At 45.7% G+C, this 127,360-nt stretch overlaps 1 protein-coding gene across 3 annotated transcripts; it reads right to left on the bottom strand.

Moving 5' to 3' along the window:
- Positions 1 to 56,162: 56,162 nt before the first annotated feature.
- On the bottom strand, positions 56,163 to 121,063 carry TBKBP1 (TBK1 binding protein 1). Of its 3 annotated transcripts, XR_014518118.1 has the most exons (11): positions 120,570 to 121,063; positions 106,921 to 107,201; positions 105,251 to 105,373; positions 102,680 to 102,784; positions 100,421 to 100,562; positions 95,753 to 95,949; positions 93,149 to 93,210; positions 65,243 to 65,361; positions 63,575 to 64,302; positions 60,975 to 61,550; positions 56,163 to 60,547 (listed from the first exon to the last, which is right to left on the bottom strand). XR_014518118.1 is itself a non-coding variant. In XM_083469838.1 (10 exons), the coding sequence occupies exons 2-10, from the start codon at positions 107,140 to 107,142 to the stop codon at positions 61,422 to 61,424; spliced, it is 1,827 nt and encodes a 608-aa protein (XP_083325964.1). In that variant the 5' UTR covers positions 107,143 to 107,201; positions 120,570 to 121,063; the 3' UTR covers positions 56,163 to 61,421. The 3 variants fall into 3 exon arrangements, 2 of the variants coding, with proteins under 2 accessions (XP_083325964.1, XP_083325965.1); XM_083469838.1 differs by having other exon boundaries at positions 56,163 to 61,550; XM_083469839.1 differs by lacking the exon at positions 120,570 to 121,063 and adding an exon at positions 108,753 to 108,797 and having other exon boundaries at positions 56,163 to 61,550.
- Between the last annotated feature and the right edge of the window lie 6,297 nt (positions 121,064 to 127,360).

The following is a 127,360-nucleotide window of genomic DNA, read 5'->3' as shown; positions in this document are numbered from 1 at the left end:
CTTCAGGTTACATATGCTTCAGGTTACAGACTCCGCTAACCCAGAAATAGTACCTTGGGTTAAGAACTTTGCTTCAGGATGAGAACAAACATCGTGCAGTGGTGGCGCAGCAGCAGCGGGAGGCCCCATTAGCTAAAGTGGTGCTTCAGGTTAAGAACAGTTTCAGGTTAAGAACAGACCTCCAGAACGAATTAAGTTCTTAACCTGAGGTACCACTGTAGTGCATTTCTCTGGTATACTGTTGCGTTTATTTTAATGGAAGCTGCTCTGGAGAATTAGTTTTAATCCACAAATAACTGAAACAAGTAAAACAAGAGATATAGGTCTGAGAGCTTCTTTGAACCACGGTGTGTATTGATAGCAAGCGATATGGAGGCAAGGTTGAGTGAACTGGGGAAAGTGGGGGAAGTTGTGGGCGTTTTCTTCTTATTCTTAATAAAGACCTTTGTTTCATTTTTGAAAACACCAAACAAACTATGACTAACCTGAGTCTCGGAGTGGAAATGGGCGGGGAGCCTACCCACATGGGAGCATTTGCATCAAACTTCACCTAATGTTTCTCATTTCTAAGCACACAGATGCATGAGAGCAGAAATCGTTCACTGGCGAAGGCTGCATCTGTAACAGCTGGCAACCCCCTTGGGAAATAACCAGTTCAATACCCACACTGAAATAGCTGCTGAGTCACTGCACATGTGTGCCCACACACACACACACACACACAACTGGCAGCTTAAGACCAGCCGGAAAGTTGCAGGTGCATGAAAGACGATTTGAGTTTGGTGAATTCGTTGTGGGTGCATTATTAGAGTCTAGCCACAAGGCTACGGAATGCCTTTCAGCCAAGGTTTCACCAGAACTCAAGGGCACAATCCACCGGGAAGTTCTCTTGCACAAGCCCTACTGAGATGAATGTGGCTTGAGCTCTGAGAACCTGTTCTTTCGTGCTCCAATCTGCTCCCTGCAGCAGGGCTGGCTGGGCTTCCTATTCTTCTGGTCTATCGGAGGCAGGAGATGCCTCTGAATACCAGTTGCCAGGGAGAGTATTGTGATACTCAGGTCCTGATTGCAGCCTCCCCGAAGGCATCTGATTGGCCACTCTTGGGAACAGGGCGCCAGATCACAGCACACTTAACAAAACACAGTTCCCAGGATTCTTTGAGATGGGGAAATGTGCTTTAAATGTGCAGAGTGTACACAGCTTGGATAAACTTTTAGAATCATAGAGTTGGAAGAGACCCCAAGGTCCCTTTCATCCCCCAAATTTTTTGATTTGAGTTTCTACTGAAATGAGGCTGCATCTTAATGTTGTATTTTAATCTTGTTTTTAAGTTGTATTTTAATCAATTGTTTTTATATCTGGTGTTAGCCGCCCTGAGCCCGGTCTTGACTGGGGAGGGCAAGGTATAAATAAAATTTATTATTATTATTATTATTATTATTATTATTATTATTATTATTATTATTATCAAGGGCCATCTAGTCCAAGCCCCAGGAATCTCAGCTAAAGCATCCATGGCAGATGGCCACCTGACCTCTGCTTAAAAACCGCCAAGGAAGGAGAGTCTATCACCTCTTGCAGGAGTCCATTCCACTGTCAAACAGCTCTTACTGTCAGAAAGTTCCTGCTGATGTTTCATGGGAATCTCCTTTCTTGTAATTTGAAGCCATTGGTTGGTGCCCTACCCTCCAGAGCAGGAGAAAACAAGCTGTCCCCATCTAGGAGGGCTTTTGTTTACGTTCTTATGTGACTTGGTTCAATGACTTGATTCGATTGGAGCTATTTGCACTGCGCAGATTTTCCAGGAATCTGATCCTGAAAAGAAGGACCCAAAATGCCTCATGGAATTTTTTTTTTAAACGTGGAGCCAACAGAGAAAGCTTGCCAGCTTCCTTGTGTTTTCCTTGCATATGTGAGCATTGTGTGCATGTGATACAGCATGTGGGTAGACCTTCAGGAACTGCTTCCTCCCCACCCCTCTGCCCCCTCCCCAATCTACCCCCATCTGCTCGGCAGTATCATGTTCAAGCTGCTTTCCACACTGCGGTGGACTTGCATTTCTGCCTGCAAAGAGTCATTGCAAATGCAGTGCAATCTATCTCTAAGCGAGGCAGCTGTTCTCCTGCAAGCAAATTTGACACAACACTGTCTCTCTGTACACACACAGCCCTCCCTCTGCCTCAGCTCCACACATGCAAGCAAGTGCACGCACACACAAAAACAGAGGCGCGTGCAACGCCGCTCGGAAGAATCGCCCGTTAATTATAAGGTTAAGGAAATGACAAACTGTTACGTTTCAGGCCTGACATCTTGACTCAGCTTCACTGTACGTCTGTTTGTCTGTGTGTGAATGCCACTTCCTGCAAGATGCTTGCCCCCAAGATATTGGCCGTTCTCCTGCCTTCGATGCAAGCTGTCGCATCTCATCAGAAAGGACCACTCTTGGAGATGCAGGAGGTTTTCCGGGGCCTCCCTGCTTGCTAGTTGGAAGGTCTTGCCAAACAGAATTTCACCCAGACGCTTCAAAAGGGGAGGCCAGGAAGGGCCTCGAAAGGCTATCAAATCCACCTGTGTACACTCTTTCGCACCAAGGATCTACCGCCCATTAAAGGTAAAGGGACCCCTGACCATTAGGTCCAGTCGTGGCCGACTCTGGGGTTGCGGCGCTCATCTCACCTTATTGGCCGAGGGAGCCAGCGTACATGTGGCCAGCCTGACTAAGCCGCTTCTGGCGAACCAGAGCAGCGCACGGAAACGCCGTTTACCTTCCCGCTGGAGCGGTACCTATTTATCTACTTGCACTTTGACGTGCTTTTGAACTGCTAGGTTGGCAGGAGCAGGGACCAAGCAATGGGAGCTCACCCTGTCGCGGGGATTCGAACCGCCGACCTTCTGATCAGCAAGTCCTAGGCTCTGTGGTTTAACCCACAGCGCCACCCACATCCATTAGTTATGTCTAAAAAAATACTACTCCCATTTGTGGCCCAGCACAGGTAGAACGAAGACAGAACCCAGGTGGTGAAAGGTGGAGCCCAGAGAAATCTGAGGGGATGAGGTGGAGCGAGGTAAAGGTTGTTGTTCTTCTTGTTGTTTAAATTTGTATAAATTACAATATAAAATAATCAAAATGCACAATAAAATTAAGAACAGAACCAAACCAATAATCCCCCCCCAACACATTTAAAAAGGCATTGGATGTCAATCAGCCCAAGGCCTGGTTGAAGAGGAATGTTTTGCCTGGCCCCTAAAGGTGTGTCATGAAGGCGCCAGGCGAACGTCCCTGGGGAGAGCATTTCGCAAACGGGGAGCCACTGCAGAAGAGAAAGGTCAAGATCAGAACCTGTATTTTGTTGACTTGTCAGAACCCAAACCCTGGTTTTCTGTCGAGATTGGATAAACTTGTAAAATACCGGCAGGTGGATAAGCCTGCACTTAGGCCACAGGAGAACCACCGAACCTCCACATTCCCTGTGTAATTAAGCTGCTTGCTTAATCTTCTTTGCAAAACCATCTCTGTACAATATCATCACCATCAGTATCATACCTTTTTTGGCATCACTTACAAACATTCAGAATAAATAAGCCAGTGCGATCTGGTTGCCATTTCAACAGTACAGTCCTTTGCCAAAGGGAAGAAGAGGCGAGCAATCTATTTCATCTCTGTGGGTCTCCAGCAAGGGCAGGATCCTGTAGCGTACTTCGGAGACAAAAAAATCAAATAGAGGAACTTAGCTACTGTCTTGGTGAGCTCCTGATCTCTCCCCTGTAATAAGAAGCGTAGAATAAGAACCGTCTTTGGTTTCCATGTTGGAATACATAGATGGTCTAGAAATTGTTGACTGAGATCATCATACCTTTTACATTTAAGGGCCATTTACAGATAGGTAGCCGTGTTGGTCTGCCATCGTCAAAACAAAAAAATTCCTTCCAGTAGCACCTTAAAGACCAACTAAGTTAGTTCTTGGTATGAGAAGTGTGCTTGCACACGAAAGCTCATACCAAGAACTAACTTAGTTGGTCTTTAAGGTGCTACTGGAAGGAATTTTTTTGTTTTTATTTAAGGGCCATGTGAGCGAGAGTTTCCACCAGGTGGGCATCACATGGGCATATCCTATCACTTTCTGCCATACCCGCAAACCTACCCCAAAGGAGGTTAGAAGGATTAGAATTGAACCTAGCCAGCGAAAAAGCCCTTCTTTCTTGCGGGTTAAACAAAAATTGCAAATAATTAAGGCTAGTTTCCTGCACCCAAGAGAGTCGAAAATAAAGAGGTGGACATGTTTTTTCCGCAGCTGAGATTAGTTCCTGATGATCTATTTCCCACAGCCTAGTTTTTAACATGGCCTTGGCGATTGGGGTGTGCAATATCGGTCTGGCTTATGAGATGCTTCTTTTCAAATGACCATTTTGCCCAGCCGCCTTCAGCTTCAGCAGATGTACAGTGGTGGTGAAATGGCATCCCTTTTCGGCGAAGGTGACTCGTAGCTCTGTTCACTGAAGAGGCATGCATACCTGCTGTGGCTTGGATTGGAGCGGCAGTTCTCAATTCACCTGCCTACACTTGTTATTTATAAGCCTACCTTGTGCCAAAAGGTCTCTAGACATGCTCAGTTAGTACAGATCACACCCAATATTTTTGGAGTAAAAAAAGGCGACTATGGCGTTGCGGCGCTCATCTCGCTTTCAGACTGAGGGAGCCGGTCCAGCCGAGGGAGTCCACAGACAGCTTTCCGGGTCATGTGGCCAGCATGACTAAACCACTTCTGGGGCAACGGGACACTGTGACGGAAACCAGAGCGCATGGAAACGCTGTTTACCTTCCTGCCACAGCGGTACCTATTTATCTACTTGCACTGGTGTGCTTTTGAACTGCTAGATTGTCAGGAGCTGGTATGGAGCAACGGGAGCTCACTCCATCGCAGGGATTCAAACTGCCGACCTTCCAATCGGCAAGCCCAAGAGGCTCAGTGGTTTAGGCCACAGCGCCACCCGCGTCTATTATTTTTATTTTATTTTTGGAGTAAGCATAACTTGCGTGATCGTTTGTCCTTCCTTATGGTCCATAGGGATGCGGGTGGCGCTGTGGGTTTAACCACAGAGCCTAGGACTTGCTGATCAGAAGGTTGGCGGTTTGAATCCCTGCGACGGGGTGAGCTCCTGTTGCTCGGTCCCTGCTCCTGCCAACCTAGCAGTTTCAAAGCACGTTAAAGTGCAAGTAGATAAATAGGTACCGCTCCGGTGGGAAGGTAAATGGCGTTTCCGTGCGTTGCTCTGGTTCACCAGAAGCGGCTTTGTCATGCTGGCCACATGACCCGGAAGCCGTATGCCGGCTCCTTCAGCCAATAAAGCGAGATGAGGGCCGCAACCCCAGAGTCAGCAGTCCCTTTACCTTTACCTTTACCTTTACCTATGGTCCATTACTTATCAGAGGACCGTCGTGTATTTGAAGGAGTCCTTTACTGGAAGGGCTGCCTGGTCTAAGGCCATTTTAAAGGTAGGGCACCTTCAGAAGGGAGACAAGCAGGGGGATGGAAGTGGTCAATCCTCAGTGACCACCTGGACAGCAGATTGAGCAGGACCCCTGGTCACAGTCCTCTCCACTATGGTGTGATGTCTTGGTTTTTTCTGTTGAAATTGTCACCATAATTTCTACATAGGCATATAAATTAACCCATGCTAATGATTTGCAAATAGCCCCTGCCCTTTCGTTTCTGTTGTCTCTTTTTTGGCAATGCATAAGGGGCCACCCTAAATATAACCCAGATGGGAAACCCAAATGGAACACTAAAGGGGGGGGGGAGGAAACGCTTTCCAGGAAGCGGACACTTCCAGACAGTTGCTATTTGGGGGTGGGATTCAATCATCTCCTGACAAATGTAGGTTTCACCTTTGAAGTTGATTTGGAGAACTTGTGCAACAACCTTCACCCTCCCCAAATTGTGGCGTTGTTGTTGTTGTTGTTGTTGTTGTTGTTTTGTGCTGGGGAAATGCAGGGTTTACACCTGCCTGATGCAACTTTATCTAACCTTCCTGCAAACAAATGAGGAAGAATCCTTAATAGACAGGTTGTCTGAAAGCAACCAGTGTAAGGGAATCAGGTACTTTTGTTTTCTCTCTCTCTCTCTCTCTCTCTCTCTCTCTCTCTCTGTGGTCATTAAATGTAAGCAAAGGCAACCTATATTTTGAATGAAGAGAGTATTTCTAAGAATAAACAGAATGTCTTCATACCAATAGCGAATAAACCACGGGCCAACCCCCACCCACCCCCACTTAGAAACACAGAATTGTAGAGTTGGCAGGGACCACAAGGATCATCTAGTCTAACCCCCTGCAATACAGGAATCTTTCACCCAATGTGGGGCTTGAACCCTGACATTAAGTGTCTCATGCTCTTCTGACTGAGCTTTAGGGAGTAGAAGCAAAAGGCTGAGAGGAAGGTGTGAGCATCCCACATCAACTCTCCCTTAGAAATTAAATGCTGCTCTCTTCCACCAGAGCCTTAAAAATGGACTCTCCCAAAATCATATGCTTGGGAAATCCAAAATATAAGTCCATTTCCTTGCTCTGTGGAAGCCAGTGTGCATAAAGTGGCCATTATGCTGGTCTAAGACTGGAGGAATCTCTTGAGGTGAGGAGTATCTGAAAACATACACAACTCCTGTGGTGCCACAAAGAAAATAAGTCATGGTTCTGTAATGAAAAAACCCAGCAGCTTCTGAATAGGTGTCCTTCCAATTTCTGTGTTTACTTATTTATATGGGGTGGGGGGGCACCATGTTTCTATTCCTCATTGCTTAAGACAAATCTGAATTTAAATCCTTAAATTCTAGAGATACACTGCTGTGAAACTGTACAGAAACCCAAGGCTTTCTTTGGATAAATAAGAGTTTGTTCTGTGACTGACATTGCAGACAGGCAGGCCTCAAAACTTTCTCCAGCCCTCCTTGCTTTGAAAGCAGAAGCTTCCTAAAGGAATTAACAGGCCGTGTTGAGCCAAGCGGGGAAGGTTTTGTTACACAGTACTGTGGTGGCTCAGAGAAGGGGGGGGCACAGCTGAATGAATATTGGCCCACATGCTGAGGGAGAAGTGAAGATCTAAGAACCTGTTCTGGGATATTAATCACTAGTTTTAGCTCCTTGTCAGCATCCTTTGGAGGGAGAGGGCTACCAGGCAAGCACTCCTTAATCTTCTGGAAGGAAGTGAGCTCCAGTTACAGGAGCACAACCTGATCCTTGCCAGTGTAAACAGAGAGGAACAGGAAGGAAAGCCATTAGCATAGCTCAGTTAATGCCATCCAAAAACAGCTTGAAATTGGGGGGAGGAGAGAGAGGCAGGCAGGCAGGCAGGCAGACAGACAGACAGAGAAGATTCCCAAGGGTTAATCCCTTTCCAGTCACATCTCTTCTCCAGTGTTGGACATGAAGGGAGGACAGACAAGGTCAAATCCTACTTCAAGGGCAAGGTGGTCCCTCTATTTCTGGCTTGTCCTAATCATATGCCACTAAGAGGTATACTGCCTTTGAATGTGGAGGCTCTATTGTGGCTCAGTTGTTGATGGACCTAACCTCCACTGATGATTTTGCCTCATCTCCCCTCCCCACCCTCACACCTTTTTAAAGCTCTTTAAACTAGCAGCCTGTTGACCGGTTTTGGCCTGAATAAAACACACAATTTGATTATGGGCATAACTGGCCTTTCCCAAATCAGCATATCGGTGATTTATTTACATGTACAGTGGTACCTCGGGTTACATACGCTTCAGGTTACAGACTCCGCTAACCCAGAAATATTACCTCGGGTTAAGAACTTTGCTTCAGGATGAGAACAGAAATTGTGCTCTGCCTGTGCAGCGGCAGCTGGAGGCCCCATTAGCTAAAGTGGTGCTTCAGGTTAAGAACAGTTTCAGGTTAAGAACGGACCTCCGGAGCGAATTAAGTACTTAACCCGAGGTGCCACTGTATAGCGGAATTGTCCTGCAGACAGTAATGAGGGTAGGGTTGTGTGTGGTGGTGGTGGTGGGGAATGGACAGCAGAAATGCCTCGAAAATCAAAATAATACCCAGCTTTACAATCCTGTCCAATCAGCCGTATTAGTGTTTTCCCTCAGTTTCCCAGTCTCCCTTGAGACATTTACAAATGAAACCAGAAGCAGCAAGTACCTTTTACGGATTGTGTAAAGTTTGTGAAACAGCTGTAGAGTGATCTTGCCTTCCTGACAGCTGCGCAGTAATCCGGCACTCTGGGTGGAAGGCACTCTGCAGATGCTCAGAGACATGCTGCCCCTAAGCAAAGCCCTGGCGGTTGAAACAGCCTTCAGGGCCGGCATTTGAACCTTGAAGTAAATGTCACCCAAAGTTCCCAGCTCCTGGTTTTTAAAGCAAGAGATTGCAAGGGCCAGCAACAGAGAGGTGGGGAGGGAGGGAAGAAGAGCTGGAAACAAGATAGGAGAGCCCTGGGGCCAGAGTGTGGGGGGCTGGCAAGGAAACATTGGAGAGGGATTTGAGGGAGGCACCCGTCTTGGAACGCTTCCAGTTCCAAGAGTTATAGTATGAAGAATATGTGTGACCAATTTGCCAAGTCCTTCCAGCTCAGGAGGGGAACTGGAATGTCAGCTTCCTTGGAACCGCAGGAGAGGAATGCCGGCGGTGGGAGGCTGGGAAGCATGTATGGCTTCCAACGGAGAAATGTGATTATTATTCCCCATCTGGGGAAAGGACTATTTTACCCTCCAACACCAAGAACCCAGGGCCACCCAACCAAGTGGGAGATTCAAGACAGACAAAAGGAAGTACAGTGGTACCTCAGGTTACATACGCTTCAGGTTACAGACTCCGCTAACCCAGAAATAATACCTTGGTTTAAGAACTTTGCTTCAGGATGAGAACAGAAATTGTGCTCCGGTGGCAGCAGGAGGCCCCATTAGCTAAAGTGGTACCTCAGGTTAAGAACACTTTCAGGTTAAGAACGGACCTCCCGAACGAATTAAGTACTTAACCCAAGGTACCACTGTATTCATGCAGCAACATTGGCACACCAACTTAGGCAACTGTAGAAAAAAGATGGAGTCAAGTTCGTGGAGGATGAGGCAATCGATGATGGCGGAACTGCGCTGCCAGGATCACAGAGCCTCTGAATATTAGCCCCTGAAGAATAACTACAGGTGGCGGGGCCATTTCCCTCAGGCCCCACTGGTGAACTTCCTGTAACCATCTGGTTGGCCGCTGTGGGGAAACAGGATGTTGGATGAGATGAGGCCATTGGTGTGATCTGAATGGGTTAACCCGTTGCAGTTGGGTCTGGGCAAGGTCCAGGTGACCATATTCGTAAGCCGAAGGTGGCCTTGGATTCTTCTTGTTCCTGCTGTCTACCGTGATGGGCCTTGCGCTTCGGACTCCCGCCATTTTGGACCACTCTGCTTTGTTTGGTTTTCCCTTTGCCTCACAACCCTGCTGTTGGATCCTGCTATTGGAGGAGAAGAAGGGCCTCCCCCCAAATGCAGAGGATTGCCACAATATTTTGAAGTAGTATCACCTGAAACTCGGGGAAGGGATGCTTCAGATACCCAGAGTCTACGTTTACCTCATCACACCACCAATCTTTTCCCTTTCTTCTGTTGCCCATCTTCTTCATTCCTAGCCCAGTACTCCTCTGCCCTTCCATCTTGCCTCTTTCCATCTCTTCCTCATCCTCTACCCTGTCCCTCCATCTCTGTCTCCTTTTTATGCACCCACCCCCTTCCCCCTCCTCACCCGCCCAAATTCCCTGATGCCCACATTCGAAGAAGAAGGTGCAGGCAGGGATCAGCGTCTGACAAGACCACTGACCCCTTTTTTTTGCTTTTTCTTTCTAAGAAGTTGTAACACATGTTATATTTACCAGTTCCCGTCCCCGCCCCCCCACCTCTCCCTTAGCGGTCAGTACCCATCATTTCCTCGCCTTTTAATCCTTCTGATGAAAGGAGCAGCCCCTCTGGCCATCCGCCCCAAAGACTCTGCTTTCCAGAGTTACACTAAGTCGGGCCGACAGGGTTTGGAGTAACCCCACAAGCGGTTAGAAAGGGGGGAAAGCTTGTTTTCAGACACAATCTGGTTCCCTCTGAAACAAATTGTGGTGTACAGAATACATGCAAGAGGTTAGAGGGAGAGGTGGAAAGCATGGCAGGCCGAAGAGGCCTCTTCACATGATGAAAACACAAGCCACAGTCTTCCCCTTTTATTTTGGATTCAAATGCATGCTTGCAATTGGGGGGGGGGGCAGTGCCCGAGACAGCATCATCAAGTGGCAGGTTGTGGGTGCTATTAAGAGCAGGGAGATAGATAGATAGATAGATAGATAGATAGATAGATAGATAGATAGACAGACAGAAAGACAGACAGACAGACAGACAGACAGACAGACAGACAGAGTGGTACCTTGGGTTACATACGCTTCAGGTTACACACTCCACTAAGCCAGAAATAGTGCTTCATGTTAAGAACTTTGCTTCAGGATGAGAACAGAAATCGTGCTCCGGCAGCGCGGCGGCAGCAGGAGGCCCCATTAGCTAAAGTGGTGCTTCAGGTTAAGAACAGTTTCAGGTTAAGAACGGACCTCCGGAACGAATTAAGTACTTAACCCGAGGTACCACTGTATCTGGTTTTACAGGGAGAATTGTGAGAACAGAGAATTGTAAGAAATTATTCTTGCAGTACCCCACCCCAAAATGAAGTTCAATCCAACGAAGCCAAATTGCTACGTCCTAGGCAAACAAGTTCAATATTAAAAATGCAGGCAAGTGTTCTCGACTTTATCATCCTCTTAATTCTAAAACCTGAGTTTGTAATTTTTGCCATTCTGTTCCCTGGGGTCTGCATAGTTCTGCTCATCTCTATTCTGCTCCAGGCCCCACCCCTTTCCTTACTTTAGTCTTGCAAATCAGATTTTAATGGGCAGGATTCTGCCACTTCTGTGGGCTTTATCCTAGGTGCATTGTTGCTCTTTCAGGGAGATTGTTTTCATGTGCTTTTGTCTGATTGACTGGGGCGCTTCCTGTGATGAGGTGAGAAGCATCAGGTGTGAAATTACGTTGCATTTCAAAGCTGCAGGTTGATCTTTTTGTATATTATTTCCTTTTGTGCATTGCTTGGAGATGTTTATTGTTAAATTACTGTTACTTAAAATGTGGAATTATTCTTATTTGGTTTTGGATGTGGGATTTGTCTTGCATTATTTTATTTTATTTTAATACTGACTCCTTTTTCTTGGGATATACAAACCCATTTAGATTTCTGTTGAGAAATGAAGCAGTATGTAAAACATATAACTATCACCATGTATACACTTATTAAAAGACGCCTGCTTCTTGGGAGAAAAGCAATGACAAACCTAGACAGCATCTTAAAAAGCAGAGACATCACCTAGCCGACAAAGTTCTGTATAGTTAAGGCTATGGTTTTCCCAGTAGCGATGTATGGAAGTGAGAGCTGGACCATAAAGAAGGCTGATCGCCGAAGAATTGATGCTTTTGAATTATGGTGCTGGAGGAGACTCTTGAGAGTCCCATGGACTGCAAGAAGATCAAACCTATCCATTCTGAAGGAAATCAGCCCAGAGTGCTCACTGGAAGGACAGATCCTGAAGCTGAGGCTCCAATACTTTGGCCACCTCATGAGAAGAGAAGACTCCCTGGAAAAGACCCTGATGTTGGGAAAGATTGAGGGCAGAAGGATAAGGGGACGCCAGAGGATGAGATGGTTGGACAGTGTTCTGGAAGCTACCAGCATGAGTTTGACCAAACTGCGGGAGGCAGTGGAAGACAGGAGTGACTGGGGTGCTCTGGTCCATGGGGTCACGAAGAGCCAGACACGACTAAACGACTAAACAACAACAACATCACCATGTATACACTTATTAACTGCAGAAAAATGTAAACAGTAGCAGTAACTACAGTAGCATGTCTTCCCACACACACACAGGCTTCTGACAAATAACCACCCTACCTTAGTGGTTTCCTGTGACGTGATCATAGTTTCTCTCAAGTGATACTCAATAGTTTCAGATGGAAGAGAAGAGGAGAGGAGTATCAATTACCACACAAGCTTAAAAACAAAAATGAGGTCCACCTGCCTGAATGGAAACCGAAACCCCAGCAGTAGCTATAATATTTAGGGATCCACTGCCTTCCTGACCCCAACTTGCCCTGCATATAATCAAGGAAGGAAGGATGTTGGAAGGAGAAATTATAAATAGGAAGTTATCCCTTTTGAGGAAGGCAGAATAGTACTAAGTACCATTGCCCAGGCAGAGGCAACGCTCCATTGGAGAAGCGAATAAAAATCTTTCAATGTCAATTGATGAAGTCAGGGAGTAAATTTGAGGGGTGTTGCATGATATAAAAGATTGTTGTGATACAAAAGAAGTCTGTTTATTGCCTTTGTTGTGATACAAAAGAAGTCTGTTTATTGCCCTTGCACCCCACCCCTTGGAGTGCAGATCTCTGGCCCCCTCTACTGGAAATGGTTGACCAGGTAAGGAAAGATTCATTAGCAAATATTCCTAAGCTACTAGGGCTCCAATAGGCCGCTGCTGGTTCTCAATAGAAGAGAACCCACCAATAGGGCATTGACATTCTTCATAGTTTCCTCTCAGTCCCGTGGACAGGGTGGGTAGGGGGTCACAGTCTCCCCTTTGCCTCCAAAGGCCCTCCCACAAGTTGGACTTCTCAGCAGCTTCTAACTTGCCCAATCAACATTGTCTGCACTGTGCCTCTTGCTGGTTTTGTGGCATTCAGATTACAAGAAGAAGAGGAGGAGGAGGAGGAGGAGGAGAAGAAGTAGGAGTTTGGATTTCATATCCCACTTTATCACTACCCGAAGGAGTCTCAAAGGGGCTAACATTCTCCTTTCCCTTCCTCCCCCACAGCAAACACTCTGTGAGGTGAGTGGGGCTGAGAGACTTCAGAGAAGTGTGACTAGCCCAAGGTCACCCAGCAGCTGCATGTGGAGGAGCAGGGAATCGAACCCGGTTCACCAGATTACGAGTCTACTGCTCTTAACCACTACACCACACTAGATTCCCAGTCCAGGAAATATAACCACAACACCCATTTTATTGTGGGTGGCGGTGGTATAGCTGGGACAGTCAGTAGCGCATGAGACTCTTAACCTCAGGGTCTTGGGGCTGAGCTCCACGTTGGGCAAAAGGTTCCTGCTAGATGACGCTTGTGGTCCCTTCCAATTCTACCATTCTCTGTTTCTATGGTAGTAGCAGTACTTTCAGGAGCATCTTTTGGAAGTGTCCATCCCATCATGGATTCTAAGTCCCTTCCTTGAATACTCCTGACCCCTTTTTGCTTCTTCCATTTCAAAGATTCAAAAAGCCAGTGTGCTGGGCTAGCAGTGAGAGTAGTGGACTAGGATTTGGGGAGAACCAGCCTCAGAACCCCCTGCCCAGCCCCAAAGCTCATTGGGGACCTTGGACAAGTCACTATCTCGCAGCCTGGCCTACCTTGCAGGGTTTTTCTGGGGGAACAGGGGAGTAGAACCAGGAATATTGCCTTGAAATCAATGAAGGGAAGGCACAGCATAAAGTAAATCAACCATCCCTCACTGTTAAAGCTGGCCATGGCCATAGGCTGCCATACCTTTATGTCATGGGCAGGCTGAATGCAGAGGAGTGGTGGAGGCACCAGCTGGGGAACCCCTAAGGGAGGACGGCTCAGAGCAAAGGAGCCAACTCCTAGGGGCCATGGGAGCCCCCCAATAAAATTTTTGAAGGGGCTGGGCCCCCCACAAAGTTGATGGCTATTGCCATTCAAATGGGAGTGTGTGTGTGTGTGTGTGTGTGTGCGCGCGCGCGCGCGCACGCACCGTGTCATGTGGTCAATTATGTGAGGCAGGGCTTACCTGGGACCCCACAATATTTTATTCAAGTTGGCACCCCTGGCTCAGAATCTGGAGATCCGTGGTAGTAGGATGATGAGCGGTCAGAGAGAGAAGAGGCAGCAGGTGTTGGAAGCTGAAGAGGTAACAGGGTTTAGTGAGCAGGAAGAAGCTGTGGCAGAGAGTGGTTCAGAGGAGGAGATGAATGGGAGCCAGGAGACAGGGATGAGGTGAAGAGTTGGGAGCCTGTGTGGTATAGTGGTTAAGAGCGGTGGACTTGTAATCTAGTGAACCGGGTTCACATCTCTGCTCCTCCACATGCAGCTGCTGGGTGACCTTGGGTTAGTCACACTTCTCTGAAGTCTCTCAGCCTCACTCACCTCACAGAGTGTTTGTTGTGGGGGAGGAAGGGAAAGGAGATGGTTAGCCGCTTTGACACTCCTTGGGGTAGTGCTAAAGCGGGATATCAAATCCAAACTCTTCTTCTGAAGAAGCCGGGGAGTCTCTGCTGCAATCAGCTCTCCCCACCCCACCCCAGAACACAGAGAGGAATGAAGAGGGTGAAGCAAAGAGAGACAACAATCTAGAAAAGGAAATAAGAGAGATAACCGAGAAAGTAGAAGGAAGCCAAGGCCGGGGTTAACAGGGGGAAGACAATGTGACTGCAGTCAGGCTTAGGGTTTAGCAGGGCAGCCTTCGCCAAATTGGTGCCCTCCAATGGGTCTGACTCTGTATTAGACTCCTGTGTTCCTGAGTGCTTGGGCTGGGTGGCTTAGCTGAAGGCTAAGAAGGAATCTGGTTACCTTGGTGAAGAAATCAGTACCTTGGAGAGCTCCTGTCAAGCACCAATGGAGAAATGCTAAGTTAATTTCATTGCTTCGCTCCACACATATTTCCTTCAGCTGTCACTTCTGTGTAGGAGACGACATGAGTGCTGTGGTCAGTTTTGCTCTGTGCAGAAGCAGCAAGGACACAGTGACACAGGAGCATATGTCGTGCGGCTCCTGCAAGGAAGACTGGCACAGAAAGGAGAGGAAACTAGCAAGGCGACAGTCAGGAATGGTTTCGAACAGGCAAACAGGCTTATACAGGTCATGAAAGGCCATAGAAGCAAATTCTGTGGTGGGGGCGGTGGCCGGGGAATGAACAGGAATCGTTCTTCCAAGTATGAACAGAAAAACTGAAGGAAAGCAGATATGGAGACCCAGCAAGGGAGGCAGGAAGGGAACCTTTTTAAACAGAGGGTTGCATTCCTATGGGAAGGAATTGGGCAGGGTTCACATGCCACTAGTGGTGGGTGGGGCCAATGCAAAAAGTGGGTGGGGCTAAAGTAACAAAATGGGTGATGTGCCTCTCTCTCCTTCATCCATCATTCTCTGTATCTGTCTCTGTCTCTGTCTTTGTATCTGTATCTGTATCTGTCTGTCTGTCTGACTGACTCTCTCTCTCTCTCTCTCTCTCTCTCTCTCTCTCTCTCACACACACACACACACAAAGATACATACAGTGGTACCTCGGGTTACATACGCTTCAGGTTACATATGCTTCAGATTACAGACTCCGCTAACCCAGAAATAGTACCTCGGGTTAAGAACTTTGCTTCAGGATGAGAACAGAAATTGTGCTCTGGTGGCGCAGTGGCAGCAGGAGGCCCCATTAGCTAAAGTGCTGCTTCAGGTTAAGAACAGTTTCAGGTTAAGTACAGACCTCCGGAATGAATTAAGTACTTAACCCAAGGTACCACTGTACATCTACCCACACCAACACACACAAGCAAGCACCTCCTGCTGTCTTCATTCCTGCCCCACCTCTCTCCCCAGGCCTGGAGAAGGATGCATGGAAGAAGTTGGAAGGCTACATATGGCCCCCAGGTTGTAGGTAGATTTATTTTTATCTATTTATTTTCTTATGTTTTTTACATCCTTCCTTTTTCCATTATGGAAGCCAAAGTAGTCCCCAGGAAGTCACCCACCCGGGCACTGACAAGACCCAGGTAATCTTCAGAAAAGTGGTGGCCTCATATGTCTTCAGAACATATCCTGGGATTAGTGAATAGAGTGTCCAACCTAGTTCAGGGAGACCCAGATTTAAAATATCTGCTTGGGTCAGTCATTCCTTCTAAGGCTGTGTAGATACTATACATTTGAAAGCACATTCAAAGCATATTTCCCCCCTCCCCTCAAAGGATTCTGGCCACTGTAGTTTGTTAGGGCTTGCTGGGAAGTGTCACTCTGTAAGGGGTAGACTCCAGGGCCCATGATTCTTTGAGAAGGAAAAGTTGTTTTGAATGTGCATTAACAGTACTGTTCCGTCTGTATGTAGCGATAGCCTTGTCTATCTCAGAAGAAAGTGGTAGAGATAAACTGAAATGGACCTAGTGTATTGCAGTAGCTCCAGTTACATGGAGGAAGAGTAGACCAGAGATGTGATGAACAGAGGTAATCAGAAATGTCTACATCCTCTAAGGCCTACTATTCATGGAGATGATGATGGTGATGATGAATTTGAGTCATTACCCTTCACCCTAAGGTCCCAGGGCGGGTCACAATGATTTAAAATACAGCAATAGAAAGAGATGAAAACAAAGTATACCCCCTCTGAGGAAATGTGGCCCTTAACAAAGTTTCCTTGCCCTGATCTGGCTGATGTTGCAAATCCTTCTCAAGCCCCAAAGAGTATCAAAGTTCAGGAGCATGGCCTCTAGGAGTGATTATTTATTGCCAGGCTAAGCACCCCAAAGATGAGGTGAGCTCCCGTTGCTCGGTCCCTGCTCCTGCCAACCTAGCAGTTTGAAAGCACGTCAAAGTGCAAGTAGATAAATAGGAACCGCTCTGGCGGGAAGGTAAACTGCGTTTCCGTGCGCTGCTCTGGTTTACCAGAAGTGGCTTAGTCATGCTGGCCACGTGACCTGGAAGCTGTACACCGGCTCCCTCGGCCAATAAAACGAGATGAACGCCACAACCCCAGAGTCGGCCATGACTGGACCTTTACCTTTTAAGCACCCCAAAACTGAGATTTCCAGCATGTGCCCTTTGTGGGTGTGATGGCATGCCAGATTTCATTGTAGAAATGCCACAATAACTTAAGTGTTTGGGTTTTTTTTGTTTTTTTACATGTCTGGGTTTCTCTCTCTCCTCTCCTCTCCTCTCCTCTCCTCTCCTCTCCTCTCCTCTCCTCTCCTCTCCTTTTTAAAAAGAAAGTTATATAAGTCACTCTATTCTCTCAGAGAAGGGTTGGTTGGAAAGGAAATAAATAGACTCCGCATTCGGTGAGTTGCCATCCAGAAATGGAAAGGATAAAAAGTGGTGGGGTGTGTGTGTGTGTGTGTGTGTGTGTGTGTATGTGTGTGTGTGTGTGTGTGTGTGTGTGTGTGTGTGGCAGTTTGATAATTTCTGTCCCCTTGTCTTCATCAACGCTGCAGCGAGCTGCATCTGCAACGGTGCCAAAGAGTTTCCAGGTGACCTGGTGGACCACGTTCCCGAATCAGAACGCAACTTGGTGGCGCTGGGGAATTTCACGTCAGCGAGGAAGTTGGCGGATCAGTCCTGAGACAGCAAATTGCTCAACCAAGTCTGGGAGGGCTGTATTTTCCATATGAACGGATGTAGCAACCCTGGATTAAAGAAGAAGAAGAACGATGATTAAAAATGAAAAGCACGCTTTGGCCTCGATTAATCAAAAGCAGCCTCTGCTTTTCCTGTACTTAGGCAGCGGTTCTCTTTGCTCTCAGTTGCTCTTCCATTTCCCATTCAATCAGAGAGCTACCTCTGGTCTCACAGGAGCCAGAATGATCTCTTGCCTTGTACTACCCAGTGACAAGTACCAGGAGCCAGGGGATTCAGTTCAAAGGAAGTGAAACTGACCAATGAGAAACAGACTCATCTATTCAAATCTGATGCTAGCCCTCCAGTGCCCTTTCAGTTTCCAAGACAAGCTCCCAAGTATACTTCTCTTCCAGGAACTGGCACTTAAATCAATTAAGAACTGGTGTAGGTACAGCTGCTGAAATCGCAAAGTTGCACTGGGCTGCTCCCAGGGGTGCCAATTTGAATAAAATATTGTGTGGGGGGGGGCCAGGTAAGTCCCACCCAGCATAATCAATCACATGATGTGGTGCACACATACCATTTGAATGGCAGTGCCCATCAACTTTGAAGGGGCAAATATTTAATGGGGGGGGTGAGGCCCCCTCAGCCCCTAGGAGTTGGCTCCTGTAGCTGCTCCTGGCCTAGAAGATGTTGTGCAGAAAGTCTGCTGGCTTAAGAACATGAGAAGATCTTCGCTGGATCTGACCAAAGGCCCATCTAGTCCAAAAACCTTTTCTCAGAGTGGCTAAGGCAGCAGAGGTCCATAGGAAGCCTGTGAGCAGAAGCTGGGCATTCTCCGCACCTGTGATTCCTAGCTCCTGCTATTCAGAGCTCCCACAGTGGAGGGAGCACACAGCCATTTTGGATAGTAGGTGCTGCCTAGTGTCACACACTTTGCATTTTCTCCTGGGCCCAGGGGAAAATGAGAAGCTACGTGGGTGCCTGCTGTCCTCACTAAGCCTCTGAGCATGTTAATGTACTACAGTGGTACCTCGGGTTTAAGACGCTTCAGGTTACAGACGCTTCAGGTTATAGACTCTGCAAACCCAGAAATAGTACCTCAGGTTAAGAACTTTGCTTCAGGATGAGAACAGAAATCACATGGTGGCAGCGGGAGGCCCCATTAGCTGAAGTGACACCTCAGGTTAAGAACAGTTTCAGGTTAAGAAGGGACCTCCAGAACGAATTAAGTTCTTAACCTGAAGTACCACTATAATTCCAGGAGCATCTATGGACAGGTACACAACCAGCCCATTCCCTGACTGCTCGTGGCCTTCTATCGCCTCTTTCAGTTCAAACAATGGTAAGCCAGTGTGGTTTAGTGGTTAGAATGTTGGGCAATCAACTATATATGTTGGAAATTTATTCTCCCTCAGCCCAACCTTTTCTGCTTTGCACAGCTGTTGTGAGCATAACATGGGGAGATGGGAGAATCACATACCAGTGCCTTGAAAGAAAGGTGTAAACTGAAATAGACGCCTACCTGTGTCTCTCTGTGTCTCTCTCAACACGAACTTACCGTCGTCGGTCCCGTTGAAGCCAATGGGCTTTACTCCTGAGTAGATACACATCTGAGTAGATATGCGCTGCAAGGGGGCCAAAGTGGCGCCAAAATACAGCTGCTAAGACTGAGGCTATCTATGAACACCTACCTCAATTTAACAATGCACTTTAAATGAATGAATGAATAAATAACTCCGACTTCGATTTAACAATGCGCTATAAATGAATGAAATGAAATAAAAGCACTTCCTTCTTGCTGTTTGTCGTGTGAGCAAGGCCACGCAATGGGCAGAGGGGGAAATAAATCTGGCTCTTAATTAATAGCAAGAATTAGTGGATGGGCACGCATTAATGCTATAAAAACTCAGTCCTATGCAGCTGGAGGAAGCAGAGTGGCGGGGATGGGAAGAGAAATGGATAAGCGTTTGGTGTTGTGTGAGAAAATTCAAAGTGACAAATGACGGTCCCTGTGCTTTAATTGATGTGACGCTGGGCTGACATGGCAACTTGGGGAGAAGGCGGGAGGGGGAGGGGAAGGGGATGACTAATGTTCAAGTGGTGGTGGGGAACCCAGTCCAATCCTATGTTAGAAATAGGTCAGGAGGAAGGAGATAAAAGCAGTTTTAATTTCAGCAGCTAGTTCAGTAACATTTCTCTCCCTCCCACTCGTAACGGCTTCCATCTCTCCCTTCTCTCACTTGCAAAATTCTCAAAAACTAAGTCCCACATGGCGGCAGCTGATCAGAAACACTGGCCAGGCCCCATGACAAGAGGTGAAATGGTGCAACTTAAGTGGGTTATCAAATCTGGACACTCAGGTTTGTGAGATTCCTGGAGGGAAGGAGGCAGAGAGATCCATGCAACACAGGCTGTGTGACCTTTGGCATAAGTCGTGTGAAGAGTGGGAGAGAAAATTGGTTCAGCTTAATTCACACATATTTAAAACGATACACCAATCGAAACACAGCTACCCTGGGAAATCTGTGCTTCCCCAGTTTTTCTGATGCAATTTTTTAAAAAATGAAATTTTAAAATAAAGTCCTCACAACAAAATTGTGTGCGTGGTTCTTCCTATTACACACATATTTGCGTGTGATTTCCCCTAATAGACATATTTTTTTGCAAGCAGCTTCCCCTAATGTAATTGCATTTATTGTATTTTCACTTTGTTGTTGTTGTTTAGTCATTTAGTCGTGTCCGACTCTTTGTGACCCCATGGACCACAGCACGCCAGGCACTCCTGTCTTCCACTGCCTCCCGCAGTTTGGTCAAACTCATGTTCATAGCTTCAAGAACACTGTCCAACCATCTCATCCTCTGTCGTCCCCTTCTCCTTGTGCCCTCCATCTTCCCCAACATCAGGGTCTTTTCCAGGGAGTCTTCTCTTCTCATGAGGTGGCCAAAGTATTGGAGCCTCAGCTTCAGGATCTGTCCTTCCAGTGAGCACTCAGGGCTGATTTCCTTAAGAATGGATAGATTTGATCTTCTTGCAGTCCATGGGACTCTCAAGAATCTCCTCCAGCACCATAATTCAAAAGCATCAATTCTTCGGCAATCAGCCTTCTTTATGGTCCAGCTCTAACTTCCATACATCACTACTGGGAAAACCATAGCTTTAACTATACAGAACTTTGTTGGCAAGGTGATGTCTCTGTTTTAAAGATGCTATCTAGGTTTGTCACTACTATATGCATTTTTCGGGACATTTTCCCCAATATATGTCTTTCTGTGCATTTGTTTAAAAAATTGGAGAACCCCATTCAAAATTCTGAGGTGTGATTTTTGAAGGATTTTTGTGTGTTTTGGTTCACATTAAGATGTGAATTGAACTGGATTTCTCCCCATTCTTACCTCTAACCCGCAGGTATTCTTGGCCTCCTTCAGTCATCAGCCCCAGTCAGCATAGTTAGTGGTCAGGGACAGTCCTTTTTTCAGGGGGGACGGGACGACACAGAGGTACATATACCCCTAAACATTTTGTGAATGTAGGTTTGGCCTTGTTGAGGGGCAGTATTTCAATATGAATAGGAAAATGAGAGTACCCCTAAACATTTTTTTAAAGAAAAAAAGCACTGGTCAGGGATGATGGGAATTGTAGTCCAATATCATAGGGAGAATCACAAGTCTCTCATTGCCGCTCTCACTTTACAGGAATAATTCAGTGTGCTTTTGAGCGTTGATTCTGCTAAAAACAAGGAATCACAATTATATGGTTAAACAACCCAAATCCTGCACCAAGAGAAAATGAATTCAGCAACCTGTATAAATTATGCAAATCAAGCCATTTTGTACATCTGGTGGAGCAAAAGGAGTCATTTAGTCTGGCATTCTGTTTGCAATGTTTGTCTGTAAAATTATGGTGCTTTTTAACGTTAAGGTATGGAATGAGCTTGCATACACACTTTTCTGTGGTCAACTGGACCCCAACCACCTTTGAAAAAGGAAGAAAATGCAAAATATAACACAACACAATGCAGTGCAATTATTTATTGAAGACTGAGGTATCAGAGGGAAAACTCTCACACACATTCAATACATTACCCTAGATGCACGAAATTTAGTCTTCAGTTGGATGGTACACATAGGATATTGTGTATTATTATTAGTAGTAGGCATAAGCTTCCCTGGAAGTGGATTGTAGTCCACAAAATGCAATGCCATAATAAATGTGTTAGCTTTTGAGGTGTCAAAGGGTTCCTTGTTGTTCCAACTCATAATTCTAGCATTACTTCAATAGTGGTGAGGAGCTTCTTGGGTTAAAATGCACCCATTAAATCATCATTGCTCCATCTGAGTAGGACACTTGTATGAATTCCCACTGAATTGCATCCTCTGTTTATTAGTAGAAAAGGAGGGTCCATTCAGTTTTTCTACTTCATGCTCCCCAATGTGGTCATGTTTCCCATTTTAAACTGCAGTCCTATGCATGTGTGGTGTAGTGGTTAGGAGCAGTAGACTCGTAATCTGGTGAACCGGGTTCGTGTCTCCGCTCCTCCACATGCAGCTGCTGGGTGACCTTGGGATAGTCACACTTCTCTGAAGTCTCTCAGCCTCACTCACCTCACAGAGTGTTTGTTGTGGGGGAGGAAGGGAAAGGAGAATGTTAGCTGCTTTGAGACTCCTTCGGGTAGTGATAAAGCGGGATATCAAATCCAAACTCCTCTTCTCTTCTTCTTCTACTGAGAAGTTGAGCCCCAAAGGGATGGGTGGCTTCTGTGAAGCGACAACACTTGCAATAAGTTACCAGAATGAGTTGGTGATAGACAAAAAGGCTGAGTCCTTCTCTTTTAGTAACTCCTCGCTGGTAAAAGCAGATCTCTTCCTCTCAGGCTTTGATTCCTTCCTTGCTTCTTCAGAATGAGTTAACATGTACTTATCGTTAGCTTTTTGGTTCCACCTTGGTCACAAGTAAAACCGATACAGTGGTGCCTCGCAAGATGGAAAACTCGCTAGACGAAAGAGTTTTCCGTTTTGGAGGTGCTTCACAAAACGAATCTCCTATGGGCTTGCTTCGCAAGACGAAAATGTCTTGCAAGTTCCTGTGGTTTTTTCCCCCTTCCCCCCTGTTCTATGCCGCTAAGCCGCTTATCAGCTGATCCGATAAGCCGCTAAAAGCCGTTAAAAGCCGCTAATAGCGCTAATCCGCTAATCCGTCAATGGGCTTGCTTCGCAAGACGAAAAAACCGCTAGACGAAGAGAATCACAGAACAGATTCTTTTCGTCTTGCGAGGCACCACTGTACATAGAATGGCTATGAGGAAGAAACTTCAGTTTTCTTTATCCTTTCAACCAGCTGTCTTACCAGGGCCATATTTACCCAGGGTTGCAAGGGGTGCAGTGCACCCAGGCGCCAAATTCTGGGGGGTGGCAAATGTATACCTGCTGTATACCGGTCCCTCTCGATTGGCGGCAGTGAAAAGCAATGGAACGAAATTCCCTGCCCCCCTCCTCCATCACTGTTACTCTGTAGTGTAAAATATTCCTGACGAGTCAGGAAACAAAAGCAGTTTTTTCCACTGCATTGTTGTTACAGGTGAGTGAGGTCAACAACTTTGGCTTCCCCCTTCCCAAAAAATCTCAATGAAAGTTAATTTGGGGGCAGCTAAACTAAATTTGGGGGCGCTGGGCAGATCTTTGCACCCCAGTAGCGCATATGCTAAAGACGGCTCGGTGTGTCTTACGAGACTCGTTCTTTCTACAAACCACTACAATATATGTACCAAACTCCAATACCATCTCCATTACTGATCTGAGGTCACGTGACATGTTTACACATGCTTTGGGAAAAAATTGTTCCGGTCCAAGGGCAATTTTTGACTGCCACTGTGCTTACAAACGTGTTGGTTTCATTTTAAATTTCAGTTTTGTTGTGTTGTCTTTTTGTTTTTAATGTTTTGCTTAAATGGCATGTTAAATGATGGTCTTCTAACAAGTCTTTTGTAAACTGTCCTGGAATCCTGATCAGATAATGAAGGGTGGTTCAAAAGTCAACGCACTTGGATCAGGATTTGCTTCTAGGGAAGTGTGCATAGGATTGCAGGCAGCCTTACATGTGTGGCTGAATCTGGATGCTGTGTGTGTGTGTGTGTGTGTGTGTGTGTGTGTGTGTGTGTGTGTTTAATTCATTTATTGAGCACAGAGATCTAACCCTTCTGATTGCATTGCACTCATTTGATTGTCAGCAACCCTTCTAGCCTCAGAAGGGTCAGAAAAAGTTCAGACTAATCGAGATACCAACAGCTTATATTGACACATCTGGCTGCTGCAACCTGCCAGGCATGGACTATATTTAGAAAGAAAGTGTGTGTGTGTGTGTGTGTGTGTGTGTGTGTGTGTACACACACACACACACACACACAGAGTTATTTATTTAAAACCATGTTTTCCATTTTTCTTTTCAGACTCAAAACGTAGCTGACAAACATCTTTCAGAAAACAACTAAATAACGAATGAATAGAAAGTTATGTTTAAATTAATGTAAATGGTCCCCCTCCACCACTTTTATCCTTGCAACAACCCTGTGAGATAGGTTCGGATGAAAGATGGCAGCTGGGCACAGGGTAGTAGCATTGGGGAAGCATCTCGAAACTGAAGCAGAATAAATCCACCAGTGCTGTGGGTTAAACCACAGAGCCTAGGGCTTGCCAATCAGAAGGTCGGCGGTTCGAATCCCCGCGACGGGGTGAGCTCCCGTTGCTCATTCCCAGCTCCTGCCCACCAAGCAGTTCGAAAGCACGTCAAAGTACAATTAGATAAATAGGTAAACAGTGTTTCTCTGGCGGGAAGGTAAACAGTGTTTCCGTGCGCTGCTCTGGTTCACCAGAAGCGGCTTAGTCAAGCTGGCCACATGACCCGGAAGCTGTACGCTGGCTCCCTCGGCCAATAAAGCGAGATGAGCGCCGCAACCCCAGAGTTGTCCGCAACTGGACCTAATGGTCAGGGGGTCCCTTTACCTAACACGCTATTATTGTGACAAGAACATGTTGCAGAATGCACCCAGAATAAAACACCAGTCTGGATGTTTTATATCTGATGAAGATCACAACAAGGCCCTTATCACGATCTTAAATCTCCCTCCCTATTCTTGGGAACTTCCACATTCTTTTTTTAACAAAAAAAGAGCACTATTTATTTTGTTTGAACAAAACGCACAAAGGTGCTCAAATTAATGTTTTCCACCATATCAGCTTGGAAATCCACCCTACTGCCCAGCAACCAATGAGAACGAATGCTTTTCTTGGCACAAAGTCACATCAAATCTGCCCCTTCTTACCAGATTTCCTAATCCCACCTCCAATAAGTGGGCCTTTGCCAGCAGCTTTTGCCTTCAACTCATCCAGTTAGTTTTGCTCCTCCTCCTGTTTTCACTTGAAAGCTTTGTCTTCTTCATCTGTTTCCTTTGCTTGCTTCTTGGGATGTTTCAAAGGCTTCTTCTCACAACTGTCCCGTTCCGACATTTTTCTGCTGCCTGCTTGCTTCTCCCCTCACCCAAACTTCCACATTCTTCATCAGGGCTTATTATGGCACGAGGTTCTATAATGACAGATATAATGAGGGCCACGCTAGGTGTGTCATGGTAGGATTACAAAATCAAGAACAGCTGCCGCTTCAAAACACGGTTCTGTGTTTAAAAATAGACAAATCCAGCTGCTGTATTAATCCCACCGCATTTGAGTGGGTGCAGTTGTTTAAGGGTTATAGGGAAACACAATTTCGGAGATTGCATCTCTTGGGAGAGCCAGTCCTAACTTAAGCAGGGTTTTCAAACCTATTCTTTCTCAGGAGCCCCAGGTCCCCACAAACTTGTTTCCTAAGGGCACGAGATTCTCACAGGTCAAGGAAGAGAAGGTGCCGATATTAAGAGAATTAAATAGCTCCGAACACATATTGAGCTGTTGAAACACAGGAAAGAATGTAGATCTACTCATGAATACACAGATATAACATACACTTGACCAGTAAATCATAATAATTTGGAATTTGTACAGAATTTCAAATATTGGATTGATCTGAATGTGAATTTGCATTAAAATGCCGTATATGTAGCTATCATCTGCTAATAAAAATATTATAGCATAGGAATGATAACATAGCTGAATAATAATTTACGGGTGCAAGACTATAATTTTTAAAAGCATGCACATTAGAAGGTTTACGGCACTTTCAAAGGAACTTAATTGGTCTGGCTAACCATTTTCACATACAGTTGTACCTTGTTTTTTGAACAGCTTAGTTCTCAAACATTTTGGCTCCTGAACGCCGCAAACCTGGAAGTGAGTGTTCCGGTTTGCAAACTATTTTTGGAAGCCAAACATCCGATGGGGCTTCCACGGCTTCTGATTAGCTGCAGGAACTTCCTGCAGCCAATCGGAACCCATGCTTTGGTTTTCGAACATTTTGGAAGTTGAATAGACCAGAATGGATTCCATTTGACTTCCAAGGTACAACTGTACTTCTAAAGAAAGAATGAAAACTCTGAAAAACAAAAACAAACAGCAACTATCGGCCCAACTCGAGAGCATAAAAATGAGGGTGGATTATATTAGAAGGTGAATGTCGGTGTGGATGAATGGCCTATGTCAGGGTTTGCTATCATCAGGCAGCTGCTAAGGCCGCTTAATATTTGGAGGGCCGAACAGCCCTAGCCCCAGCTAGGAAGCCACAACAGCAACTACCACAGAGAAAACTATCATCATCGACAGAGAACTTGGCCATTTTTACAGAGGGATTCTATATACACATTAAGCAAGTTTTGAGTAAAAAAAAAGTGACTATATACAAATATGTACACAGAGCCAATGGTATGTTTTCCAGTTCACAGATTCATCAACTCAAAGCACCCTCTTAGATGCGTGAGCTGCTCCCCTCTGTCCATGCGGTCAACACCGTCCAAAGGGAGAAGGCAAAAAGTGAAGTGAAGAGGCAGCACCTTCTCCCAGTGGCACCATCCAAGAAAGACTTTGGAGCAGGGGTCCGGGACAGCTGCAAATATAACGTTTTTAAGTGCATTGTGCAAATGTGACACTAGACAGCGGTGGTGAGCTTATGGCAAATTCAATATATTTTTCAGACTGTTTTTTTTTAAAAAAAAACAACAACACCATTTTCACAGCACTTTTTATATGGGTCTAGATTCCACCCAGATTTTGAAATAAGTGAAGCAAAACACATCATCATCTAAAAAGCCCTCCTTTCCCTGGCTACTAATTCCATTAAGTTCAGAGTCTAAACTTACTTGATTGTGACATTGGTTCTCAGAATTCTTTGGGGAAGGAATGTGCTTCAGATGTGCATTTGATGTGCTTTAAATGCATGGCATGGATCTGCCCTATGCTCCACATATTGCTGTGGTTCTCATGGGTGCATCTTGCGCAAGAAAACACCACTGTCCTCTTTCCAGTGCCCGCCCCCCCATTCGCAAGCAGTGTTTTAAAGGTAAAGGGACCCTTGACCATTAGGTCCAGTCGTGGCCGACTCTGGGGTTGCGGCGCTCATCTTGCTTTGCTGGCCGAGGGAGCCGGCGTACAGCTTCCTGGTCATGTGGCCAGCATGACTAAGCCACTTCTGGCGAACCAGAGCAGCGCACAGAAACACCATTTAGAAACACCAATTAATTGAACTAGAATACAAAAAAGGGAGGTGCGAGGAGGTCGATGAAACAAGTGAATGAAAGGTAAAGATATGGAATATTAGATGTGTGTTTTAGTGTTTTAGTGTTATTGTTTCTTTTTGCTGTATTGTTGTATTGTTTTTCTATGTTTTTCTTTTTATGTATTGTAATGTATGTCCTGTTAAATTTTTTGTTGTTTTCTTTATTTTTTCTTCTTTTTGTAATTTTTAAACCTCTAATAAATATCATTAAAAAACAAACAAACACCATTTAGGTTGGCAGGAGCAGGGACCGAGCAACGGGAGCTCACCCCATCGCGGGGATTCGAACCGCGGACCTTCTGATCAGCAAGTCCTAGGCTCTGTGGTTTAACCCACAGCGCCACCCACGCCCCTAAGCAGCGTTTTACCACCCTCTTATAGAAATCAATCCAATCTACGCCAGTGTGGTGTAGTGGTTAAGAGCGGTAGTCACGTAATCTGGGAAACCGGGTTTGTGTCTCCGCTCCTCCACATGCAGCTGCTGGGTGACCTTGGGCCAGTCACACTTCTTTGAAGTCTCTCAGCCCCACTCACCTCACAGAGTGTTTGTTGTGGGGGAGGAAGGGAAAGGAGAATGGTAGCTGCTTTGAGACTCCTGAAGGGGAGTGAAAGGCGGGGTATCAAATCCAAACTCCTCCTCTTCTTCTTCTTCTTTCTGAACAGCTCTGCTGGCTCCCCAATTGTGCCAATGCCCTGCCTGCCGATTGATATCCTCTCGACGAGCCCCACGTGTGATCTTGTCTCGGCATTTATGGCCAACAGAGACTGAGCAAATCAGACAGCGACTGCCTGGCACTCAAACACATTTCACAACCCTGGGATTTTGACACCTCTCCATTGACATGTCCTTTTTTGCCCAACTCCTCAAGTCCTTAGCCAGAGGTTTTGGATCCAGTATGTATTTCAGATTGGGAGGGTACGCTGTGAAATGTGCTGAGATACACCAGGCTGGTTTCCGTGTGTTGGCTTTCAGAAAGCTGGAAAACGACGCTGCTCTTTTCCCATTGAACTGCTTGGTTACTAGACAGGAAAGTTTCACTTGAGCCGGGGCTTGGGGTCAGCCAGGTAGGAACCAGTTTTAATTTCCAAGGCTCAGCTTGGCACTCTTTCCTCAACCCCTCAGTGGGTTGAGGAAAGAGTGCCAATGAGCACGTGCAAAGCGCATTTGCTGCACCACTACATAATCACAACCAGCCCCTCCGTGTCTAGTCTAGGGAGAAGGACTTCCAAATTAGAGCTCATAGCTTTCTGAGCCCAGAACCTCTTTCCCCCCCTTTCTAAATCAGTCAATCAATGGGTAAGAAACAGCTTCTGATTTTAGCTGTTTCATTTCTTGGGAAGATGAGCAGTATCTGTTCGTGTTAATTCACTTTTTAAAGATGGAACTCCTACCCTCCTGCGGTAAAGTTTCATCTCTCAACTTTTGCCTTTCATTTTGGTCAGTTTCTCTTTTGCTGATCACCCTGCCCCCCGCCCCCACCAAAGAGCTTAGCTTACAAGAACAAAACAAACATAGCCTTTCTTCAAGCCCTCAGTTAAGGCCTGGTCTCACAGACAACAGACAAGGAGGCAAACACCCTATTTCTTAGCAATACCATTGCCGGGGGGGGGGGGTAAATTTACATGTATGTACAGGGATGTTTGCATGGAAGGTGAGTCTACCAAGGGAGCCCCTGCCTCCAGACTGAAGTGATATAATCCAGAAATTCTCCTCATAAGATAAAATTGAGTAGCAAGCACGATAGGTCATATGTTGTGACTTACGGGCTGACGTTACATTGCTTCCACTTGGAGTTAAAATAAAGACCCTGGACACCTCAATGTTGCATGCAGACCTGGGTTGTGTACTGTCTCTGAATGAGTTGCCCTCCCTCTGAAGGAACAGTTGCGTGGTTTGGGGGTGCTCTTAGATCCATCACTGTCACTAGAGGCCCAAGTGGCCTTTACCAAATCCAGATGTGCCTGATCCAAAATGCTCCTTGACGTGGATGACTTTGCCCTGCTGGCCGGGGCCATTTTAAGCATATCCGCCGCTGTGATGCAAAGATCCCCCTGGCACCCCCCCCCCCCGTTTACCAGAGTTGTCAACCTTTTCTCAGGCCTGTGCAGGGATCGCTCTCCTCTTGCGCACAGCTGGCGGGTGCGCAGGGAACGGGGAGGCCACCGGCAAAGCCGTGCAGCTCCCCCACTCGCTGGGGCGCCCCTGAGAGGCCAGCGCCCTGGTGCAACGCACCACTAAGCCCAATAGGAAAGGCGGCTCTTCCGCTGGCCCATACGTCGGTAACCTCGCAATGCGTCATATGGGGTATTCCCTTGTGCCTGATGCAGAAGCTGCGGCTGGTGGAAAACGCAGCTGCTAGAAGGCTTAGTGGGGTTGAAAGATCTGTGCTGGCTGCCTATTAGCTGCTGAGCCAAGTTCAAGGTTTCGTTGTTGACATTTAAAGCCCTGAGCAACTTGGGATTGGGGTGCCTACCAGATACCTCCCTGGCTAAATAACCAAGCAGGTTGTTGTTCCACACCAAGTGGATTGTCACTTGCTGGCAGCGCAGAAGAGGGCCTTCATAGCGGCTTCATTCACACTATAAAATGAAAGCACGATGACACCAGTTTTAACACTCATGACTCCCCCCATAGAATTCTGGGAGCTACCGTTTGTTAAAGGTGCTGAGAATGCTGAGATTCCTTTCACAGAGCTGCAATTCTCAGAGTTCCCTGTGGAGAGTGAATGATGGTCCAGAAAATTACGGACCTATGCAGGGGCAGAGCTACTTGCCATGGCACCTGGAGTGGTGCGGGGGTGGGGCTAGCTGGCTGCACGGTGAGTGTCCCTAGCTGCCTGCCACCTGCGTGGCTCGCCCGGCGAGCTTTGGGAGGGGCACTGCTAGCCGCCCATGCAATGAGTGCCAGAGGGCACCACTAGCTGCATGCGGCATCATCATCCCTAGTGGCCCGCTGCCCACGCAGCAAGCGTCCGGGGGCCCTGCCCGCGTGGCAAGTGTCCAGGAGCGCCGCCTGCACAGTGAGTGGTGTGGTGGTGTGGCGATGTCACCCACCCTCACGGCTGACACCCAGTGCGCACCGCACACACCCCCAGCACCTGTCTTCCTCTGCCAGTGGATGTATGGCAACCCATGTCAGAAGTCTATTTCCTTAAAAATAGCTCAAAATTTTGCAAAAACAGCCCAACAACTTTTGTGTCCAGATTTCCCCTTTTTGAAATATGGCAACCCTAGTTAAATTGCTCTGGAAATCTTGGCTCTGTGAGGGGAATAGGGACCTCCTAACTGCTCTTGCCACTGTGAATGAACGTCCCTGGAAAATAGGGACACTTTGAGGGCCTGTTACAGCTGAACTGGAAAAAAAGTTAACTGGCTTTTCTACGGAATGATGTCTGTTCTGGTTCAGTGGTAAGCAGTGGGTTTTCCCGGGAAAAGCAAAGCAAAACCTCTCAGACCCACACCTAGAAATTATGGGACAATGGGGAGTGTGGATGAGTCCATAGTGTAGGCCAATTGAGGTTAGGCAATTGCTCCAAAGGCCATAGAGCAAATCCATGGCAAAGGTATCAGAACTCGGTTCAGTCAGTTTACCACTCCGGCTCTTGGAGGGTGCTGTCTCTTCTCTTCTGAACTTTCGAGATTATATCTAAAAAAAGTAAAAATCAAATTCTATATAGGCTGTGGTGAAGGAAAACAAGATCAGCAGCTGGTGTTTCTGGGTGCCAAAGGGCACAAGCCGAGGGAGGGAGGGAGGGAGGGAAGGCTCCCTGCTGGAAAGGAGGCTGCCACAGATATTTCCATGCCACCCGCTGTTCCTGATTTCCATTTCCCATTGGCTTTGCTTCCTTTGCTTTCCTCATCTTTCCCACCCTCCTCTCTCTCCCCCTGTCTGGTGCCAAAGGCCTTCAACCAGCAAAAGGAGAGGCACATGCAAAAGAATCCCAAGGAGTCCGTTCAGAGAAGCACCTCGGATTTGGCGGGGGGGTGGAAGGAGGCTGGCAGCAGCTGACATGGCGAGGGGGGAGCTTGCGGGAGAGGCTGGATTGATAAACAAACACTCTTTGATGTTTGATACCGATGACCCTAAATTTAACCCCACTTACCGCTTTGGAAAATGTTACCCCCAACATAGATCAGCTCTGACAGCTGAGATCTACCCCCTTGGCTGGGTTTGATCAGGCATTGTCCATACCAGAGGAAGGGGGAGATATATATATACTATACAGAGAGAGAGAGAGAGAAGGGGGAGTCTTGGGGGGAAGAGTCATGTATAGTAATGTCATGGGAAGTTCATTTCTGTCACCTCCTGACAGTGAGATCACTTGCCCCGCGGCCTCTCCATGCTCTCTGTGTCTTGGGTATTAACACGCATACACACAGACGATTTGAGGGGAGGGGGGTCCCAGCGCTCCCCCAAAGCTGTGGCCTGTCATTTCCACCCCCCACCTTCCTCCTCAGCATCCCGTGATCCGCGAGAGACGTGCCCACATGCCAGATCCATGCCTGTCTCCGCAGTTAATTTTAGGTCACCGGCCTTTGATCTCTGGCGCACGTTGATATGTTTTCTGGGGAAGGAGCGAAATGTTGGCCACCGGGGGCCGAGGGAGCTTGGCGCTGTGAAAGGGAACTCTTCTCACATTGGTGTCAGTGGCTGGGGGCCAGGCGAATGAAAAGACTGCTACAAATCCCCTGGCAATAGGGCACAGGGGAAGAGGACTTGCTTCGCCTTTGCGACAAGCGCCTCCAAACTCCTCCGCCGGTGGCTGCTTGGAAAATGAAAAGGCCAACACGACCATCTCCGCTTGACCGGGGGTTGGAAGGGAAAATCATAAAACCCTTAAAAGGCTCTATAAAGGAACAGGTTCAGTGTGGCTAAGGCCATGTTCCTCAGGAAACTTGGTTTCCCTTCCATTTTCAGATGCACACTCTGAATTCAAAATGGCAGCAGAGAATCAGAGGCTGTTTGTATATGGGCCCAGAAATCTAAGCAGGCTTATGTGGGAATCCGTTACCCAGGCCAGCATCACAGCCCAGCCCAGGCCCACGCAACACATCTGACAGAGACCAGGAATGCCGTAAAACTCCTTGCAGTGCTCCCTATGTAGTCTTCAGACCTGAAATTAACATTCAATGTGTTTCTTCTTCCACAGTTATTTTTATTTTTTAAATGACACATGGTCCGGGATGGAGGTGGGAGAGGCAGGTAAATAGCTCCCCCATTGGAATCTGTCATCTGATCCATCGGCCTGTGCACAGGAGAGATGTGGATCCTGATGTTGTTGGAGTATAATAATAATAATTTATTATTTATACCCTGCCCATCTCTAAGCAGGGCTGCCTTCAGATGTCTTCTAGAAGTCAGATAATTGTTTATTTCCTTGAAATCTGATGGGAGAGCATTCCACAGGGTGTGTGCCACTACTGAGAAGGCCCTCTGCCTGTTTCCCTGTAACCTCACTTCTCGCAGTGAGGGAACCACCAGAAGGGCCTCGGGGCTGAACCTCAGTGTCCGGGCTGAACGGTGGGGGTGGAGACGTTCTGTCAGCGGCTGAAGGGAGCTGAGCAACATTCGGAGGGCTACAGATTCCCCATCCTAGTGGAAAGCTTTCAGCAGCTCTGACAGCAGGTGATTAATGGGTAGCAGAAGAGGCAATCATCTACCCCAGCCTTTGCCAACCTTTGGTGCCCGTCAGCCCCAACCAGTGCTGGCTGCATCTGATGGATAACACCCCAACATTACTCTGATGACTATTGCGGCACATGTCTTTTGATGCAGCGGTCTCGCAGGAGCCGGCTGACTCATGTGAGAGCACGGTACCACTGCAAACCCCAGCAATGGTTCACCCCCCAGGACATTCTGGGATCCAATCAGAAGCCGGGGTGGCTTCTGCAATTCTGGGAATGTCCCGGGGAAATAGGGACAGTTGGAAGTTTGGTGATAGGAGTTGTAGCCCAACACACCCAGGTATGATGGCTACCCAACCCACATACTGTACCATAGCTTATTCATTTCAATGAGGCTTGCACAGAAGAACTTCCCAGTGGATTGTGCCTGAAGTTGGCATCTCGCTTTGCTTCCCCACTTCTCCTTGTTAGTTGGGTTTCTCCTCTTTTAAGTGGAGGGTTTTCTCTCCCCTCCTTGTCTCCCCCCCCATCTCATTAGCCTATGCACTGTCTTCTTCCCCATCTCACATACAAAGCGAACCAATTTAGCGCTTTCTTTTGATAGATGAACCAGGCCTTTCTCCTGGTCTCCCTCTGGCCTAGTGGCGCTCGAAGGATTTTTAGTGCTACCGTTGACTATGAACCATGTGATCCATTGTGACAGGGAGGGTGAGCTCCCGCAGTGGATTTCGGCTGCGCCTCCCTCCTCCTCCTCCGCCTCCACCCCCACCCCCCTGTCCCTGGAGGCTCATCGTCACCTAGAAGGTGATAATAGGAGAAACACGTTCCATTTTCTCACATTAAGAATGGGAAGGGTGACGGATAGGAACTGTGATCCTGTAAAAGAGAGAGAGAGAGATTCATATAGCTCCTCCCCCACTTTATGCTCCGAGGTTTATAATCCCAAGGGACGACCAAAAATAGAGCTGTGCCAGGGCCTTTTTGTAGCGGAGCATTTGAGATTGAAATCTGGGCACTTCAAACCAAAAAGGCAGAAAACAAAAATCAGGAGGAAGCAACTTTGCACAGAAGATATTGCAAAAGAAGAAGAAGAAAACATCCGAGGAACTCGTTCTTCTTACTCAGACTTGCTTGCAAAAATCCAAATTTTTATCCCCCAATCAGAATTGTTTGTTACGTTTTTTTGCATTTCCACTTATGAATAGTGGTGGATTTAGGAGTTTTGATGTAGATAGGTATATAAAAGAAATCAAAGCTACTTTTAACACAATTACCTTAAAAGTCATGCACAAAAGGTTGGTTTCAGACAGTGTACCTCCACACTCTCCAATATTTCTCCAGTGAAAATGGGGACATCTTATACCATAGTAGTAGTAGTAGTAGTAATAATAATAATAATAATAATAATAATAATAATAATAATAACAATAATACTTTTGTTATTTATACCCCACTCATCTGACTGGGTAGCCCCAAGCATTCTGGGCAGCTTCTAACTAATATAAAAACATTAAAAAAACATTAAACATAAAAAACTTCCCTAGACAGGGCTGCCTTCAGATGTCTTCTAAAGATCTATAGCTACTTATCTCCTTGGCTTGGGGGTCGGTCGCATAACTCCACACCCTCCAACATTTCTCTGAAGAAAATAGGAGACATTCCTATTGGAACTCCTAAGTTCCAAACAGTTCTAAGTTCAAAGAAGTTCAGAGTTCAAAAAAGTTTGAAGTTTTAGAGACTCTCAAGCAGTGAGATAAAATCTCAGCAGTGAAGCTGGCCTTTATAGCAGAAGCTGGTGGCATTAATGTGGAGGGAGCAACAGTCAAGGAGCATGAAGAATGAAAGGAACATTAATTTTGCTGTGCTGAAGGTAGGGTAAAAAGGTAAAGGTAAAGAGACCCCTGACCATTAGGTCCAGTCGTGGCCGACTCTGGGGTTACGGTGCTCATCTTGCTTTATTGGCCGAGGGAGCCGGTGTACAGCTTCCGGGTCATGTGGCCAGCATGACTAAGCCGCTTCTGGCAAACCAGAGCAGCGCACGGAAACGCCATTTACCTTCCCGCCGGAGCAGTACCTATTTATCTACTTGCACTTTGACGTGCTTTCGGCAAGTCCTAGGCTCTGTGGTTTAACCCACAGCGCCACCCACGTCCCTGCCGAAGGTAGGGTAGCAAGATGCAAAAGTGGCTAGGGCTCCTGCACATTTAACAGCTGTGCAGAAGAGCATATTTCAGCAGAAACGACCTCTTTGACACAACAGGGGCAAGACAGCAAAATATGTTATTATTGTTGTTCCATTTTGACTCCTCAGGAGAGATGTTTGTGGAATTGTTTGCCTTGGGTGACAAAACTGCTCAGGTAGGCATTGTGCACCTGGACTTGGGGGTGCCTTTTGCTGTTCTGCCTCAGGTATCACAATGTGTTGGGCTGGCCGCAATTGTGAAGGTAAAAGTACGCTTCTGAGGGTAAGCGCATCACCTCCCCAGCTTCATCAACTAATTAACCTTCGTCTTCTTATTATTTTAAAAAGTATTTTAAAACTCTCAAACGCAACCTGTTTCCATGAAGAATAAAAAAACCACAAAATCACACATGCAGACATTTGCATAATGCTTTCCAGTTGTTAAAAACGAGCAGAATTTATGCCCCTCTGCCGGTCCCCCAAACTGGTTTCTTTTCCCCCCTGCGCAACCTTTGAGACGAAAGTAAAGTTTATTCCTTTCTTCCAGTTCACATGACACAGCAGGTTAAGAGGGTGGTTTAAGCGCTGCACATTTCAGGGCTGACTCATCCCTGCTGCGTGCGGACAGGAAGCTGTGGGAGGGAGGGAAAGCGGTTTTGACTCCCTCAACAGGTGAGTGGAGCGTTGTGAGAGAGCGAGAGCGATTTCTTTGCAGAGCTTTGAATCTGGTTTCCTATAAAAAGGGAAGCTTCCCTGAAGCGAAGGCAGCAAGGTGCGTTGGTCTGGGAGTCCCGTGACATAAGCCGCAGGCTCTCCCAAGGGTGCCTGTGAAGGTGGGGGGTGGGGGAGAGATAGAGATGCGGAGAGGAAGCCAAGACCGAAATGTGGTTCTGTGGATGTTTGCCTCTTTCAGCAAGGCAGGCAGAAAGACAAGTCACTGGAGGATTATGGGAGTACAGGGGCCAAAAGAATCTTCCCGGGAACTTGGTTATTATCCTTTGTGAGCTCTCTTTGTTGTTGTTGTTTAGTCGTTTAGTCGTGTCCGACTCTTCGTGACCCCATGGACCAGAGCATGCCAGGCACTCCTGTCTTCCGCTGCCTCCTGTAGTTTGGTCAAACTCATGTTGGTAGCTTCGGGAACACTGCCCAACCATCTCGTCCTCTGTCGTCCCCTTCTCCTTGTGCCCTCCATCTTTCCCAACATCAGGGTCTTTTCCAGGGAGTCTTCTCTTCTCAAGAGGTGGCCAAAGTATTGGAGCCTCAGCTTCAGGATCTGTCCTTCCAGGGAGCACTCAGGGCTCTCTTACATCTCCATTAACTACAGAAAGTTTTCAGACTGAGGACCTTTCCTAAATTTATTATAAAAATGATTGCCTTAATAAATGTTGGAAGGTAACTTATACTGGTGTACGTACTGTGCATTTAAAGCAACCCCCCTCCAAATAACCCTGGGAACTGTAGTCTAGCCCTCACAGAACTACAATTCCCAACACACTTGGCAAACTACAGTTCCCATAATTATTTGGAAGGGGGGATTGAGATACATGCTTTAAAAGTGTGCTATAGATGCGGCGTGAGTCAGAGCGCTGTCCCATCCACCTCAGTATAGTTTATTGCTCACACCAGGAGTAGCCAATGTGGTAGCTCCCAGATGCTGTAGCACTACAGATCCCATAATCCCTGACCATTGGCTGCACTAGTCGGGGCTGATGGGATCAGGAGTCCAACAAGATCTGGAGGGCCCCATAGTGGCAACCCTTGATCCACATAGACTGGCAGTGACTTCTCCAGGGTAGTTTAGCAGTCAATCCCTCTTCCCAGGGAACTCTGGGAATTGTAGCTCTGTGAGGGTAATGGGGGGGTCTCCTAACAACTTTCAGAGGCCTTAACAAACTACAGTTCCCAGGATGCTTTGGGGGAAGCCTTGAGCATTAAACTGGTATGATGCTGCTTTAAATGTAGGAGGCAGATGTGGCCCAAGGCTGACAAGCTAGTCTTATTCATGAAAACTGGTCCATTGGAGCAAATGGGGCACTGGCCCACTGACCTCCTTCAGCTGTCTGCCTTCTTATTTTAAACCAGCCCAGTGCATGCCCTTGGGCAGGCTTCCTCAACCTCAGCCCTCCAGATGTTTTTGGCCTACAACTCCCATGATCCCTAGCTAGCAGGACCAGTGGTCAGGGATGATGGGAATTGTAGTCTCAAAACATCTGGAGGGCCGAGGTTGAGGAAGCCTGCCCTTGGGTGTCAGAGTCTTCCTCCTTTATCTCAGCTTTGTTCTTGTAGAACTCAGCAAGGAGGTGGATAGGGACAAAACGAGAATTAACTGGCTCTGCCTGTCTCCGTCTCCACTGGCCTCCCTGCTCTTCCAGGGCCAATGGGCACCTGCCACCACTGGGTCTTATCACCGTCTCATAGAGCATAGCCTCCAACAGCCCTGAAAATTCTGGGACTGTCACGAAAACTCTTAATAATGGCTTCGCGCTGTGGGTTAAACCACAGAGCCTAGGACTTGCCAATCAGAAGGTTGGCAGTTCGAATCCCCATGACGGGGTGAACTCCCATTGCTCGGTCCCTGCTCCTGACGACTTAGCAGTTCAAAAGCACGTCAAAGTGCAAGTAGATAAATAGGTACCGCTCCAGCGGGAAGGTAAATGCTGTTTCCGTGCGCTGCTCTGGTTCGCCAGAAGTAGCTTAGTCATGCTGGCCACATGACCCGGAAGCTGTACACCGGCTCCCTCGGCCAATAAAGCAAGATGAGTGCCACAACCCCAGAGTTGGTTACGACTGGACCTAATGGTCAGGGGTCCCTTTACCTTTACCCTTTGTCCCACAGAGTCCCGAATTTATAGTTTATAGACCGCTTACTTGATAGAAAACCACTTTGTATTTGGTATTTATTTGAAGCTTAAAGCCAGCTGCTTTGGGCACATTCCACTGTGGAAAAGCAACTTATAACTAAGCAAAGCTAGATTAACTTTTGCTGGAGACCGCTTCGAACCTGAAGCAGGCCTGTTTTTCAGGGAAACTTATCTGCCATCGCTGCCACTTCTCACTGAGGAACTAACACCTCCGGCTCAGCTTCAGAGAAATACCGTTGTTTCTGAGAACACTGCTTGAAAACCTGTATACTACATCATAGTAATAATAGTAATGGCATTTGGGTGGCCACATCTGTGTTGGCAAAGAAGAGGAAATGCACCAGAGGACACAGATTTGCATCTATGTGTACAAATTTAGAAACAATGACTACAATATAAATTGAATATAAATTAAAATAAATCTCGCCATAGCGGGGAGGACTGTGCTTCTGCGATCTGCTCTGCACCGGCTCAGATTGCTGCCAAAGTGTGCACTGCAGATGGGCAACTTCAAGGCTCCTGAAGCAAGTCTCCCTTCTTAGGGTTCTGGATCTTTAAACTGGACTTGGACTGAGCTGCCCTTTCAGTAAGTTACTTCCTCAAATATCTTGCAGGCATGTGGTCCCTTTCCTGAAGCATTGCTATCCCTGGTTCTCCTCTCACCCCATTCCTTGAAAGGCAGGGGAGGCAAAAGAAGGCCCAATCCCCTTACCTGGTGACTTCCTTGGGCAGACCCTCTAAGTGGACTGTTTTCCATGGACAGATGCAGATTTACAGAAGCCATCCCAGTTTCTGATTTGATCCTGGAATGTCCCGCTTTTCCTTAGGATGTCCCTATTTTCATTGGAGAAATGTTGGAGGGTATGGATTTATGCGACCCTTGAGCCAAAGAGATAAGTAACTATACAAGCTTTAGGAGACATCTAAAGGAAGCCTTCTATAGGGAAGTCGCTTAATGTTTTATTCTGTTTTTTTATATATGCTGGAAGTCTCCCAGCGTGGCTGGGGTAACCCAGTCAGGTGGGTGAGGTATAAATAATTGTTGTTGTTGAATTGGGCGTCTCTATTTTCATCAGAGAAATGTTGGAAGGCATGCTTAGGGATTGTTTTTAGAATACTGGGTAGGGGCATAAATTGGCTAAAATTTGGGTGAGTTAGGGGTTGTAGATTTCAGAAAGGGGCTATCTATCTCCCCTCACTCCCATCCCACAATAATTCAAGCACTGATTGTGCCCCAGAGCATATTCCAGTATGGTCTCTTCTAGATTTCTGCATCAGTTTGTGATTATTACCTTGAAATTCCTCATTAAAACTCATCCAGTTTTAGTGGAAGTTCCTCTAAATGTACACATTTTTGTATGCAATATTATCTGATTCACACATTTTTGCAGGCAATTTCCCCTTGGCATAATGCACTTTATATGTTCAGTTCACTGACATGCATATTTAAATGCACAATTTCCCCTGATTTACACATTTTTGTACACATTGTTTGGTTGGGGAGCTGCATCACAGATTTCAGAGAAGTGTGACTTTTGAATGACGGCTGTGCTTCCGGTTTGTGTATTGTTTCGGAAAGCATGAGCTGGGTAAGTTTGCATTAAAATCTTAGCCATCTTGAATTTATCCCCCTTTCCAAATGCTAGGGTGTGTGGGGTGTGTGTGTGTGGGGGGGGTGGATGCCCAGTCCTTATTTAACTTTGTTCTGACTTGTTTCCTGGGAGGTCGTACGACAATGAGGATTCATCCCGATTTGCTTGCAGGATGTTTGCAGGTTGTCCCGCATTCATCTCACCCATCATAGCGCATTTTCCCTTCACTCTCCTAAGCACAAAAACTAAGGTTGCAGGGGGGTTGTTTTAAAGTGGATTTGTTGTGCTAGGATTAAATGCAAGGAAAGGAGGAGCAGGGAGAAGAGGAAAGCATGGATATTTCAGGAACAGAGAAAACACAGGCCAAGGGGTTATGATGGCCCTGTTACCTTTGGGGGAGGGGGCATAGGAGACCCTTATAAATGCACACAAAGCTTCCCATATTCTCTCTGTGCCCCTTTCTTCCTTTTCTTTGCACTTCTCACCTCCATTGCTGCCACGTGGCAGGCGTTGGCCGGGCTCAATCGATACTGACACATCTGTGAACCTCGCCCACGATTGCCCACACTTGGGCTGGGCAGGCCAGAGTTCCCAGCGGTGCTCCACTAAGTGCTTCGCACTTCGCAGCCACAGATACGAGGGTATTACTTCCAGGCCTGGGTTCAGCAGGAGGGCAAGTGGTGTTCTTGAGTCTCCCGTCAAACACCTCTGACATTTTGCTTGTTCATTTGCTGGCTCACTCTCCCGCTTACCTTTCCACCTAGAAACTCTCTGGCTCCCACAGTTGCAATGCCAAAGCTGAGCACTGGAACATAACAACAGAGGTCAGTGCATCTTACGAAAGGACTTTTCGAGATGCGGTAGTAGTGATGGTGATGAACATGAGCTGCTAATTTGCCCAGAATCTAGGAGAAACTCTGCCCTTTCTTTATAAGAGAAGTGCTGTTTCTGAGTACTCCCCGCCCTGTATTTAATTTTTTTTTTGGGGGGGGGATTACCTGCAAAAACTGCATGTGTCTCACCTGAAGAAGAAAAAAAAGCAAAAACAAAACAACCCACATTTATGCATAGATTGCCTGATCAAGAATTCTGTGTAACTTTGCACAATCTTTTGCAGGCATTATTTGGTTGGATAACATAAAAGGTATAAAGTTTCTCATTTTTCAGGATAGAAGGAACTCTTCTTGGCTCCAGCCCTCTTGTGGTTAAGTACGGAATAAAGTTAAACCGGATCTCAGTCCTCCAACCTTTTGGAAGGAAACAAAGGCTAGATACCCATTAAACACAGCTGGGTTGTTCTTTTTCTCAATTTGGATTGAAGCAGATTGGGGGGGGGCACACACACATCAAAGCGCTGTATGTCATAAGAACAGGTGTCCCTATTTTCCAGGGACAGTCCCAGATTTAAAGAAGCCGTCCCGGTTTCTGAATTGATTCTGGAATGTCCAGCTTTTCCTTAAAGGGTAAAGAGACCCCTGACCATTAGTGGCTGACTCGGGTTGTGGTGCTCATCTCGCTTTATTGACCAAGGGAGCCGGCGTACAGCTTCCGGGTCATGTGGCCAGCATGAGTAAGCCGCTTCCGGCGAACCAGAGCAAGCCGTTTACCTTCCTGATGGAGCGGTACCTATTTATCTACTTGCACTTTGACGTGTTTTCGAACTGCTAGGTGGGCAGGAGCAGGGACCGAGCAATGGGAGCTCACCCCGTTGCGGGGATTCAAACCGCCGACCTTCTGATCAGCAAGTCCTAGGCTCTGTGGTTTAACCCACAGCGCCACCCGCGCCCCTCACTTTTCCTTAGGATGTCCCTATTTTCATTGAAGAAATGTTGGAGGGTATGTAAGAAACAACAGGACAGATGTGGGTTGTGGCTAGTGTCATATGTACACCACTTCCCAAACCAGAAGTGGGAGACTAAACCGGAGTGTGTACACACAGCCTAAGACTAATAAGCCAGCCGTGCTGGTTTTCATGGAATGATGCACAGCACCTTTCCAATTTTCTTATTTCTTGTGAGTTAGCATATCAGAGGTGATGAACTTGTGGCTCTCCAGATGTTTGACTCCCATTAGCCCCAGCCTGAATGGGCAATGATTCGACTGTGATGGGAGCTGTAATCCAGCAACATCTGGAGGGCCACAGGCTCCCCACCCCTCATGTACCTCTTTTAATCCTCTGCTTTTGTGGGCCAGAGAACACAGTGTACCAGTAATATGAATGCTGAGCACGGACCCCAAACTGAAGTGTCTAAACCTCCCAGTGTAAGGTACTTTAAATAAAACCATTTTCAACACTCCAACCCTATCAAAAGTTAATTAGGTAACTTGACCGCATAACTATAATTTTCTTATGCACAGAGAGAAAAACGGGGGGGAAAGAAGAGGCCAAATTATGTTTGGGGTACAAAAGTGGTGGTTTCTGTGGAGACATTTCTTTTGTCCCTGCCTTGACATTGTAAAATGATCTCACAAAAGGACAGGTGAAACCTCAGCGTTCAATTGTGGTTTGGGCTAAAGATCAGTCAAAAGATGGCGGCTTTCAGTTTTAACACACAGGAAAGTTGTAAACTAAAGGGAGGGTACATGAAACTCAGGCAGCGTACATCATTTACTCTGTCTCATAGCGATCCCACCAGTGGCTTTGGAATCGTGTACACACAAGGTCACCCATGATGCAACAGAGCTGTCCTGGAACTCATTGAGAAATGCTGCTGCTTGATGCGCTTTCTCTCAAACAATGTGTACATCGCCTCATTCTCCTGATCTACTGATTTGGTTTTACCCTAGGTTTGCTGACTGCACCATACGCTTAAAGTACTCTCTCTTTTTTGCCACTTTAACAGTTGTAGCTTCCCGTGTGAAGAATCATGGGAGTTGCAGTTTATCCCCCACAGAGCTGCAATTCCCCACATCCATAACAAACTACAGTTCCCAGGTTTCGGGGGGGGGGGGAGACTACTTAAAGTGGTATGACAACTTGTTTTAAGTTTATTGTATGGATGTAAACTGGGCTGGGGTGCTTTATACCTTTGTAGCTTGGACAAAGGAAAAGAGCCCTGGTGGATCAGACCAAAAGTCTACCAAGTATAGCAAGGTTGAGGTAAAGGTAAAGGTAAAGGACTCCTGGACGGTTAAGTTCAGTCAAAGGCGACTATGGGGTTGCAGCGCTCATCTCGCTTTCAGGCCGAGGGAGCCGGCGTTTGTCCACAGACAGCTTTCCGGGTCACGTGGCCAGCATGACTAAACCACTTCTGGTGCAACGGGACACTGTGATGGAAACCAGAGCGCACGGAAACACCGTTTACCTTCCTGCTGTAGTGGTACCTGTTTATCTACTTGCACTGGCGTGCTTTCAAACTGCTAGGTTGGCAGGAGCTAGGACAGAGAAACAGGAGCTCACCCCATCGCACGGATTCAAACCACTGATCTTCCAATCAGCAAGCCCAAGAGTCTCAGTGGTTTACACCACAGCACCACCCGCATCCCCACCAAATTTAGCATCTCCTTCCCAACAGCTACCAGCCAGATGCCTTTGGGAAGTCCACAAGCAGTACAGCCCCGTTGTGTGTCCCAAGCACTTGGTACTCATGTGTACTTCCTCTGAACATGGAAATTCCACATCAGATTTTTAAGTTTTGGACTTTGAGCTGTTAAGACCTTTAAAAAAATAAATAAATGCCAAGCTGTTAGCGTAGGATAAATTCCTGCCTCCTGGGGTATACACTGGCTGGTTTTATCCACTTGATTTTAATACCCCAAATGGATATGAGTAATTGAGACTATCAGAATTGCTTCCACTGCAATTTAAGTCACTTTTAGAGTAATTTCAACTTGTGTTTTCTAGTCATTTTTGGAAGCCACTTTAAATGAATTTTACAGTATAAGGAAAAATGACGGGGATATATATATTAAAAATAAAATAAAATAAAATAAAGGCATATTGTTGCACACCACACCAATCACCAAGTGCTGTGAGATTCCAGGGGTCCCAGGGTCCGTATTTCCTTTTGGAAATGGGGCACAGCAGAGATTGTGATACCTTTATGACAAATGGTTAATTTACACATATATAACCTGAGCTTATGATGAAGGGGTTCACGGTGTTAACACTCCAAAAGGGTCTAGTTTCTCCCATAGTCGCAGCCTTGGCTTCCAACAGAAATCAGCCCTTGTGCTCTGACCCTTTCTCCAGCTTGCTGCCTTTACCAGCCTGCAGGGGAGTGATACATTGCTGCATATTTCTGGTGTCGTGGTGTAATTTCAAAACTGATTTTTGCCAACATATTGAAAAACTGTATAGTGCTAAAACAGACCGTAACATTTGTAATTTTACCATGCAAAAATGACAACAACAAAAAATAGTTGGGGGGAGGCAAGGGTTGAGGCCGCAGACCCCCTGGGTATGTTCCGTGGACCCCTAATTGGGAACCACTGCTCTAGGTCACCTCACAGTCAACTCCCAGCTCTGCTTCAAACTCTAGCTTTGCCTTCTAACTAGCTATGAGTTGAGGGACAGGGCTCTGGCATCTGGCATAGAGCCTTTGCTTTCTTAATGGCCCATGACCTTTCCTTTGTTCTCTGAATGGCCCATCTCCCAGGCGTTCTCCTGAATGTGAGAAGCTGGGTCCAGAGATTAGGAGTCCTCCCTGCTGATGCACCTAGTGGCTCCATCCCCACCCATGCTCTTAGCAAGCATGAGAAAGGACTGTTTTTATGTACACCACTTAGAAATTCAAATAATTAAGTGGCATATACGGTAAATGTCTTCAATAAACAACAAAAAGAGAAGGATTAACTTACACAGGTATGTGAAGCACCTCACTATGGGCTTTTTGATGTCATGAAGGATGGTCAGTTAGATTCTGCAGGGTATACAGACCCCACCTTTTGGAAATGCTGGACCCTTTGGGTGGCATGCTGCTGAAGTGATGCCTTCAAAAGTATTTCCACACCACAAGGACTAGAAACTTGTTAAAAACAAGCCAATTGCTGAAGCTACAACTTTGTAAGTACTCTGCATAATTCCCAATGATTAATTTGTAAAGAGTGGTGTTGCAGCTCAAGCTTGCCTGGAAAACCATGGCCTTTAACCCAAGTTTGTGCAGCAGCGAGAGAAATGCATTTTTAGTATATTTTTTGGCAGCTTCTTCTTATATCTTCCTGAGGTTAAGCCCTTATGAGCATTTGGGTAGAATCGGAGGAAAGATTGCTTCTTGGTGGGTTGTTTTGTTTATTAACTAATAGACTTGTGCACTTTAGGTTTGAAAGGGCTACTTTCTTCACAGGTTGAAGCTGCACTTTTAAAGGTAGCCTAGAAGAAAGAATTCCAACCGGTATAGCATCCCTATTTTTCTATGCTGGGAAGAGCAGCACCAGTTGGATTTCCACGTAGCGCAGACGACTGCTAAAGGCATAGAAAGCAGAGCATAGAAGGGAGAGTGGCAGGCTGAGCTCTCCATTTAAAGCCAGAGTGTACATCCATTGCTTGGGAAACTCAAGGTATAACACTAGTTCTGAGTTTAAAATAAATGTTAGCAGGCTCCTTCCCCTCCCCGCACACTGCCTCCCTCATACTCCTCCTTGACTCATACGCTTTGCCCTCGCTGGAAACCTTGCCCAGGCAAGTGAGTAATTGCAAGTCAAATCGCAACAACTGTGGTGGCTTTGAAGTATTATCATGTGATTTAGGAAAACAGAAGAGCCTTCTCATCATGAACCGGCGATGTGTTTACAAAAACCAGCTCCGCAGAGCAGGCTGGCTCACCTCGTGACCCAAATGCAGCTCAGACTCAGAGCCATATATTGTGGCCTGACAGGTCCTTGACAAGCTTAAGGTGTGAGGGGGGTCTCTCTGTCAAGCGCCTCTCATGGGCCTTCTCCAATGCTGGTGGGATTACCTGACGGACCTACCTGGCGGGAGGAGTAGCCGCTTCAATTCTCTGCAACACCGCTTTGTAGCAAAAGACCCACTGAACTTTGAATACCCGTCAGATACAATAAAAAATAAAAAATGCTGCTCCTGACATGGAGGAATGATATCCAGTTCAGTCACGCTTGCCTTAATTTCATCAAGGCTGGACAACTGCAATGCTTTCTCCATTAGGCTGCCCTTGACAACAGTCCAGAACCTTTAGGTAGTGCAGAATGTGGCTGCCAGGACATTTGTTGATGCTTTACACACACAAAAAAAAGCTCATAACTTTGTCCAGATTTTCAGTTTTGGGAATATGGCAACCCTATACCTGAGGCCTTATTATCAGATTTGGAAGCAGGTGGAACAAATTTTTACATTTCTACAATAGGCTAGCTTCTGCCCAAACTCTTTATCCTCCACCCAGGCAAGCAAGTGACATTAGCAGAGTTCAAGGACACAATCCTAAAGCACTTGAGACATAGGAAACAAGTCCTAGAGGCCAAGATTCCTTAGCCCCCACCCCCATAAAATATTTTGTTGGGTTGCCTACCCAAAGTTGATGGGCAATGCCATTCAAATGGTGTGTGTGTGTGTGTGTGTGTGTGTGTGTGTGTGTGTGTGTGGCGTCATGTGATCTATTATGCAGTGTGGGGCTTACCTGCCCCCCCCCCATATTTTATTCAAGTTGGCACCCCTGACTTGAGGGGAGTGAGGAAGAGGGTTGGTGAGGGGGTACGGCTTGGAGAGAGGGTGTGTGGCCCGGACAGAGTCCCCCACCCTGAGGTTTCTCACCCGGGTTATCAGACTGAGCTCTAAGTGTGCTTATTTTTAAAGGACATTCTGGTGGAATCTAGACACATATAAAAATGTTGTGAAAATGCTTTTTAAAAAAAAGTTTTGAAAAATATATTGAATTTGCCATAGCTCACCATCGCCACCTAGTGTCACATTTGTATAATGCACCTTACAACACACTTAAAACGTTTTATTTGCAGCTGTATAGCTGAGTCCTCTGATACACTGTTGTCATCCCATGGTGGACATCTTATTCACACACTTAATGCTGCTACGAGGCAGATTGCGTTGCCTTTTGATGTATTAAAAGCTTCTGATCTAGAAGCCCCACCTTCTACCCCAGTCCCCAGCCTCCACTGATGCAGTGCCCTCCAGATATTTGGGACTACAACTCCCATCAACCCTGGGCTGGCTGGCGCTGATGGGAACTGGAGTCCAAAATGCCCAGAGAGCACCAACTTGGTGAAGGCTGCCCTCTCCTTGCAGCCTCATGCAAAGGAAGCTGAAAGTGCTTCTCGCTGTGGGTTCTTGTCTCTTTCTTAAAATGTAAGATTGGGTTTTTCTGGCAAGGCTGAAAGGCTCGGTTATCTCCTTCACACCATCTGGCCAGGACCTTGTGCTGGTTTGTTGCTCTGCAAGCCACAAAAGATCTTCAGAATCAAGATGAGCAAAGAAGGTGGGGGAAATTAGAGGAGTGGGAAGCGGGACCACAAATAAGGCCGCGTGCACAATAGCGGCTTAAAATGCAGCAGGGTCAACTCACATTTTTGCACTGCTGTACACACCAGAGAGAATGTGGGCATGCCTTCACCCAATGTGGGTTATCAGTTTTGCTTCCCTGCGCCCGCAACACACCCCAAACTCCTATTCAGTGAAGCTGTCATCTGCACATGTGCAATGACTGTCTCAAATGTACACACCCCAGCTTAACCACTATTTATGTTTGGGAGCTTCAAGTGGAAGCTGGTTTGAGGCGAAAACGCATTCAAAGAGGAGTAAAAGGTAAAGGTACCCCTGCCCGTACGGGCCAGTCGTGACTGACTCTAGGGTTGTGCACTCATCTCACTTAAGAGGCCGGGAGCCGGTGCCGTCCGAAGACACTTCCGGGTCACGTGACCAGCGTGACGAAGCTGCACTGGTGAGCCAGCACCAGTGCCACACACGGAAACGCTGTTTACCTTCCCGCTATAAAGCGGTACCTATTTATCTACTTGCACTTAGGGGTGCTTTTGAACTGCTAGGTGGGCAGGAGCTGGGACCGAACGACGGGAGCTCACCCCGCCACGGGGATTCGAACCGCCGACCTTACGATCAGCAAGTCCTAGGCACTGAGGTTTTACCCACAGCGCCACCCGCGTCAATAAATGACAAGGTAGGTATTATTGAGGCTACTGTTGGATGCCTGCAGCTTTAGAAATGGCAAACTGCAATGTGTACACAGCCTAAAGATTATGGGGAACCCTCATGAAGGCATCCCAAGGGGCAGACCGCATGTCAGACACAGATGCACATAATGAAGCTCCAGTGGTGCTAATGAAAAGCAGCCTTAGAGGCTGAGAGTTTAAACGGATGGATTGGGTGAAGGACTCCTTAACATTCCCAGCCCCTGGCTTCCACGCTCAAAATCATCCCTCCCAAGCCAGGTTCTAAATACCTTACCCCAGTTGGGGTTGTTTCCCCTTTAACGCATATCTGCATATGCGTAAGTGCTTTGGGTTGCCAACTTCTTTTCTGGGAGAAGCACCTGTGCCTTTAACAGGAAGGGGTACAACAGGTGCACTGGAGTCACCAAAACTGCAAATGTGGGCGGGGGGAACTGAACTTGTGAAGCTGCTGAACTTCTGAATCATACAGCACAGGAGCCTCTGTCAGGGAAAGACGTTGGCAACCCTCACTGTCACACTGATAAGGTGCCAGCGGCCCAAGCCTGTCTGAAAGCAGCGATCTCTGGCTTAGAAGCCTTCCCTCTTCTCCTGGGTCAAAGGAAGAGGAGCAGGGGGGCTGTGGAAGTTGTTCAGTGATCATGGAAAGTCACTCAGCTGCGCAAGCAACGTGAAGATAGTTTGAAAGAAGGATTGAGGCATATACACCATTCCCATTTTTCCTCCCAGAGAAACAGTTTTGCCAGGGTGTTTTTTTTTTTTGCATTTGTTCAAAAAACTGCCCAAGCTATTTAACCAGAGGTGTGTGTGTAGACGATAGGAAACAAAATCACTCCTAAACATTATTAACTGCCTCCAATCTCAGATATCCCAGCTGAGACTAGAAATGCTACTTCACAAATTATATGGCCACATCGCAACCCACTGAGTTTGCCACCGAGACTCCATTCAACAGGAAGCTGTGGCCTACCCCCCTCTCACTTATTATAACACCTGCCTATGTGCTTCTAAATGCTCATCGCATTCAGTGTTCGGTAGTTGTTTTTTATATATATAAGGGGTGGCTCAAGACATTTTGTTGCCTGAAGTGAAAGACAAAATCGCATCCTCGCCATCCCATGTACGAAAGCTGACTGGTTTGGCAGCTGGAACTTATTTCATCACTGGCAATGAGAGGGTGTCCTTCGCCACACCTGAAGGCAGTAAGCTAGATACAGGTGTGCAGGCTCTGCAACACACACCCCTCAGCTCTCCAACCAAGGGCTACAGTCAAAGCAAGGTCCCTGCCAGCCTCTGCCACCTGAGGTCATTGTGTCACTGCCTAATAATAGGGCTGGCTCTATGAGGTGTACACATTAAAAGTTCTCAGGTACAACAGAGCCACAATTAAGAGCTCTCAAGTTTCATTGATTTTAATCAGAGGGCTCTTTGTTGTTGTTTTTCTTTTTAATGTTATACAGTGGTACCTCGGGTTACAAACACCTCGGGTTACAAACACTTTGGGTTATAGACTCCGCTAACCCAGAAGTAGTACCTCAGGTTAAGAACTTTACCTCAGGATGAGAACAGAAACTGTGCGGCGGCAGCAGGCCCCATTAGCTAAAGTGGTACCTCAGGTTAAGAACGGTTTCAGGTTAAGAACGGACCTCCGGAATGAATTAAGTTCGTAACCAGAGGTACCACTGTATATTTATTTATTGCATTTATATCCCACCTTTTCTCCAAGGTGACACACACGCTTCTTCCCCCTCTCCATTTGATCCTTAAAGCAACCCTGTGAGGTAAATTAGTGCTGAAAGATGGTGACTGAACAGCTCAAACTTCAAGGGGATGTGAAAGTGCTTAACTTTTTCTGGATCAAGCACCTTGTGTGTACACCAGAAATTTAATGTGTGAAGTTTAGCTGTTTCCCCCACGAATGAGCTACAAATGTTTCCGCAATCCCTTTTGTTAGCCAGTGTTTCAGCCTCCATCATTGGGAACTGCCCTTTCTCTTTCTGAACCAATGCTGTATGTCACACACGTTGTAAGTTTTCTCAGAGTGAGACTTGTTCCCTGGCAAACAAGCAAGCAAACATAGGTGCTTTAATTTTCCTTGCCATTAGCAAGCCCAGGTGGTGTAAAGAATAGCACTGGTTTTGAACTGTGGGGACAAAGAATTCTGATCTTAGTCAAAGTATCTCTGTCTCAATTCTCTCATAAGGTTTCTGCGAGGATAAAACAGGATATCACACCAGTTTTGTGTGAGCTTCACTGGTTGTCAGTCTGCTTCTGGGCTCAGTTTAAGATTTAAAGCAGAGATACTAGGGTTACCATATTCCACAAACTGAAAATCTGGGCAAATCCAGATATTGAGATTTCCCTTTTTTCTTTTCTCAAACAAAGTTGTTGTCCTTTTTGGGGGAACATCTCCCCCAAAATATAAAGTTTGGGCCTTTAAAAAAAAAAAATTAACCCCCCCCCCTTGCCATACATCCAGATTTTCCCTGACATTTTGTTGATTCTGCAAAAATCTCCCTGGACGCCAAAATGCTGTCCAATTCCAGGAAAAATCCAGACGTATGGCAGCCCTAGATACCCAACATGGTGCCCTTCACATCTCCCATCAGATTTAACAGCATGGCTAGAAAACAGAAGTCACGTTTTTGTGGGCGTCCTGTCACCCAGGGCCGCCTAGACCTGGCGCCTATGTTGGGAGTTGTAGTTCTGTGAGGTTAGACAAGGGATCTCAAACTGAGAATTCTCAACATCGCACCAAAAGACAGTTCCCATTAGTCTCTGGAGGAAACAATGACAATAAAAATGATGATATAAGTTTGAAACTGGAAATGAAACATCACAGCAAGATGGTTGACGTAGATCCTCCTTGGAATGGAAAGCACGATCAGGGGGACACAGCTCCAACTCCAATGGAGCCCTCATGTAATGAATGTGAATCTGCAGCAACAACAGCAATGCTACCAGTTCTACCAGCAACACTCAATTCATTTGCTTTGCTTCGGATAACCCTGAACCCCTTCAACTCCTCCTTGAGAAGTAGTTCTCGTTTGAGTCAAATTGGGTCAGCGATGCTTAGCAACAATAAGAGAAGTCGAACAGCCGTGTCTTTGTGAAGGAGGTGTCACCGTCTTTACCCCAAAGAAGGAAGAGCTTATTAACACCTTCCCCACATTCTTAATAATGAAACAGGCCTCTGCACTGCCTGGGCTAGGGTGGTATGTTCCTCACCCACAGCGAGCATGAAGTATCAGCCACTAATTAAGTTCTAATTATCCCAGGCAAGTTGATTTCCATTAACACATCTGATTCACAAGCAGGTGTATGACGCCTTATTCTTAAAGAAGACTTCATTAGCGCTGCCCCGCACCTGTTTCCGGAAGCTTCCTGTGAGGTGGTAGGGGAAGCCATCTTGCTAATTTAACTACAGGCAGAGGCCTAAAAACCAGCCAATTGTTTTTATACACTCCCCGCCCAACTTATTTCAGACATGTGCCTTCCAACTGTTATTTTTCCCCATAAGTATTTGGAGGCCTCCTTTTACTATACTGGAATTTTAGATAGTCAAGTTGTAGCCTTATGAGGCTTTGCCCTTGGGTGGGAAAAATATTGCACCTGGGAAAGGGAAGTGGGAGTCAACAGACACTCAAGGAATAGTTTCAGAGAAAAAGCTTTATTTCTACCATCCATGAACTGGTAGAAGGAGCAAGTGTGATAACTCACAAAAAGCATGCACGGGTTCACAGTCATGTGCACATAGCATATATACCCCTTTCCAGTTCCCTCCCCCTTTCTCCTCCTTCTTCCAGAGTCCTGCCCATGAGTTCCTCTGAGCATGAACAGAAAGCTGTCTTGGGACTATTGGACTCTTGGCACCTTTCCCAGGAAAGGGGGGTGAGAAGCCTTGCATGTCCAAGATGTTGCAACTAGAATGAGATAAGCTTCAGTTCTCAGGCCTGAGTATTCTTGGCAATGACAGAGCCTATTCATTAGCCTTTAAAAGTAACGGTTTGCCCTTGTCACAGCATCTTGTGAGAAAAGCTGTTTTGGATTTTTAGAAGACAAAGGAATTTTGGACAGTTTTGAGGCCTGGTTGGGGGGTGGTGACTTCAGGCCTAGGTGGGGTCACCTGTCTTCACCTTCCTTCAAAATAACCTTGTGAATTCCGGCTGTTGGGGGACTATCCGAATACCACAACCAGCATCAAGTTTTTATTAATAGTTAAGTGCCTGGTGCTATAAGCCTAGAAGGCAAAAATCCCCCCCTGCCCCCAAAAATACAGCAGAAAGATATGCTCGACCTAGCACTGAGAAAGCGTGTGATATTCTGCTGAAGTGCCACCTCAGATACCTAGTATAAAGTTTTTTAAACTTCTGGAAATAGACAAAATATACTTCATATTGGCATGCCGTTGAGTCACAAACACCCCTTTTAAAATATGTGTTGTGTTTCTATACAGTATTGTAAACTCCTGCTCACGTTTACTTAGAAATAAGTCTTACAGTGGTCTGTGGGGGCTTACTCCCTTGTATTTATTTATTTGCTTTAACAAGCTTGTGTATCTAGGGCTTTTTTTCTGCCTGAACTCAGTTCTGGCACCTCTCAGGTGGGCTCCATTGCCATTATGAGAGAACAAGGGAGGTGTTCATGTTGAGTTCTGGCAACAATCAGACCAAGATAGTTTTGCAATTCAGATTATATTAGTTGTTAAAAGCCACAAGTTTATCTAGGTGGTGCAGTATAGCCATGAAGAGACTATAAACGCTATGAATCAGCGAGTCCCCAGTTTGAATTTTTCCTCTTCTCTGTGTCTCAGACTCAACTAGTGATGGCCTTTAGCCAAGTTCAGTGGTTCTCAGTTATCTAAGTACTGCAGACCCCGTTTTCCCCACAAAGCCAAGCCATGGACCTCCCTACTTTTGATATCTCTATGGTAGCTTTTGTTATGTGGATGGTGCCATGGACTCCTTGGGTGGGTTAAATGGACTCCCTGGTGTCTGCAGACCCCCAACTAGGAACCACTGGCCTAGATGGATTTACAGGGGGAAGAGACACATTTGTGGAAGGTACAGTTATCAAGGGCTCAGTGGTAGAGAACTGTTCTTCCTGCAGAAGGTCCAAGGTTCAATCCTTGGCATCTCCAGGTAGAAGTTGGAGGGACCCCAGTCTGTAATGCTATTGCCCTTCATAGAATCACAGAGTTGGAAGGGACCCCAAGGATCATCTAGTCCAACCCCCTGTGATGCAGAAATAATGTCATTCTTGCTAGCTTTCCATTACTATCTGGCTGGGGGAAAAGATGCCAGACTGGACAGGCCTTTGGCCTGATCCAGCTGCAAGGCTCTTCTTACATTCTTAACCCTTTTGCTCTGGGAAGGCATTATGGGTACTGTATAGCCTTTTTGTTTGCCTGGGGGGGGGGGGGTGTTACGCAGCCCCGTTGCAAAATGACCCAGTATTCTGACAGTTTTGTTTCAGATTTACTGTGGTAGTTTTCACATGCTGGTAATCTTAGAACAAAATGTTTTCTCTCTCTCTCTGCGCGCGCACACACATTTGGGGTGGGGTAATAAGAAATAGGACAGTCTAAAAGGGGAAGCAAAGACTTTCAGCAGAACTAGGAAATTCAGAGGGTAGACGAGATGATGTGATGCACCTCATTGGCTCCGATACGCTGCATTAGTTCTGTAATGTTTATGCATGTTTTTATCATTATGAAAATAACAGATGCTATTTCGACAACAGAAGAGTTTGTGAGGAATTGTCCTGTTGTGTACAGCCAGTTATCAAGATTTGCGCAAATAGATACAAATGCAAACGTGTGACTTGAGCGACTTATTAATGTTGCTTGCAGTTTAGACTGTGATCAATTTATTATTTGAATTTATAATGAATTAATTATTGCTTTATTAATCGCCTTCTAAACCACCGCCTGAAAACAAAGTACATGTAAGATAATTTTAAAAAGAAAAACAACAAATACATTTGGTGCAATACTAAGACCCTAACAAGTGGGCACTTGCGGTGAGCAACCACATTTATCCAGAACAAAATGCCTCCAATTGTTTCTGGAAAGTGCAGATAGTAGGCACTTCGTATATCTTGTCAGGAATGCTATTCCACAGAACAGGGGCAGCCATGATAAAAGCCCTGCTCCAAGCAGCTGTAGAGTGGGCTTCTGAGATCTTTCAAACTTGCGAGAGAAACTTTCTTGCAGGCCACAACTACCTACTGGTCCTGAGCTGTATAGAGATTTACATGTTAGTACAGTGGTACCTCGGGTTAAGAACTTAATTCGTTCTGGAGGTCCGTTCTTAACCTGAAACTGTTCTTAACCTGAGGTGCCACTTTAGCTAATGGAGCCTCCCGCTGCCGCCCCACAATTTATGTTCTCATCCTGAAGCAAAGTTCTTAACCCAAGGTACTATTTCTGGGTTACCGAGGTACCACTGTACTTATATCTTACAGTACCAACACCTTGAACATGGCCTGGAAGCAGATTAGCGGTTGGTTCAAATCCAGTAAGCAGGATGCTGGTGGTAGTTTGCCCCCACAAGCAACCTAGCTGCCATATTCTTCATCAGCTTTAGCTCCTGGACCAACCCCAAGAGTTAGCCACATTTAGAGTACCGGTACATTGCAGTAATTCAATCATGAGGTCGTTTAAGGAAATGCATACCCCACTCTTTCGCTGAGCTCAGTTGCTTTTTTCTCCCACATTGCATATGGACCAGGGGAAAGTCACTGCAAGAGTCCCTGCTTTGCATGCAGAAAGTCCCAGGTTTCAATCCCAGCATCTCCACGTAGGTGTGGGAATGTCCCCTGCCTGAAACCCTGGAGAGCCACAACCAGTGTTACCAGTATGGAACTAGATGGGACCAATGGTCTGGCTTAATATAACTAGTGGATTCCTCAGGCCCAGGAACCAAATGTGGCCCTCCAAACATATTTGGCCTGAGAGTCCCCTCAGGTCATATGCCATCTCCAGCCACTCCCACCCTTCTCAAGATACCAACAACAACAGTCCATTGTTCACAGCAGAACTTACTTCTGAATAGAACCATGTGTGGGATTGTGCTGTTTCTTTCACTTTTCTTTTTGCATTGTCTAAGCTAGTGACCCATCTTCCCAACAGCTTTGTACAATTGCTCTAGATCAGAGGGGGCAGCACCGTGATTAAAGACCAAACGGTCAAGACCAAAATAAGGGAGAGGCGGGGAAGAGAACTTCTTCCCAAAGATGTGTCATGAAGTTACGGCATTCATAAGCACACGATGTGCTAGTGAAGTCCCTAATTTAATTATACATTGTGTGAAGATGTTGTTGTTGTTGTTTTTGCTGGCCTTGAATTGGCTGCAAGTTGGCCATAAGTTTAAGTTTTTTAAAAAAATCACCCCCTCCCCATGCCATTCTTCTGATTTTCATCAAAACCTCAAGTCTTCTTTTGAACTTTTAGAAACAGTGCTTGAAACTAACAAGGGAGGTTTTGTGGGTATATGTATTATTAACTTCCTAAACCTCAGAAGTGCTGCTTATTGCTGGGGCCCCATTTTGTTACCAGAGATGGTTACCTCAGAGATCAGAAGCCAAAGAACTCCCCACATACGTGTTACAAACTCATGAGGGCAAAGGTGGTACTGTCACATGTCAAGAGGATATGGCTTCCTCAAGGAGTGGACCTGCTGAGCTATTCAGGACAGCAGACTGGGAGACAAATGGGCAAAAACGACTGAGGTCACCTGTGTATATGGGGGGAGAAATGTTATTCTGTTAACACCTGAGGGTGAACCTGCCTGATTTGCACGTTCCAAAACAATACGCTAGCCAAAACGCAGCCATCCTTCAGAATTCACACTCTGAATTGTGCTTTCCAGCCAAATTGAGTTTTTTTGCCCATCCCCACCTGTACACAAGCCCCACTGAAAGGAAGAGGAACCCAGAAGCCTTTCTCTTGCACAGATATTGTTCATTTCAATAAGACCTGTGCAGGAGAATTTCCCACAGGACTGTGACACTTATTAATGAGTGGGAGAGCGTGCTGCATGGATTTCCCATCACCAAAGCGTCTTGGGCCAGTGCTGCTCCAGATTTGATATGTATTAGGTATCCTTGAGCATAACGGAGCAATACTTCGAGGACTGTCTTCTTCCACAGAAGTCTGCATTCTTCACCTGAAACGCTCCCCCCCCCCTTTCTGAAGTTAGGTGGGAGACAGGAACTTGTCAATCGAGGCACCCTGGGCGAGGAATGCTCTCCACAGAGAAATTTACCTGGCACAAACATTGATTTCTTTTCTACATCATGAAGCTGAAACAGTAGCACCCACAAATGATGGCGATATCACCAAGCTTGCAGGAAGGTTGTACAAGTACAAAAGGGTTGAGGAAAAAAGAAGTTTGGGGAGAAATGGAAAAGTGGGGGGAAAGGTGGCGGAATTGGGTGTGCTGAAAAAGGTGTGTATGGGGGGGGACACCTGAAACCTTGGAGACCTGCTGTTAGTGTTCTTCAGCCTTGCATCCTAGTATTGTCAGACTACAAGTCTCGTTATCCCTGACTGGCTGTGGATGACAGGACTTGTAGTCCAACATCTAGGGACCCAAGGCTTAGGAACACTGGTGCAATAGACAAAACTGAGGTAGAATGACTAGAGGTTTGGCTTTATGTAAGCCAGCTTCCTACATTCCACTGCCAACCCAAGAAACACACAGCCATGAATGAAAATGTTCACCAATTGGCAACTTTTATTGGAGTTATTCTGAACCACAGAGCACAGAGTCTCTTCAGAAGGAAAAAACACACACGCACACCAAAGAAAGGGATGGGAACAATACAGACAGACCAATCTCTCTCCCGAGGGTTTTCCACAGCCAAGTATCTAAGGCGGCCTTCCTTGCATCTTCACATTTGAGGCAATCAAGCTGGAGAGATGGGGGCTAGAGCAGAGATGTCTATTTCCTGACTAACAAGTGACGTAACAAATAATGCATTTCTTCTAAGGAAAAAAAATACTAAGTAGAAAGATGAGGGGGTCATAAGCTACAGCAATTGGGGAGCTTGTTCACAAGAGCACTTAACATGAATCAGTTACTCCTTAACACACTTACCCAACTTTATATTTGTTTTGTAAGCAGCATTATAAATAGTGGCAAGCGAAGGGCTACACTTTCAAAAGGCATTTGGAGTGGAGATTCTAATCTGTATTAGCAATTGGTATCTGCGTTAAATTGATATGGAACAAAAGACATAAAACAAACAAGGAGGCTGGAAGGACACTCGCATAAACATGCACTGTGAAGTGTGTGGAATGAGTCACCCATACTTTAACCATGCCCATTGTGAGAACAAGGAAGGGACCACGATGATGATACTATGTTTAAAGGTCAACACATCATGCTAAGATGAAAACCTGCCCCAAAGATCAATCTAAGCACTGCTAAGACCTCCCTAGTCCAGGATCACTTCCACACGACCCATTTCTTGAGCATTCTTCCTGGTTTGATTGCAGGGAGGCTATAAGCCATCAGCTGTTTATTGACCACTCATTCTGACCTGTTTGTAGGGCAGTTATATGATAGTGCATCAAGCAACTATTATCCCATACTTCTCGACACATTTCCCCATCGCTTCACTTGAGTTTGCAGGTTTGCAGTTGAATCCCTCTCAGAAAGTGGCAACCATCTGCAAATGTCCCTTACAGGACACTTTCCTTTTGGGGGGGATGGGGACCAACAGTCCTCTCTCACTGCTTGTCCCCTCAGGACGTGGTATTCGTGGTAAACCACTTCTGAAGTGATACTTCTGAGCATGGAAGTATCGCTTACCTATCATGGCCAAGTCACTGATAGATCTAACCTCTAGCTCAAGCTACCAATTGTACAAACAGAACCAGGAGTTTATTTTGGTACCCTAGGGGGTATATGATGGTGGCCGTGTGACTACCACACCTCAACTGTGCACTTACAATGGTCTGTAGGGCCAAAGACATAACTTTTATGTGGGAGATATTGTCAAACAGACTTGCAGAATGAACCATGGTGCATAATAGTAGTGCCTAATAGAGAAACAGGAATACTCTTTGTCAGCCTCATGTTTATATTCTTCTAAAACAATTCCCTGTGCATTTCTCAGAGGATCAGTAGGGTGGGGTGTTCATGGACACAATGAGAATGGATTTTCTTTGGCCTTACCTAAGGCTACTTAACGAGTCCATAGCAAAGATGAGATTTGAAGTAAGGACCTTCTGGGTTGCAGTTCAGCAGCTTAGCCACCACTCTATGCTAACAGGCATGAAGGTTCTTGGTAGCGAATTACTTTCATATATTCATGGGCATTGCTGCCCCCTTTTACCATTGCTGCTTGAGTTTTTTGGTTCCGTTTTGGGTTTTTTTTTTAAGATTGTGAAGCTTTAGGGCAAAGGAAAATATCTGGGTAATATTTGAGCCCTTAGGTTATGGCAGGCTACAGAAAGGAAGAATAATAAAAAAAACACCTTCCCATCATCCAACAGCTCCCCCCCTTTTTTTTGCTTGATTATCATTCCTGCTTCTCATAAACTCTGAGGTAGATTTCACATAGAGAAATGGAAGAAAGGTTACAAGTTGGAAGAGATGCATTTTCAGCCTTGTTCCACAGAATGTGGCTCTCTTCCTACTCAAAAAATCCCCAAATAATCTGTGAAATAATGTGATTTGTGTGGATGAAGGTTTTTTCCGTGGCTAATTTTCAGGTTCTATGTTAAGGGAAGGTCCACACAACATGACTGTCAAGCAGAAGTCCCTTTAAAGACCCCCATTGAGTGAGTTGTGCCTGAGAGTGCAATGGCCCACAACATTTCTCCATGCTACCCAGAGCCTTTGTGAATTGGGACCATTTGCAGAGGCATCAATAGCACTGCCTGAGCTTTGAACTGATCCGTTTTGCAGCAACAACTCACCCCCAAAAATTAAAAACGTGGGGTCTCCGTGTGGAAGCTGTGATGGGTATAAGAGCCCTTCGTTATAAGAGTATGTGGGAGATGCATGGCTAATAATAATAATAATAATAATAATAATAATAATACCCCACTCATCTAACTGGGTTTCCACAGCCACTCTGGGGGCTCCCAACAGAATATTAAAAACACAATAAAACATGATTAAAAACTCCCCTAAATTGCACAGTGTGGGCTTGCTCTGGCTGAAGCAGAGGCAGCCCACACCATGAGAACAGCGAGAGACTTGCCTCAGGTTGATTTGGGGCACCATTAAAGGGCAGCAGAGTGGGAGACTGATAGACCAGGCTTACTGGAAGTTCTCCTGTGCAGGCATCATTGTAATGAACACCCCAAACGCCCCTCTGCACTGCTACTTACAAGAGGGAAGCAGAGAAGGGTTCAGCCCCTGAGACTTTGAGGAGACTGAAGGGGGGCGGACAAAGGGTCTGAAGACTGTCCATGGGGTTCAGCTTCCAATGAAACACCTTTCATAGAATCATAGAATTGCAGAGTTGGGAGGGACCCTGAGGATCATCAGGAATTCAGGAATACGCAGTTGTCCCATATGGGAATCAAACCTGCAACCTTGGCATCATCAGCACCACACTCTAGCCAACTGAGCTTTCCCTCTATTTGGGACAGGCAGGAAATGATGGTCTGGGAATCAGACCAATAACTTGGCTTGCAAGCGCACAAGGACTGATATCCATGAATGCTAGTCAACAGTTGTTCTGTCTCCCCTCGCCCCTTTAAATGCATCTCAGGGGGGCGAGGTTGGTTCCAGCTTTTGGGGGAACCCTCAATCAAGCAGCTTGACCTAGAGAGTCCCATAACTGTCCTGGGGTGGGAGGGGCAGAGGACAGTGAGGAGTGCAGGGCTGCATTGGCATCCAAGAACACTGACTGCGTTGACAAAGGAGGTGGGTATGTTCTCGTTCAGCATGCGGCCTGACCATGTCAGAAGGCCAGCTCCAAATGTGAACCAAAATGGTGTGGGTGCATGTGGCCAGGGAGAGGGGGAACAGAAGGGAAGCACAGGGCAAAAAAAGGGCTTACCTCTTCTCCTGCAGCCCACCTACCTCCTCACTTGAAATCCCCTGTCCACCCCACACTTGGCAGTGGCTTGGCAGCAACTCACCTTTGAAGACATGGGTCTGTTGCCACCACATCTAGAAGAGGAGCTCAATAAAAGGATGGATATAATGCTAAGGAGGAATTGCCAATTGTGACAGATCATAGTGTGGACGGGGAAGAGGAAGAAGAGGAAAATGGTATGTTTGTGATGGACTGAAGTCTTTGAAAAAACGAACTGGGGTGGACTGCTAATAGTTTTCTGGGAATAAGGGAGAGGGAATAAAGGAGCTTTTTTAAAAAAAAAAAAAACGAAACCTTTCTATTGCACATTTCATTTTAAAAAATTCTATTCTCCTCTTAGTTCCCACATGGATTGGACAGTGAGCCACAAAGACCCATCCCTGTCTGCCACTGCGCATTCTGAGCCCTTGGGATAAGGCAGGCTATAAATCTCAGCACATACATTGGCTAGTAAAGAACGGGGTGATAGGAAGACAGTTGCCTCAAGAGAAGAAGTCCCATACAGATCTTTTTGTTTTGTTTTGTCTTACCAAAGCCTGATGCATGGACAGGCTGTTCAAGGAGACACTTCTCACAATACGGAGGCACCTTATGACCGGAAGCGATAGAAGAACCGAAACATGCCAATTGTTTTAGATCAGTACAGAGAAAGATATGCTCAGTAAGGCCAGAGAGAGAGAGAGAGAGAGAGAGAGAGAGAGAGAGAGAGAGAGAGAGAGAGAAACAGTGGATGTTAGAATATGAGAAGGGTGTTTACATTTATGCAGTTGTCAAAAACAGTGTCAACATGCTGTCATTGCAGGAGAACAGTGACGCAGAATGTGGCAAGTACACTTCTTGTTATACTGGAACTAACTACCCAAAGCAAGGTGAGAAGTTGTTTCATGAGAAAGGTGGAAGAACAGTCGCCAAAAGAGAACACAGACAGTCACGTGGGGATGCTTTCTGGAGCTCGACTCAAGTCAGCAGTGCACATTTCCTCTAGTGCCAACTCACAAGAGACCAGCAAGGAGGAGGAGAGGAGCAGCTCCTTTTGTGGAAAAGACAAAGAAAGAAAAAAGCTTCCGTGTGTTTTAATGTCCAGTGCAATAACATAAGAACATCCATGCTACACCTCTGGAAGTTGGCTCTATTTCTCAGCAGCATCGTTAAAGTGGGCTTTTAATGTAAAAGACCAAGACACTTGAACCAGCAGTTGGTGGCCAAGGCTTTCTGTGTCTGATAATTAATGGTCAACAAGGAGTGAGACCTGAACGTCCTCCTTAGTAGCAGAAAAGGCAGGGAGACTGGACCCACTTGGGACTTTCCTGCTCGCGGGAGGGGCACAAAAACGAAACCTTCCGATTTCTTTCACCTGAGTGCCAGGCTGTCACCTCAGCAAGACCAAGAGTTCCTCAGCCCATTTCCCCTGCCCCACCCCAAAAAACACACACACAACCCCGAGAGATTTCTCCTACCCTGAGATCTTCCAGAGACACCCAAACCAGAACCACGTAGATAAAGAGTCATCCTCTGCCCTCGGTTCTGAGCGTTCAGATGGAGAGCGGCGGCGGCATGCTCTGTCTGCTAAGCCTGGCCCAAGCGCATTACTCGCCTCCTATCCCCACAACCTCCACGACTGGTTCAAGCATTGGAGAAATATTGCAGGCCCTGCTCTTCAAGAGCAGGAGGAAGAGGAAACCCACTTTAGAAACCAAGGCAGAGAAGAGGGAGAGGGAGAGGCAAAACTCTTCTTCCGGTTCAGTCTACTGGAGACTTGGAGGTATTTTAGAGCGAGCCCCTGTTGCACCACCATTTTTCATGCAGCATCCAAGTTGGGTGGGTGGGAGGGGGGCCTGGTGAGTGAGGTGGACGGGTCTCACTAAGGAAGCCGGAAGAGGAAGGGCGTGGCAGGTGTGCAGGCCTCAGATCTTACTGTTCTCCAGGTGTGAATCAATGTGTTTTATCAAAGCGTCATCTGGGTAACCGATGGGAAAGGCCACCTGGCAGAGAGGGCAGCTTCGGATGTCAGAGTCCACCGTCTCCATCAGCAACTAAAGGATACAGGTCGGGGAAGGAAGTAAATGAGAGAAGACATCATTTTAAAACAAACAAATCTAAGAAAATTAATTGCTTGTTCAAAGTAGATCTCTTAAGTGTTCTGGAGGATAAAAAGCTGGATCCTTCCTATTATGTGCCTGATCAGCAGTGGCTCTGTGGAAGGGTTTGGCTGGTCACAAAGAGTGTGAGGGAAACTCTTTGGTTGCAGAAACTGATCGGCCTCTGTCACAGAAAAGGAACAGTGCAGCGCGGCAGGGAAAGCACATGGGGATGTATCTGGGAAACTCCCACAGGGGATGTACAGCTCATTGAACAGTGATTTTTAGAATCCTCTGCACAGCCCAGTGGGAGTAAATAATAAGAATAATATGGTAGCATCATATATTGCTTGCTATATTGACTGCAGGTATAAAATTGTAAACAACGTATTCATTTAAATGGTGTGTTTCTATATAGCAGCAACTACCTGTGAGTTCAGATCAAAAGTTTACATTTATGAATGACTTTTGAGAACCAGAGCACCTGCACTCAAGACAAGTTGGGAATAAAAATACAGAATGAAAATACGTTTGATATCTTAATGTTTCATTACTCCAGAAGACTTAGGATGCTCCAACACAAGGGCCTCTTTCGCATTCCCCCTCTGGTATTTTCCAATTTGCTGTTGGTTTTGCTTCTGTTAATTCTTAACGCAATTATCAGTGTAATATAATTTCCTTTAACCTGAAGCAACCACTTGTCCTCCACACCCACTGTTAAAATTAGGTGGTGCACGTCAGATGGGCCTCCAGCCAACGCCTTCCCTTCAATTAAAATAAAACAAAACTGGAAGACTTGCACACAACCTAGGCATCATATCATGCTCATTCCAATTGATGAAGAAAACGATTCATTGGCTTCTCCTCCAGGAGGACCCAAAACCTCTTGATTCTCCCAGGCAACTGGATGACCTACTCCTCATAAGTGATGAAGTGCTGGAGAAACATCCCCAAACCCTACCCCCCTCCTACAAAATGGAATATTAAAACAAGGGGAGTGCTGTAGTAGGGGAGGGGAACCTCTGTCCAGGAGCCAAATGTGGCCCTCCAGGTTTCTCTATATGGCCCTCAGAATTCTCCCTAACCATAAACCCCCACTCCACAGGCCACATGCCTCACTAGCCCTGCACCCAATGGCAAATGCTTTTGATTGGCTCGAATACATCCTCTTGCGTCTCTGGATGGAGGATAGAGAGGTATCTGGGAATGTGAATGGAAACTACTCTCCTGTACAATGGCAGAATCTGCATCTGTTGCTCCGCCCACTTCTGCCTGTGGCTCCGCCCACCCCTGACATGTGGTCTTCAGAAGGCTGTCCAGAATGGAATACTGAAAATGGCTCCCCACCCCTCTTGCTACAGAGGTGATGTGGCTATACACTCAACCACACGAACTAATGCTGTGCTCACACACGACGTTCTTGTCATCAAAATACAATACATTGTATTTTCCCAGTTAATCTGGATATATTCTTTCCGGGGAAATTCCAGTATGTTAAAGCACACCCACCACTGCTGCTAACATCCATTTGCGATATTTCACCAACCCATTTACAGTATTAAGCCCCCTTAAAGCCGAAGAGTACCATTTTAACCCCCAGAGCAATTTAAAAACCAGTCCCTCTTCCCAGGGGACTCTGGGAACTGTAGTAGCTCTGTGAGGGGAATAGGGGTCTCCAAACAACTCCCAACATCCTTAACAAACTACAGCTCCCAGGATTCTCTGTGGTGAACTGTGACTGTTTAAAAAAGTGATATAATACTGCTTTAAATGTATGGTGCTGATGGGGACTCAAGTCTTTTCCCTATTCAAATAGTCATTATAAAAACCCCTGAAAATATTTTTTAAAACAAAAACAAAACTTAATTTATAAATAAAATAAGCAATATACGAATATCTGTGTGGATGATCTTCCATGAGACCAGATGGTGCATTTGAACTGGAATGATGGAATACAAACTTCACTGGGTGCTGCTTACATTGATTGAAGGCCAGGACTGGGCATGCTCAGCCCTGGAGTACGAGGCATCAGTCCGGTGTGTGGAGGTGTCGGGGATAGGGAACCCTGCACAGAAGGAGGCGCAGCGGATGCCCCCGGCTTCAGGGCTGGGGGGGCTTGGAAGGGCCCAGTCGTCTTCGTCCGAGGACTGCTTCTCAAAGCGCAAGTGCTCCTCGAAGGCGTCTCTGGCGTAAACTTCGCCGTAGGGACGGTGCTTTGGTAAGGTGGAAGCTTCCGGCTGCAGCCAGAGGGAGCGGTTCTGCTGGTACATAGCCGCATCGCTCACCTCCGAGTAGCTCCGGCGACCCTGGAAGCTCGCCTTGATGTGGTGGCTCAAGGGTTTGGAGTAGGCCAGATCCACGATGCTCCTCTCGCCACCCGGCGACCTGTGCTGCGAGGTGATGGCGGGGGAGGAGCAATTTGGGCCCGGCGAGCAGCGCTGCGGAGCAGGAGGCTGGGCAGGCAGCGGGGCAGGTGAACGGCGCTGCGAGGCGGGGGACTGGCAAGGGGGCGGCGCTGGGGAACGGCGCTGATGCGCGGGGGACTGGCAAGGGGGCGGCGCTGGCGACCGTCTCTGCAGGCCCGGAGACTGGCATTGAGGGACAGAAGATGATCTCCCTTGCTGCGCTGGAGACGAGCACTGAGGACCCGGAGATCGGCGCTGCTGAGCGGGGGAATGGCGCTGCGAATGGGGAGAGTGCCGCTGACCTGGAACAGAGCAGGAGCAAGTCAGAGAAGGATCCTGCCTCGAAACTGAGAAGCAGTAGAGGATGCACTCCCCACTCCCCCAAATAGCTGTCTGCAAAACCAGCCAGCAAAACACCTCCAGCACCATTCGTCTGATTTGTACCAGAAAGAGGTCACTTAAGATCATAAGAAGAGCCTGCTGCATCCTGGCCAGTGGTCCATCTGTTCTCAAGGGGGGCAGCCTGTGGGAAATGAGGAACCAGGAGGACAAGAGCATTCTCCCCTCCCGTGGTTTCCAGTTCCAACTGCCTTCAACTGCGGAGGTGGAGCATAGCCATCATTTGCCTATGCGCTGTGCCAAGAAGTACTTATAATAATAATATTATCATAATTTATTATTTAAACCCTGCCCATCTGGCTTTGTTTCCCTAGCCACTCTGGGCGGCTCCCAACAGAATATTAAAAACACGATAAAACATCAAACGTTAAAAACTTCCCTAAACAGGGCTGCCTTCAGATGTTTCCTAAAAGTCAGAGAGTTGTTTATTTCCTTCGCATCTGGTGGGAGGGTGTTCCACAGGGTGGGTGCCACTACCAAGAAGACCCTCTGCCTGGTTCCCTGCAACCTCACTTCTCTCAGTGAGGGAACTGCCAGAAGGCCCTTGAAGCTGGACCTCAGTGTCCGGGCAGAATGATGGGAGTGGAGACACCCCTTCAGGTATACTGGGCTGAAACCGTTTAGGACTTTAAAGGTCAGCACCAACACTTTGAATTGGTCTCAGAAATGTACCGGGAGCCAATACAGGTCTTTCAGAAGCAGTGTTATATGATCTCAGCGGCCACTCCCAATTACCAGTCTAGCTGCCACATTCTGGATTAGTTGTAGTTTCCAGGTCACCTTCAAAGGTAGGCCCAGGTGGAGTGCCTCCCCTGTCTTTTCCCTCCCCCATGCCCCACTCACCACCATTGAGGGCCTGCTCTTGCACAAGCGTCCGGAGAATCTGGCTTTGGAGAGAACTCAGGTTCCTCAGGCGACACAACTCCTCGGTCAGCTCCGTGTAGGCAAGGGCCAGGTTTACCCTGACAAAAGAGGGGGAAAGCCCTGAAGGCATATAAACAGCAGCCTCTGCAATAAGAGGCACTTCCTTTGGAGGGTGGGAGATGGGCGAGATTTACACAACCACTTTGGAGGCAACCTTTGCCATCTGTTGTGATCTTCAGTGGGTCACCACTGGCAGAAAGCGAATGCAGAATAGCCACCCTTCCTAACCTTCCTCCTGCAAGCCAAGCTTCCGGATATGAACGCCACAGTAAAACAAATCAATCTAGCAGTGATCCACTAAACTAGGAGCTGGGCCCATAGTCAGGGCTGGCACCAAGTCTTCAGGGACCCCTCAGCCTGGTGCTGCTGACCACCCTCTGCCAGTGCGTGAATGCCCCCTCCCCCACGATCCAATGCTGCTGTTGCCATGGCAGTGGTAGCAACACCACTTACTGCACTCCTTGTCTGGCTTCTGAATGGCTGTTTCAGTGCCAGGAAGACAGGATGAGACATTTCACTAACCTTCCCCCCCTTCAAATGCAGGAGCATTCAACCATGTAATTCTTTACCTACATTTTTCAGGGGCCATAGCTCAGTGGTTTCCCACCTGCTTTGCATGCAAAAGGCACTGGATTTTAATCTGCACCACCTTCAGGTAAAAGGATCTCAGGCAACAGTATAGGGAAAGGCATCTGGGCTGGAGATCTTGGAAAGCAGCTGCCAGCCGGAAGGAGACAACATAGAGCTAAAAACTGGCTTGGGAAACCTATGGGCCTCCAGATGTTGGGAGTCACCTCCTATCAGCTGGAGCCAGGAATGATGGGAGTTGTGGTCCAGCAACTTTTGGAAGGGCACAGTTCTCCCCACCCCATGAAATAAACAGAGCAATAGCTCGGTAGAAGTAACTTCACATGTTCAAAGGGGTATATTCCACAAACAAGTTTAACCACTTTAGCTGCTCTTTGTGGCAACTAGGTCATTATGTGGTTGCTTCCTACAACTGGGTTTCCCAAACTTGGGTCTCCAGCTGTTTTTAGACTGCAATTCCCAACATCCCTGACCACTGGTCCTGCGAGCTAGGGATGATGGGAGCTGTAATCCAAAACCAGCCGGAGACCCAAGTTTGGGAAACCCTGTTCTACATCAACATCAGCTTACAACCTTTATGTGTAAAGGAACCAGGTATCTTGGCTCACCCACCTGGTTCCTTCCTCTATTAAACTACTGGACCAGTGCGGGAAGAAGCTGCAGGGAACATCATGCTCACTCGAAGGAGATGGAGGAGAACTGCCACTGCATTCAGGTGGTTTCCAATTCCCCACTCCCTGACCCGCTTGCCAGGGCATGATCTGATGGTAGGCTCACAGCATCAGTCATAGCCATAGGTGCCAACTCCCTTGAGCACACACAAAATTCCCCATGAAGGAGCCAGGCACCCACAAATTTCAGTGCCAGGGACATGCACGCTGCATGGCACCCATGGCCCCAGGCACCCACAATCACAGGGCCAAGTTAGCACTCCTGGTCATGGTCACAGCTTTATTCTCAATGCATGCTTTGTAATCACTAGCAAGATATCCCAAATACACTTTTGATCCAAACTACAGGGTTGCATCCGAAGAATGGTGCACACAAGGAAAACAAACCAGAGGTCTGTGCAAATTTTGCACGGGTTCTCTAGTTGTTCGTAAGCATTTGCTCCTGCGAAAGGTCGCACAAGAAGAAGAAATTAATCTGACACTAACGAAGCCATACTGGTGTGAACAGCTAAAGGGGAAAGGGCTGTGTAACACACCATGGGGAAACCCAACTTCGCTGCACTCCGAAACAGTAATGTGAACACACATTACTTCTCTCCCTCAACCCTCACCCCCGGTTCCTTTTCACACATCTTTATTTAGAGCATTTGTTGGCCCACCCAGTCCACAGAGCCCTCGGAGAATTCATAGAGTACAGTTAAACACATTAAAAACCAATCTAGTAAATCTCCGGCTTATAAAACAGCACTAGCAGCACTTAAACCCTTGCAGAAACACAATTCCAAAAGGCCAAGGACAACCAAACAGAAAGGTTTCCACCTGGCACAAAAAAAAAGAATCTTAACAAAGGTGCCAGGCATTTCATAATTAGGGTGCCACCACTGACAAAGCCATATCCTTTGCGAGCAGTCAGTGTTATTCCCAGAGAATTCTCAGTCCCCAATTCTGAACTTCAGTCTAGCCAGAAATGAGGACCCTCAGTGAGAGAATAGCTTCAGGTACGGCAGATAAGAGAAGGCTGCAAAAGTCCAGCCCTACGATCACAATACTGTCTTGAACCATGAGATGTTGTGGAAACACTTCCTGCCTTTAGGGGATGACCCACTCACTGCCCATCAACGCCCTGACAAAACCATCAAGCCTTTAGAAAAGAAGAAGAAGAAGTCAGGTCTTGCCCTGAACTTCTATGTCACCTTGAAATAACATATTGAGTACGCTTATGAGAATGGAGAACCTGTCTGATGAGGTTACCAAAGGCACGTCACCACGTGGACATCTTGCACAGAGAAAGCCATCGAGTTAAACTGAATGGCTCTGACAAGGGGGGGCAGGACATGGGAGATGGGGTGCACTTAACTGTACCAGACAGCTATCCCCTTCCCATGGATTTGTCGCCAATTGTCTCTTCAAGGCTCCTCAAAGGGGCAGGGGGAGGAATTATTCAATTCTGCCAAAAGAAAATTCTATTGTGTTCTCTTTTCTTTCTTCTCCCGAGTGAAGAGGGACAGCGAATTCCCCTTCGAGGGGTGCGGATGTTTCCCCTGACATTTGGAAGCTTTCGTTGAGGGCTTGTGATAGGAGATGAAATGAAATGTCCCGAAAGATCTGGTTATGAACGACTGTCAGAGCCTGACAAGCACCACGGAGTGTGCTCACAGAGGATGTATCCTATTGCCAGAGAAGGTATGTCTGCTTCTACGATGGTGAAGTGTCCCGCCTAGAATCACCTCTGTGGCTACAATCCAAGATGCACATTTAGAGCATCTAAAGATACCAAGATGGCCAGCTTTAAAGCTCACCACTCTTCCTTCTCGCAACCTGGATCTCCACATTTTTATTTATATGCCACCTCCCACTCACACAATTGTGGGTTCATAGGCGTCCAAAATAAATTACACATTTGTGGGGCAGCAGCATTGAAGCATTTGTTCAATGACTGTGGGAGTCCCGCCCCCCCGCAACTATTCTTTAACTGTTTTATTGGTGTGTGTGTGGTTTTTTTTAAGAAAACAAACTTTACTAGATCCCATATATACATATAAATTAAAAAATCCACAATATAGCAAAATACATATGAACAAGAAATACAGTATAATTATAGTTGGTCTGGCGTAGTCAAAACAAAATTAAAAAACTTCCTTCCAGTAGCACCTTAGAGACCAACTAAGTTCAAATAGGTGTATCTGAAGAAGTGTGCATGCACATGAAAGCTCATACCAATAACTAACTTAGTACAATGGTGCCTCGCAAGACGAAATTAATCCGTTCCGCGAGTCTCTTCGTCTAGCGGTTTTTTCGTCTTGCGAAGCAACCCTATTAGCGGCTTAGCGCTATTAGCGGTTTAGCGGCTATTAGCGGTTTAGCGGCTATTAAAGGCTTAGCGGGTTAGCGGCTAAAAGGCTATTAGCAGCTTAGCGGCTTGGAAAAAGGGGGGGAAGCAAAAAAAAATCGGAACACTCGCAAGACGTTTTCGTCTTGCAAAGCAAGCCCATAGGGAAAATTGTCTTGCGAAGCAGCTCAAAAACGGAAAACCCTTTCGTCTAGCGGGTTTTCCGTCTTGCAAGGCATTCGTCTTGCAGGGCACCACTGTATAATTATATTTATACTTAGCTTTTCTGCATAGTAAAATGCTTTTATATTTGTCCATACTTACATTTATACTCAATAAGGAATTTCCATTTATCTTTAAAACTTCATCTTTCTTGTCTGGCTTCTCTCTCTCTCTCTCTAATCAGGTCCTTAAGCTTATACCTTGAATGGCAACCTTCCAAATTTGTGCTAAACATTCTTTCACTGTGGGTGGTGACCTATTTTTCCCATTAAATCATTGTATTTTAATATTCTGCTGGAAGCTGCTCAGAGTGGCTGGGAAAACCCAGCCAGATGGGCGGGGTATAAATAATAAATGATGATGATGATGCAACAAGCACGCAAAAAGTTACTATTAAATTCCCCATTAACTCTTTATGTTTTATTTCTGGGTCTAAATACAATAATATCTTTACTACCTCTCCCCATAAGATTTTAATCAACGGAAAGGTCCACCAAATATGTTCCAGATCTGCTAGGGTTGCCATATTTCAAACAGTGAAAAATCTGTTCAGAAAAGTTGTTGAGCAAAAATGGTATTGCCAAGATGGACTGCCATTTCCCCAGATACAGTGGTGCCCCGCAAGACGAATGCCTCGCAAGACGGAAAACCCACTAGACGAAAGGGTTTTCCATTTTTGAGCTGCTTCGCAAGACGATTTTCCCTATGGGCTTGCTTTGCAAGACGAAAACGTCTTGCGAGTGTTCCGATTTCCCCCCGCTTCCCCCCCCTTTTCTAATCCGCTAAGCCGCTAATAGCCTTTTAGCCGCTAATCCGCTAAGCCTTTAATAGCCGCTAAGCCTTTAATAGCGCTAATCCGCTAAGCCGCTAATAGGGTTGCTTCGCAAGACGAAAAAACCGCTAGACGAAGAGACTCAAGGAACGGATTAATTTCGTCTTGCGAGGCACCACTGTACTGTACTGATTTCTGCCCAGACACTGATGACGACTGATATGTCCAGGGACCTCCAGATGTAGGACAACCCTAATATCTGCTTTCAAATGTACACATCTCTTAACACTTTCTATCACAGATAATGTGAATTTTACTCAATCTTTGTAGAGTCATGTACCATTGATAGAGCAGTTCGTATTGATTTTTTTGTATGTTAACAAAAAGAGTTTGTGCTGATTCCCGAGTAAAATCCCATCCCCATTCATGTTCAGAAATTGGTTTAAATTACATGCCCTCTAAGACTATGACACGATGACATAGCTTGAGGGTTTGAAGATGATATCCTTTTGTTATACCAGCAAAAGCCTTCTTTTTATATATAAGGCATTAGTTAGCAACCAAACAGGGGCCCTGACTGGACTGAAAAGGGTTTGGGAAACAGATTTAGGGCAAGAAATAGATGAGACAAAATGATGGATCTTGGCCCTGGCAAAATCCATCTCTGCATATATTAGAAAAAGTACCTTAAAAGTGGTTCACAGGTGGTACTAGATGCCAGTTTCGCTTGTCCATATACTGCCTATGGTCCAATCATAATACTGATGGAAACTAAGGGACTTGTTATCGCTTTTGGTTGCGTTGTCGCAACAGGCATTTTCAGATCGATGGCTTGGCTGCACCCACAATAATTCAGGAGCCCATGGATTTCTCACCCCAGTTGTGATTATTGTCCCTCTTTGAAGGTCTAAATGCAGATACAAAGACTGAGGATTTATTGTCTATTCTTGTTATCTACAGCTCAAATCTGGAATGTCTTACAAGGGCTCGTGGTACACAGATGTTTGGTAACTGGGAAAACAACTCATCACTTAAAAGTGATTTAAATTTAAAAAAAATATAGTACGGTGGCCATTTATTCCATAAACAAATGAAACTGGTCTTAAACTCCCCAAAGCACCCTTGCAGCTATGGCTATCTAGAACAGTTTGGCTTGAACTATATTCATCCCTGGGAACGACTGACTGTGATGGATAAAACAATTTATCTGCTGTCCCCAGGACATTAAATGCTGCACCTTTGGATATTTTGTATGGACTGGCAAGAAGCAGTGCTGTTTTCTGGAGGGACGCATACCTCTAAACATTTTATGTATCTAAGTTTGGCCTTTCTGACAGGCAGTACAGTGGTACCTCGGGTTAAGTACTTAATTTGTTCCAGAGGTCTGTTCTTAACCTGAAACTGTTCTTAACCTGAAGCACCAGTTTAGCTAATGGGACCTCCTGCTGCCGCCGCGCCGCCGGAGCAAGATTTCTGTTCTCATCCTCAAGCAAAGTTCTTAACCTGAAGCACTATTTCTGGGTTAGCGGAGTCTGTAACCTGAAGCGTATGTAACCTGAAGAGTATGTAACCCGAGGTACCACTGTATTTCAATATGAGTAGGATAATGAAAGTACCCCTAAACATTTTTTTGGGGGGGGGGGTGGAGCACTGGCAAGAAGCATTCAGATTTTGTGATTTGTAGATTCAACATTAACCCCATCCACATCTTCTACTGATCTGAACAGGGCCAATAAAGGTTCAATACATATTACAAAAAGTAAGGCTGATAAGGGGCAACACTATCTTGTTCCTCTGCTTACCTGAAAATAATTTGAGTACTGATTGCTTTATGCATAAAACATCACGTGGATGACTGCAGATAGTTTTAACATAATCCTGAAATGGTTTACCAATATCTAATTTATACTACCATATTATTGTTGTTTACTTAAGTTTTGTTATACTTGTAAATAAATTAAAACTTATTCTGTACAATCAAATGCTTTTTCAGCATCAGTGAAAACAAAGCTGTTTCAATTTTATTCTGACATCTTTCAATGATTAAGTTCAACGCTCTTGTATTACCAGATAGTAAACAGCCTGTAATAAAACCTGTCCAGATGAATATATCTAGTTATAACTTTATTTAAACTCCACGTATATGCTGTAGCAAGAATTTTTATAATATTGATTTAACAAGGACGCTGGTCTGCAAGATGAAGGTAACATTGGATATTTCCTTTCTTGTGAATCAATGTTGCTTTTTGTATTTTTCCAAGGCTTTGTTAAACCTTTAATTGTTCTACGTTCTTCAAATAAGTTATTTAATGGTCCTATCAATATATCTTGGAGAAATTTATGACATTCTGGAGGCAATCCATCCAGATCAGGCATTTTATTATTTTTAAGGGAACTTACAGTGTCATATATTAACTGAGTGCTGAAATCAGCAATCAAAATCAGTTTCTCCTCTTTAGTAAATGTTGGATTTTTTATTTTTATTTTTTCTTGAGGTTGTATTGATGGGTATAGTCTTTTTTTTAAAGGTTTAAAATAATTTAATTGTTTCTTCAATATTTTTAGATATTCTATGTTCTTTTAAAAATACAAGTGGAATCAGGGCTTTTTTTTTACTTGCTCTACTAGTGTACATGCTAACAGATTATCAGCTTTCCGTCCTTTCTCAAAATATTTGAGTAAAATTAAAGGCTTTTTTCCCTGCTTCATGAACATTTCACAGTTCTAACATATTTCTGTATTTCACAAGTTCTGCATAAATACTATCTGACATCACAACCCTGTGTTGCTGTTCCTAATTTCTTATTTTCTCAAACAGCTATTTATTTAATGTGGTGCGCTGTTTCTGCAAATATTGTAACTTGACGTATTTATTAACAAACCTCGTGCAAAAGCTTTTGCCATATTCCAAATTATTTTCCAACTTATTTCACTAGTGACATTATGTTGGAAAAAAATTCTTGCAGATTATTCTGTATTGTCTGTACAATTCTCGAATTTTGTAATATGAATATAGTTAACCTCCAACTCTGAGGCTTAAACACGCTGTTCTTCCTTCCCAAGTTAAACATCTTGGCACATTATCAGAAATGCTTTGAATTCCTGTATCTGATAGTAGCTCATCAGCTAAATAAAGCAGATAAAGGAGAATTTCAAAAAGTAAACTTGTGTTTTTGCTTGGTCTGCTATTGAACAATGTGATTTTTTTATTAGATATGTATTTATAAAACGCCATTCATCGGTCAGATGCAAAGTTTGGGATCTCCTTAAAGAAGCTTTGAGTACTTTCACTGTTTCCAGTTTTAATGTCTTATGTCCAACTTTGGGGTTATAATCCCATTAAAGTCCCCTGCATATAACACATTTCCTTCATAAGAGGCAATGGTTTCATCAAACAATTTATTACAGAGTCTTTGCTTCTCCTTTGGGGCTAGACATTAATCAAAGGTTGTTTTTTTAATCTAACATTAATCCTTTTAAAAGTAGCTATTATTATTAAATGATAGAAGCCTGTTTCTTTTTATATATATATATATATATATATATATATATATATATATATATATATGTTTCTAGCCCTCATGGTCACAGTGGGTGGGCAGGGGGAGAAGCTTTTAACACTAGAGGCATATTTAGGGGTTGGAAGTGATGCAGCTGTGGTTTCATAGCTCCACCTGCAACCAGCAGGAATCAGCCCTGAAGATTTATATTTATCTGTGTGTGTGTGTGTGTGTGTGTGTGTGTGTGTGTGTGTGGTCTTAGCTACAAGCTTGGTTAAACTAAAGTCCGCCTAGAAACTGACAAAACCACAAACTTTTGCATTTCAGAGCCCCGATCCAGAGAGCCCATGGGCACAGAGGGGGCTGCTTGCCCAATGCCCAAGTACTCAGCCCATTTCACAGATGTTGCTCTCAGCAAACCTTACTCACAGCTCTGTTAAGAAGGCTGGTATTATTAATCCCCGTATTAAATGTTACAGGCAGGAGGAGGCGGTGGAAAGATGTGAGATAACAGCTCACTTAAGGCCACTCAGCAAGTTCGCATGTGAAATGCGAGGTGAAGCAGGGGCTTCCTGCTTATGCTTGTGCCTTTAACCTTCCGACTATTACCAGCTCTTGATAAAAGCTCTGTGCAGCTCACAAAACAACGCACATGGAAACTGCATGGGGGAAGCGCATTAGGGAATGTGTGGCTGCACACAGTGCTGGTTTTATGTATAAGCTAAACAAGCTATAGCTTAGGGCCCCACTCTGTTGGGGCCCCAAAACAAATTAAAGGGGGGAAAATTGGATGTATATTTCCAAAATAAAAAAGAAGGCTGATCGCCAAAGAATTGATGCTTTTGAATTATGGTGCTGGAGGAGACTCTTGAGAGTCCCATGGACTGCAAGAAGATCAAACCTCTCCATTCTGAAGGAAATCAGCCCTGAGTGCTCACTGGAAGGACAGATCGTGAAGCTGAGGCTCCAATACTTTGGCCACCTCATGAGAAGAGAAGACTCCCTGGAAAAGACCCTGGTGTTGGGAACGATGGAGGGCACAAGGAGAAGGGGACGACAGAGGGCGAGATGGTTGGACAGTGTTCTCGAAGCTACCAGCATGAGTTTGACCAAACTGCAGGAGGCAGTGGAAGACAGTGGAAGACCTGGCATGCTCTGGTCCATGGGGTCACGAAGAGTCAGACACAACTAAACAACAACAACATCATTCTGCATGGACTGGTTGCATGTCAACAGGTGCAAATGGCTTTAGATACCTATTAGGTCCATAAATTACCATATAGCATACATTCAACAACAAAAAACAGCGACAATTTGTTGTTGACAAAGGATAGCTGGACATATAAAGGGCTCCATTACCTTCAGTGGCTTAGGGCCACATCAAACCTAACTCTGGCCCTGCTCCCGACTATTACCAGCTGTTGATAAAAAGCTCTGTGCAGCTCACAAAACATCACAAATGGAAACTGCATGGGGGAAGCGCATTAAGGAATGTGTGTGTGTGTGCGTGCATGCGTAAATTGTGTGGCTGCATGCTGTAGCTTCTGAACATTTGCGGTGTCTTGATCCCTGCACAGAATCTTGCTTCCCCAGTGCAAGTTATGTTAGCAGGATCGGTTCGCGAAAGTAGAGCTTTGTTCAAAGGCAGGCACTGTGTGATTTTTCATTCCAAAACAAAACATCAGCTCTCTAATATGTGACGTGTGAAGCACACCTCTGAGCGCGCGCAAAATGCATTTTCCTCCTTTCCCCCTCCCGTCTCACGAAAAGCCACAGTCTCTCCACACTTTTAGGATTAAAACAGTGAGGTCTGTACGTATCATATGGGACACAAGTATACAGGAGCCCCAGCACACAGCAATATAAAAATGTAAGCACTGCAAACGTAAAAAGAAATACTGCAGTCTCCTCTTTCTTTTTAGTTCGGTTTGTACTTTCAATTTTAAATTTTCACACCAGATCCCTTCCTTCCCTCCCAGGGCCAGATTTAGGTTTGACGAGGCCCTAAGCTACTGAAGGTAATGGGGCCCTTTATATGTCCAGCTGTCCTCTGTCAACAACAAATTGTCGCTATTTTTTGTGTTGAATATATGCTATATGGTCATTTATGGACCTAACAGAAAGCCATTTGCACATAACAAAATATGTATTTTATCAAAGTAAATGTTGAGCTGAAATACAATTAAGAAGTATATTAATAGTGAAATACAAATAATCATTAAGCTCAAACTTAAAATGATTTTTTATTCACAACAAACTTAATAATGCAAACACACTGGCATTTGGCAATAATAAAAGTTCCTTTAGAAACACAATTTACAAAGACTCATAATTTTTTTTGGGGGGGGGCAAGAGAGTGGGGCCCTAAGCTATAGCTTCTTTAGCTTATACGTAAATCCGGCACTGTTCCCTCCTCTGATTTTTGAGCCTCCTAAGCCAAAGATCTCTTTTCTATGAACCTACGGTAACTGAGTGAAGTTACGCAACTCCCAGATGTATGCGACGCAAATGCTACAACTAACAAAGAGCTAGTTGCAAGAACAGGAGCAGGGAGGTGGAATATAGAAAAGTGTTAAAATAGGCGGCCACGGCAGAAGACGCTTTTGCGTTTCACACTCCTGATTTCTTGCACCGCTGCAGAAAATTTAAGCAAACCAAAGAAGCCATTTGCAAGAGATTTTCATAAAGGGAATGGTGTGTGGGCCTGAGAAGAGTGAAAGAGAAATTGCAGAAAGTTCGATTTAATAAGGATGAATAATAATAATAATAATAATAATAATAATAATAATAATAATAATGAGTGTTTTTACTATTGTCAGGAAGATCAAGGGAAGCTTGCTTCCTCCAGTGAAAAATCTGCTGGTATAGGGGCCAATGTCTACACCACTCAACACATTCTATACATATTGGCACCAACACATTTTTTTAAAAAAATATGATTTGTACTAGAAGCAGTTTGAAACATTATTTTCCTGTTTGGGGGTGGGGGATGAATCACAAAACCTGCAAGCTATTCTATGATAAATTTTGTCTTGGCAATATATAAAAAATCCCATATTTTGTTGTTTCAATGGGATTTTAGAAGCCCTTTTTAATTTTTGCAAAGTGCTGTGGGGAAATACCTTAATCTGTTAATAAAAATATGGGGGTTGTATAAAATTTGTTAATGGGATATTAAATACTATAACTTGTCCCTTGCCAAAGACGTGGGGTGGGTAACACATTTTTTTAATGCATATGAAAAATATGCACCTCCAAGTCTCTTCAGTTGAATTGGTTACTTCCAAATGTGAATGAAGTTGGGCACACATTTTAAATTCTGCCAATCTCAGCTACTTTGTTAACCGACGGATACATTTCAAAATCTCCTTGTTATTATTATTGTTATTATTCAAATGTGATGTTCAACAGCAAGCATTTAAACACAACCACCACCAGAGGGTCAAATCTCCAACTAAGTTCTACTTAGAGTAGACGCACCGAAATTATTGGACCCAAGTTAGTCATGTTATTTCATTTCAATGGCTCTTCTGTGAGTAGAAGCAGCAGTCACCAGAGTACCTGCAGAAACCCAATGGCACGTGAGCCCTAAATCTTTACAGCCATATTAAAATCTATACAGTTAAACATGCCAGTGAAGATATATTCTGTACTCAGTGACAGATAAATTAACGAGGGGTGGGGGGAGGAAAGCAATCCTAAGGAGTTTTAAATGAAGTAATTAAATCACACACACACACACACACACACACACAAACACAATGCAGCTTTTCTGGTAGACAATGAATAGGATTGTTGCTTCAATCATTTTAAATATATGTCTTTGAAATAACACGAGGGCGGGCCTTCTCTGCAGTGGCTCCCGGCTGTGGAATGCTCTCCCCAGGGAAGTTTGCCTGGTGACTTCGCTTTTGCCTTCACTGCCTTTAGGCGCCAGGCAAAAATGTTCCTTTTCAACCAGGCCTTTGCCTGACTTGATCTACATCCTATACCCTTTTAAAAAAAATACTGGCTCTTTTGGGGGGGGGGGTTATTGGGTTGTTGGTTTTGTTTTTATTTTATGTATTTGATATTTTTTGTGAACCATCCTGAGACCTTTGGGTATAGGGCGGTATAGAAATTAAATAAAAAATAAAATAAAATAAATAAACAAACATTTCCAGTTTATGCATCCCTCTTTGAGGGTTGCTATCTATACAATAAATGGTGCCAAAGTGTGAGAAATTCGCCAGTTTCTGCTTGATGGGACCTTTCTTTGTTTTGTTTTTTGTAAATCAAAACCTTCTAAACTTTAAAAACATCAGTATTTAAAAATAAAATAATAATGTTAAAGCATTCAATTTTGAGGAATGTTTTTTCAGTGGTTTTTGCTTTTTTTAAAAAAACCACTATTTTGTGCATTTCACGTTATTTCCATTAACCTGATCTCAACAATCGCCCACACTCTCAAGAGAAGGTAGCACATATGTAAACAACAGGACCAAAACAAGCCACCAAAAGCAACGGTACTCATGCGCCACGTAACCTCAGAATCTAGTAGCATGAGAGAATCTTACTTTTCAGGGTTTTTGTTTTCCAGAAACAAGTTTATAGACCATATGGCTCCACCAAGAGTCTAGGTAGGTTTATCCTAATCTGCCAAATACCTTGCCCCTTCTCATTGCTGGCAGAAGTTGGATAACTGTGCCAAATTAAGTAAGCAAACATGGATAATGTAGATTTGCTGTGGATTATTTATATACATGCAGGTCTCACAATGTGCTACAGTGGTGCCTCGCAAGACGAAATTAATCCGTTCCGCGACTCTCTTCGTCTTGCGGTTTTTTCGTCTTGCGAAGCACGGCTATTAGCGGCTTAGCGGCTATTAACGGCTTAGCGGCTATTAGCAGCTTAGCGGCTATTAACGGCTTAGCGGCTTAGGGGCTTTAAGAAAAAGGAAACAAACTCGCAAGAACTCGCAAGACATTTCATCTTGTGAAGCAAGCCCATAGGGAAATTCGTCTTACGGAACGACTCAAAAAACGGAAAACTCTTTCGTCTTGCGCGTTTTTCGTCTTGCGAGGTACCACTGTATTAGAAAATCATATATATATATACACACACACACACAAACACACACACACGCTTCACCCCAGTATATGCATTTTTGCACACATTAATTTGGCTGGAGGACTACACTGCAAAATTGCGGTGAATTCCCCCTGGAAGAATAAAAAAGAGCCCTGCACAGAAGTGAAAAATTTCAAGCGTGTTTCAGTGTGTTTGTGTATTGTATGGAAGAGTGCAAATTAAGCAAGCTTCCTTCTAGATACAAGCTGAACTGAATTATCCCTACTTTTATACTGAGCGTGTATATATTATATCTGTAAGAAATGGTGAGCGTGTTGCACTGTATATTTCAAGGCGTTCCCCCTTCTTTGCAAATGAAGGGTGAGCAAGATATTCTCCCCTCCCACCACTGCTTGGCTCCTTCCCTCAAGCCACTGGCAGTACAATGGAACACAGGGTTCTGTGTGTGGTTTCTATGTGGCTGGCGGGGGGAGCCTAAATCTATAGCCACTGCGGGTGGAAGGAGCGAAGAGCGAGCCTCGTAAACAGGCCCGCCACACAACCAAATGAGAAAAAGCACAAAACCACAGCATTATCTACCATCTCGGCGTGGCTCAGTGGGCAGGAGAGCAGAGCTGTGTGGGGAGAGGAAATGGCCAGGCAGAACTAACATACCACCCCTTAAAATAAATTTTAAAACTATGCAAGAAAATGCATGGGGCTACCAGCCACAGATACTCCCACTGCTTCTTGTTTTATTTTAAAGATTGTCGGTGCTTGCTCACACACTGCATACAGTGGTACCTCGGGTTAAGTACTTAATTCGTTCCGGAGGTCCGTACTTAACCTGAAACTGTTCTTAACCTGAAGCACCCCTTTAGCTAATGGGGCCTCCTGCTGCCGCCGTGCCGCCGGAGCACGATTTCTGTTCTCATCCTGAAGCAAAGTTCTTAACCTGAAGCACTATTTCTGGGTTAGCGGAGTCTGTAACCTGAAGCGTATGTAACCTGAAGAGTATGTAACCTGAGGTACCACTGTATTAACTAACGGGAGTGGGGACAGGGAAGGTGCTTTTGACCTGAAAAAATAGACTAATGTGCATTTGGAAGATGAGGAGCAGCAACAACACAAGAAAGCCCAGATTATGAATTTTGGCAAAATTTAGGACTGGTGATTTAAGGTAGCCAAAATGAGTAGGTAATCTCGTTATGGGAGGTGGCTCCTCAGTACTTCTTTCCAAAGCAAGACCTCAAGTCTGGGACATGTGGAGCAGAAATGAAACAATGCCTCTGAGCATGGGCAGAGGGCCTTTCCTTAGCCCCCTCACCCCACCCTAAGCAAGCACAGACTGCCTCAGTGCCAGTGGGGTGGGGTGGGAAGACTAGAGTTCAAAGCCCCACTCAGCCATGAGGCGAACGGCGTGGGCAGTCTCCCTCGCAGGGTTGTTGTGTGGATAAAATGAAAGAGGGACGAGACCTATGTATAACACATTGATCTCCCTGAAGGAACGGTGGGATGTAAAGTGTGAAAAATTAAATAAACAAGCCATCTCACCTTCTGTCTTGGGCACCTTGCCATCTGCCAAGCTGGCATTATGAGGAAGGCGGCTGCGGTCGTTCAGAGTGGGTGAGCGGCTACGGGAAAGTCTCCCCACGCACTCTCAAGAGCAAACTCCTATTTTTCACATCTGCTGCTGCTGCTCTGGAAGGAAGTTCCGGTGAAGCCTCTATCGTAACAATAAGCTTGCGAGAACCTATTCTTTCCTCCGACCTCAGCAGCCGGGCTCCAGGAATTCAGTCAAAGCTTCAACACCCACCTCCCCAACTGGAACGGAGGGCAGATGAGATATTGCCCAGCAGCAGTTTATGTGGCCTTGTTGTATCTTGCTTTCCACAAGAGGGCGAGGTCAGCAAAATGTGGTTGCAAAATTCAAACGTGCTTCTATGGATGGAGGGGGTTGGAGGGAGGAGATGAAAGCCAGAGGGGTAGGCATTTTAGTCTGCTACAGCAAGAACACACAAAAATGTCCTCCGGCACCTTGAAGACTAATCCATTTATTGCACTACAGGCTTCTGTGGATTATAGTCCACATTTGGCCCCAGAATTTACCATCTCTCTATAGTCTATATACATACTCAGGGTTTCCCAGCTGCTGCTTGGACTACAACTCCCATTATCCTGAGCTAGCAGGACCAGTGGTCAGGGATGATGGGAAGTGTAGTCCGAAAACAGCTGGAGGCCCAAGTTTGGGAAATCCTGGAGTCAATGAAGGGTAAAACTTCATGCATGTCGTGAATGTTTGCACCACAATAAATCTGCTAGTCTTTAAAGGTGCCGTAAGACTATTTTCTTCTGTCCTCCTATGAAACAAAGGAGGCTCTTTTCAGCTTGAAATCAGACCAATCTATAATCTATGCCGGAAGGGTGGCTCCTTACGCATTGCCAAAACAGAGGACAAAAGGGGGATACAGCTCTGCATAAAATTTGCACGTGCCGATCTCGGTATATGGTATTTTTGTAAGAAAAAAAAAATGTTGATGCGCTGCAGTTCGTGTCACAACCTAAAGCAAGCACACATCCTTTTAAAAGCAGGGATGGAGAACCCGGGGCCCTCGAGATATTATTGGAATCCATGTCTAGCCCAACAGCGTGCGATTGAGGGCCACAGATTCCCCACCTTCGGTTTATTGTCCATGCATAGCCAACGTAGGAGGACTATGATGGGTTTTAGCAGTTGCCCTTCAACAGTGGTCCCTAGTGCCCTTTGGACTATGAAACCCAAAAGCTCGTAGAGGAAGTGCATATGAGTCATGTTTCCTTTTCTGATAGTTCCCGGGGAATGTGTGAAGGGGGGAATTTGCGTGCCCTTCAAAGAAAGCCATCGCAGGCGTCAGTAGGAGATAGATTTAGCCCCACAGGGTCTCAAACCACCGCAAAATTCACCTGCGAAAGCCCCTCTGAAATTAACAGGTGGCTCTTGCACAGTCCCCATTCATTTCAATGAGGCACCTGCGGGGGCTATTTCCCAGCATATCATGCCCCACAGTGCTCAAGGGGCCGGTGAAGAAGTTGTCTGGCCTTTCAGCCACGGGAATGCACTATTTTGCACTTCCAACATCATCACTATTGCTGCTGCTTTTGTTCTTTTAGCAATCGGCAGCGGTAGGGCTGTAGCTTTTGGTGGCAGAACATCGGCCTTGAATGCTGGAGGGTTCATGGTTCAGGCCCCGCCATGTCCAGGTAGGATGGGGAAAGGACCCTGCCTGAACCCTGAGGAACTGCTGCCAGCCAGTGTAGACTAAGGAGATTGTTAGCCGCTTTGAGACTCCTTAAAAAGGTAAAGGGACCCCTGACCATTAGGTCCAGTCGTGGCCGACTCTAGGGTTGCGGCGCTCATCTCGCTTTATTGGCTGAGGGAGCTGGCGTACAGCTTCCGGGTCATGTGGCCAGCATGACTAAGCTGCTTCTGGCGAACCAGAGCAGCGCACAGAAACGCCGTTTACCTTCCCGCCAGAGCGGTACCTATTTATCTACTTGCACTTTGACGTGCTTTCAAACTGCTAGGTTGGCAGGAGCAGGGACTGAGCAACGGGAGCTCACCCCGTCACAGGGATTCGAACCACCGACCTCCTGATTGGCAAGTCCTAGGCTCTGTTTTAACCCACAGCGCCGCCTGCGTCCCTTGAGACTCCTTAGGGTAGTGATAAAGCGGGATATCAAACCCAAACTCCTCCTCTTCTTCTTCTTCTTCTTCTTCTTCTTCTTCTTCTTCTTCGCTAAATGGGCCCATGGGTCCGACTCAGCACAGGACAGCTTCCTCTGCTCCTAGTTTGGCTGCGCCTTTTAGGGTAAGTCCTCACAAGCTAGCCGACGATAAAAATGTTAAAAGCAAAGCAAGCAAGCAAGCGCATGATAAAAACACAATCAGATTCCACCCCCCAGAGATGCAAAAGAGAGAGGAATTGTGACTCACTTAGGCTTCCTGGAAAAGGGCAAAGCTGCTCAAAGAATCTTCTGGCATAAGATATATTGTTTTTTTCTTATCTTTTCTGGATATGATCATGCAAGAGTTCTGGCTTAAATTTTTGTAAGGCCCTTTCTCTTTTTAAACCTACTGCTACTCATCCCAAATCTTTGGGATGCTATAGATTAAAAGTTGAATAAACAAACTGCCACTCACTTTTTCGACTATGCTTAGATGCCCCTGCTGAGTTCCTGCTGTGAGCCTGAGCCGCCTCGTGCCAGGGTGGGAGGCCAGTTTGCCTCCACTCACCCCTTACAACTCTAGTGCGTGAAAAAGCTATGTGGGCACTTTGGCAAAAGCTGGCACAGCTAGCATGACCCGAGAGTGAATTTCAGGTATGTGGGATAAGCCTCTCCCTCCCACTGTCCCTCTCCACTTGGAGCTTTCGTTTTCAAATCAGAGAGAAATGAAAGGAAAGGAAGGGGGGGGGAGATAATGAACGAACGAGAACGTGATTAAAAACCTACAGTTCTCTCCGCCTTTCTGTGGCTAAGGTTTTGGGGAGAAGTGACTAGTTCAGGAAGTTTAAAAGACCAAAGGAAAGAAAAAAAAAACCTTTTAGAATTAAATTGTGTGCTCCGTATTGCCAAGCAATGGAAAAGCAGAGTTTACAAAAAACGGAACTGCATTTACAAGAAAGGCAATTACAAGAAAACTGCAAGCGCTGGTTGCTCCTTCCTCTCAAGGACTGGCACTGCTGCCAATCTTACAATGCCTACATGGACTAAATAACATGACGCTGTGGAGGCATGCCCTGTGCATTTGTCCACGTCAAATTATGGGCAAATATGAGCTCATCTATGTGACCAAGAGTCCAGCGCTCCAGCCTCACATACCCCTTCCTTACTTTTTTCTTTACTTGTGTTATTGTGGTTAATGCCAGGTTGAGAGGGGGGAACCCCTGAAATAACGATTCAATTGTCAGAAGTATAAATTGGATGGAGGCATGGTTATATGGATGGATGGATGGATGGAGATGAAAGACAAGTTTTGGAAGGAACGCAACTAAGTACTAAGCAGCTGCCCGACTTGCACATTTGGAAATGAAAGGAAAGACCACAACTGTGCCCCAGAGGCCATTTGTAATAGGATGAACCGAAGAAAAGTTAACCGCAGCAGCTGCATGCTTCAGGAGCTGCAGTGCCTGAACCAAGAGGCAGGCAGGTGGAAGAGACAGCAAAGTTTGCATGAAAATGGGCATTTGGAACACAGAGTTATAAATAGGAAGCCAGAATAAAGTACACAGAGGTCAAAACAGCATATTCGGCTTGTCGATATTGGGACCTCCCTAGTGGCCTCCCTCCAGTACTGAAGGCATCATCAACTTCAGGGAGACTGATAGCAGACGTTGCCCAGGCCCGGCCCTACCATTTGGCAAAGTGGGTCTACCTTGTCAGGCGGCAGGTGCTCAGGGGCAGCACTGGAATTCCCTGGCTGTTCCCCGTGGCATGGAAAACATATTCTGGGGCCATGTTCTGTTGATCCACTGCCTCAAAAGCAACCCTCTTCCTATTGGACTTGCTAGTGTTGTACGGTCAAACGCAGCTCTAGATAGACCACTGGGTTCCCATTTTTTATATGTACAAAATTGATGGATCCAGTTCTTACAGCAATACAAAATTCAGCAAGTGACCTCATTTCCCCTAAGTTGCATACACACACACACACACACACACACAACCCCACAGCTGTCTTCTTTGTGCAAATCTCCATTAAGTCAATGGATCTCCAAACGGATTGCTCTTTCCTTTATTGTGAAAACAGAAACAAAGGGGAACAGAGCCCTCTAGCTCCTCTCTGCCATCTGCACTCCAACACTTCCACATTAGCCCCTCCACACGGTGTCATTCTCTATCTGTCCACAGCTCAGCTTTGCCTACTTGAGTTCCGCCCTGCCCCCTGCCCCCCCCCCGCTACACACAATGTGGCACATTTGATCTGGTTTTATGAGAAGCCATTGTCTTCTCTCCATTTGCACGGCACACAGAGTTGTCAAGGATCCTCTCGCACCTTGCGAGCAATCTGGACAAGGCCCAACCTGATGTGCCGGCAATCGATAAAAGCAAACAAATAAAATGAAAACCCAGACACAAAACATGAAATGCAACTTGGCTCAAGCCAAGGATGACAGGAAGATCTGTTTGGGGTTTTTTTCAGGTTCAAAGGGGGGAAGGAGGAAGAGACAATACCTATAACGATGTCAAATTCTCCCAGTACAGTGGAACCTCGGGTTACAGATGCTTCAGGTTACAGACTCCGCTAACCCAGAAATAGTACCTCAGGTTAAGAACTTTGTTTCACGATGAGAACAGAAATCGTGCTCTGGTGGCGCGGTGGCAGCAGGAGGCCCCATTAGCTAAAGTGGTGCTTCAGGTTAAGAACAGTTTCAGGTTAAGAACGGACCTCCAGAACGAATTAAGTTCTTAACCCGAGGTACCACTGTATAAGTTAGGGAATCAGCTACTGAGCTGAACTTAAAACTAGGCAAACTGAAAGCTGTCTTAAGAATGCTAAAAGTGATCCTGTGGTTCTCTCAGTGATCCAGGGGATCAGAAGCTCTGAATTCTCCCGTCGTGTGGCATGTGGCAGTTTCCAGGGAAAGGACTTTCACACTTATGATACCCCTAATGTAGAAAGCCTTCCACAGGAAGGCTCATCCGGCACCTACACTGATGTCATTTCAGCAGCAGGGAAAGACCTGTTATTTTATCAGGCCTTTCCATCTAAACTGCTTTTATCTTTATGGGTTTTTGGTTTTGTTTTGTATTATGTCTTGGAAGACGACACTTTATGTTTGGTCAATGTTTTTACATTTTTCAATAAAGCTTGCCCCCCCCCCCAAAGTTTTCAGATCCATGTTCTTACACTGCTCTTTTAAGATCCTGCTGCTTTGATTCTGTAGTTTTTAATGCTTTCTATTGAAATTTTAATTTAATTTTGTAAAATGCCCTGGGGATTTCTCCACCAATCAGTGAAGGAGCAGCTGCTCACTCGAGCGCTTACTTCCCTCTTCCCTCCTCATTCTTTTTCCTTTTGTATCTTGCACAGGAGGCAACTCCTAGGGGCCCAGGGGCCTTTGGGCCCCTCAATAAAATATTTGAGGGGGCCAGACCCCACCAAAGTTGATGGGCATTGCCATTTGAATAGTGTGTGTGCAGCGCATTAAGCGATCAATTATGTGGGGTGGGACCTACCTAGCCCCCCCCCCCAATATTTTATTCAAGTTGGCACCTCTGGTATCTTGTATCCAGATTGCGAACGTGCAGGCAGGGACCAGCTCAGCTTTTGCATTCATGTATGATGCATGGGAATTTTGAGGTGCTTTATAAGCGTTAAGCGACAACAACAATAAATTCCTGTGACAAAATTAATTGCAACTGATCTGCTGTGCGGTTTCAGGTGCTCGCCAGGGGCACAAATAAAAGAACAGGGGGAAATAATGAAGACCTCGAACAAATGTTCTGCTCAGCTTCTTCTATATTTGGATGCAACTATAGTAAACGCACAGGGGAAAGGGGAAGTGGGCAAGCATTGTTTGGTCTGTGCACTTGCCATGTCTCTGAGATATCTGTCAGTCAAAGCACCTCTTCCCTGAAAAGTAGAATCTTTCACGGTTCACGGTGAAATGGGGCGTATACAAATTTATTGGTATGGACTTGCGGCCTGCCGAGTCCTCCCAGTTTTCCTTCACAAGCTAAACCAAGAATTTGGAAAGAACTGAGATTTCACTCAGGTGCCTTACAAAACAGCATTTGGGCTTGTTTCGAAACAGCATCTGTACAGTGGTACCTCAGGTTAGGTACTTACCGTATTTTTTGCACCATAACACTCACTTTTTTCCTCCTAAAAAGTAAGGGGAAATGTCTGTGCGTGTTATGGAGGGAATGCCTACAGGTGGCATGCCTACGGATTTTCCTCCTCTAAAAACTATGTGCGTGTTATGGTCGGGTGCGTGTTATAGAGCAAAAAATACGGTAATTTGTTCCGGAGGTCTGTACTTAACCTGAAACTGTTCTTAACCTGAAGCACCACTTTAGTTAATGGGGCTTCCTGCTGCTGCTGCTGCGCTGCCGGAGCACGATTTCTGTTCTCATCCTGAAGCAAAGTTCTTAACCTGAAGCACTATTTTTGGGTTAGTGGCGTCTGTAACCTGAAGCGTATGTAACCTGAAGCGTCTGTAACCTGAAGCATATGTAACCTGAGGTACCACTGTAATGGAAGAAATGACATCCTGCAAAACCAGAACAGCAGTTTGCAGTGAGGCAAAGTTGAAGACTTCTTATGCTGTTTTAGACTGCCTCAGGTTTAATAAGAAGGCCCCATCCTTTTTTGAAGAAGGTTGTGGTAGTTGCCTCAAAATTATTCTAGCAAAGCACCAAAACATCTGAAAATTCACTGCCTATTCTGGAGCAGCTAAAACGAATTAAGATACTGCAGAGTAGGGAGAAACTGCAGAATGAAGAGGCTGCTGGATGATCCAAACTTTTTTCATCTTGTAAATAAAGATTTCCCATCAGTTATATTAATGCTTTAGTCACTGGAGAAGTTCAACAAATAATTGGGGATGGGGAGGGAGAAAAGAGATCAATGCAAGGGAGATGAGGTTATGCCAGACACCAATGGTCTTATCAAGGCTGTTAAACATGCATGCCATGTGCTGGAAGTCCCCCGTACAAATCTTTTTTCAACAGCGCACTGGGTGACAAATTGTTCTCTCGGCTTCATTTTGCTCCTTGTTCCTGGCGCCCTCCCCCGCAAACAGAATAAACCTAATTAAGAACATAAGAATAGCTGCTGCAGGATCAGGCCAAAGGCCCGTCTAGTCCAGCATCCTATTCCTACAGTGGCCAACCAGATACCTATGGGAAGGCCGCAAGCCAGGACCTCAGCACAACGGCACTCTCCTCACTTGTAATCCCCGGCGACTGGCATTCACAGGCATCCCACCTTTGAATGTGGAGGCGGAGCGTGGCCATTGTGACAAGTAGCCACTGACACAGCCTTATTCCCCAGGAATTTGTCTAATCCTCTTCTAAAGGTGATGGGCATCACTACCTCTTGTGGGAGTGGATTCCATAGATACCAAGGCAGCTGTGCAAATTCTGCCTCGCCTCAGACGACTGTACCGAGCTAAGAGCGCAAGTGAAGCACTTTCAGCATTTACCCCAAACAACCGGCTAATTATATGCATTCTTCTTACATTTATTAGATGTGGAATTTGACGCAGGCAAGGTAAGAGGGCCAGTATGAACAGAGGGCACCAGTGTCTTCCCAACACCATCCCTTTCCCTTGCTCCCTCTTCTTCCTCCTTGCCCCTCGGGTCCTTTTTCACTATGTTCCTATGGCCTTCCCAGTGCCGGATTTACGTATAAGCTAAACAAGCTATAGCTTAGGGTCCCACTCTCTTGGGGCCCCCCCAAAAAATTAAAGGAAAAAAACCCTGGATGTACATTTCCAAAATATAAGTTTAAAAACATACAGCAACAGTGGCAAATGGCTTTAGATACCTATTAGTTCCATAAATTACCATATAGCATATATTCAACACAAAAAACAGCAACAATTTGTTGTTGACAAAGGACAGGTGGATTGGATTGATCTTTATTACGGCCATTGGCCCATTACACGACAGTTTCCCATACCGACATATTATACTTAAACCTCCAAATTTAAAATCGCCAAAACTTACAAAAGACAAACAGTAACCGAAGCAAAACAAAAACAAAAACCACCATCATACAAACAGAAACCACCATCATACATTACAATAAATTTTGTAACCTATACATCGCCCTCTGCTCATAAATTAATCAGGGATATCAATGGTGATATCGCCTAAAACATAGATCATGGTTTAAAACAATGGTGATATCACCTAAAACACAGGTCATGGTTTAAAGGGGTTGTCCGAATCACACAGGAGACCGTTTCTCTTCTTTAGGGATAGGACGCTGATTAGGAATCTGGCAACCATGAGTGATTTTAGGGGGTCATCATCAATTAGTAGATATCTCAGTTTGGCTTCAATCGTATCATCGGCAATTCCCTTAAGATATTGAGCAAGAAACTTGCTCCTGGCCGGTAAGTGAAAAGCACAGTCAAAAATTATGTGATGCAACGATTCGGGTGCCCCACTATTACAATCACATAAGAGCGATATCTGTCCATTGGAGAATCTATTTCTCAGCACGTTCGATGGGAAGGTGTTGAATCTTGCCTTTACAAAGGCATATCTATGAGCTGAGGAAGTTAAGGAATTCAAATAGTTTGGGAGCCTTAAGAGGGGTAATAAACCAAGATTTAGAGGTGAGCAGGTACCATTGCCCAAGATCATTTTCTGCTGTAAGTCCATCTCCTCTAGCTTACAGGTTACTGTTCTTTTAGCTGGGACTATATCCTGCTCTAGTAATTTGGATGGGGAGATTCCCATTGCCGTTATTTTCAGCTGTAAATTTTTTACCCATGGGCTCTGGAAATCATCTCTCCACATACATTGTATCAAGTACAAGTTTGGGAGATTGTGCCATAGAGATAACCAGTGACAAAGTATGTGCTTCCACAGAGCATTTTACAATATTAAGTTCCATGCGTAACACTGTATTACTTACACAGTTGGGCAGTTTCAGTATCCCTCTTAAAAACTGATTTTGAATGACCTCCAGGTGAGATAGGTTGACAAAGATCCCCCAGATTGAGATGGCATAAGCAATTGTCGGGATCACCTTGGCCTTGAAGACTTTCAACGCCGATGGGATATGAAGGGCCCCATCGGTGAAGAAGAATCGCAAGATCGCCAAGGAGCTAGCTTTGGCTCTATTTGTAACATAGGCTACATGGGCCTTCCATCTGAGGTTGTGTTGTAACCAAACTCCCAAATATTGGAATCAAAGACTTGTTCGATGACTCTCCCATCAATTCTCCAATTATGGAGTTTCCGGCTCTTTGAGAAAATCAGGATCTTAGATTTTCCATAATTAATTGTAAGGGAATTTGCGTTACAGTATGATCCAAAAAAATTTAGGGCCCTCCTGAGACCTACTCTAGAAAAAGAAAGAATGACTGCGTCATCCGCATATAATAACAAGGGGCAGCGATAAAGTGCTAGGCGGGGTGCATGAATCCTTTCTTGGGCCTCTATTAGGGAAGAAGGACAGCTGGCCATATAAAGGGCCCCATTACCTTCAGTAGGTTGGGGCAGGGGTCAGCAAACTTTTTCAGCAGGGGGCCGGTCCACTGTCCCTCAGACCTTGTGGGGGGGCCGGACTATATGGGGGGGGGATGAACAAATTCCTATGCCCCACAAATAACCCAGAGATGCATTTTAAATAAATGCATTCTATTCATGTAAAAACATGCTGATTCCCGGACCGTCCGTGGGCCGGATTCCCTGGGCCTTAGTTTGCCTACCCAAGGAGTTAGGGCCTCATCAAACCTAAATCCAGCCCTGGGCCTTCCCATCATCTCCCTCTCTCTCTCTCTCTCTCTCTCTCTCTCTCTCTCTCTCTGAGTCCTTGCCCTCTCACATCATTATAATAAGGCCACCCTCATTACCACTCTGCAGCAAACAAAACTGCCACTCTAGCTTTCTTGCCACATCTCTTTACACTCGGTTCTTTTTCTGAGGAGAGGAAGAGAGAAGAAGTGCACTGAAAAAATGGACCCCCAACCTCCTCTCTCAAGGCACATCTTGTTAGTGATTTGCCGGGGGTAGAGTTTGAGGTCAAAGCTACTGGGATATGCTCTTGAGCTGCTATGTTGAGGGGGGACAGAGTCACAAATTTGAAACAGCAAGCTCAAAAACAGCGTTACCAGCCCATTAATGCTCCTGTTAATATGCTGGATGTCACAAATGCTAAGGCACCAAGGGAACCTTAGGAGGGAGATGAACCGCAACCTGCCGGTGCAAGACCCAGTAAAGGGAAATGACCGGAAGAGCGGAGAATAAAAAATGATTCTTAGCCACCAGACAATAGTCTTGGCTGGATTTCAGCTGAGTCAGGACGGTGACTAAGCAGTTCTTGTTTTACAGAGGAGATGATCAGTGGAAGCAATACACTTACTGTTTATTCAGAACCATGGTCCCCTCTCTCCTTCTGTGCCTCCTTGCAGAGTTCAAACAGATCTATGGCTCAGAGGCCTCTTTTCTCACTCAGCACAAATAAAGAGCGGAGGTAGGTGTCACATCGGCTGCCTTTGACACATTTTTAATTCACACTTCACACCCCCTTTCTGCAACCCCTCTCCCCCTCCTCCTCCCTCAAACCTCAATTAATTAAAAAGAACATGCAAATCGAAATGCCAGATTTTTTGTTTTTTTCAAGAAAGCAAAAGCCCAAACCCTCACATCACCCCAAACCTCTTCCACCACCAAACGTTTGCCATAGGGGCTGCTAAAATGTATACTTAATTTAAAAAACACGGGCTCTTCTGCCCTCTATATGGGTTTCCATTTTGCTTGGTTCTCTAGCCACAAAAGGGGGCATCTAATACCAGGGGGGTGGGGGGCATTATTTCCAACAATATTGCAACTTGTCCAGATTTCCAGAGGGATTGCCCTGTGTTAGTCTGTGCACACATTGCCACGTGTTCTGTCTCCAGCACAATCTCACCAGTGATGCCCAGTGCCCCATTCAACAGAGAGAGAGGGATAATAATAATAATAATTTATTATTTATGCCCCGCCCATCTGGCTGGGTTTCCCCAGCCACTCTGGGGGGCTCCCAACAGAATATTAAAAACACGATAAATCATCGAACATTAAAAACTTCCCTAAACAAGGTTGCCTTCAGATGTCTTCTAAAAGTCAGATAGTTGTTTATTCCCTTGACATCTGATGGGAGGGCATTCCACAGGGCGGGCGCCACTGCCGAGAAGGCCCTCTGTCTGGTTCCCTGTAACCTCACTTCTCGCAGTGAGGGAACCACCAGAAGGCCCTCGGAGCCGGACCCTCAGAGGGAAGGCCCCCAATAGAGGAGGAATGGTTTCCCATCTTTTGCATCAAGCAAAGTAAGGCACGTCACCATATAAAGAGAGCCTCCCCCGTTAGACCATTAAATCCAGAGACTATGGCCTGGGGAGCCATCATTTTACATCCTCATTCCCTCCCTGCCGCCCCCCCCCCCCCAATAACCAGCCTGTGACCACTGCCATACACAAAATTTTTTATTATGTATTAATTTATTCTCAGCCATCTTGGAGACTTACTGTCAGGCAGAAAGATAGGATCAAAACTTTCTAAATATATACATGCTAGGGGTTACGCCACTGCTTGCCAACACCCTTCCTCTCCCTTTATACAACCCTCAGATCTCGCTATCCATCCCTTGTCCCACCTGGGCCACTTGCCTGTCCACACCTCCATCCTTTGGATCTCTCCCCCTCCCCTGGATGGCCCAGCAGCTTGCCAAACTATAGTTCACAGTGCCGCCTGCCTGTGGCCAAGTGAACTGTAGCATGATGACATCCTTATGATTTTATATACCGTCTTCTTGTTGGAATCCATCTGGCTTGAGAGACAATGGAGTGCACCTCTAGGGGTTAAGTCACCCCACTGCGTTAGCAGCACCAAAGTGACTGCCCCTGGGCTGCCCAGACAATAAGACTCCCTTCTTGGCCTCACTGATCTACCCCAAAGGAAAGCAGAGCAATATGTTTGGCACCTGCTTGGCTGCCTGAGTTGCTGGAAGGAGGCGTACAAGGCGCCATCCAACCGTCTTAGGGACTCCACTCTCGATTTCTGTAGGCCTTACTTAGCCTTTTTTGCTCCCAAATATATCCCACAAAGCAGTGGGTGGTTTAGGATTAGAGTTTTCCTTCTTCCTAGATGGGCTACCTTCCCAGTTTGATGAGCCCCATCTGCCCCTCACTTCCCATTACAGCAAGTGCAGAAATCACCTTCCAGACCATTGGACCCACTATTGATCTCATCCACGCAATACGCCGGAGCCTGTCTTCGCATGCAGTGGAAGCCCCACCTCAACAAGGGCTTGTGACCCATTGGCTACCCTCACCTGGTTTAGCCAGTCAGTCAAAGCTGTTTCCTGGGCTGTGGCTGCTGTCACATGCTGACAGCCTCTAGGAGCCACAAGGGACAGCTAAGTGCAGGGTGAGGACCAATATACAATATTTCTAATATACAATATTAGAAATATATATATTTAAGCACACAGCTTATTGAAAAGCTCTTGTGCCGAGGTGCAAGTAGGGCGGTCACTTATCCTTACTATCCCTGAAACAAAAAGATGACACAGTTTTGCGTAAAAATTGCATGAGCTAATTTATACGCATAGAAGCGCATTTGGCAATCATTACTGCCGTTTCAATTGAAATTCAATACATCTCTCCATAGTGGGAAGGACTATGGCCAGCTTTGTGGCTGCTCAGTTTGCTTTCCTGGTGCTAACTGTTGATGAGCAAGTTCAAGGCAAGTTAGCCGGGTCAGGTATTGGCTCCCAAGGTCCCAAGGCCTCGCTGACCTGACTTTCCATTGGGAAAGCGTCACAGAACAACTCGCAAAGCAAAACAAATTCAGTATTATTGAATGCACTATTATTGTGACTGGAGTGTGTTGCTGCAGCATACAGCTGCAACAGAATAGGTGTCTGGAGGGGGCCCAAGGAATTCAACCCCACCAAATTTAAAACACCCATTGATATGAATTGACACTTACTGGTCATCTCCAACTTTCTTCACCCATGCCATGTCCCTCTCCGACTGACTCGTTGCAAGGTCCTAGGAAACATTAAGACAATCCCTGTTATAATAGGGTGGGAGAGTAGAAAGAAACAAGCGCAACCTCACACTTCCATAATAATAATCCAAACAGAGGGGCCCCTTGACTGGGAGATGCGTTCTGCAACTGGAATATATTAAGCAAAGTGTATTTATTTGTTAAAAGTCATCTTAATCTGGCCTGTTCATCATAAGGCCCCCAAAAGCGTCTCACAATAATAATGCAAAGACAAAACTGACTTAGATGGCGATTAAATAATTGCACTATAGGAAGTGTATAAAAGCAAGCAGAGCCAGAATGTGGGTTTTCAGACTACACAAGCCAGTAGCCCAGTTAAATCATTCAGTAGCCCAGGGTTTCACAAAGCTGTTTTTGGACTACAACTCCCATCATCCTTAGCTTGGTGATCAGGGCTGATGGGAATTGTAGTCCGAAAATGGCTGGAGACCCCCGTTTGGGAAACCCTAGGTTACTGCATAATTTAACTGTCAGTAATCTTCTTCAGATTTTTTAAATCTAAATTTGTCCTTGGCCAGGGTGAAGCTATGGGCTTTCTGAATCCATACTCAGTCTGACTCCCCTCATATTACATACAGTGTTTGTTTCATCTCCCTTTCTCAACAATTTGCCTTGTTCTTGTCACAGCACACCACATAAAGGTAGCTTGTGGCTACCTTCAGAAAATTGCAAAGCCTACTAAACGGAAACAGCTGTACTTTTACCAGTCCACTTGTCTCGAATGAGTACTGTGCAATCAATCCAGAAACCATATATTATTTTAGCAACAGCAATAATTTTTATTAAATTTAACAACATCCTGCTTTCATGTTGACACACATATCTGTGCGAGTGGCAATATAAAACTGTCACTGATCTGTATTTCTGGACTCTGTAAAATGAAAGTCTATCTCTATTCCTATATAGATCATTGTTGTTATTGTTGTTTTGTAGTCGGGGCAACTGTTTTCATTCTTGAAACCCAAACCCTGCATTCTCAGCAATATGTACAAAATATACACCATATACTATGTTGCTGTGAACTGATCTTTATCACAGGCTAGCTGCATATTAACTGAAAGGTGTTAAGGTAAGCTTCCGATGTCACAGGGCTCGCAGCCCATGACAAAACCACACCAGTGCTATGGACTGAGTCATCTGGTCTTGACGTTCCCACAGCACCCTGGAATCTCTGGTCCTATGAGGGCCTGAAAATTTACCACAGAAATTTCACCCCTCACAAAGCCACCATCTCTGAGATTTTCCAGGAGCCCCAAACATCCAAGTTCAATCCAAAATATGTTTGGAAGCTGTGTACAGATCACACACTTAAAACATATTTCTCCCTAACGAACCCCAGGAACTGTAGTTGATCCCTCAGAGCGACCATTGCCAGCATCCTTAACGCACTTCAGTTCCCAGGAGTCACTGAGGAGTGGAGGGAAATGTGCTTTAAACGTACGGTCTGTACACAAGCCTAGGCCTGTAGTATACATGCTCCCGAAGATTGTCTGTTAGGAATTACGAAGTGTGACTGGAAAATTCGGTGAATGGTCACAAAAATGAGACAGCGAAAAATATTCGAACATACATGCCTCACAGGCCTTCAAAGTAGGCCCCCTCTGATACAATACACCATTGACAACGTTCGTAGAACTGTTGGAAACTTCTGGAGAAGTCCTCTTTTCGTACTGCTTTCAGTTCCCTCGTCACAGCAGCTTGGACGTGTGAAATGTTGGAAAATCTGTGCCCTTTCGGTGCAGATTTCAGTTTTGGAAAAAGAAAGAAATCCGGTGGGGCAAGATCGGGAGAATATGGAGGGTGGGACAACTCAGTAACGATTTCATGCAGAATATGCAATTCTTCTGCCATCATTTGGACGGACAAACGCCGATTCCACATCAATAACTCACGAACCCTGTCGACATTTGCCGCCATTCTGCTCGTCGACGGTCTGCCAGACTGAGGGTCATCCTCGATGGTTTGCCGCCCTTCACGGAAACGCTTAAACCACTCGCACACTGTCTTTCGAGTTACAGCTTCATCTCCGTACACAACTGTGACCGTTTCATGGGTTTCCAATGCCGATTATATGTTCGAATATTTCTCGCTGTCTGATTTCCGGGACCATTCGCCGAACTTTACGGTCACACCTTGCATATATTTCAAAATAGATTTTCGTTCCTCAGTTTGCCACAGTCTCCCATGTAAATAAGCAGCTCCGGAGCCGCGGAAGAAGAGGAGTTGGGATTTGATATCCCGCTTTATTGCTACCCTATCTCAAAGCGGCTAACATTCTCCTTTCCCTTCCTCCCCCACAACAAACACTCTGTGAGGTGAGTGGGGCTGAGAGACTTCAGAGAAGTGTGACTGGCCCAAGGTCACCCAGCAGCTGCATGTGGAGGAGCGGGGAATCGAACCCAGTTCACCAGATTATGAGTCTACCACTCTTAACCACTACACCACACTGGCGGAGACCATTCCAGAATTTGCACCCTTTATATCCCCACTGCATCGCATTCTCCCAACCAGCTTTAAATTTACCTGAGCCCGTGTCTCTTGCAGCTGCTTCACCTCCGCCTGCAGTCTCTCACACTCGGCCTTCAGCTGCTCTTCCCGGTGTTGCGAATTCTGGACTTCCTGCCTCGTCTCCTCCAGCTCCACTTCCAGCCTCTGCACCTCCAGCCCCTCCACCTGTTCGAGGCCCCTGGGGCTCTGCCAGTTCATCGAGCAATCCAGCACTAGGAAACACGAGAGGCAGGCAAGGGTTGGGTGGGAGATGCGGGAGGAAATAAGTTAACGGGGAAAGTGTAGCAGAGGGGTGGGCAGGCTTCTAGGGCGAAGCTACTGCTGTTTGGAAAGTTCTCAATGCAAGTAATAAGTAAAAACACTATTACAGTGTGTGTACCCTGCTACTCTCTCGTACCTGCCTCTTCAGAAGCCCAGCTGAGCGGCCCCATCAAATGAACAGAAGTGGGCGACTGCTTTTTTTAGGAGTGGTACCCCAGTTATGGAGCTGTGTTCCTGGAAGGCCCTCCTAGTGCCATCTTTGTGCTCTTGCAAGGGTCAAGGGGAGACTTTTCTGTTCAGCTGGGGCTTTTAAAGAACTTAGGTCACCTGTATTGCTCCAGAATACCCAAAGGAGCATCTCCACCCCCATCGTTCAGCCTGGACACTGAGGTCCAGCTCCGAGGGCCTTTTGGCAGTTCCCTCCCTGTGGGAAGTGAGGTGGCAGAGGGCCTTCTTGGTAGTAGCACCCACCCTGTGAAATGCCCTCCCATCAGATGTCAAGGAAATAATCAACTATTAGACTTTTATAAGACATCTGAAGGCAGCCCTGTATTAGGGACATTTTTAATGTCTGATGTTTGGTTGCTTTGTTGTTGTGGTGGTGGTGGTGGTACCTCGGGTTAAGAACTTAATTCGTTCTGGAGGTCTGTTCTTAACCTGAAACTGTTCTTAACCTGAAGCACCACTTTAGCTAATGGGGCCTAGCGCTACCACCGCGGTACGATTTCTGTTCTCATCCTGAAGCAAAGTTCTTAACTCGAGGTAATATTTCTGGGTTAGTGGAGTCTGTAACCTGAAGCGTATGTAACCTGAAGCGTATGTAACCCAAAGTACCACTGTATTATTATTCTTTTGGGAGCTGCCCAGAGTGACTGGGGAAACCCAGCCAGATGGGCAAGGTATAAATAAATTATTATTATTATTATTATTATTATTATTATATCTGCGTTTTAACTTTAGGGGGTGCAGTGAGGTTTGTCTTTGTTATATTTACATAGCTTTTGACTGGTTCATGTTTTATTTTGTATTTACCGGTAATTTGTCCCCCCCCCCCCAGTTTTTTACTTTATTTTAGGACGCTCAGAGACATTATAGAGCAGCATACAAATAGTGCAAATGAATAAACAAACCTTAATGAAAGCCGCAGAGTCTCTAATTAATCTTAGTAACAAGAAATACAGGTAAAATCATTGTGTTATCTTTGCCCAATATTGTTACGATGAGGAAAAATGAGCTCGTTTCTAGTTATGGATGCCTGGCCTGTTCATTCTTTTAAAGACATTGCTCCAAATGCGTATTCTGGGATTGGGGTGGTCTTGCACAGACTATTTTATTTGTGGTGGTTTTTTTTTAAAAAAAAGCTGTGCCATGCTGAGAAAAATGAGTCTGGCTTTGACTGTCCCTTGGAAAAAACAAATTTGGTGTTTAAACTGTTCTGCAATGGCTATAAATCTTTTCCCCCCTTAATGCCAAGAGGTCTAAGCTTAGGTGAGTGATATTTCCACATGGCTGCGAAGTGGTCAAACTTAGCTGCCACAAGCAGCCATTTTGTTGACAATTCCTCACAGCTGGAGTTGCAAGAAGACTTGAGCAACATTTTTGACACGTGTTAAATTTTTTGACACGTGTTAAAATGTTCTGTGGCACCATATTCTTGAAAAACATCTCCCATAAAAAGCAGGCACTTGGCCGTGAAGCTCACTGGGTGATGCTGGTAGCTAGTCCCTGCTTCTCAGCCTAACCTACCTCACAGGGTTGCTGTGAGAATTAGCTGAGGAGGCGAAGAACCATGTCCTTTTTTCCCCTTTCTCCTCCTGTGATGGAACTCCTATTTGGGGACTTCCCTGGCTTTTTTCTGGCCCATGTAGGGCTAGTCTGGATAGTTAGCCTTGGTGAAGACTTGACGTTTTCATCCCTAAAAAAGTTTTTGATTTGAGTTTTCCATTGAAATGAAGCTGTATTTTAATGTTTTAATGTTGTATTTTAACCTTGTTTTTAAGTTGTATTTAAATCAATTTGTTTTTATATCGGGTGTTAGCCACCCTGAGCCTGGTCTTGGCTGGGGAGGGCGGGGTATAAATAAAATTTATTATTATTATTATTATTTGACCTTGAACTCCTTGGAGAAAAAGGTGGAATATAAATGCAATAAAAAATACATCATAATAATAGATACATAATCATATTCCTGGGAATTGGAATGGCTTATATCAACTTAAATGTTGATGTGCTGATTGTTATTGCATCTGCTGGAAGATGCGTCCTCCTCCTTCATTTCTTTCTCCTTCCTGTGTTTTTATTTCTTTGCTAATTTTTAAATTAATTTTTCTCTCTCACACACACACACAAAAAAAACCACTACCTTGCAACCTTGGCCAACCGTGGGAAATTCATTTTAAAGCTCTACTGGGGGGGGGGGGCTAAAGTTTATTCTGCAACCTTTTGAAAACGGACGCTATTTCATGTACTGTACGAAGAAAACAAGAATCACAGTGCCATCTACTGGGCAGAAACAAAGCCTGTGTCTCAAAACAAATAAATCCCACATTTACACAGAGAGAGAGAGAATCGACAAAGTAGATTATGCCAGCCTGATTAATTAGGTTCTTGCCTCTGGGCGTAAATGCATTGACTGTTTTTCCAGGCCCCTGGAAATGTACCGCAGGACATTCTGGGACTAGCTAGTGCAGTCTGCAATTCATCCAGCCACTTATCCCTGATTAGAAATAGTTAATCAGTGGGAATCTAGTTTTATTGTGTGTGTTTACGCCTACAAACGGACAATCCTAGCACTTTGATCCAGGAAGGGAACTGCGTGCAAAACAATCATTGGTTCACACAATTCCCCTTCCACATTCAAGGTAGTCTACCTTTCTTGAATATTTATTAATATTGACACTTTTCATTTATAAAGCACATTTTAAGAGTTCAAAACACTTAACGCATATTGTTTTGAAAGCAAAATCCTGTGTATGAATACTCAAAAGCAAGTTAAATGGGATTTACTTCCAGGTAGGCATGTACATGACTATTATTTACAGTATGAATCCTTGTATTCTTATTAAGACTCTTAGCTAAGCCAAGGAATATAAATTAATCAATTAAACCTGCGTCAATTTGCATAGGAGTGAAAACAGTCACCATGAGACAAAAAAAGTGCACTTATGCCGTTTTTAGATGATGTGATGTGTAAGGGGCCAACGTACTGATCGTTTATTTGGACAATTTTATATCCTGCCCTACTTACAAAAGGAACCCAAGGCAGCTAACAAACCAAAAAATAAAAAGGTCACCACACGGACATCATAATAATTCACAGTACCTGGGGGCAGCAGTCAAAAAATTAAGATAACTTTAAAAATAAGTTCAGCCAAAGACCTTTTTAAACAACCAGGATTTTACTAGCCTCCTAAAAACATCAAAGCAACAGGGCCTAGCAAACCTCAATTAACAAGAGGTAGATTTGGGCCTCTGTAGTTAAGGGCACCCTGTGATCAGCTGACTTCAGAGGTCAATGGAGACCTACCAGGCCACATCAAGCCTACCAGGCCACATCCAAGTCAGCTCCTCAGTATGAGCAACGCGTTGGATCTGGTCTGCCCTCCATCCAGACCTTGACCACTAGCTTGGCTTCGTCCATGTCAACTGCCTCTGGTTCTCTTGAACTAGACCCCTCAACTGCGGCCGGCCTCCTTTTGTCTACGGCCTGATAGTCATAGATGAGCAAAATCATAGCAAGAACATTTCCATTCACACTGAGGGGAGAAAAGGAACCCCTGTTTTAAGATGATGCTTCCTATCTGAATGTTTGACAAATTGTTAACTGGCTGCCTGATTACTTGGGGGCACCTGTTTATTCAATTTAAACGTTCCTGAACTGATGAATCAAATCGACTGGTCAATTAAACCAGGGGTAGCCAACATCACAATGTCATTGGGACTACAACTCCCATCATCCTTGACCACCGATTATGATGGCTGATGACAATGGGAGTTGTACTTCTGGAGGACTCTCAGGCCTTAGTAACTCTGAGACAAGCTGCAGTTGAGTGGTTCAGTTCTGACAAACGAAATTTAAAAGCCTACCCTGGAAATAAAACACCGCGACCTTAATTATGGCTGTTTATTACCCATTTTGCATATGAGCAGCTGTGGCTGAGGAACAATATTCAGCCTAAAGCAAGCTGGTCAATTCATGGCTGAGGTGAAATCTGAATCCGAGACATCCCAAGTCCATGATTTAAGTAAGTAGACACACCACATCATCAGCCTTCCTTCAGAGTTAAATTTACAACCCTCCCTCCCAATTCAGGCAATATAAGACACAAATGTCCTGTCAAATTTCAGAACTGGGAAGAGCACAGAGGTGACTACAAGGAATGGGGAATTGCCAGACTAAAATTATTATTTTTAAAAAATCACCGTGGCTCCCATGAAGCGACAGATACTGGACTTCTTGATTTTGCAGCTGAGAGTTGAGATTCTGGAACGAGCCGCCATCTCTCTGCCTCAGCTGTTGCTCTAAGCTTCGGATACGATTCAGATGTGTCTCAACCAGAGCTCTCTGTAGAGGAACAAGGCCGGAATGGAGAAAGAGAAAAAGAAGAAGACAAAGACGACAAAGAAGAAGGCGGTGTCTTTAACTTTGGTGCACAGAAGTCTTGACAATGAGCTGCCACTAAGCCAACTGATGAAAAAGATTAGACAGCTCCCGATTTTGAGGCCAATTTCCCATCCTCCTGGCTCTGAAATCTTCACACCCAATTCTGCTTTGATCGCCATCAGCTTCTCCTTCCTTTTGGCACGCTGAACCAACTAACTGGCTCTCTCACAGCTTAGCTGATCAGATCAAAGGGCGGGGGACCCTAATTCTTTTATCTTGCTATTCTACCTGCTTGCCTCCTCTGTCTCTTTCTTCTCTATTTATGCTGTTAAACAAGATTCACTTTTTGTTTTACCCTGACTCTAGTTCTCAAACCTCATTTTCCTATTCTTCTTCTTGCTCACTTTTTAAAAGCAAGCTTCAATTTTCAATTTCCCCTCCCTATTCTGCCCTTTTGTCTTCTTAACCTTTAGTACTGTAGAGAGCCTTTTAAACTCTTTTAATACCTTCCTGGGTATTAGCCAAGAATGGCAAACATTGATTGGACTTCCTTATCCAGAGGCAGTTTGCCTTGATCAATACACAATAGGACAAATAACCCGGGATGACTACCTCACCTACTAGTGAGCTTCCAGAAGTTAGATGATTGTGACCCAGGAAGGGAAACTGTTACGTCCTTTGCTAGAGTACTTTCACAAATAACAAATTGCCGTGAGGCTAAGGAAATTAGCTGTTTGTTTGTTTTTTGTGCTTGGAAGCAACAATAGCTAGAAGCTCAAGTACTGCATAAGGACCTACTTGCAGAAGCTGAAAATCTGTTTCAAAAACATACTGTATTTTTCTGTCTATAAGACGCCCCCATGTATAAGACGCCCACTATTTTGGGGGCAACAACCAATCGCCAGTCCACCCTCGGCACTATCCGTGTATAAGATGCCCCCTAATTTTTGACATAATTTTTTAGGGAAAAAACCTAGTCTTATACACAGAAAAATAGGGTATATGCCTTCTTTCAGGACAAATCTACTGCATGGCATGTAGCTCGGTGGCAGAGCATCTGAACTGCATGCAGAAGGTCGCAGGTTCAATCCCCAGCTTCTCCAAGTAGAGCTGAAAGAGACTCCTGATCTGGGACCCTGCAGCACCACTGCCAGTGTATGTAAAAGGTAAAGGAACCCTGGATGGTTAAGTCCAGTCAAAGGCGACTATGGGGTTGCAGCGCTCTTCTCACTTTCAGGTTGAAGGGGCTGGCATTTGTCCACAGACAGCTTTCCGGGTCATGTGGCCAGCATGACTAAACCGCTTCTGGTGCAACGGGACACCGTGACGGAAACCAAAGCACATGGAAACGCCATTTACCTTCTCACCACAGCGGTACCTATTTATCTACTTGAACTGGTGTGCTTTTGAACTGCTAGGTTGGCAGGAGCTGGGACAGAGCAACGGGGACTCACTCTGTCACAGGGATTCAAACTGCTGACCTTCTGATCGGCAAGCCCAATAGGCTCCGTGGTTTAGTGGTAGGCAACTTATCTTCCTAAATTCCCTGATCATTCCTGTCAAAAGACCATGCCTCTCCTAGAACTTCCCAGCAAACTCTGGCTGACTGTAAGTGGAGCATAAGAGGCGAGTCCAAATGGATGATTAATGTGACCCAAAGTCAACATTTTTATTTTTTCAGTCTTCTACCACTCCACTCTTAAGAATCATGGCGGATTGTTTTATGGGGAGAGGGAAAACACAAATTAAAAACTTATCATAAAATCAGGGAAAGCAAAAGCCTTTCTTACTGCCCAAGAAACCTGCCACCTGATGCCAGAACAGCTGAAATGAGAAAAAGTTCCTTCTGATCAGAAACTGAACTCGCCAGGTTGGACATCTTGCAGATTCTCCAAATCTTCGTTTCGAAACAGAAGTGTGCAGCAGCAGCAGCAGCAGCAGCAAAGCTGTGCTGCAAGCCAGAGCAGCTACAAAACATGAGCCCCATCTCATTTTACAGACACGTCATGCTAACAGGTACATGCAAAGGAGGCTTACAGCATGCCTTGCATCCGGCCAGAATGCTAAATGAAACCCACCATCTGCCCCAGCTCCGACTCAAGGTCAGTCTTCTCCACACACAGCTTCTCATAGGCTTGGATCATCTCACCCAGCTGTTCTTCCCTCTCCTTGCTTTTCTGCAGCTGGTGGGCGGGGGTGGAGGGGAAGAAAAAAGGCGGAAATTATGGCTCAGCAGCAGTAGCAGCAAGCAACATATGATCCTGGAACTGCCTGATCACTAAGGCTGGAGACAAGGCAACAGCACACTCGTTGCCTTTTTAGATATTCATTACCATCTCCTGCCCCAGATTAAGCTGACGGGTAACCTGGCTCGGATCAGATCTGCACAGACCTGGCCTGCCAGCCCTGGGAATCAACCGTGAAACGAACTTTCTGAGAGCAAGGCTACAATGCACAGAGCTGATAGGCTGGCCCTTGTGTCGATCATAAAGCCACATGCTCACACAGCCTTTCTCAGCGTAGATTTAAGTTTTTTTATATGGCTATGGATGGGAGGGGGTGGGTGCCAAACCAACAGCTGAGCTGATAACTGTGTAGGTAGTTGAAAACAAAACAAAGCAGGCAGCCCACCTGAAGCACGAGTCAGAGGGGAAATAAGCCACACTGAATTTAGAGCCAGATACATGTGTCATTTGAGGAGCGTCCATCAAATATGAATGAGCGGTGTGCAACTGCAAGCAATCCTTTTTCAGCCGCCCTTCCTCCGCCCTTCGTGTAAGTGGCTGAACAAGCCAGGATCCAAAAATTAACCCATTCTGTGCACCTGCAAAACGGCGGGTAATTTGTAGTTTGCAAGCCATTAACCATAGTTTCTGAGTTTGCACATAATGGGAAACTATGGCTAACAGCTGGGTCCTGGTTTGCTCAGTCTCTCATGCAAAAGTGGGGAGGGAGGAAAGCTGCTGCAGAGAATCTCCATGTACGCAGCTCATGCATATTGTGGCTTATTAAGCAGGGACCTGATCGTGCAAACCAGGCCAGCCTCACCTAGTTTGAAAGTGTGCTTTGAGACATGTGAAACCCTATCTTCCTGCCTGTCCTTTGCTGCTAGGACCTGTTCTGTGCTATGGAATTTCTGGGAGTTGGAACAGTAAAGTGTGTTCTCCCCCCTTTGCCACGAAACTGCAGTGGAATTAAAGAGGTGCATTGGGCAAAGTTTGTCCACTCCTTCCCCCTAAATAGGGAAATATGTAGTGTGCACAACTCACTTCAGCACTGGTTCACACACACTCCAGCAAACTCTTTCTCTGTGAAGCTGCAGAAATAGCAGCACATTTAGGAGCTGTGTGGCCAAGCTACCTGGGACCTGAAGGTTGCTGAGAACTGCCAATTTCAGTTCCCCATTTCCCCCAGTCTTAAGTTCAGTTCTCCACACTGAAAGCAAAGATGAGCCCAATAAAACCAAGTCCTGTGTTGGAACAGGCTTGCTGAAAATGAAGTGAGTTTTTAGCAAGCATCCAAAACAGTACAGTGAAGGTAGGGACATCAACAGGCAGGAAGTTCCACATGGCAGGTGCTGCCCCACTAAGATAATGATTCCTTTGGGGTTGGAAGACTTCCTGGGCCGCTGATGTGGGGAGGCAGCCAGTCCCTCGCACACCAGTGTCAGGAGCTGGAATCAAGCGTAGCTCAGCAAGCAAAGGAAAATCTGGTGTCAGTGGAAACTCTTTATTCCAGAAACCAAAACAGTGCAGGCCTAGTGATCCCAGAAGCTCTTCCCAGTAGGTCTTGCTCCAAGAAGACAGTTGTGAGGACTGAAAGGTCCCTGCCTTCCCACCACACTCTAAGGCTCGTCCTCTCCGGGGGTCTTTCCCAAGTAGCACAACCTCTGCTCTGCTCTTTTCACTTCTCTGCGTGTTTTGGGAGAGGGGAGCTGGTCACAGCAGGAGGGGAGTAGCAAGCTGGCAAACACCAAAAATGAAAAGGAAAAAACCCTGCCCAAAATTTTGGATCCTTGCATTGGAATAGAGTAATTTCTTTGGAGAGACAGCCATTCCTGAAGTCCTCCCATTTGTGAGAACTTCAGGTGTTATCATCTGGAGAAGATTTTCTCAAACAGGATGCTATCCAGAAGCCTGTCATCAGCTGCTTAGAGCATTATCAATAATAATAATAATAATAATAATAATAATAATAATAATAATGGTTTTTTTGTAAGCCTTGCTGAGATGTACGTTTTCCACGGGGAATATTTGCCAGCTGCTTAGAGCATTCTATAATATGATTCTTGTGCTATTATGGATCTTTGTAAACCCCGTTGAAATGTACACTTGAAATAAAAAGTTGCCTCGTCTTATAAATACACCGTTGTCACTGCTGTATGCCTTTCAGTATTTTCTGCGGCTCTTAATATAGTACTGTGCCCTTGCCTGTGATTTTGTTGGGGTACCAAGCTGACAAAATCAATTTAATAACTAAATTTGCAGGCACATGTCCTTGAGCAACGTGCCGCGATCCACGAGGCGATCGTCCCGTACGCCTCACCTATTACAGACAATAACACAAAAAGCCACGAGCCAAGATGGCCATGTCAAGTGCTTTCGCCCTTTAAAAGCTGCTTTCCAAGCATGTCGGGAAGCCCTGCTCACCTCGCGCTGGAATTGATTCAGCTGCTGCTGGAGGTTGGCTTTCTCGCTTTTCAGAAGAGAAGCCTCCTTGGAGTCGTAGGCTGGGAAGATGCGCTCCTCTCCAAACTCGCTAATCAGTGGGAACTGCGGGCCAGGAGCACAAGGGAAAAAAACACCAAGCATTTACTCTCTTAAAAAAAGAAAATGCACATTGCAGAAATACTGGGGAAAGCAGGCAAAGTGGGGAACAATAATAAAGCAATATGAAGCATTTAATGTACAGTCATACTTGGGAAGTTGAACAGAATCTGTTCTGGAAGTCCATTCAACTTCCAAAACATTGGAAACCCAAAGCGCAGTTTCAGATTGGAAGCCATGGAAGCCCCGTCGGACGTTCGGCTTCCAAAAGAACGTTCAAAAACTTCTGTATTTCGATTGTTTGGGAGCAAAAACGTTTGAGAACGAGGCTGTTTGAAAACCAAGGTATGACTGTATAGGTTTTATATAACATGGGTTAGTATTAAAGACAAGGTGAGGTGACGAGTAGTGGCACAACATTTCGTGGGCCACAGCCCAAACCTCAGGCGCAAAATTTTAAAATATAAAACCAGCAATTAATTCAATATATATCTATATATAAACACACATAATATTATCTTATTCTCACACTCAGCTTCATGGCTGAGTGGGGATTTGAACCCTGATCTCCCAGCTTCAAGCCTGACATACTAACCCCTACACCACACTGGTTCTCATTACAGGAGCTGTTAATTTTATTTATTTATTCTATTCCTATCCCACCTTTCCTCCAGTGAACTCGAAGCAGCATGAATGGCCTTCACCCCCTCCAATGTTAAATTTGTTTTAATATTTTTATGCTGCCTTTCTGCAATTACCTCCTCGCCTCCCAACAATGTACAACAGACCTAAACAATAAAAACAGCAACAGCATTAAAATCAACAGTAAAAACATAAGGAACAACAGCACTACTAAAATAAATGAATCAGTATACCAAATTAAAAACAACAACACCTTTTTAAAAAGCATCTTCACAACTACCCTGTGAGATAAAATTTGGCTGAGGGTATGACTGATGCAAGGTCAACTCAGGAATTTTCATGACCAAGGGGGGGATTTGAACCCAGATCTCTCTGGTTGTAATCCAACACTCTAACCACTGTGCCACACTGGCGCCTTGAACAGAAGACTGGTAAAAACAAGTAGGTGATGTACAATAACTATCAAAACCAGCCATAAAGGTGTTGCACATTTTTTTTAGCAGTAGGAAACCTTTGCATGCCTACTCAGAAGTAAGACTTCAGTGGGACTTGCTTCCCGGTACATTGCAGCTTCGAAGTCCTTGATCATCAATTTCAAAGAAAATGCCCATTAAAAAATATTTAAACATGAATTTGAGCAAAGACCAGACTTCCTTTGGCAGGGTATTCTGGAGTTTGAGGTCTGCTATCTGAAAGGCCCTGTTCCCCCTTAGTTCTCCCATTTTGAGCAACAAGAGCAGCACTTCTCTGGAAAATTATAAAGGACTGGGAGCAGAGAAGGCTAAAGTAATCTTATTTATTTACTTAAAATATCAGCCACTTGTGCTACCTACTGGGTTTGACCCGTCGAACCATTAACAGATCACCAGGAAACCAAAGAGGAGCAAAGGCATCTACAAACCGCCACTCACCTTAATCTCATACATCTTCAGTTTCCGCTTGAGGCTAGCATTCTCCCGCTCCAGCCCTGTCAGGCGGTTCTTGATGTCATCGTAGGCCGTGATGAGAGCAAAGTGGGAGGCAGAACACATCTCGCTGGAGAGGTCGGTGTTGGGGCTGTCCAGCCAGTCATCCTCCTGGACCAAAGCATCTTGGGTAAGGATGCTGATGTCATCTTCAAACATGGAGTCCATGGCACAATCAGGGACAGACGGGCGTCTAGCAGGAAACGCCAGGTCCTGGCAAACTCCAGCTATGGGAGATGGCAAGAAACAGGAGTGAGACACAACACAGCATGGCTCCTTCTTCTAAGCTTTTTCCTCCTCTTTGTCTGGGAATTTTTATTTTTTCAAAAATAGTTTGTAAGCCTGTGTCTTATTTTCATTTATGCACATTACACAACATCTGCCAGTGGCATTGAGAGCTGTCTTTAATTGTTGTGAAGTGCTCGGGGGGGGCAGTTTTCACCTGGAATACAGGAGGATAAAGACAAATTAATGTAATAATATAATATAATATAATATAATATAATATAATATAATATAATATAATATAATATAATATAATATAATATAATATAATATAATATAATATAATAATATAGTATTGTAATATAATATAATATAATATAATATAATATAATATAATATAATATAATATAATATAATATAATATAGATTTTGATCAGTTGTCTGCTATGCATCTGTACATCTCTCAAGATATCGCAACCAAATTTCACATGTTGGTTCCTCAGAACAAGGAGCAGGCTTTTGGATACAACTGGAAGCCATTTTGAATCAAGATGGCGGACTGAACCTTTCAAAAATGCACTGATTACAACCACAGATTTCAAAACAGCACTGATTTGGTGGAAGGGGGCTTAGATTTCCCAAGCAACACCAGGTGCATGGCTGCTAGTAAATTAAATAAAACAAAACAAGGAGGAAACAGAGCTAAGCGCCCTTGGGTTTTAAGAATGGCTTTTGCTTTCCTGGATGGAGATATGTGTGTGTGTAGCTCAGGATTTTTCATGGCTGGAATGTAGCCTACTACACAAAGGTAGCTCACACCCATGGCTCCACCCCTTTTTGCCTCTGGCCCCACCTACCTTAGGGATGTGGCCCCCAGAAGCTTGCCCCTGTGAAACTGTGGCCCTCAGGTTGGAAAGGATTCCCTGCCCTTCCTTTAGGAGCACCCCAACACCTGATACCCAAGGCAGCCATTTTGCCCCATTTCATGACGCAGCTGCCTCTGTACACTTCCTTATAGAAAGACACACACATACGCCTTCACCGTCTGTTTTGAATGCCTCCCTGCTAAAGTGAAAAGGGAAATCTGTGACATAACCACTGAGTGAGACTTCTCAGCTATCAGACGCTGAGGGAGAAGGTGGATCAATCAACCCAACACACAGATGGCGAGCTCATACAACACAGAACTTAACAGTCATAGCCACAAACTGGGAAAACAAAACACCACGCAGACAGGATTTTTTTTTTAAAAAAAAAGAGGAAAAAGCTCTCAACAGCAAAGAAAGGGAAATCTGGTATCAGATTTGGAAAAAGCACCAAACGCAGGAAAAAGGTGGGAGTCCAAATTGTGTTGCAGCAACTTGGACGGCGTAACAGCGCATTTAAGGTGGATGGTGTGGGTGTATTTGTTAGAAAAACGAGGCTGCAGGCGCCATTCAGGAAAAAAACAGAAAAGGCTGGGGCATTTTTGCAATGAGCGAATGAATGAATCTTCCGCCACGTTTACAAGAACACCCCCTCGTCTGATGAGAAACAAAATCTGGAGTAGTTACCAGCTACCGACTCTGTACTTACTATCAGGCAGATAAGGAAGATAGAAAACTGCTGATACCAAATCAGGTCACCTAACCGTGCTACTGTTTATTTACAATGACTGACAGTTGGCTCTCAAGGATTTCAAACGGGGTCTTTCGCTACCAAGAGATATCGGGGGCTTAACCTGGGACGACTTGTACCACTAAAGGCCAAAACAGAAGGATCTTTCTGTGCAGCTCTACATTCATAGAATCATAGAAATGTCGACTTGGAAGGGACCACAAGGATCATTTAGTGCTAGTCCAACCCCCCCTGAAATGAACGAATCTTTTTGCCCAACATGGGGCTTGAACCCGTGTCCCCGAGATTAACAGTCTCATGCTCTACCAACTGAGCTATCCCACTACACGCATTTTGTGAAAGAGTACTTAAAAAAAAAAACTTATGCAATACAGTGTTACCTCAGGTTACATACGCTTCAGGTTACATAAGCTTCAGGTTACAGACTCTGCTAAACCAGAAATATTACCTCAGGTTAAGAACTTTGCTTCAGGATGAGAACAGAAATCGTGCTCTGGTGGCAGCAGGAGGCCCCATTAGCTAAAGTAGTGCTTCAGGTTAAGAACAGTTTCAGGTTAAGAACGGACCTCCGGAACGAATTAAGTACTTAACCCGAGGTACCACTGTACAAGACAAGCTAACCCACACGAGGAATAATAGAAAGGAAAAAAGAAGCCAAGAGATACGTAAAAGAATACAAGATTCTATCTCACAAGGGTACCTTAACTTTTGTCCCATACAGAAAAAGATGTACCCTCCCAGCTCTCACCTGGGAGCATCCCAGCCTCTCACCCTGGCAGATCTTCCCTTCCCTGTACCTCACACAGTGTCCTTCAAACTGTTCATCATCATCATCATTTATTACTTATACCCTGCCCATCTGGCCAGGCCTCCCCAGCCACACTGGGCAGCTCCCAACAGGATATTAAAAACCACAATAAAACAGCAAACATTAAAAACTTCCCTAAACAGGGTTGCCTTTAGATGTTTTCTAAAAGTCAGATAGTTGTTTATTTCCTTGACATCTGGTGGGAGGGCATTCCTTACCCAAACACAGTAAGAAATAATATTAAGAGAAATAATAATAGAATATTGAGAGAGAAAGGTGATAACAAATGTGAAAGTGAAAGACATGAAAGTGAAATTGTACTTCTTCACACTGCTAAGCAAAATTCACACCCACAAGAGGCAGTGTTGACCATCAACTTGGAAGGCTTTAAAAAAGAGAAATGGAGAAATTCTTGGAAGATAGTGGCTGGGAATCACAGGTGAGAAGAGTGCTTGTTGCACTCAGCTGCCCGCCTTGCAGGCTTCCCATCTTGGTTGGCCACAGGGAGGAAAGGACACTCGCCATTGTCTACACTGCCTGGCAATGGTTCTCTCTGGGTTCAGGCAGGGGTCTCCAGCTGTCTGTACCTGGAGGTACCAGGGACTGAACCCGGAGCCTTTCTCATGTGCTTGACTCTGGAGCTACAGCCCGTCCAAAAAAATAATAATAAATAAAATAGCTGAAAGAGACTCTCCCTTTCCGGAGACATTTTGACAAGGAAGCTTTTGCTGCCTGGAAGCTTTGGGAGTGAGACGGACCATGTATGGTGTTGAAACAACTGAAAGCGGGAGCAGCTCAGGACTCCAGCATAGGGTGGGGGGCGGTCAGAGCTGGCTAAATAGGGAGTTTAACGCAGATTTCTTGGGCAGGGCTCAGTCCACAAATGTTGGCTGTAGCAAGTGCCTCTGAGGATGTGCAGGGTTCTCATCCGTCACCAGCCAATAAATGAAACCAACTCCTTTCTGAGCCAGAAGCCAGGCAGATGGGTGTCCCCTCTTGGGCTCCGACTGCTGAAGCAGTGGGGCAAGCTGAGCACCCAGCTGGGTGGGTTGGAGGAAAGAGCTGTGGGCTCAATAAGGGGCAGCAGCGAAGGCCTCAAATGCAGCACAGGGTCAAAGCCTAGCGGCTCCAGAATCACATGGCGGAGGAGTCACATATCCTGTCATCCTGAGAGCCAGTGTGGTGTAGTGATTAAGAGCGGTAGACTCATAATCTGGTGAACTGGGTTCGCATCTCCGCTCCTCCACATGCAGCTACAGGTGACCTTGGGCCAGTCACACTTCTCTGAAGTCTCTCTGCCCCACTCACCTCACAGAGTGTTTGTTGTGGGGAAGGAAGGGAAAGGAGAATGTTAGCTGCTTTGAGACTCCTTTGGGTAGTGATAAAGTGGTATATCAAATCCAAACTCTTCTTCTTCTGTCATGGCAACTGAAGGCTGGGCTGCCAACTTCCCATTTATTACTGAGCGGCCACACTCACTTCTTGAACGGAATCTGTTCCGGAAGACCGTTTGACTTCCAAAACGTTCGGAAACCAAAGCATGGTTTTTGATTGGCTGCAGGAAGCTCCTGCAGCCAATCGGAAGCCGCAGAAGCCCCTTCAGACGTTGGCTTCCAAAAATAGTTCGCAAACAGGAACAGTCACTTCTGGGTCTGCGGCATTCGGGAGCCAAAACGTACGAGTACCAAGGCGTTCGACAACCAAGGTATGACTGTACTTTAGAAGTTTAGCTTCTCCTGCTAAATTCCTCCATGTCGGGCTGGCAGTGGAGGCAGAAGGCTGGTAAAAAGTGGCAATCCGAAACAGAGCGAGGAGGAGAATTTTTTAAAAAAGAGAGAAATCCAAAGTCAATTCCAAAACCCACAGGATGACTGCGTTTTGCTCTCATGTTGTTATCCTAAAGCCTAACCTCTAAGCCTTCCTAAATCGCCATCAGGGCAGTTGCCTTTTTAACCCTCTCCCTTGAAAAGTACATAGAGCCAAAGGAGGAAGTTGGGAGAGTGACTCTCTTTCCCACTTCCTCTTTCAGCTCTATGTTTTTTTGGAGGCTTGTACAGGTATTATTGTACAGGTATTTCCTTGAATCTAATGTGCCATCAATTTTCAGAACCTCGAAGCCCCCCCCCCCAAAAAAGCGTTTGCTGGAGAATGTAAATGTGCCATTGAATCTAATGTGCACCTTAATTTTTGCAACGTCATTTGACCAAAATTCTAGGGATCTGACCTTCACCCAGGTCTCTTGAAAAATCAGTTTTTGTGACCACCTTCTTTCTGTCTCATGGGGATGGAGAGAAATGTCACCCATGTGCTTAAAAAAGTGGGAAACTACTTGGAGTTCCGAATGAACAACATAAAAAATCAAGAAGGCTATGAGTGCTATGTTTGATTAATTCAGTCTACCGCTAACTTCCCTGTAGGAAGGATTCATCTCTTTCTCTCTCGTTTGCTGTGGGTTTTTATTTTATTTTATATATTTTTGCATTGCTTGAAAACTGCCTTGGATTGGTTTGTATCGCGAAAGGGGGTGTGCAAATAACTTCTTGCACCTCTTTTCAGTATTTCTAAAAGCATCTATATATAGCTGTCCCTACTAGCAAAGGTATTAATCCATTAAAAGGCTGATGGTTTATCAGCCCACTGCGCTCATTATGACTGCATACACACCATACAGTTAAAGAACAAAGCCCCCACCCAAAGGATCCTGGGAACACGAGTTTACCCCCCTGAGCTACAATTCCCAGCACCCTTAACAAGCTACACTACCCAGGATTATTTGGGGGAAGCCAAGCAAGTTGAATGTATGGTGTGTGCATTCAACTTGTGATGATTTGCTATTATGATCATTTTTCAAAGTGACGGCGGGGGGAGGAGAGAGACAACTAAGTCCAAGTGACTTGCTCAAGGCTGTCAAACAACTTCCTAGCAAAGATGGGACTTAGATATATTGGCTTCCCTGAGTGCCCTGCATGTCACATGGCCTCCTTGCTGGCATGGGGAAAATCCCATGGGTGGGTGAAGGAACTGTCAGAAGTGTTAAGCAAAACATATCTAAATTAAATCAACGGCCAGCCCAATCGCCTGCCTAACAAGCTGAGTTGATAATAAGGAGATATATTTCCCAGCTAATCCCAGGCAAAGAAAACTGAAATTCAGATAAGCAAAGAGGAATGGGGTGTGGTTTTTTTGAAGGGTTTTCCCCATTTCTTGTTGCAGATAATTTATTTCCTTTCTACGTTCCATTTTTTTCCTATTCTCTAACGTGCCTTTTTCTGTTTGGGGGGGGGTTGGAATTGTGGTTACCAAAAGAATTAGTATTTAAATGCATTCAATTAAATAAAAGCCCACGCACATATATAGAATAGAAATGCATCATTAACAACATAAAAGAGGAACGCCACCCATGCCTGGAAGACCAAAAATTAAAAGGGGGAGGGACAAGAACAAGGAACAAAGCAAGGCTCTTAAGATGCTGTTCCAAGTCTTAAATGAGGAAGGAAGGAACCACAGTTCAGGGGTGCTTGAGGAATCTAATGTTTGCAAATCCTGATACAGACTGACCAGATCCACAACTATTGGACTAATGAATAGCTCTGTTCTGAGCTGCACTGTGCACTTTTCCAAATGCTTTGATGCAGTTCTCAGCTCAAAAAAAAGTGTTTTTAAAAAAATACTCATTTTGAGATAAAATCTGGGGGAATTTCAAGGGGAAATGTGTTTTAAAAACCCATATTAAAATGTGATTTTTTTTGTGTGCGGATTATTCCACCCCACCCCACCCACACAAATCAGGCATTAATGTAGAATCAGGGACAAAGCAAATTTATGAGTGAACACATGCAGAAGACACGGGCCAGAAACAGACTAATCTGTCCATTCCCAGGGATAACAGCACCTGCTTACATGCAGAAGGCCCCAACTTCAATCCCCAACACCTCCAGCGAAAACGATCAGGTAGCAGATGATAGAGAAGACTTTTGCTGGAAACCCTGGAAAGCCACTGCCAGAGTTTGTCAGTCGGCAAACACAGTGATACCTCAGGTTACATACGCTTCAGGTTACATACGCTTCAGGTTACAGACTCCGCTAACCCAGAAATAGTGCTTCAGGTTAAGAACTTTGCTTCAGGATGAGAACAGAAATCATGCTCCGACGGTGCGGCAGCAGCAGGAGGCCCCATTAGCTAAAGTGGTGCTTCAGGTTAAGAACAGTGTCAGGTTAAGTATGGACCTCCGGAACGAATTAAGTACTTAACCTGAGGTACCACTGTACCAGGCTAAATAGATAGGCAGTCTGACGTGGTATAAGGCCGTGTTCTACTTTCATAGGTATGTGTGGCAGCGCAACATTTTAATTTATTTCATTTTATCTTGGTCCCTTTCTCTCTCTTTCTGTTTTCCTCCTGGGCCATCCAGTGTAGGCCAGTCTTCCATAATCTGGTGCTACAACTACAACTCCCATCCGTCCCAGCCATGGTAGCCATGCGAACTGGGGCTGATGGGAGTTGTAGTGTAAAACATCTGGAGAGTGCCAGGTTGGGGGATCAGAGGCCTGAAACCTTGGAAAGCTGCTGCCAGTCAGTGTAGGCAAACTGAGCTAGATAGACAAACAATCTAACCTGCTATAAGGCACCTTTCTTTGTGTGCTCTGTGTGCTCTAGCGGACCTGGGAATGTGACATAAAAAGGTAAAGGTAAAGGTACCCCTGCCCGTACGGGCCAGTCGTGACCGACTCTGGGGTTGCGCGCCCATCTCGCTTAAGAGGCCGGGGGCCAGCGCTGTCCGGAGACACTTCCGGGTCACGTGGCCAGCGTGACGAAGCTGCTCTGGCGAGCCAGCACCAGCGCAGCACACGGAAACGCCGTTTACCTTCCCGCTATAAAGCGGTACCTATTTATCTACTTGCACTTAAGGGTGCTTTCGAACTGCTAGGTGGGCAGGAGCTGGGACCCCGCCGCGGGGATTCGAACTGCCGACCATACGATCGGCAAGTCCTAGGCGCTGAGGTTTTACCCACAGCGCCACCCGCGTCCCTTGGGAATGTGACATATCGGTACCTATAGGCTGTGAAACCTTTTGGCGTTGTTCTCTCTCTCTCTCTCTCTCTCTCTCTCTCTCCCTCCCTAGAATCAGCTCCGCTCCTTCTGCCCAATGCTGTTTCAGCCGCGAAATGGAAAAAGAACGATGGCCAGGGAATTGAAAGCAATTAGGCAAAAATCTTCCTCGTCACAGCCAAGTAACTGGCAGAAGGAAGGAAGAAGCTCTGGTCCCATCAGAAAGGAACACAGCCAGAAGGGACACTGTTTTCTAAGAGCAGCTGGTACAAAGTGTTACCTAAAATCACTGAGCTGGGAAGGATTCCATGGGGCCACGTAGACCAGCCCCTAATCCTGGCCCAGACAGGATGTCCTGTACCCAAGAATCTGGCAGGGTAAAATTCTGGACCAAGGAAAGCTGGATTCTGAAGCCTTGAATAAAAGTTCACGAAACAGAATGTCTGCATTACATTTGCACAGTCCTCATAATTTATTCTGCTTCTACTTGTCAGGGTGGGCAGAGGAACCCAGGAAGTTGTATGATACAGAGTCAGACCAGCGGACTATGTAAACTCAGTACTATTTACCCGGACGGGTCATGGCTTTCCAGGGTTCAAGAGCGGTTACTTTTCCCAGACTGAAAGAGCTGTAATGGTCACTGAACAACAACACCCCATTCGTATGTATACGCACAGTATATCTATGTACTACGTTCTCTAAGCTTTCTTCATATTCTTTCTATTGACAGTCACACAGTCACAAGATCTAGAAACTTCACATTTTCACAATGAGAGAAGAAGAAGAAGAAGAAGAAGAAGAAGAAGAAGAAGAAGAAGAAGAAGAAGAAGAAGAAGAAGAAGCAGCTGCAGCAGCAGCCAACCTTCTCAGAATGCTACATTTTGCAGTCAGTATCCTGCACGATAAGGGACGCAGGTGGCACTGTGGGTTAAACCACAGAGCCTAGGACTTGCCGATCAGAAGGTTGGCGGTTCGAATCCCCATGACGGGGTGAGCTCCCATTGCTCGGTCCCTGCTCCTGCCAACCTAGCAGTTCGAAAGCACCTCAAAGTGCAAGTAGATAAATAGGTACCGCTCTGGCGGGAAGGTAAATGGCATTTCCGTGCACTGCTCTGGTTTTGCCAGAAGCGGCTTAGTCATGCTGGCCACATGACCCAGAAGCTGTATGCCGGCTCCCTCGGCCAATAAAGCGAGATGAGCGCCACAACCCCAGAGTCGGTCACGACTGGACCTAATGGTCAGGGGTCCCTTTACCTTTTTATCCTGCACGATGTGAAGGAAGAAACCACACAGACCTGTCCATGCTTGCTTTCTCTTCATGTGTTATGCACACACAAAATGCACTTGGTGCTATACATAAAAGATATGCAAGAAATGTGCTTGTACTACACACAAGTACACATGCCAAGGGAGTCTTGGATTGGCCAGAGCTGTCCACATACATACACATCCCAAATATGCATTTGCTGCTGCATAACGTATAAAGTTCTATAACGGTTGGGGTAGCTGCCGAGAATTCCTCTTCCGTATGCCATTGTAGATTCGGTGCACAGATGGCACAGCCCAAAGGTCGGGTTTGAAGATCAGGCCAGGCCAGAGGAGACCGCCTGGAAGCACGCAAGGCAGCTGCCTCTTTTCATGAACCAGCTCAGATGCTTAAAACTTTCCTACACAGAGGACTGCTATTCTGCTCTGCTTCATCCTGTCGCTTTTTTCTGATAGCAAATTTTTTTTCACCACCACCCCTCATGCCAGCCAACTGCAAGGGATCCATAATGGGGCCATTGATAAACAATAGGAAGGTTATCAAGGCGTTTGGGGGAACCACAAGCGTAGCCCAAAGAAAAATGCCCTCAAGAAGGCTACACAACAAAGAGCCTAATGAGGACTGGGAATACTCTGTGTAACCAAGAAGAGCCATGGAATGATGAATGCCGACTTGAAATGGAAAAACAGAACATTGAAAAGGGAAGGGAAAGAGGGGGACTGGGCTTCTTGAGTCTATTACAGCTTCGCATGCTGGAACAGAGGAGGGCAGGGCAGGGCTGGCTGGCGCCCAGGACAAGAGACACAAGCTTTTGTTGCAGATCCCACTAGTAGCCACTAAGTGGGAAGATGTTCGAGAGGATTTCATGTTAAAACCATAAATGCTCCATTTCTCCTATGTGACCATGATCAACGAGGTGAAAACAATGCGTGCAGGGGAAAGAACACTGCACTTAAAAATAAAAATAAAAATCCAGCACAGCACTGCCGTAGAAGGTTGCCTCTTAAACATGGGAAAGAACCACTAAAGCAAACACTTTTTCACCCTTCAAAATGTGCCAGATGAACTCAAGCATATTACACTGATCCTGGTCCGACAGCACTGGCTACCAATTAGTCTCCGAACCCACTTCAAAGTGCTGGTTTTGACCTATAAATGCTTAAATGGCTCAGGACCGCAGTACCTCAAGACCCGGCTCTTTCCATATGAACCTACTCAGCTATGAGTGATTGTTGAAGAAGACGACCCAGACCCTGAGATCATCTTCTGAGGCCCTTCTTCACGTGCCTCCTCCTCGAGAGGTCTGGAGGGTGGCAACATGAGAACGGGCCTTCTCTGCAGTGGCTCCCCATCTGTGGAATTCTCTCCCCAGGGAACTTTGCCTGACGCATTCATTATATACACCTTTAGGCACCAAGCAAAAATGTTCCTTTTTAACCAGGCCTTTGGTTGATTTGATTGACATCCTATGCCCTTTTAAAATGTTGGGTGTGTTTTTTTTTTGGGGGGGGGTGTTATTGGGTTGTGGTCGTTGTTATTTTGATTATGTATTTTGAGGTTTTCTATTTTGATTTTATTTTGTGAACTGCCCTGAGACCTCTGGGCGTAGGGTGGTATATAAATTCAATAAATAATAATAATAATAATAAATAATAATAATCGGGGACAATGTGAAAATGCTCCAGAGATCCCACTAGTCGCCTCAGACCACAGCTGGGGCAGGCAGTGAATGTTTAAGAATTCATTCAAATATAAGACAGAAAAAATGAAAATGTTGAAAGTTTAGGAGGCAGTTATGCCTCCCTCTAGGGACGCGTGTAGCGCTGTGGGTTAAACCACAAAGCCTAGGACTTGCTGATCAGAAGGTCGGCGGTTCGAATCCCAGCGACAGGTTGAGCTCCCGTTGCCCGGTCCCAGCTCCTGCCCACCTAGCAGTTCGAAAGCACGTCAAAGCGCAAGTAGATAAATAGGTACCGCTCCGGCGGGAAGGTAAATGGCGTTTCCATGCGCTGCTCTGGTTTGCCAGAAGTGGCTTAGTCATGCTGGCCACATGACCTGGAAGCTGTACGCCGGCTCCCTCGGCCAATAAAGCGAGATGAGCGCCGCAACCCCAGAGTCGGTCACGACTGGACCTAATGGTCAGGGGTCCCTTTACCTATTTATGCCTCCCTCTGACTGCTCATGCATGGAGGGCCTACCATGAGCCCTCTGCACATGTGCAAAGGCATTCTCATCTATTACTTTACATGTTGCACAGACCCAGCACTGAAAAGATAATCCAGAGGATTGTATTGTGTAGATCCCATTCATTTCAATGGGGGGGGGACTGCATTGGAGAAATTCCCAGCAGATTGTGCCCCGTCAGATCACCGCTTAAGAGCAACAGAGTAGGAAACATAATTTAGCACCACTATTTAGTAAAGGCTACACCCTTTTATTTGTTAAATTTGCATCTTGCCTTCCCACCCAGGGAAGGATATAACTAAGGTCACATCTTGAGATTGGGGTACTGGCATTAAACCCCGGCAAGGCACCATGGTGTGGGTGAAAGGGATCGCAGAAGTCTGATGTTTAGGGAGCTGCGTGGCGGGGAATGGGAGAACACAGGGATGAAGGATTCAGAGACAAAACACTCACTCCTCAAGCACACCAGCTCAGTCCTCCCACCTTTTCTGTTACAAGGCAATATTACCAATGCTCAACAATACATATGATTAAGGAACAGATGCAAAACCACAGGAAAACAACAGAGGGGCCTGTTTATCGCAGACCCAGCAGGATGGTTGGCTGGGGCGAAGTTCCATCATCCTCAACACCTAGGGACAAGCAGTGGCTACTCACTGGTGGGGCATATGTACTCTGCATGTACTCAGAGGCATTCTTCTCTGCTATTATTGCTTCATAAATCAAATTCCAAAGGGTGAGCCCCAAACTCAGCCTTGCACAATTTGGTTAGGCAGAGGTAGAGAATATGCTTAGGGTCAATATTTTTTTTAAAAATGGAAGAACTGAAATAAGTTCCTGGGAATGGGGTGAATCAGCAGGATAGGGAAAAAATGGAAGCAACCAAACAGGAAATTCACCATGCAATTGAATGGATTTTTTTTGGGGGGGGGGAGTAGCATGCTCCCTGAAGTCCAATGGGACTGGAATAGTGCTACAGATCTCTGGGACAAGGAGAATAGCAAGCAATTAGATAAGAAGGGAGCAAGTCTAGGGTAAGGGAATCAAAATACAGTTTATGGGACACAGCGGGATAGTAACCAGCATACAGCATGGGTGCGGGGAGTCACAGGGAATGCAATTTGATTTGAATGGTGGGGGGAGAGGAAGAAAAATCATACCCAGGGATGGAAAGTAGGGGCAGGTGAATGGAGGAGGCCCTGATCCGGGGCGGTATGCACAGCTGAGCAGCGAAGGAAATGAAAACAGCTGTCCAGCAAATACAGTGTGAATGTGGGAGCCTAATTCCTAATTCTTGGTAGGAGATTAGGGCAGCCAGGGGGGCACAGAGGCCAGAATGCAGTTAGGATATGGTGCAGCACAGATCCCAGGAGCAGGAAATGCAAATGAAGTCAGGATAGAAGGTAAGGAAGGTAAGGAGTGTCAGGGAAAAGGGCTGTAGCTCAGTGGGAGAGGATCTATCTGCCTTGCATGCAGAAGGTCCCAGGTTCAATCCTGCCCGTCAGTGTAGACAACACTGACTTAGTATAAGACAGCTTCCTATTAAAGGGAGCGGGTGCAGTTTATCAGGGGGACACTAAGCAACCGGAACAGGGCTTGGCCAGGTGGGGTAAACCAGCTGGGAAGAAAACCCAGAGTGGGGACAATGTGGAATTGGGCCAGGGGGCAGCATGCAACCCTCCCCTGGCTCCCTTCCAACTTGCAAATCTATGATTCCCGGTGGAAAACGGGGGTTGAGGGAGGGCAGCACCTGGCCTGCAGTTAGACGAGGAGAAGGGGGAAAGGGTGGGCTTGATGGGGGGCGGGAAGTAGAATGCTAAGTTAAGGGGACAGCAGGCACTTGGGGACGATGGGGCGGTTGGTCAGCAGATCTGAGGAATAGCTAAGAGTGGGGGGAGCAGAGCTGCAAGGGGTCAGCATGCAAGCGAAGCAGATAGGGAGGTGGGGGGGAGATCAAAAGGGGCAGATCTAGGGCACGGAGTGCTGGGAGCTCGCCATACAGTTAGATGCGCGGGGGGGGGGGGGTTCAAGCATCGCACAAATAACTGGGATGGAGCGAGCCTTGGCTCCAGGAAGGCGATCTTGTCTGTTTAAGGAAGGAAGCGACTCCGCCGGCCAGGCGCTGGGCCGAGGCCCCGGAGCCCCCAGCTGAGCGGGCTGTCCTGCGATGCCCCCACCCCAGAGTTAGGGGAGGGGGACCTTCTCCCCTCTCTCCCGGGAACAGCCTCGTCATCATCATCCTCCTCTCCCCCAGGAGGACGCAGCGGTGGGAGAGCGCGTTGGTGGGGAGGCACCACCACCTGGCTGCCCCCACGGATGCTCTCCCCTCCGCCCCTTATGCAACCACCTCCCCCCGCCCTCCTCCCTCCCCCCAACACCCCCCTCCCCCGGTTATTCTTGCAGGGAGGCGGCGAGGTTAAGGGTGTGGGGAGGGTTGGACTTACATCACCTCCCCGCTTGGTGGGGAAAGATCCTCCATCCTCAGCTGTAGAAGTGGGTGCTTGCTGGGGGGGGGAGCGGGGAGGCTCTCTTCAGGGGCTTCCTCCCCTCTCTTTGGTGGCTCTCTCTCTCTCCCCCTCCTCGAGATCCAGCCGATCTCTCTCTCTCTTTCTCTCCCCCTCCCCCAGGGCTCACGCCACGAAGTGTGCCATCATCATCAGGCTGGCAGAACCGCCACGCGTCCCACGTGGTGGCTTCACCTTCTGTGGCCTAAGGATGCTCCGCCACACCTCCCCGTTGCCCAAAGAAAACGGCGATCACATTTCTGGAAGGAGGAGGAGGAAATGTTTTGAAATCTCATTCCTGGCTGGCCTGGTATAGCCTCTTGCCTCGCACTCGCTTCCCTTGGCTTGGCAGCTCCTGTTTCCTGCTCCCGAGCACACACACACACACCCCAGAAGCAGGAAACAGTCACAGTGCAAAAGAGGTACCCCTTTTTTTTAAATTTAAAGAGAACCTGCAATAACAATATCCTCCTCCGCCTTCTCTCCCATCCTCCGAATCGAACTGATCGCACAGCACAAACGAAACAAACAAAGCCAAGTTTAGGCAGGGGGCCGGGGTCGTTTTTTTTCTATGGTGACCATTTAATTTCTGGTTTCAAACCAGTGGTTACTTTTTGCAGTGAGAGGCGAGGAAGCTCAGCCTTGCCGGGAGGACCTAGCTGTGACTTAGGGGCTTTGTTCCATCTCACTCTTTAACACCCCCCCCCCAAAAAGCCCAGCCCTTTCCCAGTATCCCCAACTCTAGATGCTGGGGCGGAAAACAAAGGCGAAAGCAAGGGATTTACGGTACTTCCAATTCATCAGTTGCAGAGGTAAAAGCATCCTTCAAAGTCACATTTGAAAAACAACGTTTGAAGGTGTAAGATAAGGAAGAATGTCCCAATGCCAAAAAGCCAATTAAAATCCTGAAAAAAATGCCTCATTTTGGATGCATGAACAATTTACATTTGTCTTCAGTTCCCATTATAATTTTAAAACACACACACAATGTCCAATAAAAAGGTTCTGAAGGCAGAGAAAATATTAATGGATGCTGTTAAAAAATTATAGCCTATTATCAGATATGGTTCAGGGGTGAAGATCATCACTTTAAAGTTCCATGACATAATATTATTAGGCATGTCGTAACCATTTCAGAGGTGGAAGGTTATTTTGGAAGCAATAGATATACTTCACATTGAAATCTGAAAGAAGACTTCCACAAAATCATCTGTATGCGGCATTTGATGCCGCAAAGATTAAACAGAATTTCTAAAGTATGTGAGTAATTTATTGTAAAGCTAGAAGCCTTCGTGACATACAACGTATAAAATATACATTATGTTCAATCATGATGAATTAACATCAAATGCCTGGAAAGGCGGGGCAGAGAAACAGCATTTGGATATTTTTATTACCACTAACACCTGCTACATTCCTTTCCCACCAAAATCCTAACTTTAACTGCTAAAACACCAAACCTGTAACATATTGAAATGTGGGAAGCATTGTGTGCTTCAAAATTCATAGTTGGGAGCAAGCCAAATCTCATGAAATAGTGAGCAAGCTTCCAACTTCACTCTTCGTCAGGCTGGATGTTAGACAAAGCAGATGGCAGGAGGAAGAGGAATAATAATAATAATAATAATAATAATAATAATAATAATAATGGTGTGAATGTTGCAGCTATGAGGTCTGCATTTATTTTAGTCATAGCAGTCTCAAAAAGGAGATTGCAGGTCAGGTCATTGCTGGGATTTGAGAATAACAAAACAGTGGTTGGTCCCCATGTTTAAATAGGGTTGCCGTATTTCAAACAGTGAAAATCCAGACAGAAAAGTTGTTGAGCTATTTTTATGGAAAATCAGCAAAAACGACACTGCCGACACGGGGTTGCCATACATCCAGATTTTCCCGAACATTTCCCCAATTTCCGCCCAGCTACTGCTACCAACTACAGTATTCTGGATATGTCCGGAAAATTCGGATGTATGGCAAACCTTGAAAAAGGACAAAGCACAGCTGTTACCCAGGCTTGTCTCATGCCTTAAAGCAGAATGTGTAGGTTCCTACTTAGGCAGACAACAGCAGTAAAAAGAAGCAAGGCACTCTACCTACGTATTAGCAAAGTCAGAGGTCAATTTTGCAGGGATCCTTTGGCCCTGCAGATGTTGCTGAACCACAATTCCCATCAGCCCCAGCCAGCATGGCTAATGGCCCGGGGTGAAAGCAGTTGTAGTTCAGCAACCTCTGCAGGGCCTGAGGTTCCTCATATGTGGCGTATCAGGTAAGAAAAAGCCAAATTGGATAGTATTGTTAACTAGTGGTTCAGGTGGTAGAAAATAAATTCCCTTCGACTGTAGATTCCATCCCAGCTCCAACATCCAACCTAATTTTTGTCCTTTAAGGATTCCTCGTCCTCCTACCCCACTTTGTGTAGCATCTAGCCTGATGAAGAGAACTGAAGAACCCAAAAGCTTGCCCCCTATTTTGTGACATTTTGTTGTTTTTTTGTGAATTGCATTTTATTAATTTTCAAAAGCTTACAAGGACAATTGTGATACAGAGTTTTGTTGATTTTAATAAAAGTGTTCCCCAGCTGCAGAGTTTGGATTTTCCTGCTTGGCAGGGGGTTGGACTCGATGGCCCTTGTGGTCTCTTCCAACTCTATGATTCTATGATTCTATGATTCCTTATGGGTCACAACATGGAGGTTTTATTTTTTATGTGAACTTGCAAGTGGGGTCTGGCTCACAGAAGACTCTTTCGAAGCTTTTGTTCCTGGCTTCCTCCTGAAATTTGTCGCTGTTTGTGCAGTTGTGAAACCCCTTGTGTCAGGGACATGGAGCTAGCCTGGTTCAAATCCATGCCTGGTGTTATGTACTGAAGTTCTCACCCTGGGCCAGCAGGGGGATACTGTAGATAGTTATGCAAATGAAGGATCGAAAGTGACGTTCAGTGATTGGATAGTTTGTATGCAAATGAAGGATCGAAAGTGACATTCAGTGATTGGATAGTTTGTATGCAAATGAAGGATCGAAAGTGACATTCAATGATTGAATAGTTTTAGAAAGTTGTTACAGTAACAAGGTACTGGAGCTCTATATAAGCAGGCTGACTGAGGCCTTCAGTTCAGTTCTGTTCCAGCTTAGAAATAAAAGAGCTGCTTTGGAAGAATCGCTGTGTCGTCTGATATGTTCACCCACAACTTAACACCTGGCTACAGGGGCCTTGCACAATTCACAACCTCTCACCTCTGCCCACTCCACCGCAAGCTCATACACTTACAAGCTTATATTGCCCTCATAAGGACTAGAAATTGTCTTTAAGGGGGGGGCACAATGAGACTGGCAGGATGCCGAATTTACTTTCCATTTCTGTACTTCTGGGGTGCCCTTAACGATAAGAAAAGAAGGGGAAATTAAATTGAAATTGAAAGAAAAAGGTGGAAAGTTTGAATACCATCCAGGATATAACTCTGGTCAATGTGATCCTGGGTAAAATGCTCATGAAATGGCTCAAGGCCTTTTGGGACATGAAACACGTATAATGAAATTTTTTAAAGGCCAGAATCTTTCCTGCTGAGGATATTAGACAGCGAAATTCCAAATAAAGCCTCAACTGTGTTTACGCATGTAACTACAGCGGCAAGGATTCTCTATGCACAGAAATGGAAGGATGAAAGAACCCCCTGAAGGATGGTTGATGAAAATCTTGGAATATGCAGAGATGGCAAAACCAACGGCACTGATTAGAGACACAAATTTAGAATCCTTTAAGGAGGACTGGAAATACTTTATAGTCTTATTAAAAAAGTTATTTTCCACATGCAAAGACCAAAGCGGGGTTTGAAGTGTAAGAAACTAGCAGAACATAAATGCAACAGAAAAACAACAGAACTTTAAAACGCAATTGTATGTAATTTGGGTTATAAACATTGGTGTTGGGTGAGCAGGAAGTCACTAGGTTTGTTGAATTGCAACAGAACTGTTGAACAACAAAATGTGACTTTTAATCTGGAAAAAGAATAAAATATTTTCTGTATATAGGAACTTTTAGACCCTTGATCTACCTCCCACACTACTTGGAAGGTGGAAAGCACACAAGACTCTTTTGTCATTTTATAACTTGGGCCCAGTGGCGGACATTAAAACTCTTCAATCTTTCATGCATCCAAAATATCTCAGGGGGTAGGGTGTGTATATGTGTGTGTGTAACCAGTGTCCTTGTCATTTGCCGTCACCTTCAGGTGCCACTCATTTCACACTGGCATCTTGCCAAAACATTCAAAGTCTGTCATGGTTTCACCCACCTGTGTGCTGTTGAACTTCCGCACCTCTTAATTAGGTTTATTTTTCTCCTCTGTGTCATTCAGCCCAGCTGCCAAGGTCTTCACATTGACGGTCACTTTGCTTCAATAAAAGTTCCAAGCAACTTCCACATTGCTAGACTTTTCCCTCTGCTGTTGGGGCTATTACAGTTTATAAAATTTCTATCCTGCCCTCCCTTCTCAAAGGAACCCAGGGTGGCAAACACCAAAATGATGAAGCATTACAATTCGAAATAAAACATATTTGTAAAAAAAAACAAACCCCACCCTGCTATCTATTTTAGTTTGTCATAGGTGCTCTGGTGTTTACTGAATTCAATGGGTAGGAAATCAGACGATTAATAATAGTAGTAGTAATGCCATTTCATAACCTCCAACATTCTCCTCAACATTTCTCTGATGAAAGTAGGGACGTCATGAGGAAAAGCAGGGTCAAATCGCAAAGTGGGATGGCTTCTGTAAATCCGGGACTATCCCTGGAAAACAGGGACAGTTGGAGGGTCTGTCCCTCTGTTTGGCTCAAAATACAAGGAACAATAAACCTAAACATGTGTAAGTCCACAACTGAAACTGTTCAAGGCAGCCATAAATGTGTCCCAACATGGCGTTTTATGATCAGAGGGAGCAGAAACAACCACGCCCTAGGCCAGCCCCAACCTCTCTCACCACCAAAGGAACACAAGTGAACAGCAGAGAACCGGCACGAGTAACGCTGACACCAAACCCTACATACATTAAGCAAAATAGAAACCTCGCCACCCGACCCCGCCCATCTTCCCCCCCTCCACCCCTTTTCTTCCTAATGTCTCAACAAATGAAACTGATTTGTAAAAATGTTACATGGAAAAAATATGAGAGACATTACACATACTTCTGTGATGATCAGAGAGGCCCTTCCCAAAGTACCACTGCTGTGGACGGCAAGGAGGGTGTGAATATGAGGCAGACAATATTTCACCTTAAGAACTCCTTCTCAGATGAGACCAGGCATTCCCCTGTCCTGGTTGCGGCCAGGCAGAATTTGAAAGCGGTGTTATCTGTCCAGGCCTCTGAATGGGGTTCAAAGGTTCATTTAGGCCAAGAAATGCCAACATGACTTTGTGTCTAGGCCACCCACTCACCCATTACCTGCTTTTTGTGAGTGTGGTTCCCTTTTTTCTCTTTCCTGCTTCCTCTTTCAGCTCTTATGTTCTTTCCAACAATGGGATTCGTTGTACAGTGGTACCTCTGGTTACGGACACTTCAGGTTACAGACTCCGCTAACCCAGAAATAGTATCTGGGGTTAAGAACTTTGCTTCAGGATGAGAACAGAAATCGTGTGGCGGTGGTGCGGCGGCGGCAGCGGGAGGCCCCATGAGCTAAAGTAGTACCTCAGGTTAAGAACAGTTTCAGGTTAAGAACGGGCCTGCAGAACGAATTAAGTTTTTAACCTGAGGTACCACTGTAGTGGATCTGATTCTTAGCCAGCTCCCCTGGAAAAGTGACGAGTGTCTGTGAGTGCATGGTTCTCTCTTGGTGGGTGACACACACAGCATTCTCAAAACCCAAATGTGCCTTTGAAACCACCACCAAGACGATTTACACATAAAATAATTAAAAACAGCAAAAAACACGGAAAAACACACATGTAAAACAATACTAAAACTCTTTAACAAATGGACACTCATGGAAAACACCCAGTTGTCCAGATGCCAACTACTTGGGGGGGGGGTGTCTCGTAAGGGATGTGGGTGGTGCTGTGGTCTAAACCACTGAGCCTCTTGACCTTGCTGATTAGAAGCTTGGCGGTTCGAATCTCCGCAACAGGGTGAGCTCGTTTCTCTGTCCCAGCTCCTGCCAACCTAGCAGTTCAAAAGCACGCCAGTGCAAGTAGATAAATAGGTACCGCTTCGGCGGGAAGGTAAATGGTGTTTCCGTGCCCTCTGGTTTCCGTCACAGTATCCTGTTGTGCCAGAAGTGGTTTAGTCATGTTGGCCACACGACCTGGAAAGCTGTCTGTGGACAAGTGCTGGCTCCCTCGGCCTGAAAGCGAGATGAGCGCCGCAACCCCATAGTCGCCTTTGACTGGACTTAACTGTCCAGGGGTCCTTTACCTTTATCTTGAGTGTCTCATAACTTGTTTATCTTACTTCAGTACTGCTGATGGGATAACACCTGAGGCAGACGACCAGATTAGGGAGCCCAGGACAGGGAGACCCAATCTGGGACAAGACTGCTCAAGGGAAATAGTCAGAGAGGCTCATATCACCCCCTACCCCAAGCACCTGCTGTCTGAAGCATGCGCCATAGTCTGCCTGATAGAAGGGCCTGGCTGGCTAGCCTTGCCATGTCTTAGCACCAGATAACGTGTCAGGCTTTAGCTCTGAAAGATAACACCACAAGAGGAATGGCCCATCTAGTCCGCCATCTTGTTCCCACAAT

The sequence above is a fragment of the Podarcis liolepis genome, assembly GCF_965112155.1.
Source record: "Podarcis liolepis genome assembly, chromosome: 13".
NCBI classification, from domain to species: domain Eukaryota; kingdom Metazoa; phylum Chordata; class Lepidosauria; order Squamata; family Lacertidae; genus Podarcis; species Podarcis liolepis.
The sequence above is the reverse complement of the archived record's forward strand: the minus strand, read 5'-3'. Positions and strand labels throughout refer to the sequence as shown.

Excerpts from the sequence above, each read along its gene's own strand:
- TBKBP1 (XM_083469838.1), bottom strand. The coding sequence starts at position 107,142 with ATGGACTCCATGTTTGAAGATGACATCAGCATCCTTACCCAAGATGCT. Across the intron at positions 102,785-105,250 it reads TGAATCAATTCCAGCGCGAG|CTGCAGAAAAGCAAGGAGAG; the intron begins GTGAGCAGGGCT and ends CCCGCCCACCAG. Across the intron at positions 93,211-95,752 it reads TGCAAGAGACACGGGCTCAG|GACCTTGCAACGAGTCAGTC; the intron begins GTAAATTTAAAG and ends AATGTTTCCTAG.